Source organism: Acinonyx jubatus, chromosome C1 (genome assembly GCF_027475565.1).
Source record: "Acinonyx jubatus isolate Ajub_Pintada_27869175 chromosome C1, VMU_Ajub_asm_v1.0, whole genome shotgun sequence".
NCBI classification, from domain to species: Eukaryota; Metazoa; Chordata; class Mammalia; order Carnivora; family Felidae; genus Acinonyx; species Acinonyx jubatus.
In genome coordinates, this window is record NC_069381.1 from 1,307,767 (window position 1) to 1,427,934 (window position 120,168).

Genomic DNA, 120,168 nt, shown 5'->3' on the forward strand with positions numbered 1-120,168 from the left:
GGGGCCCCCCGGGCGGCTCGGTCGGCCGAACGTCCAACTCTCGGCCTCTGCTCAGCTCACGATCTCACGGTTTGTGTGATGGAGCCTCGCGGCGGGCTCTGCGCTGAGCCTGGCGTCTGCTGGGGATTCTGTCCGTCTTTCCCTCGCAGAATACATAAATAAACTTAAAAGAAAATGACATCCAGTGACCTTGTTTAAACAAAAGAGAAAGGAAACTAGAGGCACACTGTTCGTCTCATGACGACAGTTCAGGGGAAAACAGGTTACGGAATGTCCTGAAAACAGAACCACTGCTCCCAAACGCAGGCGCATCCTCTCCGCTGGCAGGGGGCGGGGGGCGGGGGTGCACCTGCTGCCTGCAGCGGGGGCTTCCCGTGTGCGGCTGGGGCCGGGCTCCGGATGGTGCCGGACCCTCGGAGGCCGTGGCCTTGGGGCTTCACATGCTACCCCACGTGCAACACGTCAGCTCAGGGCGCATGTCTGTTTATTTTGACGTAATTCACAGGAATTGTAAGAAATCATACAGACTCCGTGCGCCCTTTGCCTGACGTCCCCCGTGGGTAACGTCTTACAAAGCTATGTTCGGGGTTTACGGCCGACATGGTCACGACACAGCACGTTCGGTCAACACAAGGATCCCTCCGTCTTTCTTTTTACAATTTTCTTGATTTGCTTTTAAAAAATTGTGGCGAAATATACGGAAGATTGGCCGTCCTAACCATTGGTAAGTGCACAGCTCGGGGGCGTTAAGCACATCCACACTGAGGCCAGGCCCACCGTCCATCTCCAGAACTTTCCATCTTCCCAAACTGACGCTCCCCCCCGCCCCCAGACCCTGGGGCCCACTCTCTCCAGGCACTCGGTGACGCCAGGCCCCTCGTGCCACTGGATTCAGGGGGACTCTGTCCTCGTGACCGGCTTAGTTCACCGAGCACGGGATCCTTTAGGTCAGCCGTGCCGCAGCGCACGTCCCAGCCCCAGTGACACTCCCCTGATGGGTCCGTTCATGTGTGACAGACACTCGGGGCCGTGTGAATAATGCTGCTGTGAACACGGGCGTGCAGGCCCTGGAGGCGGCCCCTGCCGGCAGGACCTGCACCGGATTCGTCTCCGAACCCCTCGGTGCAGGGCTGAGGGCTGGACGGCGGGGAGTGCGGGGGCCGGAGAGGAGGTGGGGTGTGGAGTGTGCGGCGTACCGGAACCATCCTGACTGTCCGGAAGGCGTCTCTTCTGGGGAAAGCGTGGGCTCCCTTGAGGCTGGCCTGGTGGCCCGGCCTTCCCCCGCCGTGAATGCCGCTACATCTCTCACTCAGCTTTTTTCTTGCAGAAGTGAAACCCACACGGTGCAGGAGAGAACAAAGCAGAAAGCGGAAGTTGGCCCTTCGGGGGAGCTGTCCCCACGCCCCCAGCGGAAAGATGCCTGACGTTTCTCCGGGCGCGGGAACGAGTTGTTTTCATGCACGCCCTAGGTGCTGGCGGCCGTCTGCGTGTGGCTGTCGGGACCGGCCTGCCGGAGTTCCCTCCAGGTGACCAGCGCTAGCCTGAGAAACCGCGCTTCTTGCCTCTTGTGGCCCCTCGACCAGAAGAACGAGAACACCGGTCGTCGTCCTGCAGCCGGACTGCCAGGCACATGCCCGAGCCGTGAGGTCGGGGGATTGCCTGTGACAGCCAGGGACACTCCCGCGGGCGCTGGTCGGCGGGACCGGGTCTGGGCTGTGCTGCGCCTGAGTGCGGCCAGGAGCAGGGACCTCCGGGACCGGGGGTCTTAACGCCCCTCGCCGCCGTCGTGAGCAGCCTGGATCAAGGCAGGGGGGTGCGTGAGACCAGCCGCCAGGATTAGCCGGTCTTGTGGTGGCCTGACAGTGATTCTGTTTTGTCTGAGCGCACAGCCGGTCCGTGTCCTTGTGGATGCCGACGCACCACGACGTCACGTGACGCAGCAGGACAGCGCAAGCCCGGCTCCCGGTGTGGGCCGGCTCTCCTCCACCTCACGTGTGCCCGGGGCATTTGTGCCAGGCGCTGGGGACACAGCTCCCTGTCCCCAGGAGCTCACATTCTGCTTGGACACTGCCCTGAACTGTGTGCCCCCCAAATGCATGAGTTGAAGCCCTGACTCGAACTTGACTGCATTTGGACACAAGGCTTTCAGGGGGTCGTTAGGGTCATATGAGGTCATAAGGGCAGAGCCTGACCCCACAGGTCCGGTGTCCTTCGGAGGAGGAGACATCCGAGGTCTCTCTCGCCGCATGGGCACAGAGGAGGGCGGCGTGGGGGCCCAGGGACATGGCAGTGTCCACCGTCCGGGGAGAGAGGCCTCAGAACCACCTCGCTGGTGCCTTGATCTCGGACTTCCCTCCTCCAGAACCGGGAGACACAGAAGTGTGTTGTTTGAGCCGCCCACCCGGGGCATGCGGTCTTGACAGCCCCAGTGACTGTCCCCAGTGACAGCCCCGATGTGAGCCCACCCCTGGCCCGGGCCCCCCCGACCCACTTCCTCCAGGTTAGAGCAGCGTGTTCCAGAATGGCCATCCCACCGTGGCTCTGGCGGCACTGGCCTCTCCCTCAGCACGACCGTGAGCCTCAGTGAGGATGCTTCAGGTGCCCGATGGTCCCCAAGATGTCAGGTGCAGCTGCCTGAAGCTCCCCGCCCCCCCCGAGTGCTAGTCGTGCTCCGTTCGGGGCCCGGATTGTCCGATTCCGAACGGAACAGAAACGAGCCCTCCGCCTTCCAGAACTCTCTCCCTGAGCTGAAAGCCGAGAGGCAGTGCCGAGTGGTGACCAGGGCTGGGAACGCTTCCTCTGCCCGCGCTCGCTGGCTCCTCCGGAGCTGTGGGGCCTCCTTGCCTGGCCTGGTCTCTGCCTCGGTTTCCTTGTCTGTGAAGTGACGGTTCCCAGGGTGCCGACCCTGTTCAGCACAGGGCTGCGGTGAGCATGAGGCCTGCACCAGGGACAGGGTGCAGGCAAACTGCTGTCCTTCCTGCGGGGCCCGGGAGGAGCCCTGGGGGGTGAGTGAGCATGAGGCTCCAGGACACGAGGACTTGGAATATGCGGGAACTGAGGGTCGGTGCGGCTGGAGGACGGGAGGGGGCAGGGGGTGCAGGTGAGGAGTTGGAGAGGCAGCCAGGGCCTGACTGTGCGGGGCACTGAGGGGCTCTGGTCAGAGGCACCAGAGGGTGTGGGGAGGGGCAAACCCGGCCCGAGTTAGAGCTGGAAACGGTGCCCCAGCCTGGGCAGCGGAGACAGGGCTGCGGGTGGTGCTGTGTGCCTGGGGAGGGAGGGGTGAGGATGTTCCGAGCAGTGTCTCCAAGCCCAGAAGGGGCGGGGCGTAGGGTGTGGGGCTGTGAAGAGTGGAGCACAGCCACTCCCAGGGGTCTGGTTTTGGGGGGGAGGAGAAGGCCCTACCCAGTGCCGGGGAGGAGTGGGGGGGCGGGGGGGTGCCGGGCACACCAGGCTTGGGACGCAGGCAGATGGGGGTCAGCAGCTGGCTCTGGAGCTGGGGTGGGGGGGGACAGGCGTCTGGGCAGAGGACAGCCTCCCAGTTCTGCCCCTCGACCTCTGGGAAGTCCCAGGCCACCCGAGCACCCTCTGGCCCTCGGCTGAGCCCTCACCGCCTTGTCCTTCCCTCTGCCGCAGGTGTGAGGCCCCGCAGTGCGTTCCATTCACCCTCCTCCACACCATGACCGTGACCCCTGGAGGCTCCCTGCCTCTGGGCATCACCCACATCCCTCTCTCGGGGCCCTCCAGCTCTGCAGCCTGCCCCCCCCCCCCCCGTTCCCACCTGGACAACCACTGGAGCCTCCTCGTCAAGCTCCTGTCCCCTTGGTCCACCCTGCACACCAGCCGGAACACTGCACAGCCTTCACAGCACGGGACGTACCGGAATCTCCCATCTCTGCGTAGGACCGGGCCTCGGCCAGCACCCGTGGCCAGCCCCTGCCTCACCGACAGCGGACGCCAGGTGCTTCCCAGCTGCATGGCCCAACCTATCTTAGGTTCTTTCTCAGAGACGCCCTTCCCTACCTCGCCCCCCACCAGGGCTCGTATTCATCCTTCAGAGCCCCGCCTGGCCCCTGCCCAACCCCCGACCAAGTGGGTGCTCACCACATGACTCTATTTCTGGCTTTTATTTTTATTTACTAAAAATTTTTTCAATGTTTATTTATTTTTGAGAGAGAGCAGGGGAGGGGCAGAGAGAGAGAGGGACACACAGAATCCGAAGCAGCTCCAGGCTCTGAGCTGTCACCACAGAGCCCCATGCGGGGCTCGAACTCACAAACGGCGAGATCATGACCTGAGCCGAAGTCGGACGCTTCACCGACTGAGCCACCCAGGTGCCCCTCTTTTTCTGGCTTTTAGATGTGGCTCCCTCCTGAGACCCTGAGCCCCAGGAGGTCGAGGACCAGGCTGCTTTGCCTGTGAGCACATTGTCCAGCCTGGGGCTCGCACAGAGCAGGGGAAGCTGAGGGTGGCCAGAATGCAGGGGAGAGGTGGGGGAGCTTCTGTAGTGGAGCGTCAGGATGCCCCCGCCTCCCACTCTCCGAAGTCCGGCTCAAGCACCATGGTTCACACCACCTCTCTCCTACCCTCCAGAGACCCTGGAGATCTCTGTCTTAAGAAGAAAGGGGAAATGTGATTGGGGGATTCCCAGAGTCCCTGTGCAGTGTCCTGACCGGGAGGTCACTGTGATGCAGAGGGAACAGGCAGCCTGGCCCGGGCAGGGCCCTCAGGGTGAGGCACCCAGCGTGAACCCTGTGGGTCTCTGGGCACAGGCTCCGGCTGAGACGGGGGAGGGGCAGGGGTCCCAGGACCCAGGTCTCAGGGGGTTATGGGAGGAGACGCCTGGGGGGGGTGGGCTCCACCTCATCTCCCAGGAAAGATGGGGTGTGGGAGCCACAGACATGCTGATTCCTGGGTGCCTAGCACTGAGGAAGGGGAGGGCCACACCTGGCAGGTGACAGCCAGCAACGGGGGAGCGGAGGGCCCTATCTCCAGCCTCCTCCTTCTGTCTCACCTCCTCAATGATGAGTCAGGTGCCCCTGCCTGGTCCTTCCCTGCTGCCCAGGATCTCCTCCCCAGGGTTCCTTAGAAATGGAATTAGGTAGTGACCATGAGGGCATTGGCGGCTGCCAGTGGGACCCTTAGCCACCCCTATCCTGAGGAGCATGGCAGGAGTTGGAAGGTCAGTGGGGGTGTGACAGGAGGCACAGTGGTTGCCAGCGCCCCCAGACCCTACCTCGAGCATGCTCTGAGGCCCCTGTGTGCTGCTGGGGTTCCTAGAACATTCTAGAACATTCCCGATGCAAATGAGGGTTGAGTGGAGCGTGCCCCTTGCCCTTTGTTGGAAACCCCCAGATGGCCTACAGGCAGGAGGGTGTACACGCCCACATGAACAGCAGCATGGAGGTACCCTCTAGCAGGCTTCCGGTGTGGGGACATGGCCTGTACTGGTGGCTGTCCCCCGGGGCCTCCCAAGCCCCCACCTGTCCTCAGGGGCAGGGCCGGTTGTTCTGGGGGACCGTGATCACCACTGCAGAAAGAGAGCATTCATCTGGGGGCGCTGCAGGCAAGGAGAGCAGAAAGGGGACAGGGGAGACCTGCAGCACCAGACGCCAGGGCTGGTTCTGCGAGGACGGGGTCCCGTGAGGGAGGCAGACATTCCAGAGACACTCTCACAAGAAGGAACGTGAGGTCAGGGGCTCCTCTCCCGTGTCCTCTGCATCGCCCCCCAGGGCTCCTGGTGCTGCGGCCACAGAGCAGGGGGGCGGCTGGTCAGCTGAGGGACAAGGAGAAAACAGCGGGCCGCCTGGCGCCCGGGCTTAATTGACAACGGTGACTGAGGCCTGGGGCTCTTCCCGAGCGATGAGCAGGAGAGCGGCCCCCACCGCCACCCCTGGAGTCCCAGCCTCTCCACATGCGTGGGCGTCAGCGTGCCCGCTGCAGAGCCCGGCCGTCACGCACAGGTGGGGTCCAAGGTCGGAGGCACACCGGACCACGTCCTCCTGCCTTGCTCCGGGACTCTGCCCACATGGGCTCTTCCCTCCCACGGGCGTCGGGTCGGCCTGGGCACGCTGGGGGAGAGCCAGCAAGCCCCGCGAGCATCAGCCACGTCCCCTAGCCTCTGAACAAGGACGGGCAGGTCCAGACTGTCTCTGGGGCCGTCCTTGCCCAGGTAGTTCAGCCCGGTGCACGCAGGACGGACGTCTTGAGTTCCCTGCCGACCCCCTGCCCGGCTCTGCGGTGGCCTCGGTGGCTGGGAGACCCCGGAGGCCCAACGTGGAGTCGGGCTGGGGGTTCGAGCATAGCGCTGCCGCGGACGCCCTGTGTCCCAGTGGCCCTGGACGGGCCACCTAACCTCTCTGCTTCCACACCTTTGGAACCACGAGCCTCGGCTGGCATGTGGCACCCAGTTAACCCTGTTGCGACCGGCCCCCGTGAGGACACGGTGCTCAGCCCTCCCCTCCCTGCCCGGCCCGGGTCCCAGAGGCTGGGGAGTGTCTGTTAAAATGTCACACACCAACGTGTGACCCGACTTGTTCGGTGATTTCTTTGTAAGATGATTTCCAGTGATGGAGTTGAAACCAAGAAGAAATATAGCAGTCCTGGTGTGCTCCCGATGACAGTTAGGGGACCTGTGGTGACTGTCCGGGTGGGGGCTCCCTCCAACAGCCCCTCAGGGCTGGGAGCCGAGCCTGTGCTCACGGGGGGCCTCGCGGGGGCTCCCCAGCCCTTGGGTCCCACCTGACACCCCCCAGCCCTAGTCTTGGAGGACGCCGTCCTGGGGGATGGTGATCAGAGGTGGACCCCGCTTCTGAGCGCTGGGAGGCTTTTGACAACAGGACAGCGGCAGCCCCCACCCCATCCCTGTGACTTCACCCCTGCCCGCTTCCTTTCCCGGCTGTCCTCCTCAGTGTCCCCTGAGAAATGGAAGAGGTAGCGACCCCAGGGACATTGGTGCCAAGGTTAGTCTGGGCTGGGAGACCAGCGATCCGCTCAGTGGAGGGCGTGGTTCCTGGGTCTGGTGATGGGGACCTACCCGGGGCCTGTGGAGCTGGACATCGGGGCCGGGATGGGTCTCATTGATTTGCAGCCTCAGAGACGAGGGAAGTCAGAGGGTGTCATGCCTGTCACATGACCACGGGCTGAAGCGATGTGGGAGCCATGGGGCTCTGGGGGAGACTCCCCAAGATACTTCCCATTCAAGGCGCCAGCGGGGGTGGGGTGGGGCTAACCACCGGGTGCCTCGCACCAGCCCCCCGCCGGCCTCTTAGGGCACCGGGCATGCGGTGGTCCCTCACCCCTAAGCTGTCCACACGTCCACCGGCTCCAGGGGCAGCCATGATGCTGGGAAGCCAGGGTGGGGAGGGCCCCTTCTGGACAGGAAGTTGGGGTTTGGGTCCCAGCACGGTGTGCACCCAAGAGACCCTGGGCCCGGGGCGCCTGGGTGGCTCTGTTGGTTGAGCGCCCAACTTGGGCTTAGGTCATGATCTCACAGTTCATGGGTTCGAGCCCCGCACGGGCTCGCTGCTGTAAGCACAGAGCCCGCTTTCGATCCTCTGTCTCCCCTCTCTCTGCCCCTCCTCTGCTCGTGCTGTCTCCCTCAATAATAAATTAAAAAAGAAAAGAAAGAGGGGCACCTGGGTGACTGAGATGGTTGAACGTCTGACTTCAGCTCAGGTCACGATCTCGCGGTCTGTGAGTTCGAGCCCCGTGTCGGGCTCTGTGCTGACGGCTCGGAGCCTGGAGCCTACTTCGGATTCTGCGTCTCCCTCTCTCCCTGCCCCTTCTCTGCTCCCATTGTCTCTCTCTCTCTCAATAATAAATAAACATTAAAACAATTTTTTTTTAATATTAAAAAAAAGAAAGAAAACCAAGAGACCCTGGGCCAGACCTGTTGCTTTCCGAGCCCATCTATCTATCTGTGAAATGGGAACAAGAATGAACCAGCCCAGCCCCTTCCCAGGGACAGGTGAGGTGTGGACACAGTGGGTGGGCTCAGGGAAAGCAAAGCGTGGCCTCCCTCTCTCATCCCCACGGGAGACTCGGGGCTCCCCCCTACACCCAGGCTCCAGCGGTCTGGGGAGACACCCTTCTGCAGAGCTGTGCTCAGAAAGACGCACATGGAAAGCAGGAACCCCAGTCCCCGGTGGAGGAGGGGATGTGCCCTGCAGGGCCCTGTGTGGGAGACGGGTTCCTTCGGAGGGGACGGAGGGGACGGAGGGGACGGTCACCCTGCTTCAGCAGAAGCTGAGACAGGGGACAGGAAACCAGGAAGACTCCTTTTGTGGCCTCAAGGGGGGCTGCTAACGGACAGGGGAGGGGCAGGGGGAACTTGCCCAGCCGGAACTTAGGGCGCGCTCAGCGCCCAGGCAGGAGGAAGGCACCCAGGCTCTGCCCCTGTGGCCCTGCCTCCGGCCTTTGCACACCCCTCCCCCCCTCCCCTCTACCTCTGCTCTTGATGAGGGGGCTGACAGGCCGCACCCCCTGCCCCCAGGTGGCATGTGTGTGATACTCCCCTACACTCCCGGCTGCCCAATGCCACAGGAAAGGGTTAGCCGACAGAGGTCACAGTCCTGCAGGACCTGAGTCTCCGTCGCCCTCCATGGTGATGTGGGGACAAGGGCAGATAGAACTAAATTTCCTTCTAACCTGCAGCCCATGGAGAGACCGGCGGAACAAAATCCCCACTGGGAAAACAACCTTAGCCTGACAGCAGCCAGGCCTCCGGGACCCAGGGAGTCTTTAGCATGTGAAAGTGTCACTGGAAACTTCCCCTGGACTTCACCTCCCCTGACTCCAGACTCCGGGCTGGCTGTGAGCCCAGTGTCTCCTCCTGAATCCGGGCAGCGCTTCCTGCCCAGGGGTCAGGTCCCCGTCTTTACTAAAATCACCTTTTATGCACCAAAGATGGCTTCAAGAATTCTTTCTTGGCCGCGAACCCCACTGTCACCCCCAAAACCTCATCACTCGGCCTGGTCACCTCCCGTCTCCTGCACCCCACTCCAGCCTCCACTGTGGGCTCCAGTCCCTGCTCCCCGGGGCAGTTAGGAAAGTTCTAAGAAACGACACGCCTCCTCATTGGCCCACAACAGCTTTTCTTTTACTTTCGAAAGGGCTGGTTCCGGGCTGAGCGCAAGTCGAATCTGCTGACAGGGGTCCTGGGGCCGCGGCTGGGGAATGAAGGGTCCTGAGGGGGAGCACAGAGCCTCTCTGAGGCTGGGGGCCGCCCCCCTGGAGCCGGGCACCCGAGGCTGATGACATGAGCCTGGTGAGTCCTCTGAGCCCGTGCGTGTGTGTGCGTGTGTGTGTGTGTCCCAGCCCTCTCCGGGGACCTGCCCTGGGCCACAGCCACTTCCTGTCTCCTGTAGGCTTTTGTTCCCCAGCTGCCCTAGCTCTTGGGCTGACTCAGGCCCCGGCACTCGGCCCCTGCTACCAGCGGTTGCTGAACAGACTGGCAGGAAGCCATCCCCCCAAGCAGCACTGTTCCTCTCCGTCCACCTTCCCCGACCACCCTTTCCTGGGCCTCAGGGCCAGCACCCCCCGCCCCCACTGGAGGGCGCTGCTCCTGGAAAGCAGGATTCCAGCAACGGACTCCTCCCCACCCACCGGCCACAGCCCGGTGCCCAGTGATAAAGTCCTTGTTTGTGCAGAGAGGGCGGGATCCGGGACTTGGCCCGGCTGGCGGCTAGCCCCCCGGGCAGTTACTCCTCAGGCCCCCCCCCCCCGCCGGGGCTGTGGGCTGAGTCAGCCCGGGAACCGGGGCCCCCCAGATAGCCCTCCTCCCCACCCCCTGCCCAGAGCCGCCTGCCTCCCCTGCGCGGCCTGTGACTCCTCAGGGCGTCCCTGCTCTGTCCGTGCGGTTCCCCAAGGGCTGCTGCCCCCACATTTCACAGGGGGTGAGCCCGGGGCCCCGGGGACAGCCCTGGCAGCTCCCCCTTCGCCTCCCCAGCTGTGCCCTGTCTCCACAGACCCTGTACCTGCTCCTCCTGGGGCCCCTGCGCTGCTCCTTGGCCGCGGCCCCGTGCAAAGAGGAGGAGTATCCGGTAGGGGCCGAGTGCTGCCCGAAGTGCGGCCCAGGTACGTGCAGGCCTGGGGGCAGGGGGACAGGCAGGGGCGGGTGAAGCCCCCTCAGCCCCTCTTCCACTCTTTTTCCCGAGACCCCGGGGTTCCTTCCTGCACAGGGATGGGGCCCGGGGGCCCCATCCAGCCCATTCATGGCCAGGAGCTGGGCCATGCCCACACCTCCTTCCAGAGCATTCCTACCCGTCCCCGAGCAGGCTCGCTGGTGAGAGGCAGCAGGGCACCGTGTGTGGCGTGGGGAGCAGCTCGGGTGCCCTTCGGGCCTGGGGGTGTGGTCACACCTGCTGGGGGCCTCTGGGTGGCAGCACGCGTGAGCCCCCGCAGGGCCCTCCCCAGGCCCGAGTGACACGGAGCCTCTGGGGTGCAGGTTACCGGGTGCAGGAAGCCTGCGGGGAGCTGACCGGCACGCTGTGTGTCCCCTGCGACCCGGGGACCTACACGGCCCACCTCAATGGCCTGAGCGAGTGTCTTCAGTGTCGTGTGTGTGACCCAGGTAAGAACACTGGCCCCAAAGGCTACCCGCCTCTGTCCCGTCCCACATCCCGCTGTGGGGGGCGTGCCCACGTGACCGGACCAGGTGCTGGGCCAGGCCGGTCTGCCTCCGGGGCAGAGGTCTGCAGGCACATCCTTCAGGGAGCCTTGGGCCTCTGTCCACCCCTGTCTCTCCCCGGAGTGGGGTCAGTGCCTTTGTAACCCCGTTAGCCAGGCCCTCCAGAGCTCAGGGACCGCGTCGGTCACATGGACACCTGAGCCTGAGGCCAGCCCTGATGGAGCCCCAGGGTCCCGTACTGCTTGCCCCGCGCACGGGTCCTGAGGGTCTGGACCTCGCCCACTCACAGCGTGCAGGTTCTCGCGACCCCCCCCCCCCCCCCCAGCCTCCACACCACACCGTGGCGGGCCCTACTCGTGGCTCAGCGCTCTGACCCTCACCTTCTTCCTGCCAGGTGGTCTGGGGTGGAGGGACCCCAGGAGGAAAGACAGGGGCACAGGTGGAGGCTGGAATGCATTTGGGTCCAGCCAGGTGGGGTCAGGGGCTGGGAGCCTCGGGCTCACCCACAGATCCTGCGATGCCGCTGAACAAAACAGCTGTCTTATCGGGCTGAGGTTGGGGTGCAGAGGCACAGAGGCTGCCCCTCAGCAGGGGTGCAGGGGTGAGCCCAGGCCCAGCACTATCCCCGCCTCCCTCCCCCCCCCCCACTGCCAGCTGGGGGAGGGGGCTCTCACTGCTCTGTCGCTGCCATCTGACTAGCCTGATAGACTGCCTGAGGGGCGGGGTCTTCAGGTGTGGGTGTTGCGGGCCAGGTCCTGCTTCCTGGGACTGCCCCGGGGCTGGGGCCGGTGGCTGACTGTGGTTCCTACTTCCTGTGTGCGCCTGCTGCCACCAATCTCCGTTTCCCCACCAGGCCGGCTCCCCGGCAGGTGCTGGGTTCGGGCTGAGCGGGCAGTGCGCCCGGCGGGATCTCTGGCGGGAGCAGAGCTGGCCCCAGACACACGCACCAGGCTGCGCCGCTGGGCTGGGGGCCTGTCGCCAACCTGTCCCCAGGCGGGAGCCCTCAGGCCCGCGGTGCTGTCCCGGCCTCTGCTTGGCCTCCTCCTGGGACGGGGCACTCAGCACTGCCCGCGGCAGCTGCTCTTAGCTCCTTCTCTTGGGTCCCAGCCATGGGCCTGGTGACCAGGCGACAGTGCTCCAGAACAGAGAACACCGTGTGCGTCTGTGACCAGGGCCACTTCTGCGTTAGTGAGTCGGGGGACGACTGTGCGGAGTGCCGTCCCCACACGGCCTGCAGACCTGGCCAGAGGGTACAGCAGAGAGGTGAGCGGGAGACTGCGGGCAGCCGGCCTCCTGGTCCCCAGCACCCTCTAGGAGACGGACCCCAGACCCCAGCCCGGGGTGGGGGGAGCCCAGCTGCCCCGCTGGCCTGATCCCCTGCATCCTCTCTGCCTGGCCCTGTCATTTCTCAGGCACAGAGTGGCAGGACAGGGTGTGTGAGGACTGCCCTCCAGAGACCTTCTCGCCCAGTGGGACCCTGGAGGAGTGCCAGCCCTGGACCAGGTAGATGATCCCGGGGTGGCCTCAGCCCTGCGTCCCTGGGAGGGGCTCCTCCAGCTCCCCGGGCAGATGAGGCCCCACCCTGCTGTTCCCTATCGGGCGCCAGCCTCCGGGAGAGCCCCTGCCTGGACTCTGGGGCTCACACACCCCATCACATTAGCCGAGAACTGAAAGTCAGTAGATGCGAGCTTCCTGGAGGCCAAGGACGGCCCTTCTTCCCTGGGGCAGGTCTGGAGGGATGCTGCCGCCAGATTCCCAGTCCCCTGTGGTTCTGGGGTGTCCCCAGATATCGGGGCCATGGGGGCTCCCAGCGGATCTGGAGTCAGGGAGGTTCTCAAAGTGAGGGCTCCATTCTTCCTGCGACCATCCCCGGAGCCCAGAGCTAACCTGGGCCCTCACAGTGTCCCTGGGCGGAGGTGGGGGGGGGGGCTGGGGTGACCAGATGTGGCTGCTGGTGGGCGACATCCTGCCTCCCTCGGGTCTGTCCGTCTGTCTGCCGTGCCGGCTCTAAGGGTCGTGCCTCCCTGACCAGGGCTCTCTCTGCCCTGTCTCCTCCGACCCCGTGCCTCTCTGTCTTGCTGCCTCTCCCCGGCCCTCTTCCCCGACCCGTCTCCCCGTAGCAGCGAGGCCTGGAAAGGCAGAGGGAGCCGAGTTCACACCCAGAGCCGCCGAGCGCCTTGCCACGGGGCGGTTGCCTCCACCTCGCGGAGCCTGGCGGCGCCTCGGGGACACCCCCCACCCCCAGGTCGAGTGAGCATCAGGCCCCCACACTGCTGTCTCCTAGGTGCAACGGCCCTTTTCAGAGCCTTTTAAATGCTGGGACCAGCAGCTCCGATGTCAAGTGCTCCTCCTGGAGCCTTTCTCTTTTTGTGGGCTTGACCTTTTCCGTACTTCTGCTTGGTGGCATAATACCCATAGTCGTCTGGCTACTGAGGAAAAGGATGAAAACCAGACGGTCACCCGGTAAGCAAGGGGGTGTGGCCCCATCAGGGCTCAGGGCCCCAGCAGGTGCGTTGGGGGGAGGTCAGCAGGAGCCGTGGGCAGGGCTGGGTCCTCCCGAGAGGCCTCACATCGTTCGCTCACTCGCTCGGTCCCTGCCCGCTTATCTGCCCTGCTGCGGGCTCCACATCTGGGCCAGGCCCCGGCCCCGGCCCCGCAGACCCGGCTCTGGCCTCCAGCAGGGAGCGGACGCTCGGCAAGGAGTCCAAGTGGGGAAGGTCAGCCACCTTCTCAGGCTGTCAGCTAGTCCATGCTGGGCCCTGGCCCCAGGGTCCCCAGGCCGCAGGCAGGCCTCAGGGTCCCGGGCTCTGAGCGGGCCGCCCAGTGGCCGGTGTTCTTTCTCACCCGACTCGGGGGCGCCTGTTCCCCGGGGGACCCTCCCCTGTGAAGTGTCCACTCCCTTTCCCTGGATGACCATCACATCGGGGCGCGTTAGGGACAGGGTGTGGCAGCTGGAGGCTCGGGCAGGAAGTGCCCCCACGTTGTCATGAGTCCTGGGCTCCCTGGCGGACAAGTCCGCATGGGTCCGGCCTGTCTCCCGGAGAGTCCTTCTCTCAGGGAAGGCCACACAGAGAGAAGTCAGGAGCTTGGGTCCCCCCAACCCCCAATGCTGAGCGGACTCTATGTGACACAGGGTCTCTGTTTTGCAGGGGGACCCGCCAAGGGGAGACTCTTACAGGTATTATGGACCGTTCCCCGGCCCCCACCCACTGGAGGTGATGCCGTCGGGGTGGGTGGGGCTCCCGGTTCTCTGAGGGGCCTGGGTCCTTCGGGCCAAGCCACCTCCTCGCCTTAGAAAGCCAGGAAGACCCGGAACACAAGGCCCACAGGCGGGGCCCAGTACAGGCGGGTCTTTGTGTGGAAATTCCCCATCGCGACACAGAAGGGCGTGCCGTGTCCACCCAGGTCCCGCAGGCCCCGCCGGACGTCACCACAGTGGCTTTGGAAGAGACGGCATCCGTGTTTCCCAGGAGGGACCAGCCCACCGATCGCCGGCTCTAGGAGGCGGACGTCTGAGACATCTCGGGCTATGCCCGCTCGAAGCCGCCAGGCCCCCGAGGGCAGACTGTGGGCCCTCAGACTCGATGCAGCGGAGGGATACCAGCCACCGCTCAGGGGGCTTGGGGACCTCACACACCTCCCATCAACGTCGCGGGGGCCCGCCACCCTGCCACCTCTGTGCTGTCCACGTGTAGACCCAGCCCTGTGAGGACACCGCCACTCTTGGCTCCAAGCCCCACTCACTCCCAGCCCCTCTGGGCCTTGGCTAGCTCGTCTGTAGGATGGGCCTGCCCGCACCTACCTCACAGCTGCGGCGACACTGGAGGGACCACGAATGCGGCACGACACGTGACTGTCACGTTTGCAAGTGATTTCTAAATTGGAGGTGTTTGTTTAACAAATACAAAATTGCTTTTTAATTTCTCGTTAAACAGTATATTTTGGAAGGATGTTTTGAGAGTATGTAAACCTCCTGTTTCTCCCAAAACTTTCATCCACTGATGATTTAAAAGATTTTTTCTATTAAAAAATTTTTTAATGGTTATTTATTTTTGAGAGAGAGAGTCAGCGAGTGTGGGGGAGGGGCATAGAGAGAGGGAGAGAGAGAATCCCAAGAAGGCTCTGAGCTGTCAGCACAGAGCCCGACGTGGGGCTCGAACCCACGACCCGCGAGATCGTGACCTGGGCGGAAGTCAGACGCTTATCCGACTGAGCCCCCCTGTGCCCTGACGATTTTTGCCTGAAAAGTGATTGTGAGGGTTTCCAGTCGGGGATGTGACTCCCCCTCGTGCACTAGTGAGTTAGCGTCCGTGGACGGAGTGCTTCCCCTGCGGGCCCTACGGTGGCCCGTGCTTCCTACTTCGACAGCGGATTCTGATACATGACTGTCATTATTTTGAGGCACACGATGTCCCAGATTTGTCTTACAAGACGCTGTTTGACTCGTTCCTGATGCACAGCCCCTGCTCTGTCTCCCGAGAATCCAAGGAGCTCAGCAACCCACACACCGGCTTCCAGAGCATTCTCCATCAAAACCACCAGGCTGCTCCTAGAACGGCTGGCCCAGGCCGGGGCCTCGGGAGTGACAGGCTCACCGTGAAACCTCCCTTCATACAACGTTCGATGCGGCCACTCAGTGTGCATCAGCCCAAAGCGCCCCCAGGAGGTCCCCCTGGGGGTTACGTCCGAGTCCTCTCAGGTCACTTTCCTGCCTGCCCGTGGCCACCAGGGCCACCAGGCCACAGGGCCTCATCCCAGCACTTAAACGGCACCAGATGGGGCAGTAAGGATCAGCAGAAGCCCCCAGTGCCTCTGGACCAGCACCCCAGGCCCGGGGTGCCCTCGGGCTCACCTGTGCAGGCTGACAGCCAAGCTCACCAAGGAGACTATAAATCCCACCCAGAGCGTTAGCGAGGCGCTAGCTCTCCAGTGAGACGTTTGCACATCACGGGTGTGTCAGAACCTTTGAAAGCACCACAGAATTCAAGAGGTAACATCTCCCAGAACACATTGTTACAGACAGCACGTGCAACGGACCAGCCCCGACCCCTCACTGGGCCATTTTAGCCTTTTTTTTTGTCTTTCGGGATGTTTTTTGCCCCGATTCTATTTTCTATTAGGCACCTTTTTTTTTTTTTTATGTTTATTTATTTCTGAGACAGAGACAGAGCATGAGCGGGGGAGGGGCAGAGAGAGAGGGAGACACAGAATCCGAAGTGGGCTCCAGGCTCTGAGCTGTCGGCACAGAGCCCGACTTAAGGCTCGCACTCACAAACCGTGAGATCATGACCTGAGCTGAAGTCGGTCGCTCAACTGACTGAGCCACCCAGGCGCCCCCCCCCCCCTTTTTTTTTTAGAAACACTGCCATGGAGAAGATGCCCATAGAATCCCAGAGACCAGCCCAGAGCCTCAGACAGGAGCTCAGAAATACAGGAGGATACAGGCATTCACGGGCTCTTTAACTGCTGTGTTTATTTTGTGCTGAGAGTGGCCCCCCCCTTTGCCAGTCTGGGGGTTGAACGAGTTAGAGGTTTCCAGAGGGAAGCCATGGGACAGGTTAGGACAGGCTGGCCCCTGCTCAGAGGGACTCAACACACAGCATCACCAGGTCCTGGCTGCCGGGCCCACCTCCCAGCCCTCGCAAGCCCCTCCCCACCCCTCCCTTCTCCTGCAGCGCACACGGCCCTGGGCCCTCAGTGGCTGCTCACCGAAGGGCTGAGCCTGCTCCCCCTCTGCAAACCCCACCACTTCACCACTTCACCCCTGCGTCTGTCTCTGCCTCCACCTCTATCCCCTCGGCTCCTGCGTCCGCCCAGGGTCTCGAGGCAGCGGAGCAGGGCCACTCAGGCCAGCAACCCTGCGTCCATCGGGAGGAGCTGTTTTCTGCTACCAGCTCCCTTCCCTCTGGTCAGCAGGAGGCTGGGGCCTTGCTGGCCTGGTGGGTCCTTTCTCTGCAGGTGAACTGGGGGTGGGGGGTGGGGACAGGCAGGCATCTCCTTGAAGGAGCCCTGATGTTGGAGCTGCACCTTGGGGAACCAGGGTCCACGCCCCCCTGCTCTCTCAGTCCCTGGCGGGGTCCCGAGCTCTTCCCTTCCCCTGACGGCTCTCTTCCATGGACCTCAGGGCCCCTCGGTCAGCAGCCTCCCCTACGGCTCACCCCACCCTCGGCTCACTTCCTGGGTAGCTCTTCACCGGCCCCATGCTTCCCTCCAGGGCACAAGGAGCCCCATGTGGGCTGGTTTCCAGTGCTGGGGGGGGGGCACTGAACCCCATGTCCTCGGTCAGTGTGCTCTCATCAGGCAGCTCTGGGGTCTGAGGGCAGGGGTCCTGGTGCCCAGGGGAGGGGGCTTCTTGCCGAACCCGGCACTGTGACCCATGGGGCTCCCCCTGCCCAGGGGCCAGGAGGCAGGAGAGCAGTCCGGGTCTCGGTGGGCATCCCGGACCCTGATCAGGAGGGCTTACCAGGCACGCAGGCAGTCTTCACGCATCTTTCAGAACTCCAGGTCCAGGTGTGGTGGACAGTGGACAAGTGCCCTGGTGGTCACATCCTAGAACTCTCCTTGACCCGGGCAGCACCCCGCAGGAGAAGGCCGGCCTTGCAGGAGGATGCTACTCTTCACTGCCTCAGTGGGAGGAAGGAAAGCTTCCTACTACCCAGCAACAGTCCAGCCGATGAGAGCCTCTCACAGCTCAGCCAGTGAGAAACAGTCACAGCCCAGCCAGTGAGAAACAGTCACAAGCTAACCAATGAGAGCCTCTCACAGCCCAGCCAATGAGAAACAGTCATAGGCTAGCAGCCCAGCCAATGAGAAACAGCCACAAGCCAACCAATGAGAGCCTCTCACAGCTCAGCCAGTGAGAGACTGTCACAGGCCAGCCAATGAGAAGCCACTACACTTCAAGCTCTGTCTTATTCCAGTGAAGTTAACAGCCTATCCCAGCTCCCTCTGTGCTCTACGAAGGAACCTCCGCCGGGCTTTCCTCTGCGTTGTTGTCTGCAATTCCATCCTAGATTGCAATTCTCTGCTGTTTCCAAATAAAACCATTTTTTTGCTGGTAAAGTAACTGGCAGTGTAATTTTTTAAGGCTAACAAAGGATCTAATCAACAAGGGTCCGATGCAGACCTGTAAAACAGAATTGAAACTCAAATAATGAAAAACAATTATATTTTAAATGAATAAGACAACTACCAAGAAAAACTAACCCTATGCTGATGAGGGAAACAAAGGCAAGAGAAATGTGGCTTAAATTAAAATCTCCTTACAGCTTGCTGCCCACTGACAGACACCTGAAACATGCCAAAGGTGACCTTCCTCGAGGAATTCATGGCTGCATTAGTGCCTTAATGTTTGTGTCTTATTACAGGCTAAAAGTAACCTTATCTTAACAGCAGCTAGCCCCTCAAGGTCCTGAAAGCCTTGCTTCCAAATTCCTTAGAGACTGCACTGTCCATAACCCTCAGTAATTAAAAAGTATGTAGTCATTCACTCCTTCTTATTGGGACACTTTCGTGTCAATTGCTCAGGCTGCAATCCTCTAGCCAATGGCTGCTCTACAGGGAGGAGGAAGCTGGAAGTTAGTCCCCTGGCCGGAATGGTGATAAGACCCAGAAACTCGATGCCCTCTCTTTATTCCTATTCTTTTTTTTTTTTTTTTTTAATTTTTAATGTTTATCTTGTGAGAGAGAAAGAGAAAGAGAGCAAGAGAGAGACAGGAGGGGTAGAGAGGGAGAGAGAAATCGGGGTTCAAACTCACAAGCTGTGAGATCATGACCTTGGCCAAAACCAAGGGTCAGACGCTTAACCAACTGACCCACCCAGGTGCCCCTCTTTATTCCTATTCTTATATAGAGTTGTCTTTTGGGAGTTAGGACAGCCACCTAAGTCCCCAGGATGGCTGCTAATCTTAAAGACTCTCACGTGAAGTTTCCTCCTCATTGGTCTAATGTGATCCCCTCCACATCCCTGGTCTAGCCGCTTCTGGCTGCAAGACTTAGGCTCAGGGTGGGCCGAAACCAGCACTCGAGTGAATCAAAGCCCCACTGGGGTTGGCTTCCTAGAGAAGTTAGCTGTAAAAGTCTACATATGCTGGAATGTTGCTTACACTGTGATGGATTTCGCTCTTTACTATTTTTTCATCAGTGTCCCCTACTGACTACTAAAATTACAAAATTGGATAATTTCCCCTTATAAAGCTCTTCTGGTGTTTGCCATGGGTGAAAAATGGCACGGCCTTCATGGCAAGGCGCAGCGCAGCGTTTTGGTCCATGTGCAGACACCCATTTTGCAGTCTAGCATGCGTCGGGAAACGGGGGGCCTTTTCAGCTGCCCGGTGATCATAGTGATTTTGTTTGAGGGACCCCTCCAGTCGCTTTGACACCGGGAACCTGTAACATATTCCGCACGAGACGTCACCCGGGAGTCAGGCCAGGGGGGATTCTTGGTAATGAACCTCTAGGCTTCTTCCTTGGTCCCCAAGGTCTCTCCCTTGGGATGCCTTTTAATCCACTGGAATCAATTCAGATCGCAAGATTCAAAAAAGGTCTTCTGTCAAACTGCACGGCCTCAGTACTCCTGAGGAGACAAGAAAAAAGAGCCCATTAACGGGACTTTTAAAGCTTCAGTACGACTTATCAGTTAGATCTCTTCTGCAGGAAACGGGGCAAATGGTCTGAGGCACCCTGTGTCCAGCCCTGCATGGCCCTAAATCACGACCCTGATCGAAGGGCCTCTTGCAGAATGTGTTTGGCCACTAACCAGGCTGATGAACTCCCTCCTGATATACTGGATGGTTGTCTAAACAGGCCTCGTCTGGAAAAACCCAGGTTGCTGGAGGAAGCACAGGCCATCCCTAACGAAAGGGACTCTGACACTCTCACTGTTCCTCCTGACAGACTCAGGTTATTCTAGCTGTGTGTGGGGGCCTCTCCCTCCTTCATTCCTGGGGTTATTGAGTGTGATAACTGGAGCCAATTGGCTCTGGTTAGTCTATCCAGGGACAGGGACTTTATGGAAAATTCCCAAGCAGCTGCTGAAACTCCTTTTGTTTCAGGGAAGCTCCCCGTCTTCTCTGGTCCGGCACGACTGCCCATTTCCACTTGCTTGTGGACGAAAAAATAATCTGCATCCGCTCATGTGTCCGAGCTGACAGGCTTGGGGACCGGGAGGCCTCTTTCTCTGTCCTCTGGGCTTTTTTCAGCTTCCAGCATTCCTGCACCCCACCTCTTCCCCCTTCCCCTCCCCTTCCTCTTGTCTGTGCACCGCCTTGGGTGCGGCCTGCATAGCCGGCTCCTGTACAATTCTGGGTGCCTCGGGGGCCACCGGCCCCTCCTCCTCAGTGTCCAGGAGCGAAGGGCACCCCCTTTACAGGAGCCCCAGGGAAAAATCGACAGCGGGGGACACACAGGTGGAACACATTTGGCATTTACACTAATTTGTTGGCTCAATTATGACAGACATGTCTTTAGAGTCATCAACATAAATATGAAAATTTTTCTACCTAGGTTTACTGAAGGTCAAATAAGCTCGTGTTCTCTCTGTTGCAAATTGTTGGCAAAGGGATTCCTTGAAATGACGGTTCATTTTGCCCCTAAATATATTTTAAAAGGATACTGGTAGGGGGCGCCTGGGTGGCTCACTCGGTTAAGCGCCCAACTCTTGATTTCCGCTCAGGTCATGATCTCACAGCTCAGGGATTGAGCCCCACGTGGCCGGGCTCTGTGCTGACAGCCTGTGGAGCCTGCTTGGGATTCTTTCTCTCCCTCTCTCTGCCCCTCCCGCACTTGAGCTCTCTCCCTCTCTCTCTCAAAATAAATAAATATTAAAAAAATAAAAGTACACCGGTATAACATTAAAATTCTGCTTTTCTCTCTGTTTAAAGACAAAGTTTTCTTGGATTGTTGGTCTGCTCTTGATTAAAAAAAAGTAATAAAAGATTTTTTCTCTCTTATTTATTTTTATTTATTAAGATGTTTTAATTTTTATTTTTGAGAGACAGAGACAGAGTGTGAGCGGGGGAGGGGCAGAGAGAGAGGGAGACACAGAATCCGAAGCAGGCTCCAGGCTCTGAGCTGTCAGCACACAGCCCGACGCGGGGTTTGAACTCACGAACCCTGAGATCATGACCTGAGCTGAAGTCGGACGCTTAACCGACTGAGACACCCAGGCGCCCCAAGGGTTTTTTCTCTTTTGTCTCCCTGGAAAATCAAGGTTTTTATGCTCTGTCTTTATTGAGTCTTTGGTTACTTAAGAACTAAAACTCATCAATATTAAAGGAGCTGAGTTTTGCTAACCACTACCCAACCCTACATATTTGCCTTTGGAATCTCTTATTGCCACCTTGGTTAAATAAATAAATAAAAGTTTTAAGTTTTATAATGATCTGTAATCCTATCTAGGCACGTGCTTTATAATTTTCTGAAGTTTTTAACAAACTTCCCCAAGATTTAAGTTGTAAATGAAGTCTTTTTGACCAGTTAGGCTTATTTGGTATGTTAAGTTACTTGGAAAGCCCTGTCAAACAAATAATGATAAATCTTAGGTTGTATTGCCGGGGTAAGTGCTAGAAATTCAAATATACTATATGAAATTCCTGCCATTTTAATTTGTGTTGATAATAAGGTCATCCCTTAACATTCTAACTGGTGAAACGTTATGTTGCAGAAATAACTGAATTCCCTTGTCAACTGCATTTGTCTTTTGCAATTTACCAGATGAGTTTCATCTTCAAAGAGACTTGTATCTTTATGATAAAAGTCCTCTTGGACTTCTTAAACAAATGCAACTGGAAAGTCATATTTCAGAGAGAGATGCATAGACTCAGACATGACCAAACAGCTTAAAGGAATTGAGGTTGACTTCACGAAACACGGAAATGTTGGCCTGACACTTTGCTTAGAGTTCCCAGCGGCCTCACTGGGTGAGTAAAGAAGGTCACCTCCTGGCAGGTGCCGGAACCTCAGGAGATCTTGGGGACCTCGTGAAGACGAATCTACCCAAATCTTCAGGTATCGCAGGCCTGATAGTATTTGGCTCGGCTTCGGCCTTGAGAGGTTACCGGAAGTTCAGCTGAGATTTCCTATAAAAAGTTCCAGCACAGCAAATTTTAAAAGATTTATATTATCAATCTGCTCTTCTTGCTGAGCGCATGTAAATAATTAGGCCAAGTTTGCTAAAACTGGACTCGTTCTACAAACAAATTAGTCTTGATCTGGCTATCTCTGGAAATAAGGGTGATTTGGGAGAGAAAAATTATGTTTCAGTAACACATCTTTGCAGACGTTAAACTCCTGGTTGCCTTTAAGTGTCTGTTGTTTGCCAAAGCTGGACACCTTGAGGTAAACTTCAGAGAAACTGCCAGAAGGCTCACATACAATCTTTGTGCCCGTTGCTCGGTGGGCCATTCACAAGGACCTCCAGAGGCATTTGGGTTACAAACCAGACAAATCCATCTGATTCCTGCGTGTTCCCACTCCAAGCTTGACATCTGCAAATCTCACTGGCAGCACGCAAGACTCAGACACTGGGTTTATAATTTGCTCTAACCATTACTCTATTTTCTGTTGCCGTAAAAGTGCCTCTTACCAATTACCTGATTGCTTACTAAACAAAACAGTCTACAGGATGATTAACACCACCTACCACACATTTAACGCCTTAAATGACTCTCCCAAACCTGGGAGACTCCTCCAGCCTGGTCCAGGGGCTCTCTGTGGGACCTGGGGAGTGAGGCTGAGGGCTGGGGCCCAGACAGATCTGCGTGTCCCATTATCCGGGTTAAGTCTTGGCTTCATTTCTCACGCCAATGTCTCGGGCCTTTATCGGTAAAACCGGGTGATCACAGGTGTCACAAGACTTCGGTGAGCAATAAACAAAGTCGCAAAGCACGCAGTAAACTGCTCTTACTTCTTTCAGGTCTATTTTACCCAAAGTCTGGGGGCTAAAAGAAGACTTTGCTTTAAGAAATTACCAGCATTATGATTAAAGCCAACGCAGATATCCAATTGAGAAAGCGAAGCATTCGCGTGGATTTTAAAGCTGAAATAAGATAAGGGTAAATGCTAAGCCCTTGGGCTCCTCTGCCTATAGGACGAGGCCCGGGCCCCAGAGCCGGGACTCGAGTGCTCACCGCACTCACCTTAACCCTGCCCTGCAAACCGGGCACTAGGTAGCCGCTGTCCCGCTCGCGCTCCCGCCTTCCCGCCCGCCCCGGACCCCAAACTCGGGACCTAGGATCAGGGGACTCCGGTGGCTCTCCGGCTCTGCACCTGGCCGGGCAAAACGGAGCCCGCCCCGACGTGGGGCAGCGCTGTGCGCAGGCGCACCACGTGTCCGCTGCCCAACCGCCCAGCTTCTCCGGCAGCCAGCACAGCGACGCCATTGGCCGACAGGCTTATGCATATGCAAAACAAGTGACAAAGCGCGGCCCGGGCCGCTGCTGTGGGCGGCGGCGGAGAGGCGGCCTGGGGGCGGGGCCGGCAGAGGAGAGGCGGCCTGGGGGCGGGGCCGGCAGAGGAGCGGGCGTCTGGGGGCGGGGCCGGCAGAGGAGCGGGCGTCTGGGGGCGGGGCCGGCAGAGGAGAGGCGGCCTGGGGGCGGGGCCGGCAGAGGAGCGGGCGTCTGGGGGAGGGGCCGGCAGAGGCGAGGTGACCTGGGGGCGCGGCCTGGACAAGAAGCCGCAGGGGGGCGGGACACGGGCGGGGCGTGGCCAAGCAGGCTGGGAGCCTGGCGCGCAGCCGAAGAGCACGGTGGCAAGTGGACATGAGCGCGGTGGACCTTGCCCGCGTGGGCGCGTGTGTCCTGAAGCATGCGGTGACCGGGGAGGTGAGGCCGGACGAGCGCAGGGCGGTGGGTGGGCCCCTGGCACCAGCCCAGGCGCCCTGGCAGTGGCATGCGCAGCGGGCTTCGGGTCGTGGGGCTGGGGGCGCAGTCCGCGCTTGCGCGGTGCGGGGCTGGGGGCACGGACGCGCGTGGGAGGTGGTCCATCGGCGCCCCTCGCCCGCTCCGCGCAGGCAGTGGAGCTGCGGAGTCTGTGGCTGGAGCAGGCGTGCGTGGTGGCTGGCCTGCGGCGCTTCGGCTGCTCGGTGTGTCGCTGGATCGCCCGGGACCTCAGCAGCCTCAGGGGGCTACTGGACCAGCACGGCGTGCGTCTGGTGGGCGTGGGGCCCGAGGCCCTGGGCCTGCAGGAGTTCCTGGAAGGCGGCTACTTCGCGGGAGGTGCTTGTGCTCCCCTCCCCTCCTCCCACTGTAGCCCCACCAGCTACCTCGAGACCCTTCCCAAGCTCTGGGCAGTGGCCATCCCCTCCTTGCCCAGGCCTGACCCTTCTGTCTCCTGGAGCTCCAGTCATGTCTCCGGGGCTCTCCACCTGTTGCCCCTACCTGTGTCCCTCAGGCACGATGTCCCTCCCACCTTGGACAGAGGCAGGGCCCAGCGGTGATGCTGGCCTTGAATCCCCGAGGGTCTCTACTGGGTGGCAGCAAGACCCCGCCTTCCCAGGAGCCTAAAGGAGTACGGCTGGGACAGGAGCCCACCCTGCTAGACCCCTCTCCCTGGCACTCAGGATATGCCCTCCCAGAGCCCTGGGCCCGGTGGCAGAGTCCAGGCCAGCCCCGTGCCTCCCTTTTCCTGCCACCTCTGGGCCTCTGCCCCTCCGCTAACAGTGGGGACACTCAGTCCTCTGCTCCTACGTCCTGGGTGGGCAAGCCAGGGGAGCGGGGGGCTGGATGCAGGCAGGTGAGCCGGGGGGGGGGGGGTGAGTGCACACCTGTGGCTTCTGCTTTCCAGAGCTCTACCTGGATGAGAGCAAGCACTTCTACAAGGAGCTGGGCTTCAAGCGGTGAGCGGGCGGGGCAGCCGCCTCTTCTCATTCCTCTTCCCCCTGCTGCCCTCTTCCTGGGCATGAGGCTCTGGGGGCATCCACTGCTCGGTCGGTCCTTCTAAGGACTCTCTCTTGGGTGCTGGGTGTCCGTTACGGCTGTTGGTTAGGCCTCTCACCCAAGATCTACCCCCTTTCCGGCCACCTCGGGTGCCTGTGTCGTAGGCTGGCTGCCAGGCCTGACTAGTGGTGCCAGCTGAGTCAGATCTCTGGGCTCAACCAGCTGGGGGTCCAGCCCCCACTCCCCAAATCTGCGGGGCCCCAGGCCTACCGGCCCCCAGGCTGGCTGCCCCATGCCCCCCCCCCCCCCAGCCCTGCCCCGAGTCCCCGGTGAGATGCTTGTGAGAATCTGGTGGGTGTATCTTGTAGAGACTGGGGATAGAATTGCTGGGCAAGTCTTCGCCGAAGAGCCGGGGCCCGGACTAGCCAGCTGTGTCTTCACAGGTACAACAGCCTGAGCATCCTGCCGGCCGCCCTGGGGAAGCCTGTGCGCGATGTGGCCCTCAAGGTTTGTGATGGCCAAGGACGGGTGGGACTTGAGGTGGTGGGGCTTCCCTGTAGGGCTGACCCGGACCTGCCTCCCTCCTTCCAGGCCAAAGCTGCTGGCATCCAGGGGAACCTGTCCGGGGACTTGCTGCAGAGTGGAGGGCTCCTGGTGGTCACCAAAGGTGGGCTGGGAAAGGGGTGTCAGAGGCCGATGCCTGGTTGCATGGGGGGCCGAGGTCACATCCTGGGCTGGGAAGGTCTGGCTGAACTTGGTGGCATGTCCCGACCCTCTCTGTCTCCCTTCCTCTGGCTTCCTGACCTTGTCAAGTCTTCTCTGTGCTGGGTGGGCTGCGGCCAGGACGGCTCCCTTGTCAGGGTAACCAGGTGGAGTCTCGGACAGCGAGGGGTGTCTCCCTCCTCCCAGCACGCAGGGGCATCCTGACCGCCTCCCCACCGCTGTAGGTGGTGACAGAGTGTTGCTGCACTTCGTCCAGAAGTCTCCGGGAGACTATGTCCCCCGGGAGAGCATCTTGCAGGCCCTGGGCATCCCGGCGGAGGGCTGTGCCAGCGAGGCGCCCCAGGTGAGCTTGGGCCTGGGGAGCACGCCGCCCGCTAAGGGCAGCAGCTCCCCTGGGTTGAGTGCTGGGTACGACCAGGTGCCAGGCTGCACCTGCAGGGTTGACGTACTTCTGCGCTCATGGCAGCCCAGGATGTCACTGTCACCCCACTGTGCAGGGGGAAACAGGCTGAGGACAGTGGGGAACCAGGGGCAAGGGTGGCCAGACGGCCTGGCACAGCAGGGCTCTCCCCAGAGGGCAGGGGGCTGCCCGTCCTCTCAGCCTGGGGAGGGTCGCAGTTTGCCCAAGGTGACCACAGCCAGTGTTAGTGGGGTCCTGGTGGCTGACCTCCTGTGTCCCGAATAGAGGGGATTTTCTAGCACTTGGGCCCCAGACTGCTGGTGGGTGGGAGCAGCTGCTTTGGACTCTGGGGAGTGCGGCTGGCCTGACGGGGACCCTGCTGTGCCCACAGTGTGCTGAGGGGGCATGCACAAGGTGAAGACCAAGGCCTCCGAGGGCCTGGGAGGCGTCTGCTGCCTTGAACACTGGGAGCTGGATGTGAAGAATCTTTCTGGAATCTCTGGACTGGGGCACCAAACTCTGCCTGGGCCTCTGTGACAATGAACATTAAACTCGTTTCTGGGTGGCGTTTATCTTCATTGGCTCTGATCCCGTCATCCTCGCAGGGGACGTGGGCCTGCAGGCTTCCTTGGGAGGGGCCGGCAGAGGGGAGGAAATGGCCCTGCAGCCTCCCCGAGGGCCTCAGGCCTTTGGCACAGGAGGGTCAGGGGTCGGAGGACCGCGCAGGGTGCGGGAGATGAGGATATGGTCAGGTCAGAGCTCATTCTGGGTGGGTGTCCAGGGCGATGTTGCCCCGCAGCTGCTGGGCACGGTGGACAGTGAGGCTTAGGGAGGGGGCTAGTCGGCTGGAAGGACCTTCTCCGATGAGATCTGTCATTTGCACCCGACTGGGGTGGCTGGCCTGGCCCAGCTGGTTCATCCAGCTCTGCCACGCCCCCAACCTCCCCCACCCCATTCCTTGGGGGGATGTGACAGGCACCTGGAACCTAGTGTCCAGAGCGGAAACCTGCCCCTGCCCACTGTGCCTGGGGCCCTTTGGTCTGGGTGCGTTCAGATGACCTCAGCACCACCCCTCTACCCGCCCCCCTCGCCTTGGCCAGGATGACCACAGTGGCCTCCTAGCTGGCCTCCCAACTTCCTCCCACCTTCCCCCCCTGCCTGGTTTGGTACTACTCTCGGGGGTCTTTAAAACATCAGAGCAGGTGACAGTGTCCCTTTGTGGTTTAACCCCGCCACCGGCCTCTAGTTACATAAAACCCGAAGCGTAGATTCTGATCTATGGCTCCCCGGTTCCCTCGGTCCACCTCCTGACCTCAGCCAGCTCCTGAGTCAGTGGCCCCTCCTCCCATCTGAACCGGTGGTCCCTGAGGGCCAGTGTTTGGGGGCGTCCTGGCACAGAGACCCTGGGGGGCTCACCAGGCGTGGCCCTCCCTCTGCAGGGTGCCCTGCTGTTTCCCTGTCTGGCTGCTGTTTTGCCCAAGGCCACCAGCAGTCAGCGCCCAGCCAGATGCTGTCCCCGAACAGTCAGCGGCGCGTACAGACAGGGGCTCGGCCACCCCCCTCCCACCCCCCCACCCCCAACAGACAAGGCAGATGGCTTCTTTGAAGCGTTTACTTAGCTCAAGTCTGAAGCTCATGGCCAGCTGACTGGGATGTTTGGAGAGGGTGCAGACAGGTAAACGCGTCTAGAGGGCTGGGGCACCGTGCCCCTCACCGCAGGCACGGAGGGCGCCGGGCAGTCACCGCTTGCCCTGGGTGCTGGGGCCGCGGCTGCGCTCCAGGCCCCGCGCGGGGCCGGCCGCGTGTGAGCCTTGGCCTTGCCCGCGGCTCCAGCTGCACGTGCGAGGGCCGCCTGGCCTCCCGCGGCGGGTGGGCGTGGCCACAGTGCGGCCGGCGACAGCTACCAGACGCGGCATCGCTCCCGCGGGTGCATGCGGGTGCCCTGGGCACAGTGGAAGGCGTCCGCGAAAGCCGCCAGGTTCTGCAGCGAGCCCAGCACCCTGCGGGCGGCCAGGGGCCTGAGCCAGCGGGCCTGGGCCCCGGGGGTGGGCGCTGGGGGGCGGGGGCGGGGGCGGGGGGCGGGATGGGGGTGGTGCGCACGGATGCAGGGGGCTACTCGCCTGTACTTCAGGGGGCTGTGGACGTCGGTCTTGATAGACTGTACGGCGAACTCAGGCCGGTAAGACCCGCACCACACCTGTGGGGGCGTGAGGGGCGTGGCTGTGGGGGGGGAGGGGCGGGCCTGGGGGGATGGGACGCAGGAATCAGGGGGGCCCTGAGGGCATCCAGGCGGGGGTGGGGTGGGCCTAGGGGGGCAGGGACACGCGTGTGCTCTCACTTCTTTGCAGGCACAAGGGAGTCCCGCCTGGCCTGTCCCAGGCCGTCCCTTCTTGGGTGAGGGAGGGAAGCCAGCCTCCCCTCCCCAACTGGCCCAGCTACACCTGAAGCCCCCCAGCTCCAATCCTCTGCTTCCTTTTCCTCCAGGAAGCCTTCCAGGCTGGCAAGTTTGCTTCTGCCCGGCCTGCCCTCTCAGCGTGGCCCTGGAAGTACCCCTCAGTGGAGGCCTTCCAAAAACCTGGTGGGCAACCGGTGCCCAGCTGCTGAGGCGGCAGGCAGGGTGGGGACTGTGGCTCCTACCTGGGCATAGTTGATGAAGAAAAGCTGGTCGTAGGTCAGTTCCAGTCCTGGCAGCTGCTTGTCCTTGCCACCGTCTGCCATCCACTTTAGGTAAGCCTGCAGACGCCAAACAGGTGCTGGGCCCGGGCCTGTCCTTGCTCCTGGGGTCAGCACCGGCCTGGGGTCCGGGCAGAATGGAGGTCTGGCTCCACGGCCCTGCTCCCGGCGGAGGTCCTGCCTCAGCACCTGACGGCCCTTCGAGCACCCCAGGGACAGTGCTCCTGCCCTGACGGTCTGGTGCTCATCTCCGTGCTACAGTGGCTGGGCCCTGGCCCTGGGGCCGGGGTGGGGGCGCTGGGGGGCGGGGGGGCGGGGGGGGGGGGAGGATCCCTGCTCAGGCTGCCACGCAGCGGCCACCTAGAAGGAGCTCCGAGGCCCGGTGCCTCAGGCTGCAGGTGCAGGGACGATGCCACGGCTGGTGGGGACGTGGTGAGCGCCACTATCTTACCGGGGGAGAGTCAGTGGCTCCCCTGGGGTTCGAAGGCTCAGGTAAGGTCAGGGTAAAATGTGGGCAGCACAGCCAGGTGCCCATTCACCCGCAGCCAGGCTGGCTCCCCCAGGGCACAGCTGCTTTCCGGGACAGATGGAGAAGGGTTCCAGGGGTGCCTCGGCCTGCGCAGGGCACGGTCCCTGCCTCACCGAGGCACCTGTTCCCCTGCGTCCTTGAGGGGCCCCTGCTTGGACCCACCTTATATGCCTGCCGCACTCCTCCGTTGTCAGCGATGTTTTCCCCGAGGGTGCTGAACCCGTTCACCTGCACACAGGACGCGGGACGGTAGGGCGGCCGGGCTCCCCTGCACCCCCCGGGGGCCAGGGCTGGGGAGCCGGTCCCCGGCGGTGGCGGCGCTGCTGATGGCCTGCTCACGTTTTGGTGGCCGGCCAGGTCCCAGGAGTAGTTCCCGTACTGGTGGACCATGCACTCCGACTGCTCTTGGAAGTGCTGTGCTGAGAAGTTGGTCCACCAATCGAGCATGTTGCCGTTCTTGTCGAAGTTCCGGCCTGGCGGGCAGAGGGGGCTGCCTTCATGGCCCCGCCTGCCCAGTGCCAGCCTCACCGGCACGTCCTCCCAGAAGCCCCAGTATCTAGAGCTCATGGGGGCAGGGGACGGGCCCCTGAAGGGTTGGCACAAGGTCATCGGGCTGCTGAGGCCCGGGAGGGGGCTCTGGTGGCCTACCATCCCACCCCCGAGGTCAGAGCCTGGGGTTTCGGGGCCCGGGGGCACCGTGGCTTAATGCCCCTCGCCGTGATGTCCAAACTCTGTGAGCCCCAGGTAAGGGGAGCACGTGGTCCTGGGGGCCACGAGGCTGCCCTCAGAAGGTCCCGATGGTCAAGCCCTGTGGGAAAGCCAGCTGGGGCCCCCGTGCGTGGTCACAGGCCACTAGAGCAGGCAGGGGCCGCACCCTGGGATGGGAGGTGGGGACATCGGGTCAGCACATCTCTGGGCCGGAGGAGGCTGGCTGCCCTGGGGTGATGCCAGGCCAGGACCTGGAGCTTCAGAAATGCCCGGGGTAGTGTCACTATCGCCAGTTCACGGGCCCAGGGAAGAGCGGTCCGTTAGGTGGAGTCAGGATCTGGCCCGCGAGCCCACACACCCTCTTCTCCATGTCTCTGCCCAGAGCAAGGGTGCCGGACGGGGGCCGAGCCTGCCGTTCAAGACCTCTCTGCCACCATAGCTCCCCTGGGAACCCAGTAAGTCCTCTCTGCCTGGGTGTCAGTGTCCCCACCTAAATCGTGAAGGGGTTGGATGGACAGCTCCAAGGCCCCCTGTCCCCTGGTCCCCTCCCGGGACTGCTGCTCAGTGGAGAGGGGAGGAGGCCGTGTAGCTCTGACCACCCCCCACGCAGCTTCCCTACCGTTGTCGTCAAAGCCGTGAGTGATCTCATGCCCGATCACCATCCCAATGCCCCCGAAGTTCAAGGCCTGTGGCTGCTCCTTGCTGAAGAAGGGGGGCTGCAGGATCCCAGCGGGGAATACTGCCCGGAGACAGGGGTGGAGACATGTCCGTCAACAACCCTCCCACGGGCCAGGCCCTGGGCAGGCACCCCTGGGGCTCCTGCATCAAACCACACGGCCCGGGGGGGCAGGGCTGTGACCCCCCTCCGCCCCTCACGTTACAGACCAGAGAATACAGGGCCCGGAGGTGAGAGGCCGGGGCCAGCATGCGGCAGACCCAAGCTCTCCCGCCCCCCCTCATTCTCTGCTGCCCTCGGGACTGGGGTCTGCTCCCCAGTCTCTAAACCCGGCCCTACCACTCAGACAAAGGTGAGGAACTTCCCAGCAGGTGGGGAGAGGGGTGAAGTCCCTACAGGTGGGGAGAGGTTCTCTCCTCCCGAGAAGAGGCTGGAGGTGCCCCCCAGGAGGGAGGGGAGGGCTCTTCTCTGGCACCGGAGGGCTGGGCTCAGACATGGAGGGGTCACACATACCTATCTGGTTTCGGTTTGGGGAGTAGAACGCATTAACCACGGCCGCCCCGATGATCCAGCTGTGATAGACAGGCCGGTCACTTGGAGCCCGTCTCCTGGACCCTTTCCTCCAGGTCCCCTCCTGGCTGAACAGAGCCTCCACCCTTAGGGCCCCCATCACAGTGGCCGTGCCACGAGACCAGCATTGCCTGCAGCCAGGGCCGGGTCTGGGCAATCCACAGATCTGAATCCTCCCTGAACCCGGGGCTCCGGGTCAGACCCCGGCCGCCCTTCCCGGCCCGCTGGTTCCCGCGTGCCGCCACTCACAGGTTCTGGTCCACTTTCTCCCGAAGCTTCTTGAGGCTCCGCTGGGCACCAGCCTTGAGGTTCTGAAGACCATTTTCAAAGTACTGGTCCTCCGAGAAGTTCAGCTATGGGACAGGGGTGGTCACTGCCGGGTGTGCAGGCAGGGGGGTCGGCAGTGGCTGGGGACCGGCCTTGGGACTGGCTGGGCAGTCCTGCACGAGGCCGACGGGCTGTGGGTGCGGGTGGTGGGGTTGGGGGGCCAGTGCTGGCTCTGGGCCTTCGTGCCACTGAGCACATTCCTTCTCCCTCCCGACCTCAGTTTCCCCATCTGTAACGGGGAACTCTGGAGAGCTGCCCATCCAGCGAGGTGGCCGAGACGGCACCACCTGCCAGGGAATTGAAGGCTTGTGGTTCACAGGGCTGGTTCAGGGGCGGATCGGGTCGGGGGTGAGGGGGCAGGTGAAGTTCTCGGGGCCCCCTTGGCCGGGGGTGGGGCACACGTTGGAATACTCCTCGTCCAGGTGCTTGTTCCTCTCCTCCAGGATGTAGTCTGGGTACCCGATCTGCTCCCGGATGCTCATGGCCTAGGGACGACATTGGGGCCGGTCGGTGACTGCCCCACCGTGGGAACCCCGGCTCTGCCCCTCACTCGCTGCCGCGTGGCTCAGGGGCTGAGGGACTCGACCCCCCCCCCCCCTTGCAAGCCATGGGGAGGTTTAATGGGGACAGGTGAGGACTGGCTCAGCCCCACAGCTAGCCAGGGGTCAGATGGGGCGGGGGCCGGGTGCAGTGGGACGGTTTCCACTTGACATCCTGGCCCAGAGGGGGCTTGCTCCAAGGCCACCCCTACTCGTTCACAAGGGTGCCGGGAGGGTCTCCCACACTTGGCTTCTAGTTCCGCCTCTGAGCAAGCCACACCCAGACCCAGTGTCTTTATCTCTGAAGCGGGTGCGACGACGGTCGCCCTGTGTCCCCGTGCTGGGGCTGCCCTCTCCAGGCAGGATGCCCTGACCGTGGGGCTCCAGCCACCTGCACACCTTCTCCTGGGCCGCCTTCTTGGATGCCTCGTCCATCCAGCCCAGCTCATCCAGGGTCTCCACGAACACCGCCCGCACCTTGTCAATGAGCTCTCTGACCTGGGAGGACACATGGCTCTCGTCCTGCGTGTCCAGCATTGGGGTCTCTGCAGGGTCCGGTCCAAAGCCTCGTCCCTGCCGTGATGTTGGGGCTGGGGGTGTGGAATGCTCCCCCCCTTCCGGGACAGGGGTCCTGACTGCGAGGCGTTCTCCTGGGTGAGCCTAGGGCCTGCCCGCCCCTGGACTCACAGCCTGTATGGCCTGTAGGCCTTTCCCAGACAGGCCTGTAGGGTTGGGGGTGGGGCCTCTGGCCTCCCCATGTGACAGGGCACCAGGCAAACGTGTGCTCCCCGGTACCCCCTGGGCACACACGGGCTGCTGGGGAGCCAGCACGGTCCCGGCACTGGGAGCCCGGAGTCACCCTGTGGGGGAGGGGGGCTGTGACCCGTGCCCCCACCCACCACGGGCAGCGTCCCTGTGGGGAGGGGCCACAGACAGACTGAGCACAGGGCACCCACCGCATCCTTGCTGTCTCTGGGAAAGGCCTCCCTGACGTAGAGGGAGCCCACGGCGCTCTCCATGTTGCTGTTGACGTAGCTGACACATTCTCGCCAGCGCACCTCCTCCACGGTCGTGCCGTAGAGCACCTGCCGCGTAGAGCACCCATTCACGCACTGCTGCCTCCCTGTCCTCAGCCCGAGCACCCAGCGGCCAGAGCGGGGCACCGATGAACTCTGACCTCCCCGGGGAGTGCCGGCCGTGGGCGTGGGCAGGACGGCATCTGCGCTTTTCAGGGAGGGCTCCCCACCCGGGCTGGAAGTCTGGCCTCTGCCCCGGGACAGGGGTAGGACCCTGCTCAGCCCCAAGTGCCACCTTGCCCCCTGTTCTTGCCGCCCTGGCCTGGCTGGCCAGCCCGACTCTGACCTCTTGGACCCCAGCCCCCCACCGAAGCACAGGCTGGTGTTGACTCTGGGGGCCCTGGGGGCCACATCCAGCTCAGCCTTAAGCCACCGGCTCTCCGGCCCCCAGTGGGTTTTCCCATCGCCAGAGTGGAGACGCTTGGCCAGTAGTGTCTCCACCCAACCCGCCAAGGCAGACGCCCCGACTTGCCCCAACTTCCCTGATGCGCTGGAGGGCTTCTGTCCGTCCCATTTCTCTAGCGAAGAACCTGGGGGTCCGCCTGACTCCCCTGCCCCTCAGCCCCCTGCTCGTACCTCAACTGTCTGTTGTCCACACTTGCGTCTGCTCCTGAGGCCCTGGTCCAACCCGTCACCCCGCCCGGACAATGTGTGTCTGCACTCTGACCCCACACCCCCTCTGATCGAGGCCTTGGAACAGCCACCATGACCACAGGCCTTCCCAGTGGGTCCCCTGCCTCTGCCCTGCCCGCACCCCCACCCCCAGCAGCCAGAATGACCACACAAGCAGGACGCTAGGCTGTGGTTCCCGGTCTGAACACCCTGGCGGCTTTCAAGGCACGTGGAATCCACGTTCGGCTCAGTCCCACGATTGCGGGCCCCCACCTCTCTCCCCGACCCCGTCTCCTTCCTTCCCACCACGTGGCCCGGGGGTGTCCTGCCTTGGGAATCTGCCCCCAGCCTCTTCGTGTCTGGGTCATTCTTGCCTGGAGGTCTCCAGTGTCACCCTCACAGAAAGGCCATCTCTGTCCCATACCTTCCTGTCATGTCCTACTTGTTGTTTTGAAAGAGTGGCTCTCCGGTTTGGCGACTGTCCCAAGAGGGCAGGCGTTGTCAGCCTCTTGCACGGCTCTGCCCCCGGCGTGGACCTTGGCGTTTGGCCCAGAGCAGGTGCCCAGCACCATGAACTAAGTGAACAAACGACAGGCCAGGGGTAGGAGCCACCGGCGTGGGGCCCCACTCACCTTACGGTAGTTAGCTCGCGCATCCTTGAATCGCTGGCTCAGGCTACTAATGCGGTCCAGCACCAGGCGCCAGGCCAGGTAGTTCTGCATGGTCCTGTGGGCAGGAGGCAGAGGGCGGGGCATATGACAGGCATGTGGAGTTTGTCCAGAGTGGGGATTGGGCTTCTGTGACGAACAGGCGCTCGCCCCAAGCAGGATGGTGGAGAAAGCCTCTGGGACAACCTCCAGATACAGCCTGTCTGCTCCTAGATGCCCAAAAAGTCCCAGGGAGGGTTTGCATCTCTCACTAAGGTTCTATCGGCCGCTAATATTTATCTGCCCAGAGAAGATGCTCCCTGGGGTACTCTCCCATGAGGAGACGTTGGGGGGGGGGGGTGCAGAGGCCGAGATGCCGAGGCCTCCGGGGACCTTCCCGGGGCCTCACCTGGCTGAGTAGACATCGATGATGTCTTCAAGGTTCCGGAGGTAGGGGATGCCATACACCACGACTTCCTCATCTGGCAGCAGTTTGATTTTGACAGAGGACAGCACAGATTGTATGAAGAGGGTCCAGTTAAACCCCTGGGAAGGCGGGCGTGCGGAGAAAGAGGGAGAGAACAGAGAGGTAGGTAGACACAGCTCGTGGGCATCCAAGAAACCCAGCCCCCACCAGAGAATATCTGGGGAATCAGAGGGAAGGCACAGATGATCAGAGTCAGGGTGAGGGTGGGTGACATCACCACAGAGCCTACAGACTGTGGAAAGAGATCACGCCAACGTATTTGAAAACTTGAACGTGATGGAAAAATTCCTGAAAAGAGTTTAGCAATACGATCTATAGAGTATACATCTAATAAATATAAGAATAGTAGAAATATAGTCTTATAGGTAATAAATTGATCTTTCATTTGAAGTATTCCCACATGGAAATTTCTAGAACCATCTGCCTTTTCCAGTGGATGCTATCTGACATTTGTGGAAGATATACTGCCAGTCCTGCTCAACTTTCCAGAGGAGAGAGGAAGAGAAAAGTCTTCTCAATCTGATTTATGAGGCCAAGAAAAACTTGAATCCCCAAATAAGGATATTACAAAGAAAGAAGGTAACAGGCTAGTGTCGTTTATGATCATAGACAAAAAAAATCCTATGGAAAATATTAGCAATTAGGATTTATGCACACCTACATAATATGGATAATACATCACAGCCAAATTTGATTTATTCAAGAATTCAAGTTTGGTGTGTAAAATTTGAAAATCGAATCAAGTAACTCACGGTAATAACTAGATAAAGCAGGATAATCACATCCTAATTTCTTTTTTTTTATTAAAAAAATTTTTTTTTAATGTTTATTTTTGAGAGAGAGAGAGACAGAGCGTGAGTGGGGGAGGAACAGAGAGAGAAGGAGACACAGAATCCGAAGCAGGCTCCAGGCTCCGAGCTGTCAGCCCAGAGCCGGACATGGAGCTTGAACCCATGAACTGTGAGATCAAGACCTGAGCCGAAGTCAGGGGAGGGGCAGAGAGAGAGGGAGACACAGAATCCGAAGCAGGATCCAGGCTCCGAGCTGTCAGCACAGAGCCCGACGCGGGGCCCGAACCCACGAACCGTGAGATCGCGACCTGAGCTGAAGTCGGACGCTTAACCGACTAAGCCACCCAGGCACCCCGATCACATCGTAATTTCAATGGATGCAGGAAGAAAGGCGTTTAATGAACTTTGCCGTCTGTTCATGACAAGAAGTCCTAGCGGACTAGAGCTAGAAGGTAAATTCAACAGTCTGGTGAGGGGAATCCACATACAGCAGCAGCAACCCCGAAAACAAAACCGCCCACAGCAAAAGTCAAAACTGAGGGAGGAAACGGGACATCTACTATCGTGACTGAGGGTCCCTGCTAGCTCAACAAGACAAGTAAATGACAGAAAATCAGTAAGGGTTTGAAAGGGAAGAAATAAAACTTATCGTTCACAAAGGACCTGATTTCACGTGCATAAAACCTGAAAGGAACTGCAGATACGTAGAGTATTGGAACGAGTGTGTGCGCGGAATAAAACTGCCGTGTCCGAGGTCAGAGCCTCTGCACAGGCGCAACAAAGAATCCGAAGATACATCACACAGTAAGACCTTTCGTGCCAGTGTCAGAAACCGAAGGGCTTGGGGCGCCCGGGGGGCTCAGTCGGTTGAGCGTCCGACTTCAGCTCAGGTCGTGATCTCACAGCTCGTGGGTTCGAAACCCGCATCGGGCTCTGTGCTGACAGCTCGGAGCCCGGAGCCTGCTTCGGATTCTGTGTCTCCGTCTCTCTCTGCCCCTCCCCCACTTGTGCTCTGTCTCGCTCTATCAAAAATAAATTAAATGTAAAAAAAAAAAAACCCAATAAAAAAAAAGAGTGCAGCGGGGGCGCAAACTGCTGTGTTCTCAAACTTGACTGTGCGGCCGTCAGCACGGCTGGCCCGGTGAGATGGGGTGTAGCGACGGTGAGATGTTGTCTCACCTACAAAACGTAGGACAAGGCAACCCAGTGCAGGTGAGTGAACTGTCTGGGTCCGACGGCCCATCTTGTGGAGGGAGAAGTCGGGGTGGGGGCCTTGGGGACGGGCCGTGTGGACGTGCACACTCGGAGGCAAGTCTAAGCGTTATAAACGCATTCTACAGCAGACAGCCCAACGCCTGGCTTCTAAGACATTCCCCCAAGCTTCTTCGCCATCTCCGCGGCAGGGCACCTGCAGGCCGTGGGCGTTCTCTTCTCTCTCTCCTCTTCCCACTGTTAGTACGTTTGCAGATCCTGCTGGCTCTATCTTCCAAGTGGGTCAGAAACCACCCCTCTCACCACGTCGGCTAGCGTCTCCACCTGCCTGCGTTCACCGCCTGGTCCTCAGTGTGAGTCAAGTCTGTGCCCCAGGCCCTCTCACGTGCCCTGGAGACCTGGCATCGTCCACCCCTTCACCGCCGGTGCCTCGTCTGACCTCCGGTCACCCTGCAGCCCCTGCCTCAGGACCTGGCCCTTGGCTGCCCCTTTGTTTGGACCACACACCCCAGACGGTCCCTCTTTCCGAGACTTCTCTCCTGCATCAGCTTCGTGGTGCAGCCCTTCCTGGCTGCGTTGTCCCACCGCCTCCCTGCTCTCTGCACGCAGGCCTCCCCGCCTGGGCTGCAGTGTAGACACGAGGTGGGGGTTGCCCGCTTGGCTCACTGCTGGAGCCCGAGCCAGAGGGGGGCCTCGTCCCCCAAAGTGCCCGCTGAGGGTCTGGCTCCAGACCCTCGCGTTTTCTGGTCAGGAGTTAGGAGCTGTAGCGTCTGTCCCACCCCTGCCCTCTGCCCTGACTCGGGCTTCGGTTGTAAGGCTGGCCTGGCTACCACTGCATTTCTGTCCCTCCTGAGGGGAGGCCCCGGACGAGTCTGCGGCTCAGGGTACCGGCCACCTGAGTTCGGGGTTGGGTGGGGTGCAAAACCCGGCTCCCCTCTGTCTGGCCTGGGCTGCTCCTCCCCAGCCCCCTGCGGTCAGGCCTGGGCAGCAGGGAGGGCGGGCCTGAGGGTCTGGCAGGGCGGGGCCGGGTCAGGCAGGGGCTCAGAACAGGCCCCAGGGACGCAGTGCCCGGGGCGAGGGTCGCTCTGGTGAGTCGTCGACCCCTCCCGGCTTGTCTCCTGCTCAGGAAAGCGGGGTCCTCACGGTATCCACCTCACAGATGGGGTGGCCCTGCGTGCCTGGACGGCCCGCCTGCACCTGCCGTCCCAGTGCGAGAGTGTCCCTGTCCGGGTGACCTCTGCGCGCGTGGGCGTGTTTCTGCGGCTTGGCCCGAAGGCGGGCCGGGCGGGGCCGGGGCCCGTCGTGGGGCGGGGACTTGCCTTCAGGCCAAACTTGTTCTGGAGCTCCTCCAGGCCCATCCTGTGGTACAGACTGGTGACGTCATGCCTCTCCTCCTGCGGGGCCGTGGCCTGCACCGGGGGGCCGGGGGGTCACACCGGGGGCGGGGCGGCCGGGACCCGCCCCCCCGTCCCCCCCCCGCCCCCCCCCCGCCCCGCGGCCTCACGTTTGCCAGCTGCGTCTCGAGCTCCAGCACCTGCGCCATGTCCTCCCGCACCAGGTAGCCGTTCTCGGGGAGGTTCATGTCCGCCCGCAGCATCGCGGCCACCGACACCATGAACTGCAGGTATGCTTCCCGCACCTGGGCCGAGGGAGGCAGGACTCGGTCTGGCGGCCTCGGCCCCCGCGGCCCCCATGGAGCTCTCTGTGGGGGCGGGGGTGGGCGTAGGACACGAAGCGGGCCCCCGGGATGCTCCGGGGGCCAACCTCGGCCGGCGGGCGGCGGGACGGGGCGCTCCAGACCGTCCGCGCCCTCCCGGGCCGGGCCACAGCCGCCACTCGCACTCGCGGACAAGCCGGTGCAGCGGCCGCGGGCTCCGCGTGAGTGGCCTGCTGCCCCGGACCTGCGTGGGGAGCCACACGCTGAGGTCACGCCCCGACGGCTCGGGGCTACGCTTCCGCCCCATCCCCCACGTCCCTGGGCTTGCACGGGAGGGAGAGACCTGTTCTGTCTCCGTGGTTGCCTGCAAAGCGCTGGGCGCCTAGCGGGTGCCCCGTAAAGGCCTCGGGGCCGGCCAGGGCTGTCAGATGCCAGGGTCCAGGGTGGGCTGCCCTTAGCCAGGCTGGATTCAGCCAGGGGGTCAAGCACTGGGTCCTGAGGGTCGATGCCCTTCCTGGACCTGCCTTCTTTGCGCCTCATCCTGGGAGGGGCTTTCCTCCCAGGCAGGGTCCGCAGAGGCCACACCTCCGGTGTCAGGCCCGTGGACGCCCTTGGCCTGGCTGTCTCCGCTCCGCTAGCCCACCCGTGGCTCCTTCTGTCAGCCACACTTGTCTCTGCCCCTGGCTGGACCGTCCTTCATGGCCCGGCTCACAGACCGCCTCCACCAGGAGGCCCACCATCCTGCTTCCTGGCCGAGGGCTATTTCACAATTGCACCTCCCACAGCCGGCTCCCAGCTCTTCCCTCTGGCTCAGCTTGCCACTGTCTGCTCCTTGCCTCGCTCCATCCTGAACCAGGAACCCAGTGGTTACGAGAGCCCCGCGCTCAGGTGGCCTGAGTTCAGATCTCGACGGGCCCTACGCGGTAGACCGGCAGTGTGGACCGCAGTCCTCACCGGTGAGACGGGGGTGAAGGGCGTGGGCCTCGGGGCCACCAGCTCAGCTGAGCCTGTCCCCATATGTGGCACGTGGTGTTTAGGGATGGTCCCTTCGACGGTGAGGACGAAGGCTGTGCTTAGCTTGTCCTCAGCTCTCAGCGCCCCGCAGGCGTTCACAAAGGCTAGCTGTGGGGGGCGGGGTCAAGGGGACCTCGGGCAGGCCGGCCGCAGGGGGGCCCTAGAGCTGCCGGGGATGGGGGGCAGCAAAGTGCCTGAGGGGCCGGGGCCGGTCGGACTCACCTTGTGGTTGTTGCCTTCGTCGAAATAGTATTCTCGGGACGGCATGCCCAAGGTGGGCTGGTCTATCTGGAGACACAGAGGGTGTGACCCTGGGCAACGAGCCGGGGTCCCCACAGCCTGGCTGGGGAGGACAGCAGCTCTCTCGACTCCCCCCGAACTGCACCCGGCAGGAACGTGGGCTCCACCCGGAAGGGGGATGCGACCCGGTGCTGCTCTGCGAGTGACGGCTGGAGGGCCCCGGGGGACGCGCTGCAGGGTCCGCTGACCAGGTGACCCAAGGGGTGCGGGCCACGTGCAGGGCCTCACGGCGCCCTCGCCCTCCCTGCGTGGCGCGGGCTCGCTGTGGCCGGCGGTGGCTTTCTGAGGTCAGTTTTCCTGCCCTGGAGCCCGAGGCCCAGACAGACGGCACGCGGGCGGCTCCTCTGACTGGGACCCGGTCCCCCGGCAGGTGGTGCCCTGGGTGGGACGTGGACAAGGGCAGGGCCCTGGGAACGCCCCCGGGGCTCACCCGCCCCCTGGCCACGGCCCTGCGGGCGCCCCCAGACAGGCACCAGGGACCCGGCCTACCCCGGCCCCCCCGGCGCGGCTCGTACGTAGATGATGTGCCGGCTGGAGTTCTGGTCGTCGTTCCAGATGAACAGGTCGATGAGGACGCGCCTGTTGAACTGCGCGTTCATCAGGGCCAGCTGCTGCTCCAGTTCCCACTTGGGGCCTGGGGGGTCAGCGCCTCACGCTGGAGACCGGCTGCGCTCCCGGGGGTCCCAGGCCAGGCCCTCGTCGGACAGTGGACCCCAGCCCCCTAAGCCCCAGAGCTCGGGGGACATCGTGGTGGCAAGCACACCTGTGGGCCCCGGCGCTGAGGACCCGCTGCGGGACAACAGGGCCAGGGATTGCCGGGCACCTGGTGCCCCCGTGCCCCGCCCCCACGCCCCGGGGTCTGGGAGGTGAGTCCCCCCCCCAGGGGCCTGGAAGGGTCACCCTCTGCAGGGCTGGGGAGCCCACCGGCAGCGGGTGTGAACTCTCCAGCCTGAGCCCGGGAGGGCTTGGCTCCAGGGAGCCCCGGGCAGTGACACCTGTGTGCTGAGCGAGGCTGCCGCAGGCCCCGGCCTTACCTACGCTCTCGTTCCACTTGTCCATGGCCACCGGCCAGCCGCCCATCAGATCCAAGATGTTCAGCAGGGGCTGCGAGTCTCGTTTTTCTATCACGCCTGCGAGGGAAGGAGGGTCACTCGCCTCCCCGCCACCCACCTTCACACAGGCCCGTGGGGACGCTGCACGCCCGGCACAAAGCCAGGCCCCCGTCACACGGGGACGGGGACGGGGAAGGGCCCGGGAGGAGCAGAGACGGACGCAGGTGTGAGGGGCCCCGGGGGGTGACCGAAGCAGACGCGCCGGCAGGACACAGGGCGTGGGAGGGGGACAGGCGACCGGCTGGTGGGGGAGCCAGGCCGAGGGAGGCCCTGCGGCCCGGGGGTGCTGCTGCACGGGTGGGGGGCGCCAGCACCGTGGCCGGCCGAACACTCTGGACTGGACGTGGACAACTTGTGCAGGGCAGCGGAGGTCCGGCAGGGAGCTGGGGAACTGGGGTCACACGAAAGGTGAAGGTGAGGGTCCGGTGGCAGGGCGCCAGGTCATTCGGTTTGGCGGAGACTCACAGGGAGGCAGGGGCACGGGGGAGCCTCATGGTGGAAAGAGGGAAGGTTCCGGGCGAGCCCAGATGGGGGACGGGGTTTCGGGAGGCACGAGCCAGAAGCTGGCGGCTTCCTCTGGCTGCTCTGGAGTTGGATGCGGGGACAAAACAATGAGCCCTCGGTACTAAGCAGGGGGGTGCTCCCCACAGAGCAGCCGACACCCCAAGCTGGGCTTGCAGACCCCCAGGCAGGGACACGAGGGGAGACGGGCCAGAGGGGCGCGGGGCGTGGGGGAGCCATTCCTAGGAGCCGGAGCACAGGGCAGTCCTGTAGCAGCACCCGGGTACACGTGTGGACACTCACGGACACACATGGACGGACACACACACAGACACACGCGGACACAGACACACACACGTGTGCGCCTTCCCTGGGACTTCCAGGTGTGCCCCTCAGCAGTGTCCTTCTGCCCGGACAGTGTGGCCCGGTCTGGGGTCAGGGTATAAACAGGATCACGGGCAGCTGGCAGTAAGTCCCTGCCCCCGGGGGAGCCTGGGCCCGGCGGCCAGGTGGGGGCACAGCCCCCGTGGCCGTGAGTCCTGAGTGGCGTCCAGCTGCCACGCACTGCTGCGGGGACTGTGGGGTCCCGGACCCCCCACTCACTCTCGTTCATGCAGGAGCGGTACAGCATCTTGGCTTTCTGCACAGCCGGCCTGTCCTTGGCGGTGGAATTCTCCAGCACTCCTGTGGGCAGAGGAGGGGGCTGGACAGAGGCCTGAGGTGGCCGCCGGGAGAGCCAGGTCAAAGGTCCTGGTGTCACCCGTCCCTCTTTAGTGAGAGGAGGCCCCTCTGCCCCTGCGGGGCCTTTATTCCAGGGGGTTTCTTCTCTGCGGGCCCCACGGCCACCCTCGAGTGGGGCAGACGTACGGCCTTGCCCAGCTCTACCCCCAAGGTCACGGAGGCTCTCACCTTTGAGGATGATCTCCAGCTCGTCTCGAAGGACGTCAAAGACGCTGTACCGGGAGTTGGTCTCGGGGATCACGTGATGCTGCAGCCAGCCTCCGCACGCGTACTGGTAGAAGTCGTCACACGGTTCCCCGGACGGGTCCATGTTCCGGAGGATCCTGGCGGCTGTTCGGCCACAGGGGTGGGGAGGGAGAGGGGGGACCCAGTCGCGGGTGGCCGCGGACTGTTCGACATTCCATCATGGCTGTGTGCCCTCGGCAGCGTGAGTCACTCTCTCTGAGCCTCAGTGAGGTCGGAAGCAGGAATTCAAGTTCTAGGGCTATGACTTATTAGCCACATGACCTGGGATCCCGTGACCTCTGCCAGGACACCCACGGTCCGGCGCTGGGGCAACGGCCAGGACTGCCCGGCTCCCAGGAGGCGGTCTGCTGCCCCTGGAGCCCCCTCACTCGTCAGAGTGTCTGCAGCGGGGGTGGGGGTGGGGGTGCTCTGGGCCGCCACAGGGAGTCTGTGTGCTGTTAGAGGAGACGGTGTCACCCCAGCACCAGAATGTGCCGCGTCACTGGTCGGGGGTCCCCGGCCGAAGGCTCTCAGTTGGATTCCCCACTTGGAACCCCCAGCCCGGGACCCTCCCTCGCCCTCTGTCCCACTTGGCCGGGGCCTCGCGGGAAGCACCGACCACGGACGCTCGTCCGCGACCCCAGCGTGGGCAGGAAAATCTCAGGTCTGAGATTTTTCCTGATGTTTCTTCAGACCGTTCTCACTGTTTTCAGTCTGCGAATGGCAGCATATGATCCCCAATTTTTAGACAAATTCGTGGGAGGAAGCTTGTATGTTCATGTGACCTTTCTCTCTGTACCTGCAGGAAAGAGCCCCTGTCCCCGAACTACCTTCCTCCCCATCACAGGGGCCTTGTGGGCGCAGGGACCTCCTCCTGGGGGCACAGGGCTGGGAAGAGGGAGCAGACCCGCTTCCCTCACCCACTGCAGAGACCCCGCCTGCAGGCGGGGCCAGGGACTGCCCACCGGCCCCCATGCCCTGTCTGGAGGTGGCTCCCCTTGGCCTTGGGAGGCCCTGCGCCCTGGGGCAGGGCTCTGGGAGGTGTGGGGAAGGGGCTTACCTGCTATCACGCAGCCAGGGGTGGTGCAGATTTCACCCATCACCTGGGGCCGTTGGATGGCTGTGGGCAAGACGCGGCGTGAGCGAGTGGGGAGGCAGAGTGGGATGGGGCACAGGTGAGGTGCGTCTGCTGGGGCGGGCAGGGCCAGGCCTCAAACCGCCCCCAGCCCCCGGGGGCAGTCCAACCTGGGGTCCTCCCCAGGTGGCCCAGGGCTAGGGCTCACGTGAGGGCGAGCCCCACGCCGGCTTGAACGCTTCCGTAACCCGGGAGCCTCTTCCGTGGACGCACCCTCTGCTTCCACTGACCCCCCAGGGCCCCCGGGTCCCCAGGACTGAAGCTGGTGGTTCTGCCTTCCTGCCTCTCTGCCAGCCGGCTCTCGCCCGTCAGGGTCACCTCCTCCAGGCAGGGTGCCCGTGCTGCTGTCTCTGCACACTGCTGCCCCTTTCACCCCCCTGCCGGGCCCCAGCTGGTTGTATAGGTGTGCACCTGCCTGGTCTGAGGGACGGCGCCCCAAGCCGGGGAGCAGGGAGCACCCTGCATGTAGCACGTGCTGTGTCCCTGCCGCTGCCCTGGCTTTCCGCGGGACTCTGGGGGCCCTGGGCGGGGCCCCGCGCCCCTGCTGCACCCCACCCACCGGGGGCCCCGTCTCCAGCCCACCTGCTTGGGCCATGTTTTGGAAGGGAAGGCAAAGCTACCTCGGGGTTTTCGTTTTACAAGGGTCTTCTCGTCCTCTGAGAAGCACAGCCGGCTAGGAAAGGACGGCGGCTGCTTCCCTGGGGAGAAACACAGCACTCAGCCCCCTGCCTCCCCCTCCTGGGGCCCCTCGGGGCTTGCTGGGGGCAGCCTTGCCATTTCCCTGCAGTGCTGGGGTCCAGGGCTCTCCGGGGGGCTGCCTGCCTCCCCACAGCCAGGCTGGGTCACCAGGGAGCCCAGCGGAACTTACCTCGGAGGGGAGGGGGAAGGCGAGGGGGCTCCCCTGGTTTGCCCACCCCCACTCTCCAGACCCACCCCCATCTGCCAGGGTCCAGAGGGCTCCTGAGTCGGAAGTCCGCATTCTTTCCCCTCAGGGAAGTCTCCTTTGACCTTCCTCTTTGATCTCAAGGTCATGGGCCGCACCCACGCAAGGTGGGCAGCTCCTGGGGTCCAACCGAGGCAGGAACAATAGGTTTGTGTAGGGGGACGGGAGGCCACTTTCACTGTCTGACTCACTGGCCACCTTCCCTGCATCCATCCACTGCACAGGGCAGGGGCATCACCTGGTCAGCATGGGGAGCTTCCGGGAGGGTGGGGACCCTGCCCAGAAGGGGGTGGGGCAGGGGCGAGGTACAGGGAGAAGGCCTGCTGGGCCTGGCCCCCTACAGACCTGGCTTGTGGCCCAGTGTCCCCACTATGGAGGCGCACGGAGACCTGGCGGGAAAGAGGGACCTCACGCAGGTCAGAGGCCGCAGAGGGTGCAGAAAGCTCCCGGAGTGTTGGGTGCTCCCTGGGGCCCTGGCCATGGGAAGACCCGCTTATGAAGTGTGGGGTTGGGGGCGTTTCTGCCCCCACCTGTGGCTGCCACTCTTTGTGCCCACTGTTTGTGCACCCATGAGTCCAACCTTTGCCTACTGTGACAAGCCTGCCCCGGTGCCGGGCCCTGAGCGTTCAGATACGAGTCCGGCACGGGCCCTGCCTCAGGGAGCCCCGGCCTGTGGGGACAGGACAGCGATGCTGATCAGAAGCAAAAATGCAGTGCCGAGAGGGCACGAAGGCATGGCTGCCCCAGGGGGTCTGTCAGGGTCGTTAACCCAGACCCTTGGGACAAGAGCCGGACCTCGGACCCCAAAGGGCCACGCCCTCAGTGACCCTCAGTGACAGTGGACAAGGCCATCTGAGCTCTGGCCAAAGACATGACGAGGAGGAGAAGGGATTTTTGCTTCTGATGAGGACGCGGAAAGTTGAAAGCGACTCTGGTTCCCTCCCTGGCCGGGAGAAGGAGTCTCGGGAGTCTGTAAACACCCACCCGAGAGCTGCGGACAGGAAACCCGCAGAACCAAATTCCAGAAAGGCACGTGCCCTCCCTGGACAACAGGGACCTATGACCGCCTTGGGAGCCACGGCGCGAGGAAGGTGGTCTTGCACAAAGGGGGCTTTGGGCTGGAGGAGCCAGTAAGGCCACCAGCATTGGGGCTGGTGTGAGGGACGGGGTCCCACACCGCTCCCCCACGGGCCAGGTCCTTGTTCCCGGGCCTCCCCGAGGGCACGGGCGGGGCAGGAAAGCGGCGAGAAATCCCCGTGCGTGAAGATACAGGCCAACGTGGCCCATCATCGAGAAAAACCCAACAGATTCCAAGGAAGTGGACCCGGGGACCAGCTGTCAGAGTTAGCGGACAGAGTCTTCAGCGATTAGGATCACGAGATTAAAGGATCTGGTACAAAAGACGGGAAACGTGTCGACAGATACGTGGTGCGCATCGCCAAATACACGGACACGGTCGGAAAGAACCGAAGCGAAGAATCTGTTTTGCGGGTTTCACGACAAGCTGAGTCTGCACTGGAAGGAATCTGTGTCAACGGAAGTTATCCAGGCCAACGCACAGGGGAGAGACACAAAACACACAGAACAGAGCAGAGGAGAGCCCGCAGAAACCCTGGTGGGGCAGCCACCTCAAAAGCCGGCTTGGCAACTTCTTACAGAGCCAAACGCGGCCTTACAAGGCGACCCCGCAATTCCACTCCTGCGTGTTTCCCCAGGTGGTTGGAAAGCCCACGTCCACACGGAAGCCGGACTGTGAATTTTATAGCAGGTGCGGAGGGTGTTTTTGTTTGTGTTTCTGCAACCATGGTGTCGTGCCACAGAGCCACGAAGAAATAAACCGTATTACAGCAACATAGTGGAATTATTATGAAGCAATGAAAAGAAATAAGCGAGGGGTGCCTGGGTGGCTTAGTCGGTGAAGCGTCCCACTTCGGCTCAGGTCACGATCTCGCGGTTCGTGGGCTCGAGCCCCGTGTCGGGCTCTGTGCCGACAGCTCGGAGCCTGGAGCCTGCTTCGGATTCTGCGTCTCCCTCTCTCTCTGCCCCTCCCTAGCTTGTGCTTTGTCTCTCTCTCTCTCTCTCTCTCTCTCTCTCTCAAAAATAAACCAAAAAAGGCAAAAGGAGCTGACCGTCAGGGCGGCGGTGTAGTCGGTGAAATTGGTCCCCACGGGAATGCAGGTTGGCAGTTCTGAGACCACGATTGGGATTAAGTAAGCAGGGGAGGGCGGGAGTCCAGACTCCTCACCGCTGCAGGGGGAGGGCAGGTCGGCAAGGGCAGGGGGCTGGAAGGAAGCTCGTATTTAGCCCGACATAGACACAGACGGTGCACACACGGGGCTGAGCACGCCCTCGGCTGAGAGCGGCCGGAAGCAATGACCCGCCAGCAATGCTCACATCTAGGAACCCGAGCGTGGCTTCTGACACCGTCTCCCCGTGAAGGGAGCCAGGGGTCCTTGGAGAAACGCTGGGTTCTCTAACGGGGGCAGAAAACATACAAGACGGGCCTGGAACAACTCACAAGGCTAGAAAGGAAGGAAGTGCTCCCCTCCCCTCCAGAGTCCCAAAGCCACAGTGACGGGGGATTGTCAGAGGAGCACCAAAGCCACGACAGAGCCCCCAAGGTCAAAGCTGGGGTGATTTGAACACAATAAACTAGTTCTGGACCCTAGTCCAAAGTATAAAATTCACATCCACGAGTCCATGCCGACATAAATACATCACCGAGTAAATACATAAATGGGGGAAATAGAAAAACCCCCCATATAGAAGAACTCCAAATCGTTGACGGAGGTGCTCTGCCCGGAGAGATGTGGATTCCAACTCCCCCTGCCCCTTGGGCGTGAGCTGTCCACGGTGGCTTCCTTTCCAAGGGGACAGTATGGAAAGCGAGGGGAAAGGTAACTTTATGGTGGAGAAAGCCGACGAACGTTATATGCCGTAGCCATGTGCTCACGGTCAACGACAGTGACGAGTCATAAGTACGTACCCTTCGTTTACGGGTCTTCCTCCCCAAAACACATCCAACCATGAGAAAAACATGTGACAAGTCCCGCCTGAGAGACGTTCTACAAAACATGGGGCCAGGACACCTCAAAACTGTCCAGATCATAAAAACAAAGGAAGTCTGAGAAACCATCACAGCCGAGAGTCGCCTACGGAGATTTGATGAATAATGCTCCGTGGCATCCCGTAGGATCCTGGGACAGAACAGGACATGAGGGAGGAACAGAGGAAATCTGGAGAAAGTGTAGACCTACTTAACAGTCATTGGCAAATGGGGCGCCTGGGTGGCTCGGTCGGTTAAGCGTCCGACTTCGGCTCACGTCTTGATCTCGAGGCTCATGAGTTCGAGCCCCGCATCTGTGCTGAGAGCACAGAGCCTGTTCCAGATCCTCCGTCCTCTTCCTGCCTCTCTCTCTGCCCCTCCCCCACCCTCTCGCCCTCACAAAATAAACATTAAAAAAAATAATACAGGTTGGCCTTGATTTGAATGATTTATATTCCCTCTCTCTGTCTGTCACCACGTCCTGTGTCTCTCTCTCTCTGGGAAAAAAGGCCACAGAAATCTCAGAGGGTGGAAAACAACCTTCCTCCCTGGAGAATGAGCACGGGCTGGTCGTCAGGCAGGTGCGCATACGAGCTTGACCGTGTGGCCAAGGAAACCTCAAGCTGAGACGTGCGTTTTAAGCAGGTGGCCTCCCCAGGTGCCTGATGGAAACAAACAACAAGCCTTCTCTGGAGGGAAACTTCTCGGCCCAAGAGACACAGGGTCCCCACAGGTAAAGCCAGTGCGAGCACGGATTCACCCTAACACGGCGAGAAGCTTCCATGGTGTGACCAGCACATGGCAGAACCGTGAACCCCAAGGATTTTGTATTCTGGGACTCTCCAATCCCAAATGTCTGGGGCATCACGGGCCCCCAATCTCGACTCCTCTCTGCCCCCATGCTGTTGCCGGAGGACGTTTTCTCCCTCTCGTCTGTGGGCTGGCCCCGTGGCTTGCTTGGGCCAACAGAATATGGTGGAAAGGATGCCTACTCCGGTCCTGAGCCCAGGCCCTAGGGGGCCTGGGGGCTTCAAGCCGTCCTCCTCCACTCTGCCCAGGCCCACCTGCTGGTCCTCGTAGGGGGTGCGAGGACCCCTGGAGGGGGGGCTGAACAGAGTCCAGCCTGGGTGGGCCGACTTGGCCGTGGCTGTGCGCCTGTGTGCGCGTCCCAACAGACGAACGTTACTTTAACCCCTGAGCACCAGGGCAGTTTGTGAGGAAGCAATAACCCGGCTGATGCAGAAACGAATCCGAGTATGTTTGGAGAACTAAAAGAAAACACTAAAAACAAGGGCAAGAAACATTTAAAAAGAATCAGTGAGTGAAAGAATAAATTGTAAATTCTAGACACACGAAAGAACGTGGTTGCCAAGATCACATTTCTGGATTTTTCCCTCTGGGCTGCACTGTTTATTTTGCTAATTGAAACCTAAGTGACAACATGTCACAAATTCCGGGGTTCCATGGAATCTTTACTGCACTGCAGGTACAGGCACATTCAGATATATCTTTGGAGAATCAACATTCTGCAAACCGCAGCCAACATTTTAATTCACACCCGAGGGAAGGCAGCGTCCTAAAGGGTATGTATTCCGAGTTATTGCAGGCTAATTGGGAGAGAATTTCTGCAGATCTAACACAGGTGAAGAGAGGGTTAGTGAGTTGGAATATAGCCCAAAAGAATCTACCCAGGAGGCAGGACAAAGTCAGAGATGGAACCTTCCCAGAGACACTTGGAGGATAGAGTGAGGAGGACTGAGGACACGCGTAATCAGAGTCTTAGAGCGGGAGAAGAGAGGTCGTGAGGGAGACACAGCGTTCAGAAAGATAGTGCACGACTTCCCACAACGAATACACGGTATTGATGCGGAGATCCGGGAATCACGACCTACCCAAAGCAGAATAAACAAAACAAATGTTCGCAGCCAGATGCCTCATGGTAAAAGTGAGAAGATACCAGAGACAAAGGAAACACATCTCGGAGGGAAAGAACGTTCACCCGACAAAGAACCACAGTTAGACGGGCCCAGATTTCTGCACAGTGACTGCAGAAGCCAGGAGACCGTGAGACTAAATCTTTAAGCCATCGAGGGACAACGGGGTCCAGATTTGTCTCATCAAACTACCACTGAAGGATGGGCAAAGGTGGGGAGAGGGAGAGAGAGACTGAGAGAGAGAGAGAGAGAGAGAGAGAGAGAGAGAGAGTGAGTCACAAGCAGGCTCCAAGCTCAACATGGAGCCCAACGCAGGGCTCGATCCTATAACCCTGGGATCGTGACCTGAGCCAAAACCGGGAGTCAGATGTTTAACTGACTGAGCCACCCAGGCGTCCCTACCACGGAAAAATTGTTACCGCGGCACTCCCCACACTTGCCTGGTCACAAGAAGGGCCTCAAGTGTCCATCATAGTACAGAGGTTGAGGCCTATTGTGGACCGAACATGGCTTCAACCCAGTTCACAGGCCAAGGTCCTGGCTCCCGGTGGGCCTGCCCGAGGAGGTGATAAAGGTTGAATGAAGTCATCAGGGTGGGGCCCAGCTCCTGAGAAGAGGCGGGTGAGGCTGCCACCCCCTGGTCCGCAACCCACACCTTGAATAGGAGGCTCCGGAAGCACGTGCTTTGGAGAGAAGAAAGATGATTTCGAAAGGACATCCTGAGCTGGGAGATGGGAGGACGAAGAAAGCTCGCGGGGTGTGCGATGAGCCCAATGAACCCGGCTGTATTCACTAATGCTGCCTCCGTGAGAGACCAGAGTGAGAGAGAACCGAGTCTTGCCCGCGACCACACGGAGCCGGCACGGGAGAGGCTCGAACAGCTCTAAATCCTTGCGTGTCGGGAAGCAGAACGGAGGTGTCCATCAGCTGAGCACCTCACTAGCTAACCAGGCACGCACACGTCTGAGGTAGAAGGGGTCTGCTTCCTGCTTGGAACATCAGCAGCCACGACAATACCCTGCCCGTCCTAACGACAAAGAGAAGTCTAGATCGTCCGCAGACGTCACAGCTTCTCGAGAGCCCCGTCTAGGGCCTGGGGTCAGAGAGCAACTCGGGAAACAGTTTCAGAGCGCGAGGAGCCCCTCAAAGGAGGGACGACAGCGTCCGCCCTCTGACGGGACCCAGGAGTGAGACTGGTCACCACGCAAGTGGGTAAGAGGGACGGAGGGAGGTGCAATCTTCGTGCGTTCTTAGAGGCCACCCGTGCGTTGGCTCGCTGGTTTGGAACAGCCGGGAGGGAACGCTGCCTCACTCGCGTGTTCTAGCCGGTTGTCTTCGGCAGGTGCTGACGAGAGACACTGGGGGCAGCCATCAGAAGGCCAGAGAGAGCCCCCTCAGGGGCCCAGGCCAGACGTCATCCGCTTCCGCTGAGGCACACGCACCAGGTTCCCCTGCTTGCCCGCGCCTTCCTCTCGTCGGGAGCAAGGGCCTGAGCCGCTGGGGAAAAGGCAGTAAAGCTCGAACCTCCAGGGGTCAGGCAAAAGCCCACCGGTCTGGAGGAGGGTCAGAACCAAAAATCCTCTGCCCGTGGGACAGGGACAGGAGCCCCCTGTGGCCCCAGGATCTTAGCATGACATCAAGCTGACGTCTGCTGCCTCTAGAGGAAGGGCGGGAAACTCAGGGGTGGAGCAAACTTTGGTGGACGAGGGGACCAGCACAGGGATGCTCCGGTCCAGGGCCCAGGGCGGCTGAAGACCAGACGTGGCCGGTGCATCAGAGATCGCGTGCCCCCCGGCGCGAGCCGAGCACTGACCACTACCCTTTGTGGAGGGACTGAGGCGCGGAGAGAGGCCCCTCTGTGTCACGGGCATCCGGGGGTCGCTGCCAGTGAGGCTGAGGCAGGGCCGAGGGGAAAATGGGAGGTAACGGCAGCCGGTTGCTGGAGGAATTCGAATCCGTGGCGCCCCGAGGGTGACTCCTGACTAGCTGAGTCGAGCCCACACACCAACAGACTGGCAGGACACATGTCCCTGTTTCCAGCCACAAACACGATGTGCCTGGGTCTCTCCTCTTCCCCACGTGGTATTCAGGATTCGGCCAAGGTACGTGAGACACACACAGGCAAAAGCCAGAAAAGCGGTCGAGCGGTCCGTTGCTACCAAATAATCGGCTGAACTCGATTTACAGAGGGGCGCCTGCGGGGCTCGGCTGGTTGAACGCCCGACTCTTGATTTCGGCTCAGGTCATGATCTCGCGGTTTGTGGGTTCGAGCTCCGCGTCGGGCTCTCACTGTCAGCACAGGGCCCGCTTGGGATCCTCTGTCCCCCCTCCCTCTCTCTGCCCCTCCCCTGCTCATGCTCTGACTCTCTTTCAATAGTAAATAAACATTAAAAAAAAAAACTTAAAAAAAAAAAAAAAACTAGATTCAGAGAGTGCCCAAATGCTGGCACCATCAGAGCTGAACTTTAACACAACTATGGGTGATACGTTAAAGGATTTAATGAAAAAGGAGGACGGCATGCTTGAACAGATATGACATTTCAGCAAAGAGATAGAAACTATAAAAAGGAGTCGTGTGGAAGTATCAGAAATGAAAAGCATATTATTACAGGTGGAGGATTTTCCTGACTGGCTGCCCAGCACGCTGGATCCAGCCGAGGAAAGACGCAGCGAACGTGGAGACTAATTTGGGTCAGATTCTTTAATCCGCAGCACAAAGACTAAAAGGGTGAGAAACACTGAACAGGCCATCCAAATATTGCGGGACAGCATCAAACCGTCAAGAGAAGAAGAGAGAGAGAGAGAGAGAGAGAGAGAGAGAAAGGGGTCAGAAGAAATATTTGAAAAGATAATGGCTGAGAGTTTCCCAAGATGAGTCGAAGAAAGTAAAACCCCAGATTCCAAAGAACACACGCGGCATGAATCCTAAAATACTGAACCGCGCCCGCGCTTCCCCCGGCCACACCGCAGCCAAGGTCAGAGAGAAAAATCTCGAGGGCAACAGAAAGAGGAGAAACATTACAGATGGAAACAACAGAGACGGGAGTCATGGCGGCCTTTCCCGCAGCAGCCGTCTGAGCCAGAAGGCAACGGAGTGACTGAGGGAAAAACCAAACCGTCAACCGAGGATTCTCTACTCAGAGATAAAAATCTTTCAACACGCAGAGGAAAGAAAGGCTTTTTCAGAGAAGCAGAAGCTGAGGAAGTCCATTTCCAGCACACCTGCCTAGGATAAATCCTGACGGAGGGTCTCCAGGAAGGAGGAAAATGGGTCCAGCCGGAAAGAAAAAAGAACGGAGAACTCCGGAATGGCTTTTCTTTTTACAACAAAAACAAGTAAGCGAGCCTGGCAAGGCTCCCCCAGACCCGGGATCCGTGGGATTCTGGAAAGATAGCTGTATACCGTATATTTGGGTAGGCTCAAACCGTATTACCACGCCTCATAACCACCTAATAATTGATACGTGGAACGCAGAATGACGGATTCTTTGGCTTTCCTCGACATGAACAGGACCCCAGCGATCTGTCCTCTTGTTGAAGGAGCGGAACCTGAGGCCAGGCAGAGTGAGCCAGCTGCGTCTCAGTTTACAAACCGTCCAAAGGACCTTTTCGTGCAGGAGACCGCAGGTGTAGCTCCTTGAGCTGCATCGAAAAATTCTTTGGAGGAAAGATCAAAGAGGTTGGGAACAGAACTTGCAGATTTAGAAATGTCATTTTTAAAAAACTGTTTATTTAATTTTGAGAGAGACAGAGCATGAGCAGGGGAGGGGCCAAGAGAGAGGGAGACACAGAATCAGAAACAGGCTCCAGGCTCCGAGCTGTCAGCACAGAGCCCGACGCGGGGCTCGAGCCCACGAACCGCGAGATCACGACCTGAGCCAAAGTTGGACGCTCAACCGACTGAGCCACCCAGGCGCCCCTAGAAATGTCATTTTGAAGGGACTCACACCAAAGTGATTCACTGTTGGGGAACCATCAGTACTGGGTACTCAAGCCCCATCCCACAATCCACGAAAATCTATCTTAGGACCAAGAGGGTGACATCTGAGAGGCAGACGGGCTGGTAATGAAATAATGTGACCAAAAAAAAGGAAGCCTCTGGAACGAGGTAGCTATTCATGACAAGGAAACCAGATAACGGCAAAGAGAGGAGACGCGACCCAACTTTTCTTCATAGCTCAGCTGTGTATGACCCTCAGTCTTTACCACAAAGCACGGACACATCTGTATTGCGAGGGCAGGGTCTGGGTTGTGTAGGGAGCTGAATCTGCCTTCCCTTCGGCACGTCGATAACCATACTGGTAGTGGGTAAATGACAAATCGGCTATTTTGCCATTAAATCTGTTCACGAAACCATGACAGACGTAGGCATTTTTCTAAGTGTTACTGATGCATTAAATCCTGGGCCCTCAAGTAAGCCTCTTGTGTGTGTACTATGTTATGTTCCATTTCACAGACGGAGAAACTGAGGCGCAGAGGCACGGAAGAAACCTGCCAAGGTCACGCGGTAGGATCTGGGGCGGGGGGCCGGCACGCCTCGCCATGCCTGGGCATTAACCACAACCTTATAACGCCTCCTCACGACCCAACACTGACAGTAAAAGAGGTTCAAAGTCAAGGTTTAGATACGGAAAGCCACCTCAGTCCAAGGGTTAGCAATAGTTTCCTGTCAGGGGCCGGGCAATAAATATTTTAGGCTTTGTGGGCCACACACAGACTCTGTCTGACCAATTCAACTTAGCTCTTGTAGCAGGAAAACATCCACAGACAATACATACATGAGTGGGCCCAGCTGTGTTCCAATAAAACTTTATTTACAAAACCCGGGCCAGAGTTTGCTGGCTTCCGTGCTGGAAAGTGAATGTGGCTGCTTTGTAGGAGCAGGATTCCAGGAGGGGCAGGACCGTGGACATGGGGCTTCATCTCCTACTGTAATTTCTATAAAAACGCGTGCGATTTCCCGAAAAGCACTTGTCCATAACTTTTTTTTTTAACGTTTATTTATTTTTGAGACAGAGAGAGACAGAGCATGAACGGGGGAGGGGCAGAGAGAGAGGGAGACACAGAATCCGAAGCAGGCTCCAGGCTCCGAGCCATCAGCCCAGAGCCCGACGCGGGGCTCGAACTCACGGACCGCGAGATCGTGACCTGAGCTGAAGTCGGACGCTCAACCGACTGAGCCACCCAGGCGCCCCATCCATAACTTTTAAAACAACTGTTCAAACAAAAAATCAACGAGAACCCCTAAATGGACAGTGATCGAAAACCTGCAAGCTAGCTGAGGGAAAATAGAGGAGGAAAAAATACCAGAGCCACCCAAAAGAAGGCGGACGGCAGCCATAACGAAGGCCAGTAAGACTGAATTCTCCGGGTAAGAGACAAAGTCCCCAATCCAATCCAGATTCGTACGGTTGCAAGAGACACATCGAAGGCGAAAGACACAAGAGGTCTGACAGAGAAAGAATGGAAGAAAACGGGCCGAGTGGTTATATTCACATTGCACAGAACAGAACTTTAGGCAAAAGATATTAAGATAGAAGGTGTCACTGTGCAATGATCGGCTGTGTGAAGACACTATTTCTAACCTTGTCTTCACATGATAACGTAGCCTTAAAATAGGCAAATTAATATTTGGCATAAATACGAGGAAAACTGGTGGTTCTCACACAAGAAAATTGAAAAAAAAACCCCAAATATATATAGACGATTCGATTGGTGTGGATATATCTGTATCTCCAATTTCATCTAACAGTTAGTGATTGGGTGTCTTCCACGAACACGCGTGGATTGTTTGCAAAACTGACCACGTGGCAGTCCCAAAGCGAGCCTCAGCAAACACCCAAGAATCAGCACCGCGTAAACCCTGGTTTCTGACCACAATGCAGTTAAGCGAGAAGCCAACGAGAAAAGGTAACTGGTCAAATCTCCGTGCGTCTGGAAATCAAAGAGAAAAAAAAAATTTCGAAATAACTCAGGAATCCAGGAAAAAAATCGTCGTGGAAATGAGAAAGCACTGAGAAATACACAGTAACACTGCAAGTAAATTCTTCCGCAGACTCAAAGGGCCTGAGGCCAAGATCAGCTGGGGGGTGGGGGCCGGGGGGACAGTCCCGTCCTCTGGAAGCCTCTGAATCAGGTGTTTCCAGCCCAGCGAGCCCCGAACTAGGCTCCTGGAGGTCTGGGTTCCCCAGGGCTCTCTGTGCAGCCAGAGGCTCCTCCCCTGCCCCCTGCCCCTGGAGCTGGCAGTGCCCCCACGCTGGCGGGGGTCCCAGAGGGGCCAGAGACCAGAGCAGCTGGCAGGCGCCCTCCCAGCGCCTGGACAGGCTGGGAGCAGCGCTGGGCTGGGACGCCCATCACATCCACAGGCTGCGCCCACTTCTGGTCCCCAGAAATAGCCTCGTCTAGCAATGGATGGCTGGTTCCCTGCGGCGCACGGGGCCAGGGCCAGGCCAGTGTCATTCTAGTGACAAAGGCCGTGATGCCCTACTGGGAGCCCCTCTCCGGAGTCCCGTGCCCGCTGCCCTGGGGGTGGGGGTGGGGGGTCAGCACCCACATCCGGGCTGGGGTGGCGCCTGTGAGCAGCAGGGTGCAGCCCAGGTGCAGACACGTGAGCCCCACCCCCGCCAGGCCCCCCACCCAAGTCGGGGACAGCCCCTCCCTATCCACGCGGAGGGGGAACCAGAAGAGGAGTGTCCTTGCACAGCAGCCCCGGCTGCACGCCCGGGAGCCCAGTCTGACCCCTCCCGCCGTCTTGCACCCAGGGGAGCCTGTCTGGGGGTCACGACTTCTGCAGGGCGGGGGAGAAGGAGGACGGCAGCCGCCTCCGTGAGACACAGGTGAGCGCAGGGGAAGAGCGCGGCTCCCGCCACCCACCGGCCGGGACCGCAGTGCGGGAGGGGAGGGGGCTGCGCGGAGCCTGCGGAACCGGCCGGGGCGGCCGGCCCTGGGCAGAGCCTTCTGGAAGGGGCCGCCGGCGCCCTGCAGGTTAGTGCCAGGTGCGGACCCTGGGCCCCCGCCTGCCCCGTCGACAAGACGGGCGCATCGGGGTGGGTGGGGGGGGGGCGCCTTCACTCACCTCCGCCGCGGGCGGCGTAGAGGAGGCCCAGGGCCACCAGGGCGACACTCAGCAGCAGCAGCAGCAGCAGCAACCCCCCCTCCAGGAGGCCCGGGCGCTTCTGTCCCGACCAGCCGGCAATCTCCACCATCCCTACCGGGCTCTCGGGCTTCCCCATCGCCAAGTCTCTAGACGGGGGAAAGTGCACAGCTGAGAAAGTCCAAGGCCAAGGGCAAGGGCTGTGTGTCCGGCCAGGGTGGGGAGCCGCGCGCGTGGAGCCCCTGGGGCCCTGCCCGAGGCTGGGAGGCCGGTGCCGGTCCCTTCAGGACACCGGGCTCCTGTCCCCACTGCCCGGTCCACAGCCGGCTCTCGGCCTGTGTCTCGCTAGCCGGTCTCCCCAGGCCAGAGCCTCTGAGGGCCTGAGGTGCCGGTGGGGGGGCGGGGGCGGTGCGGCCCGCGGGCCATGGTGGCAACCTCTCCCCAAGGTCGGCTTCTCCAAGCCCGTTCTCCAGCAGGGGTCGTCCAGGGACCACTCTGCTCACAGCTGGGGGTGGGCACTAGGGACCCAGCAGGCCCAGCTCCCCATGCTTGCCAAGAGGCTAGGGCAGCGGAGCCGGCCTGTGGCCCTAGTTCCCCGGGGCTGGGGAGGGGGTCCTGGAGCTACGGGCCCTGAAAACCCTCTGGGAGGTGGCATGGGCCACTGGGCTTCCTGCCCACCTTTCCCGCCAGGAGCCCAGGAGTGGACCCTGGGGAGACCAGAAGGACGGGCGCCCACGCAGGCAGTGACCATGAAGGCCAGCCCCAGCAGCCACCTGGCCGGCATGCATCCCTGTGTCCCCCTTCCCCACCCTCCCCTGCCCCCGCCACTCCAGGGGTGGGCAGCGGTGGAGGACCGTCAGGGCTGTGGGAGACAGGAGAGGGCGCGCTGCCTGGGGACAGGCAGAGACAGCAGACCCCAAGGGCTCTGAGGTCTGCGCTCCCTTTGGCAAGTGGGCGTGCACACGCCCCTCTTTGCTGGTGCGCACAGCCCTGCTGGTGGTGCACGCCCTGGGACGGCTGTGCAGCTGGGAACAGCTGGCCTCTGGCCTGTGCGTCAGACTCCCGGTCCTCAAACACCGTGACACAGCCGAGCCCCGCACCAGCGCCCACGCTGCACCAGCCAGGGCCGCGAGTTCGGGAAAAGCCTGAGGAAGACAATGCCAGTCGGGCCCGTGGGCAGGCAAGCGCAGCTGCTGAGACATGCTGGGGCTGGCGCAGGTGTCCCTACCTGCCAATGCCCAGGGGTCTGCCTGAGTTCTGTCTCCCGCTCTGGGCGGGGGCGGGGGTGGGTGGGTGGCCCTAGGCGGGTCTTACTCTCCCCGGGCCTCACCCGCTCCATGACCCGAACGGAGAGAAGCCAGGCCTGCTCTGATCTCAGCACCCTCCGCAGCCCCCGCCCGTCACCTCTCTGCGCACCCCATGTGGTCCTCCGCCCTCAGCGCCCGGCAGACCCCCTCCTCGGAGGCTTTGCCCTTCCCCCAGACCCTCCCCCCGCCCCCTCACTCCCCAAAAGCCCCTGCTCAAGGCCATCTTCCCAGTGGAGCCTTCCCTGGGTCCGTCTTCACCAGCCTGACCCCCGGACCTGATTTCTGTTCTGCCACCAGATGTGCGATTCAGGCTCGATGCCCCTGACTTCTGTTTCCATGGTCCCCCTCCCCATGGGAAATGTCGGCACCATGGGGGCGCGGGGCTCCATCTGCCTGGGTCCCCAGCACCCACTCTGGTACCCACGACCCCAGAGGCATCAACCAACGTCTGCTGAATGATGAACGAAGGAACGGGTTCGGCTGGACAGGTCCGAGCCTTGGCCTAGGGTCTGTGGCTCTGGCCTCTCCAATGGCTTTTGTCTTAGATCAGAACTAGTGAATGCGTTCTCTCCTTCTGTGCCGCTCGCTTCCAGGAACTCGGTTTGGCAGAAAAGTGCGCACACACTTTCATATTGAGGGCTAAGGGCAAAGCCAAGTGCTAGGGAATCAGAGCAGGCCTCTCCGGGCTATGGTGGCCAGCCAAGGAAATGGGGCTTGTCGGAGGGGAACGGTGTGGGCGTGCTCACAGAATGCTCTGCCCGGCCCCTGGGCGCTGCTAGGGTGCTCCCTCCATGCTGCCCAGGAAAGCCGGCCCTGGCAGGCAGGCCCCCTCCCTCGGCTCACCTTCAGGTCACTCGGGGGCGGCCGCGTCCCATGGGCAGGTCTCAGAAGGCTGGGTCGGGCTGGCCTAGAGCTCCTGTGAGCTGGGGCCAGGTGGGAGGGCTCCCAAGGCCGGAGAGCAGTGGCTTCAGGTGGGGTTCCACTGAGGCTTCCGGGCCTCCTTTGTGACGCAGGCGAGGGTTCCCCGGAGGCGGGACCATCTCCCACTCACCGGCAGGGGGTTCCATCTGGGTCTGGTGTGGGGGAGGGGCCGAGAGCAGCTCCTGGCTGAGCGAGGGTCCCTTTGCGGGCCTCTGGCCCTGCGTCCTGCCTCCTCCTCCCTCCTCGACCCCACCATCCTGAGGGGGATGCGGGGGCTGCCGGGAAGGAAGGCCAGGCCCTCCCCCCACCCTGCCTGAGAGGCGGGGACCAGAGACCCTCACTGGCAGTGGGGTTTGCCAAGGCCCCGCCGTGGGGCTCTGCCCCTTAGTCTCCAGTGAGATTGGTGGGTTCTGGGGGCCTCGCCAGGTATAAAGGGAGGTGGTGCTCCCTACCCGAGACGCCCACGTTCCGCCAGCTTGGGGCTCAGCAGCCTCCCTCTGCCCCTGGGGACTCTTGAGGGGCAGTCGGTCCTGGCTAGGGGAACAGGAGAGGCTTCTGGACTTGACAGGGGCACGCCAGTGCTTCTGAGCGTGAACCAGTCGCCTGGCTGACGGAGGCCGGGGGCTCCAGGTGGAGCAGGTCCAGCCACAACCCAGGCTTCCGTTCCTCGGGCCCCACTCGGGTGCCAGCACGGTTCTGCTTCTGTTTCAGAACCCCACGGAACAAGCGGTCCCCCAGGCCCCTGGGACTCTGGAAGGGTGTCTGGGCAGGGCCGCCCATGCTGGGCCCTGCTGGGAGATGGCACACCCTTTTGGGGTAGCTCTCTGCTTGCCCCCCCCCCCCAGAGGAGGGCAGCACTGGGGGAGGGGGGCTGATAGCCGACCCCACCCCCACTGCCCAGGCGAGGCTCTCCTCACCCCCCTGTCTGGTCTGTCTCCCAGCACCCACCCCATTTGAAGGCCGGAAACCCAGGCAGAGCGAGGAGCCGGCAGCCTGGGGCACCTGGGCTGCTGGCCTGGAAGGGCACGAGGTCAAGGTCAGGGAAGTGAGCCGCCGGGGGACTGCCCATCCCGGGGGCCTTGAGGCGGGCCGGGGCCAGCTCGGCCAGCTCAAAGCTCCTTCCCAGAGCATGACGGCCCTGGGGACCCCACAGGTGACACGGTCCAGCCAGAGTACCACCTCTTACCCCACCACCAAGGCCGCCGGGATGCAGACGCTGGCTGCTGGCCGGAGCCCAGCCCGCTGTTCCCACCCAAGCTGCCGGTTCATGGGTTCTGTCTGCAGCCGTCCAGAAGCTGTGAGCCAGGGGCCAGCGGGGCGTGGTGCTGAGGCCGACACCATCTGGTGGGGCCGGCAAGGCGGTGCTCGGGTACCTGGCAGCCAAAGGAAGCCACGGCTCCACAGGGCAGGGAGCTACAGACCCCCAGACTGGCCAGGTCCTGGGTGCAGAGTCCCAGCCCCCATCTTATCGTGCCCAGGACAGTCTGGAGGGTGGATTTAAGCCTTTTTCCTAGGTGAGCTCGGGGGTCAGTGGGGGCTCCCTGCTCACCCCTGCCTGTATCTTGGGCAAAAGATGGGAGATGGGGGGTTGGAGACCCAGGCTCCCATGGAGGGGGGGGAGCACCACCTCCCTCATCGGCCCTGGGACGAGGGCAGGTCTAAGACCTGCCCTTGACTGTCGCCACCCCTGCTCTCGGGCAGGATTGTCTGGGGCAGCTCCTGTCCTCTGCACGAAGCCCGGCCCCACCTGGCAGGTGTCTCTGGGCCTCTGCAGGGCAGGGATCGGATCTCCCCACGGGTCTGTCCACCCGTGCTGTGGACAGGCGCGAGGCGCCCTGCTCAGAGAAGACAATCGGGCTGGAGGAAGTTGAGGACATTCCCAGAGCACTCACAAAGCTGCGGTGAGAGCCCGGCCTGTGGGAGCACCCCCACACCCTCCCGGACAGCTGCTTCCTGACAACAGGCCTTGGGTCCCCCGCACAGGAGGGAAGGGGCCGACGTCTGACTGTCCCTGGTCTCTGTCACTGAGCCACCAAGCCAGTCCCCTCACCTGGAAGAGCCGTCACAGAGTCTGAGAGAACGGATGGTCCGTGCCAGGCGCAGAGGTGTGGCCGGCAAATAGCACACGGGGCACGGGGCACGCTCAGGGGAGCTCGGTCACCCAGCGGAGGGTTGTGGGTGACGGACAGCAGCCTGTTCGGAGAGGCTGCTCGTCCGTCTTGAACTCTGTGGTTGCTGCTTCCACGGTCCCTAGGGTTCTGCCCGTTACATAACTGCCACCTTCTTAGCTAATTAGCGATTCTTTATATTAAACCCTCGCCGTTGCGATCATTGGTGTGGTTTCCGTCTCAAGTGACCCTGACCAATACGTAAATTGGTATCAAGAGTGGTCCCTGCCACCAGACCCACAAAGACGGATCTGGGGCCTGGCTCGGTCGTGTCCTTGGGCCTGTCTGCACGGCCAGGCTTGTCGGGAAGGGAGACTTGTGGTGTGCAGGGGCTTCACGACTGATGGTGATGGAGCGGTCACCGTGGTGGTTGTGACGCACCCACTGAATCAGGGGGCGTGGGAGCCCAGGCGCTGTGGCGCGTGGCTGTTCCTGCAGTGATGGTGGCCGCAGGGACTGTGGCAGGGGGTGGGCTCTCCTGAGCGTCCTGGAGCACACACAGGAAGAAAATGACCAGCTCAGGTCATAGCCCGGGAGTCAGGGGGCTCCATGGCAGCCCTGAGAGGACCCGGTTACGAGCACGGGCCATGCTGCTAAATGTCAAACATGAAAGGTAATCCCGTGAGCCGTGTAATTACAAAATTGGTCGCATTTACAGACACGTCAACTTTCTTGTGAGAAATCGGGGCGCTGATTGCGAAGGGATGTGACCCTGGAAGTAGGAAGGGGGCTCAGATGAAGCTGAGAACTTTGAACCCCAAGTCCCCGAGCCCCTTTCCAGGGGTGCAGCCCATCTTCGTGTGGGAGGAGACGAGCCTTGTTTTCATCATCAACCCTGAGAGCCTCATGGGGGTCAGGGGCCCAGAAAGAAGGATGCTCATTCTCTTCAACCTCCATGACCCCCTCCCTCACCCAGGGACTCTAGACCCATAAATGGGGTCTGATCTCAGCATCCTGGGGGAGGGGGTGGGTACAATGTCTAATCCTGGAGGAAATAGCATATGCGCCCCGATAATCGCAAGATTGCGCTAATTCCCACAGGGGACCCTGGGAATTCTGCGTGGGAACGGAGTCTGAGGGTGTTAGGCCACGGCGGAGGGAACACAGCTCTGGGCTGGGTCTAAGGCCGTGGGCACGCCCCCCCCCAGACGCTGGAGACGGTGTGCCCGGTGGTTTTGCCAGTCCCCGTGGCTGAGTGCAACCCTCACTCGTGGTCTCTAGTGAAGGAAGACGAGATGCCAGAACTTCCCAAGTACAACAGAAGGAATCCAAAGGCGTAGGATCTATCCAGTGTGACCATACACCCTGCCCCCTGCAGCCCCCAAGAAGGGCCACGGGACTTGTCTCCTCGTAGCTCGGTTACTACGATAGACCGTAGCGTCCCCCACCTTGAACCGTCCTCGTATTGTCGTGTATGTTGCTCGAGGTGTAGTGTGAACGGGCCGCTGGACTTGGGCTTGTTGATATTTAGGATTTTTGCAAGACAAGTGCGTGCAGGGGCCACGCTAATCTGTCTCGTTCCAATTTCAGTTCGTGTGCTGCCGAGCCGAGCATGACATTTAGGATTCTGGAACTGGTAATTCAATTGGTTTGTAGCGTTCTTTGGGTTGAGATTATGCTTTCTTCAACGATGAACTTGAAAGCTTTTCTTCTTTTTCTTGGCATGAACGACTTTAAAGACCTTTGGAGTTGACAGCAGCAGGACGGCCCAGCGGAGGGACCCTGGGCTTTCTCCACTAAGTTAGCTGTTGGTTCACCTGCTTTATTTTTGAGAAACCATGTTTTAGGTTTATTGATTCTTCTATCCTTCTGTTCCTAATTTATTAACTTCTGCTTTTGTCCTTGATTCCTAGCTCCTGACTTCCCTTGTTTTACTGTCTTTTTCTGACTCCTTGAATGGAACACGTACTTCGTTTTCTTTTCATTGCTTAGTAATCTCCTTGGGGCCTGCCCCTTCCAGCTTTGTCATCTTGCGATGACGTAATACTATCCATACCCTATCGCGAACGTCTTCTCGCTAACCTGAAACGTGGTGATCCTGTAGACTCTCACTTCCCAGCTGAGTCTGATCTACACGGGTGAGGCCCACGGTATCCTGCTGCTCAGGAGCCCCAAGCGGGGGGGCGACAGGGCGACCCGTGCCCCGGGCCCGGAGAGCACGGGGTCAGTGGAGCCGGCAGCCCAAGGAGGCCTCCCTCCGGACCCTCGCCTTCAGCCTCTTCAGGCCACTGTGCTCGGGGTCTACCAGGAGGCCATTCTCCGCGGCTGTCCAGGCCTCTGCATAGCGCTGCTCCTCCATCAAGGTCTGGCCCTGATGCAGGAACACTTGGGCAGTGGGGTCCCGGCCTGGCCGCTCCCACAGGCTGCTCTGGGCCAGCGCGGGCGCCAGCTCGAGGGCCCGGGTGAAGGCGCCCGTGGCCCTGGCCTCATCTCCCAGGCTCAGCAGCAGGCGTCCCCGGGAGCACAAATCCTCCACCTGCGTCGGGAGGCCACCGTCCCTCCCATCCTCCCGGAGCACACGGTCCAGGTCCTCAAGTGCCCGCTCAAACTCCTGCAGCTCAGCCAGACAGGTGGCCCTCAGGCGCAGGTGACGGGCATCGCTGCCTCCCGCGAGGACGGCCAGCGAGCAGTAGCCCAGCGCTCGCCCCGGCTGCCCTGAGTTCAGGAGGGCGTGGGCTTCCCGGGCTGCAGCCTGCACAGAGGGGACAGAGGGACACAGGGCGGGTCGGTCCAGGAAGCTGCGGGCCCCTCACCAGCCCTACACACCTGGCCTCTGCTCCTGACCTGCCAGAGCGCTCTGGCTGGCAGCTTCAGGAGGGGAAGTACAGGGGAGGGGACATGGGCTGCAAGCCCTCCACCTTGCAACCCCGCCCAGAGGGGTCCCCCCTGGACTCCCTTCTCCTCACTGGTCCTCCCCTTCCTCACAGCCCCACTGCTTCTGCCATCTGGTGAACTCCTCCCTCATTCCTCCCTGCCTCAGCCCCTCTCTGCGGTCACCTTCCCGACGACGGGCCCACGGATCCCACACTGCCCACCTTCCCGCGGCTGCGCTGGCCCTGAGGACCCTCGCGAGCACGGCCTCTGCCCAGCTCCGTCCCCGAGCCCCCTCCTCTGCCCGAGGTCAGGAAGGCGGCCGCTGAGCATTGGTGGGTTTCTCCCTCTGGTGCACGAGCCGCTCCTGCAGAGCCAGACTCAAACGCGGAGAAACTACTGCATTTGCTCCCGCATCGGCCACCGTGACCTCCGGGGGCTGGGTTCACTGTGCTTGCCCCGTACCCTCCCCCCCCCCCCCACTGGTAGTGGTGTCGTGAGGAGGACGGGGCCAGAGGTCAGTGGGCACCGTCCAACCTAGCCCTGCCCCCTCCCCCCCCCCACCGGGTACAGCGGGGGCTGGGGGGGGCCCGGCTGGAGATTGCGCCCCCCCCCCCCCCGGCTCACTTTCTGAGCCGACGTGGGTGCCGATGAAGCCCACTCTCAAAGCCTGCCCCCACGCGCTCCGGCTCCCCCAGCACCCCCTGGGATGAACCCCTCTCCCAGGAACCCACAGCGGCTCCCGCTGGAGAAAACGGCGCCCCCGGGGCCGGCCTTTCCCGCCGCCCCTCTCCCTCCGCCCCGCGGCGGGGTGCAGCCGAGCCGGCCCCCCGAAGAGGCGCCGAGCATCGCGGGGCCCGCACGGACGCCGTCGGCCTGGGAGGGGGCGGCCCGGTCCGGGGTCCGAGCGACGCTGCCCGGGCGCCGCCTTCCCGGCAGCCCGCGGGCGCGAGCCCGCGGGAGGCGGCACCTGCCGGGAACCTCGAGGCTCCGGTCCCGGCGGCCGACAGGGGCCGCTGCGGAGCAGGCGCCGGGCCGCCCGGGGTCGGGGCGCGCGCCGGAAGCGGGCTCCACCTCTCGGGGTCACTTCCGCGTCGGCCTAGCGTCGCGCAGGCGCTCACCCGGGCGGTGTGCGCCCCGGAGCCGCAAGCAGCCTGCGGGCCGCGCCTCTGCGCCCCCTGTTCCTGTTCGGAGCCACCCCTCCCGGGCCCCCTTCCCGCTCGGAGACCCCCCCCCCACTCCTTCCCGCTCGGAGGCCCTCCCCTGGACACCCTTCCCGCTCGGAGCCCCCCCATCCCCTTCCTGCTCGGAGAGCCCCCCCCCCCCCATCCTTCTCCCGTTCGGAGCCCCTATCCCGGACCCCCTTCCCGCTCGGAGATCCCATCCCGTTCCCGCCTGGCACCATCCCCGCCAGGGAGTCGGACACCCCTTCCCGTCCCCCCTCCTCCTATCTCAGAGACACCCTCCCCCCAGACCCCTCAGGGGAGCCCAGAAACCACCCAGCTCCCTCCTACGAACCGGCCCAGACCAGTCTCCTCCGTGCTGAGACCCCAGCCAGACCCGTCTCAGAGATTCCCTGGGGGCTCCAGGTCCTGAAGACGGGACCCCCCCCCCCCCCAGGTGGCAGCTCGTTCTGCGTCTCTTCGCTGTTTCCACCCCTAATGCCTCTGCAGCCACTTCCTCTCTTAAGCCCCCTGGCTGAAGCCCCCCGGTAGGGTTTCTGTTCTGCTGCCGGACCCCGAGAGCTAGAACCCACTAGAGTCCTGGGCACAGCAGGCGTGAGGACGTGGGGTACCTGCCCCAGGTCGCAGGACGCTTGAATTGGTAGTCCCTCGGACTCTGGTCCGCTTGTGCTCTTGGCCTCCCCTTCCAGGCGGTCCCTTCACTTCCCTCCCCTCCCCACAGGTGCAATTCAGCCACTTCCGGGGGTCTGCTCCACAGCGTCTGTTCCCCAGCCCAGCGTCCCGTCCCCCCCCCCCCCACCACCGTCAGGGCTCCTGCCCCCAGCCTGCGGATGGGGCAGCCCCTTCCCTCTGCCCCTGCCCCGCTGGCTCTTCCGTCAGACTGGCCCCCACTAGCCCTCGGCCCTGAAGCCTCTCACCCTCCCCCAACCCCCTCCTCCTCCATCCACACGAGCTGCACTGACCACCCGTTTTGTGGTTTTTGTGAACTTTCTGAACACTTTCCTACCTCCACGCCTTGGCCTTGGCCTGTCTGTTCCCTCATGGTTTCACCTCCAGTGCCACCTTGTTAACCCCACGGCCCTGTCTCAGGGTCTTTTCAATCCCGGTACTCTCGAGAGTGAACCCTCCCGCTGCCTCCCCTGAGAGACGAGGCCCACAGCGCTGCTGGAAGGCGCTCGGTGTCTTCTCGTCGACTAGACGGCGAACGGAAAATCAGCCAGCCAGAGGCGGTGACCCCAGCCCACCGCCCCGCCGCGGTGCCCCGTCAGCTCCCGGCCTGCAGGAGCCCGCCTTCCTGCCACGCTCTCACTGGGAGGGACGTGCCGCTCTTTCCCTGACTTGGGGTTGGAGCGGGCTTCCTGCGAGGGCCGCTGCTCCTGGCTGGCTCGGCCGGCGCCGATGAGGGGTCCCCTCTCTCTCCCCGGCCCTGTCACTTGTGGCTCATATGTCTCATGCATACGAGGGAGGTTGCTGGGGTCGCTGGCCAGACTGGCTTGTGTCCCCATCCCATCCCCACCCCCCCACCGCAACTGAAGTCAGGCAGACGGGGAGGGCAGAGCCGCCCGGGGCGAGGGGCCGGGGCGCCGGGTGGGGGCTCCGTGGGGCGCACCTGGGTGAGGCCCTGCCGCTCTGAGGCCTCTAGGAGTTGCAGCAGGAAGCTGAGTTCCTGGGCGTCCGCCTCTGCCAGGCACTGAAGATCCCGCGCGGCGGCTGGCACGTCTCCCTTCTTGAGCTGGAGCAGGCCCCACCGGGCCCGGGCCGCCGCCGACAGGGGGGTGGCCTGCGGGGCTTTCTGCAGGCAGGCGCCGGCCTCCTCGTAGCTGCCTGTCAGCGATCGGGGAGGGACGGTCACGGTGGGCAGGGACGGGGGACGGGAGAGAGAGGTGGGAAGTTGGCCACAGCCTCTCCTGCTCAGTGCCGGCCCAGGGAGAGGCCAGACGATGGAGGGGCTCGGCTCCGGGAACAGGAGACGCCGACACCGTGCCAGTCGCAGCTTGCCCGTTGGCCCGATCCTCCCCACTTGGGGTGGGGGTGGGGGTCACGAAAGCCCCTGGCATGGCTCTGAGCCTCACAGTGGTCACCTGGAGGGTCCCTCCTGAGCACTCGCAGGAATTTATACTCTACTGCAGGGCAGTCTAGGCCTTGAGGAGGGCACCTCACAGGCTTGGGGGGGGGCCAGTGACAGGCCAGGGAAAGGCAGGCTGCAGAGAGCTCTCCCCTTTCATGTTAGTGCTCGAACAACTTCAGGATTTTGCCCCGCGTGGGCGAGCTGCCGAGGAGGCCGCGGTGTTGCGGTCCTTCTGTGAAAACCCAAACCGCTCCTTTGTTTCTCCTCCCTGCAGGGGGCCCTGATGGTGACTGAGAGCTCTGGACGCTTACACCCCAGGCCCCACGCGGGGACCGGGTCACAGGGCCGAGGTCTGGGGTGGAAAGGACCCCAGGAGGCGCCGAACCCTTTCATTTTACAGAACAGCACCAGGAGTGACGGGAGCCGGACACCCGCGTGCCCCGAACCCGGGCTGAGCGTACCCGCTGCCGTGAGCACGTCCGCCAGCAGGATGTACCAGCCCGGCTGCCCGCCATCGACTTCGACCAGCGCCTCCCCGGCCGCAATGAGGCCCTGGGCGTCCTCGTCGCTGAGGGGGGCCCCGGCGTCCGACGCCTGGCTCAGGAGGGCCCGGCAGCGGGAGGAGAGGCCCCGGGTGACGAGGGCCTGGGCCTCTGGCTTCAGAGAGCGGATCTCAGGGACCGCTGTCCTCGCATCAAGCTTCAGAGCCAAGAGGATGTCGTCCACGGCCTCCTGTGGGGAGAGCGGGGGCAGAAGGCGTCCCCGCGGGCGTTTGTCAAGTGTTCTCCCAGGGCTTGGGCGCTGGCCATGCCAGAAGGGGCACGTAGCCGGGTTGCTGGCTTTGCACGATAGGACGGCCCGGCCGGCGAGCCGCACAGAGCAGAGCATGGGGAGCTGCGGCCAGGATGCTGGGGTTCTGGAAAGGGAGGGATGGCTGGCACCAGAGAGGGCACACCGAGGAACAGCCCGCCACAGGCTGGAACAGAAGCCAGGCTGCCAGCGCCCTTGGGGGAGACTCAGGACTCCTGAGGGGCAGATGCCAGCACCGTCTCTAGAGGCTCTCAACTCAGTGTCTGGAACCATCTCTCCTTGCCTCTGAGCACACGGCCCTTACACAGTTAGGAACCCTGGCAGGCAGGCCACCTCTGGGCTGCGGTGCCTCAGGGCGGCCACCCAGCTTCAACCACCGGGCTGTGACGTTGCTCTTGGCTGAGAGGTGCCGTTGTCCAGGGCTGTTCAGCTGTGGCTGCCTGCGTGCAGGTTTTCTCTGGGAAAAGCCCCTGTCCTGGGTCTGCCAGTGCGTCCCCTCCCACCTCTGTCCCTGCATGCTGACCACCCAAATCCTTGGGCTCTGTGCAGACAGCTCGGGGTGGTTCCCAAAAAGGCAGCTGCGGTCTTGTTATGTTAAGCTGAAGGTAGGGGGGGGGGGGTCTAGTAGCCCCGGGGGCTTGCACATCCTGTGCTCACTGGGGCTGGGAGGCACGGGGACTCTTCAGATGAAAGGGACAGACTTCCTGAAACCTGGGATGACGGGACGTGATGATGAGTGTCCCGGGAGCCCCCGGGGCAGGAGGAGTTTTAAGGGGCGTCTCACGCTCAGGACGGTCTGGCCCGGCTCCCTCTCCCCTTGGGCCCGAGAAGGAAAGCGGTGTCCCGGTTCCTCCTGGGTGGCCCTCCCCTAAAGCACTGTTCCCCTAACCCCGCTTGCCCAGTCCCAGGCGGGGAGGGCAGGGCCTGGTACCTTCTGCCGGTCCAGGGCCAGGGACAGAAGCGCCCGACCGCACAGAGCCTGCACGTTCTTCGGCTCAGCCCGCAGCACTGAATTGAAATCAAACATGGCGGTCTTCTTCTGGCCCAGGAGCCCATAACAGTGGGCCCGGATGAGCAGGGACTCCACTGCTTGACTCCCTGGAGGAAGGGGGTTGTGGCATCAGGACGTGGCCGCTGTTGGGCCGGGGCGGGGGGGGGGGGGTACAGCATCTGCCCCCATCCAGCATCTGCTGGTGCCCAGCAGTGGGGCAGGGCAGGGGCGCACCAGCTTCGGGGCCACCGTGGGGAGCTCACGGACCCCTGGGCACCAAGACACGATCTTGTGTCTGGGTTGACCTGGGGGCACTGGCTGTGGGGCACAGGGAGCCCAGCCATAAGGGTGGCATCCGGGAGGGCTGGTGGACAGTCCGACAGGGGTCCCAAGAGGAGGGGGCACTGGGGCTGCGTCTGAGGTGAGGCCAGCCGAGGGTCCCGGAGGCAGACGGGTCCTTGGGGCTGGAACAGCTGGAAATGGGAAGGTGCCAGGTGGGCAGGGAGGAGCGCTCTGAGTTCTTGGGCCCCTCCCCAAGGAGACCACCACCACTCCCTCTGGTCGTCTGTCCAGCGATGGGCACAGAGAACAGCACACCGGGCCCTGCAGGATGCTCTGGCTCACGTCCCCTTCCCCACTAGTGCGCGCAAGCCGTGAGCCCTGCCGTCCAATCCTCACCACCCCGGCCCCTCACCCCGGCGTCTCCATCACCCACTTTGAGAAGATGAAAACGAGGAGATGCTTGGTAAGTGCAGAGCCAGGAATCCACCTGACCACCTGATCCAAAGTCCGCACTTTGAATCTCCACGACGCACCCCAGGGATTTGAGGCGCGTCCTTGGGGAAGCCTCTCCCCTCCAGCATGCGCGCCCTATGCCACCACATCGAGAAGGCCCCACTCCAAGAGGCCCCGTCGCCCAGGATGGTGCTGGCTGGGCAGAAGGCTCACTCCTACAGACACACCCCCACTGTTTCCAGGAAGGGCTGAAGGGGGCCAGGACTCTTCCCGGTTGGAGGGAGGGGGCCAAGCTGGGGGAATGGCCTTATTCCCTCCTACCCAGGGTGTGTGTGGTGGGGGTCCCAGCTCAGGTCCCAGCCGGTCTGGCCAGTCTTCCAGGCTTTTTAGCATGCTCGCCTGGACGGCTAGGGGCTAGGGCAAGGCGTGAACCGAGAGCATGCTGGGATCCCTCAGGTCTCTGACCCCCTACCCCCGCGTGGCTCATCTTGCCCCTACGTACCCGGCACAGGATGGGAACCCTGGGGCGGGCGGGCAGCTCCTACCTGCAGCGAAGATGGCCAGAGAGAGGTAGGCGATGGCCTCCCTGGTGTGGGCTGCGCCCTCGGCCCCGCTGGGCCGCGCCCGCAGGATGGCCAGGGCCCGAGCGTGGCAGTGACCCCGCAGCAGCTGCCGGTCCTCGTGGCTGAAGACGTCCAGGGTGGGCTGGAGGCAGGCCGTGTCCCCGGACTGGACCACTTGCTTCACTAGCTGCAGGGCAGGGCAGTCACCGGGTGCCCCCTCCCCCCTGCGCCGGATGCCCAGACCCCTCCAGCCCCAGGTCCCCTCGCAGGGGGGCAGGGTCGTGGCCCACGAGCGGGAGCTTCCAGGGGCGGGGCTAGGGGGCGGGGCTAAGGGGACCGGCTCCCGGGCGGGGTCGGCGCGTCCCGGCCCCGAGAGCTCCCGGAAGCGGGGGACGCGCTGGGCTGCTCGCGCGTGGGGGCGGGGGTCCCAGTGTCCCCGAGCCGCACCTCCTCCTCCGAGCCACGGAGGCCCACACGCTGCAGGTCCAAACGGGAAGCGCGGGGAAAGGGGGCTCTCAAGTCCTAAGGGGACAGAGGGCACCGGAGTCCTTCGGAAGGCGAGGAGCAAATGCCCTGGGACCGGAGCCCGTTCCGGGCGGAGCGAGACCCGGGTGGGCGTGGCCGCGGCTCTCGAGCCACTGGGTCCCACAGAGAGACCCGCTGCTGCCCCTGCCGGCCGCTCGCTGAAGACCCAGGTCCCAGAGCGGAAGGTCCCGGGCATCCTCCCCGCCCACCCGCGTGGCCCAGCGCAGGGAGACAGGGAACCCGAATGTCTGACCCAAAGCCTGACACCTTCCCCTGGAACATGACCTCGGACCCCGGTTCCAACGGGAAGCCCTCATGCCACCTGAGGGAGGTGAAGTCCTGCTCTTCCTGGGAGCAGAGCAGTGTTGGAGAGAGGCGAGGCCAGCAGCACCTCTGCCATCCCCCTCCCTGAGCAGGGTCACCTCCAAGCCTAGTTCACTTGGAAGACTTGGGATGAAGCTCCGTCTACACCTGACTCTTGGCCCTTTTCCTTCATAACACAACGAAAGCAACTATGAGGCACCTACTACATGCCGGAGACCTGCTGGGCCCTGGGGCACCTGCTCTAGCTGTTCAGCAAAAACCCGTAAGACCAGGGCACAGATGAAGAGACTGAGAGTCACAGAGGCCAGGGGCCTTGCCCGAGACGGCAGAGCCCGGGGCTGGGACAAGTTCTGCCCGCTCCGGAGTCCAGGCTGAGGGTTGCAGAGTGAGGCCAGAGGGCCTGGTGCCCTCCAGGGGGCTGTGGCCCAGTGGGGCCTCCTCACCTGGTGGGCGTCACGGAAACATCCCCTCCTCAGCTGCAGCAAGGCCAGTCTTGCCAGCACCGGGGCCGCCCGGGGCCTCTGGGAGAGGGCCACCAGCAGGGCCTTGTGGGCGTCATCCAGGCGGCCCAGGCGGTACAGGGCGTCGGCCCCCAGGAGGCCCGAAGCCTCGTCTCCCCTGTCCAGCTCCGTGAGGAGCGTGGCCAGCTGGTACACGCCGTGGGCATCGCTGTGGAGAGAGTAGCAGGGGAGAGCTGTGCCCCTTTCACCTGCCCAGGGAGGCGGGCCACGGGCAAGTTCTACCCCCGGCACCTAGTCCGTCCGCGCACCTCCCTTCCCACCCGACTACAGAGGCCTGGTTCCTGCCAGGAGGCCCCTCACACACGTGGTGTCCAGAGCTCCAGCCGCCCTCTGACGTGCACCCTGGGCGCTCACTCTCTGCCCTGTCCTGCCACGGAACCTGGAATCTGTCAATTCCCAGAGACAAGAAGTACAAAAGGGCCCCCAATCTCATTCGGGAAAGTTCCTCCTCAGCAGCACATTAAAGCGATTTGACCTGAGCATCCTGGAGGCAGAGGAAGATATATGTGTGTGTGTGTGTGTGTGTGTGTGTGTGTGTGCGCGCGCATGTGCAGGGTGGGTGGTGGCAGTGGAGCTGACCTCAAACACTCCCTGCCCCCCCAGGAGGCTCCCAGCTCCCTGCTCTTAGCTTTGCAGAAACACGTTCCTGCCCCCTCTCAGCAAACAGAATTGCAAGTCAAAACAGCTGCAGATTCACCCACTGACTGAACAAACCGGCAAAACATCTGCAAAACAAACACCAGGGCGGGGGTGTGGGGCTGAACGGGCAGGCAGGCGGCTCCTGGGCTCAAGGGCCTCCCAGGGGGCCGTGTGCCCGGACTCAGAAACCCCACCTCCGCGCGCATTCTCGGGGCGGAAGGAGCATCGTGGAGATGGTTGCGTTATAACAAAGGGCAAAAGCTCTAGGAACGCGCGGGGAGTGTTCCCGGGGTGCGCTATGCAGCTGCCCCAGAAGGAATCTAGGGAACAAGGAAATGTTCAGGAGCTGCTGAATAAAAAGCAGTGGGCTAAAAATTGCACACAGAGCACACGCTCTGGTGAATTCTATTTTGTGTGTGCACCGGGGAAACAACTAGAAGGGAACGTTATCGGTGGGGTGGTGGGCAAGTCGTACATTCCCATTCCCATTTTTGAGTTCTTAAATTTCTAGGGCCATAAGGCCCACAAAGCATCACATCGTTTGAGACTGAGAGTCCTAAGACCCGGCTGGGCTCCGCGCTGAAGCTGCCATCCGTGATTTAGGGACCCCCCCCCCCCACCCCGCCCGCGGCTGCTTCCTGCCTCAGTTTACTCATCCGTAAAATGGGAAGACGCACAAACCCTAGCTACCTCGCAGGAGACCAGAAAGAAGCAGCAGCCCCCGGGGGTGCACCTGGCTAGTTTTTACCCTTCCTGCGCGGCGGGGCTGTGCATCTCGGCGGCCTTCCTCCGGCGGCCCGGTGCGCCCATGTGTCCCGGGTCTGGCCTCCGCTGAAGCATCTTGCGGCCCTCCTCCCGCAGCACGGTCAGGAGCAGGCCCCGCTGGTTCCAGGGTACGTAGGCCTTGGCGACGAGCAAGGCCTCCTCGGGTTGCAGCCGGCTGGCGGTGACATAGTCCAGCGCGCCCAGGAACGTGCTACCCGTCAGCACGCGCAGCAGCCCTCGGCCGCACAGCGCGCGCACGCAGCTGCCCAGGTGCGGTGTTCCGTGCTCCACCACCTCCTGGAAGTCCTCCCGGGCGCGCCGCGCGTCGCCGGCGTGCAGCGCGCAGAAGCCCCGCAGCGCCAACAGGGGCGCTCGGTCCCCGGCGCGGTCCGCGCGGTCCCCGGGGCGCGCAGGCCGCAGCCAGCGCTCGCACAGCGTCCGGGAGCCCGCCGTGTCCCCGGCCAGCAGGAGGCACTCAGCCAAGCGAGCGCCCAGGGCCGGGCGCTCCCCGGGCGGCGCAATGCGCAGCAGGACACGGAGCGCGCGGGTCACCGGGGCCAGCAGCTCGCGGCCCGAGTTTTCGCGGAGCTCAGCGCGGCCCCGCACGGCCTCCTGGAAGTGGGCGAAGCCCACATCCGCCGCCTCCTGCGCCCGGGCCCGCACGCGTTCTCGGTCCCCAGCGGAGAGCACCGCCTCGAACTGCCTCCGCGCCCCCGAGGGGCTCTGGCGGAAGGCCTCGTGCAGGTCCCGAAGCAGGTCCCGGGCCCCACCGTCCAGGAATAAGGCCGCGGCCGCGCGGGTGACCAGCAGGGCGGCCAGATGCTCACCTGGGGAGAGAAACAGAGGCACTGGTCCTGCCTGTTGGGCCACATCCTTTGGGGTGTCACCTATAGCCCCCGACCGTGCGGCGCTTTGGACCCTCTGGAGCACCTCGTGGCATCTCCCGAAAGTGTCCCAGTAGCCCAGGACATCGCATCCCGAAGATGGACCGTTGGTGACAGGGCAGAATCCGGCAGAACAGCCGGGGTGCCTGTCCGGCAGTGTTCTCTGCCCGCGGGTTCAAAGCCAGTCTCACCGCTCAGCCCGCAGGGAAATTTAGTTAGAAAACTTCTTTACTTTTTAACCATGGATTTGGGGATTGAGTTCCCTCTCTGGGATCAGGCCACCCCCCAGGGTCAATGCTGAGGTTCTTGACCCTGTGACCTTAGTAGGGGATGGCTGGTACTTCAGCATTCTGCTGCTGGCCTCCTTTGGGCTGGGTTGGGACCCAGCGCCTCCCTCTGGAGCCGAGCCCCCGGTCAGGGCCAGTGAGTAGAGGGTGGATACACCCAGTGCTGCTTACACAGTGGGGGCCTTGGGCCATTTACCGAATCTCTCTGTGCCTCAGTTTCCTTTTCTGTTTTATAATGGGGTTAAAAATGGTCTACACTTGGGGCGCCTGGGTGGCTCAGTCAGTGGAGCCTCTGACTTTGGCTCAGCCCCACATCGGGCTCTGTGCTGACAGCTCGGAGCCTGGAGCCTGCTTCGGATTCTGGGTCTCCCTCTCTCTCTGACCCTCCCCCGCTCATGCTCTGTCTCTCTCTGTCTATCAAAAATAAATAAATGTAAAAAAAAAAAGAAAAAAAAAAAGAAAAATCTCGCACCCTGAGATCAACCAACCAACAAGGTCACCGTGTCTAGTCTTGGTGGCAAAGTAGGATGCTTTGGGCCTTTCCTGTCCTTTACTCGTTCCTGAACAAAACCATTCTATGCCTGAGTTTTACAAGACTTCACGCCCTAGGGAGTTGCGGCAGGCGGAGAGCCCTTGGGGCCCGTGGGGATCTGCTACCTATTTACCCACATGGAAGTGTGTTCTCTGTTCTTCTGAGGCTCCAGTTACCCAATCAGACTTCCAGACACTGTCCCACACGTCACCAAGATTCTGCTCATTTTTCTCGTGTTCTTCATACCGGACAATTTCTATCTTCAACTTGACTGACTCTTCTGCTTTCTCCAATACGCTCTGCATTTTTCAAATCTAGAATCTCCATTTCATTCTTTTTAACACCAGTGTCCGTTTACCGGCTCAGATTCCACATCTGTTCATTCATTGTAACCGTATTTTCCTTTGGTTCTTGAATCGATCTGGAATAGTTCCTTTCAAGTCCTTAGTCTGCTAAATTCAGCACCTGGATCATCTTGGGCTCAGTTTCTATTGACTTCTTTGTCTCCTGACTGTGGCTTCCATTTCATTTCCCAGTTTCTTTGCATGTCCGGTTGGTGTTTTGTAGAGACTCTGGATTCAGTTATGTTCCTCTGAAGGGGATTTTGTGTCAGCAGGCAGTTACAGTGGACAGGATCAACCCCCAGATTCCATCTTCTCTTTGCTGGGCCCAGCTAAAATCTCTGGTGAGTCCTTGAAGCTCCCAGCAGCTGCTCTTTCAGACCACCCAGTCTCTCCCACGGATGTGCAGCTTGGTGGCCCATCAGGGATTCAAGTGGATTTAATACACAGATGTGGGGTCTAACCCCCTCTGTGGCTCCCCCCTCTTCAGGACTTTCCTTCTAAGCTTTCCAGCCACTTTTCTCAGCCTGAACTCTGTCCTGCAACCTCTCAAGCCAATACAACAGCAGCTTCCTGTTTTACTTGGCTAACACGTGGACTGAGGGGGCTTCCTCTGGCAAAAAGCTGCAAGCCTGTGCCTCTCGCATGGTGTGCATTTGGTCACCGTTCAGTGCCTTCAAAGGATTGCATTTTATATTTTGGCCAAGTTTTATCACTGTTACCTGTGGGACACAGTGCAGTCAAGCGAGTCCACCATTATGGAAGCCAGACGCTTCTATTGTGAGACTTAAACATTTCGACAATATGGGGGGATATAAATGCTATTCCACTGTTGCTTTAATCTTAATTTTCCTGATTACTAGTGAGGCCAATTTTTAAAATCTTAATTATTTTCTCCAATGGGGTGGGTGGAGAGTGGTATCTCATTGTTTTAATTTGCATTCATCTCATTACCATGATGGCGAACATTTTTCATATTTCTCTGCCATCTGTGTTTTCTCTTATGGGAAATGCTTTTGCCAATTCTCATATTGAATGTTTTTTCTTCTTGATATGTAGACATTCTCCAAATACTCTAAGTAGTCATCTTTTGCCCATTGTATATTTTGCAAGTATTTTCTCTCGGGTGTTGGTTTTCCTTTAATTTCCTCTAGTTGTGGGCAAAATGGAAGCTTAAAATCTTAAATTTAATCAAACACAACAAATTTCCCTTTGTTTCCACTTTCTGTGTCTTAAGAAGTCCAGCTATCCACAGAAATCAGAGTGGCATTCTCTTACATTTTCTTTTAGAAACTCTACAACGTAGCTATCACATAATCCACCTGGAATTTATTTATTTTTATTTTTATTTTTTTGCAGAATCAGCAGCGCCCGCTAAATAATGGTCGTCGTCTTTCCCTATAGACCTGTGATGCTCACTCTCACATATTAACTTCTGGATGCCCACAGGTCTGTGTCTGGCCTTTCGCATTTGTTTTGTTGCCCTTTCCATCTGTCCCTGAAGTCAGTAACCTTTGGTATTGGTTAGTATAGCCTTGTATCGACTGGCAGGGGAAATCTTTATACCACTGTCTTCCACTCCGTTTTCTCCTTCTCTCTCCCCTCCCCCTCTCCCCCCCACCTCCTGCTCGTCTCCTTCCCCTTCTTCTTCTTCTTCTTTGTCTTGTTTGCTATTGTTTTTTGCCCTTCTATTGTAATACCAACCCTTTCTAACAATGGACATTGGATATCTACTTATATGGGTATTCTTTATTGTTTTTAAATAAAGTTTTATAATTTTCTCCACAAAGTTTTATAGCTCTTTGAAACCAATTATTTTCCATTGCTACAGTCAGCGGTATATTTTCAAATGATAAAGTTTATGTTTGTTGCTCGTGTCTATACATGTAAGTGCTTTCTGTACCTCCATTTAAATTCTGTCCCTATACCTAATACCTTTTTGCTGTATCTGTTGGCTTTCTGCATAGCTAATCACATTGTCTGGAATAACTTTGTTTCTTCCTTTCTAGTCCGACATTTATTTATTTTTATCTTGTTGCGTTGGCTAGTATCTCTAGTACAATCATGGACCCAGGGGAGGCGGGGAGCCACCACATTCTTGACTTTAAACGGAAGACTTCTCCCAACTGTTAAGTTGGCATTTGGGTCAGGTGTTGATAGCATCTTTCTCAGTGAAGGACGTTCCCTTCTATTCTTTGTGTAAATTTGTCAAAATTGTGTTAAAAATATTCCAAACTGCTTTTCCTGAGTTCTTTGCGACGATCATACACTCTCCTTCCATTAATGAAGGTAGTGAATAATATGATCGTGGACACGTGAAATTGTAACTCCTCTATTATTTCACTGAGTTTTGGCTGAAACACGCATCAAAGACTGTTGCCGTGAGTCGGCAATTGTATTGGTTACTACTGCTGTGTGACAAACTACCCCGAAACTTAGTGGCTTAAAACAATGACCGTTTCAACAACCAGAAGAGCCCATGATTCATTCTCAGTTTGGGCTACTTGGGTGGAGGTGAGCAGTTCTGGTGATCTCACCTGGGCTCCCTCATGTCTACAGTCATCTGGTGGCTTGCCTGGGCAGGAAGGTGTAAGGTGGCCTCACTCTCAGGCCCGGGGCCTTGGTGGTGGCCTGGTGGAGCCTCCCTCTCTGTGTGCCCCCGTGGCTCACTGGTCTAACTTCACGGCCCCGGGGGTGTGGCTGGATCACCCCTGACGCTTGCTGTGTGCATTCAGTGAGGATGCACGTCAAACCTTAAAATGGGTTTGCCCACCTAGCGTTCAGGGGAAGGCGGCTGGCACTGCCTTTCCCCATCTCTAGGTGCCCGGCTGCCCCCGTCTCCCTGTCTAGACCCTTAACTCTGAACCCCTTCTTTGTGTGTTGGATTCTGAAACCTTTTCCTAAAACCAAGCTCCCTCTCATCTCAAGGCTCATGTGCTCAGCCGCCGAATGACATGTCCACATGACTGGCACAAGGGGACATGTTTTTGAGTACTTGGGTGACACCATTTAAAGGTTGGACACATATTTTCACTGAACCGCAACAGCGAGCTTCAGAGGCCAGTGCAGCCACCAGCCCCACGTGCACATGGGGAAGGGTGGGAGAGGCCGCGTGGCTGGGAAGGATCTTAGAGGGTTTGTGGTAGGGTGGTGTGGGGCTCCTGGGACTTCACCCACTGACCCACGCTCTGTCCCAGCCCCCCACCGGAGGAGGACCCAGTAAACGGACCAGAGAGGAGCAGTATCTCAAACTGGGGGTGCCTAAGTCCCCCATGGCCCCCTTTCCCATCTGCTCCCGGTCCTCCTCCCGATCTGGTCCTCCTTCTCACCTGGTCCTCCTCCTACCCTAGTCCTCCCCCCAGCCTGGTCCTCCTCCCAGCCTCCCAGCCTCTTAGCGTCTTCTGTGATCACTCTGGCTCCCTCGGCACATTCTGCACACGGCAGACAGAAGAAACTAGAAATGCAGCCGAGAGCACATCTCTCCGTAGTTTAAAACTCTTCTATGGTTCCTTGCTGCTCTGGGGGTAAAGTCCAAAGTCCTTTCAGGGCCAGCAGGGCTGAGCCACAGCTATCTCTTCAGGGCCTCCCTTCTCCCTCTGCTCCTGCCCCCTGACGGCTACTACGGTGGCACGGACACCCCAAGTTCTGTCTCTCTTAGGGACCTGCCATGTTCTGTTTCCTGCTGCCTGGCACCCTTCAGTATTAACTCAAATGATACCTCCTCCAAGAAGCCCCCCGCTGACCACCCAGCCAGAGTGGCACCTTGCACGGTCCATTTTTCTAAGCACATTTTTTATTTGTTCCTTTTCTTGGATGCTTTGTAAGGGCAGGGGCTTGTCCATCTGGTCACTGTGCTGTCCTCACTCCGGGAACACCCCCCCCCCCCCCCCGCCACTGCACCGTAACCAGCCCTGAAGCACGCTGTGAAGGCTTGGCTGGGCGACTTCCACCCGGCACGTAGGGGACAAGAGTCACACTCTTACCTTGGGGGCCGCTGCCCACCAGGTCAGACTCCAGGGCTTGGCTGCACGCTGCCCGGCAGTCCTCATACCTGCCGCTGCGCAGCAGGGCTTCCGGTGACAGGGCGTGGCTCCAGGTGCCCCCGGGGTCCAGGGCTGCCAGGAGTCCCCGGCAGGCGGTCTCCTGCAGGCCGGTGCCGTCCTCTGCCTCCCGGCGCCCTGAGATGTAGTCCTGGAGGGTGCCGATCAGCACGGGGAGGTAGGGCTTCTGGTGGGTTCGAACGAAGGCCACGGTCCGGTCTGCGTTCGAGGCAAAGGCCTGCAGATAGTCGACCGCGCCCGCGTCCGCCTGCAGCCCAGACAGGACGCGGGCCAGGGCGCGGGTCAGCTGTAGCTCCAGGGCCTGCTGGCCATGGGCATCCAGCAGGCTGCCGCAGCGCCGCACCACTTCCTCGTGGTGCCCGTGTGCCAGCAGGCCGGCCAGGGAGTGCAGGACCGTGGCTGGGTGGTCCGGGCAGAGGGCGGCCAGGAACGCGGAGGCCAGGGTGCCCGTGAGGGACACAACCGCCATACCGTCCCAGTGGATGGGCGGGATCTGGCTGTCGCCCCGGCACCAGGCCTCGAGCGTGGCCACCACCGGCGCCCCCCGTGCCTCCGCCAGGGCAGCACGGACGCTCCGCACGGCCGAGGGGGCGTGGCAGCTGAAGGCAGCCAGGTAGAAGGCGGTGGCCAACGGGGGCTCTCCCAGGGCCAGGTGCCGGTCTCCCTCCCGGCAGAGGCAGGCCACGAGCTCTTGGGCCGACATCACGCAGTGCCCACGAAGGGCCCGTGTCCAGTCCTCACGGGCACCTAGGGTGGGGAGGGGGTTGTGTGGTTAGTCCGCAACCCTCCCCACTGAGACCCCAGTGTCAGGGCCTGCGGGGTCAGGGACTCTAGGCCCTTGCCTCCCCCCCACCCCCGGCCCCCACCCAGGCAGAGGACCCCTCAGGAAGGTGGATACCCGACCCCCTCCCTGTCCTGATCACAGGGGCCACCTTCTCAGCTGTCTGAATCTGCAGAGACCCGCCCAAACTCAGGGCCACACCTCTGCCCACCTCCCCGGTCCACCATTCCACGTGGGTGCCCTGGGCAGCTGGGGAGGTGAAGGGCACTTGCCTGGGTCCTGGGTGGGGGTGGGGAGCCTCGGTGGCCCAGGCCAGGGTGTCAGTTCTGGGGTCGGTTCCCGGGGACTAGCCCCTGCCAGTCCCTTCCCTCCCTTGCCAAACCCGACCTGAAGTCCTAACGACAGTACTCGGGGACATTCTCTCTCGGGTCCCAGAGCGCCTGCACACAAGCCCCACCCAATACACGCTGTCCAACACACGGACACCCGCACAAGCACCCTGCGACACAGAACACACGCACGCACACTCACCCAGGCACACACGCATGCACACACGCTCACTCGCACCCGCCTGTGCGTGCAGACACGCACACTCGCCTGTGCTCCGAGGCTGAGCGGGGCGCGCGCAGCCGCATGGAGGGGTGGGGTGGGGGGGGGGGTGGGCTGCGTCGCCGGGTCCGTTTCCCGGGAGAAAGTCAACACCCGGCGTCCCGGCTGCTCAGCGGCGCCCCCAGCGGCCGGGCGCGGCGCGCCCCGCCCCGCCCCCAGGCCCTGGCCCCGCCCTGGGCCCCGCTCCACCCCAGACACCGCCCGCCCCCAGGCCCTGGCCCCGCCCTCGGCCCCGCCCCGGACCCCCACCACGCCCCCAGGCCCTGTCCCGGGAAGGGTCCGGGAGGAGGAGGGCTGAGCGGCCCTGCAGGGCCAGGGTTTGGGCAGCCTCTGAGCAGAGAACCCCGAGTTTGTGGGAGGTGGGGCTCGGGCCACTGGGAACCGGGACCAGCACTCACCGCATCCTCACCGTCCTCACCGAGGAGGAGGGAGCTCTGCGGAGAAGAGCCTGAGGCCTGGCCGCCCAGAACTCTGCCTTGGCTGCCTCGGGGCCCCTTCCCCACCGGCCCCTCTTCCCGCGGGTTGCTTCCGTGGAAGCCGGCTCTCGGGCCACCCCCTCCACGTGGGCTCCTGTGGGTGTTCCCGCGGGCTGTTCCCAACACCCTGCAGTGGACCCTTATCTGCACATCCAGCCCCTTTCTGCTGACTTCCTGGGTCCGGCCCAGACAACCCGTGCTGAGCAGAGGGCCTGCCCTTGCTTGGGGAGAGGTCCAGCGGCTGGGCTGTAAGGAGCAGCGACCTCAGCCTGCTGGCCCAGGGTCAACCTGACTGCAGCTGAGGAAGGTGCTATTTTTAGGAACCCCCACCGCCTCCTGCTGTCCCTACCCCACAGGAGGTAGCAGCAAGGCTCTGAGATGTTGAGCCCTGCACAGGTGGCTGGTGGAGGGAGGGTGGGGGGGGGGAGTCGGTGATTTGCATGTCCCTGGAGAGATCCTCTTGCTTTGGGCGAGGCCCCTCCCAGTTCAGGTTGCTCAGATGCCAGGTAAACCCAGGTTCCTCTGTGGGGCTCAGGGAAACAGGCGGGGGTGCCTCTGGCGGAGTGGGGGGCGACACAGGTGCCATGAGGCAGGGCGGTGGGGGCCCTGGGAGTGGGGGCCGTCGCATCTCCGACGTCCTTCCCGGGGATCCCGCTCCTGGGATGTGGCCTCTCGGCCCATTAGGGAGGGCGCCACGGGCAGAGGCAGAGTCTGGGATCCAGATGTGCAGTGGGCGGGGGGGCGTGGCTGGCAGGGCCCCGTCCCCCTGACTTTCACAAGGGCAGAGCCCCCGAGCCGCGAACGAACGCGGTGGTGACAGTTTATGAAGAGCTCTCCCGTCGCTTTGATTACTCTCACTTAAATTACCCTAATTAGGCAAAAGCCATAATAGAGTGGGGCCGCCACATGGGGCCGTGCGGGGCCCGGGGCGCACAGGCGGCAGGCCTTTCACCAGCACGTCAGCTCTGATGGGCCCCCTGCCTCTCTGCCCTGCACATGGAGCCCGCACGCCTGCAGGCGCAGGCCAGACGATCCCGGTGATCTCAGTGGACCACGAGCCGTGGCCACGGCCCCCCGGCCTCAGAGCCATACACTTGGCGGATAAGCCCAGGGCCCGTGCCTCCTGCCACCGGGCGGGGGGCTCAGGAGGCAGGACCGTGAGCAGGTGTCACGTATGCGTGGGCTGACCTGAATTCGACAGGAAGCTGACTCCCTGACCAGCGTCAGGTGGAGCCCTTGTGCCGCTGTGTCCTCTAGAACAGGACAGGACAGGACAGGTGGCGTCTTTGAGGGGAGGCCACGGCTCATCCCGAGCTGTAGGGGAAACGGGGTTTTGCGGTGAGGAGCCCACAAGCGCTGTGTGGATCACGAGCCTGGTGGGAACAGGGGCTGCAGGGGCTGTCCCTCCGGGTTGCCAGAGGCGCCCCGGCTTATCAGACCCGGCCTGGAGAGGGAGGGAGGGGGTCTCCTGCAGGACTCCTTGCTGTCCCTGAAACAGCCACGGAGTGGCAGCTCCGAGGGACACGGGCAACCATGTCGTGACCCCCCGCGGGGGTGCGTGGTCCCCGCTCTGGATGCCGTCCCGGTCATGGCCGACTCGGGGATAAAGACCCACCAGCTGGAAAGGGTGCTCTGAGCCCCGTCACCAGAATTTTCTTCGGTGTGAGCAGAAGCATGGCAGGGAAGTTGGAAGCAGAAGTGGTTTAGGGATGCGGACTGCTGGTTGTGGCCTTGGGATTGACCTCACAGTTCTGTGGCTTTCGCCTCGTGTCAGGCGGTGGGCAGGGTGCTCCTGGGCCCCTAACAGGTGACTCTGGGCTCGCTCAGGGCTGCTTCCTGGCCGGGTGGCCATTCGAGGCTCCGGTTCTTCCTCTGGGCTCAGAATCCATCCAGCATCCCGTGAGCCCCGGGGTGCTGTCCGAGGGCGTGTGAGCCGCCCGGGGCCCCCCCGCCCGGCTGCCAGGCTCAAGATGCCCTCGGGACTCTGAGCAGCCCCTACTTCACCCTGAGGGGCTTACCTGTGGCCACAGTGGCTGGACACCGGCAGGGATCCGGGGACGGCAGTGGGTGGGGACCTGGTCGTCACAAGATGAAATTTTAGCTTCTCGTCCCTGTGGCCAAACAGGCAAGATGCAGGGGGTGTCGGCGTCCTCTGGAGCCTGGAGCCTGCGGGGAGGCCCTCTCATCCTGGGGCTTCCTCCTCGCGGGGCACCACCCCCAGGCCTGGCCCCGTCCCTCGTCCCTCGGCCTGGCAGGGGGAGGCCACACCTGTCACGGGGCGGCTCCTCCCCATCAATAATGCAACGGGGGAGGGGCGCCCCCCTTCCCCTCACCCACCCGCCCACCTGTCGCTCTGCGTGTTTCAGTCTCAATTACAGGGCTGGCGGTTGGCCGAGGGCCGTCTCTGCGTCAGGGGCGCTGTTGTGGGTGAAGCCTCGGTTTAGGCGCCAGTGGAGACGGCTCTTCATCAGGTGTTTTTATCAAGGAGGCTTCTGGGGCTCCCCTGAACTAACAGCTCCTGCCCATGGGACTGCCCCCGCCCCCGCCGGTCACTCAGCCCAGCCGTCCTGGCTCCCTCGAGGTCCCCAACCCCACCGGTTCCTCCAGGAGCCCGTCCTGCCCCAGGGCCTTTGCACTGCCTGCTCCTCTTCCCTGACACTTCCTCTCTCACTTCTTTCAGGTCTGGGCTCAATCGTCCCTCCTTACAGAGACCTTCCCTGACCATCCCTCCCCCCCGACCCCTGCATCTAAAGCAGCTCCCTCTTCCCCCCTGCCGCCTCATCTGCTTTGCCACCTGGCACAGTGTGCTTGCCTGATGTTGGCTTTTTTCCTTGGGATGTTGGCTCCCGAAGAGCAAGGTTGGGCTACAGTTGTCCAGCAGGTACCTGACAGGTGGGGAATGAAGGAGGGAGGGAGGGAGGGAAGGAAGGAAGGAAGGAAGGAAGGAAGGAGGGAAGGAAGGAGGGAGGGAGGGAGGAAGGAAGGAAGAAAGGAGGGAGGGGAAAGTGAGGAAGGAAAGAAGGAAGGAAGGAAAGAGGAAAGGAAAGAGGGAGGGAGGGAGGAAGGAAGAAGGGAAGGAGGGGGAAGTGAGGAAGGAGGGAGGGAAGGAGGGAGGGAGGAAGGAAGGAAGGAAGGAAGGAAGGAAGGAAGGAAGAAGGGAGGGAGGGGGGAAGTGAGGAAAGGGGGAGGAAAGGAGGGAAGGATGGAAGGAAGGAAGGAAGGAAGAAGGAAGGAAGGATGGAAGGAAGGAAGGAAGGAGGGAAGGAAGGAGGGAGGGAGGGAGGAAGGAAGAAGGGAGGGAGGGGGAAGTGAGGAAGGAGGGAGGAAGGAGGAGGAAGGAAGGAAGGACAAAGAAGGAAGGACGGAGGGAGGGAGGAAGGAAGGAAGAATGGAGGGAGGGGGGAAGTGAGGAAGGGGGGAGGAAAGGAGGGAAGGATGCAAGGAAGGAAGGAAGGATGGAAGGAAGGAGGGAAGGAAGGAGGGAAGGAAGGAGGGAGGGAGGGAGGAAGGAATGAAGAAAGGAGGGAGGGGGGAAGTGAGGAAGGAGGGAGGGAAGGAGGGAGGAAGAAAGGAAGGACAAAAGAAGGAAGGACGGAGGGAGAGGGGAAGGGAGGAAGGAGGAAGGAAGGGCGAAAGGAAGGAAGGAAGGAAGGGGAAAGTTTGGAAAGTTCCTCCCCCAAAGCCACTCAACTCTCTCCTCTGCCTTCCCCTTCCTCCGGGACTTGGGAGCCGGCAGGGGAGGGGCGCGGGGGTTAATGGGCCTGCTGGCTGGTTTGTGCACAGAACCTATCCTGGTTTGAATAAACGAAGTCTATCAAGCAGGCACGGAATCATTAATCACGCAGAGAAATAACACAACGAAATGACTTTTCGAGATGTCGTTGGTGTAATTACCATCCTGCCCGTTACGTTAACCGCCGCCATTTATATCTGTGCTGTCTAAGTATGCAAACAGTAATTAACGGGGTAATGAACTGGGGCCCCAGAGCCTCCCCTCCCCGAGCTAATTTGCATGTTAATTATCATTAGTGACCAGGGAACAAGTTATAAACAGCCTAATTAGCAACCAGATCATTTTTACAAGAAATCGCGTGCACTTTGACACTCGAGCCGGCGTCAGATTAATGAAGTCGGGCGGACCTGCCCCTCCTGGGGCAGGGGTGCCCTCCGCGCAGCGGCCTCGTGGCCCCGGTGACGTGCACCAGCAGGGCGCGATTAGGGGTTGACACGGGGCTGGCTGCAGTGCTGCACAAAGGGCGGGGTGCCCCGCGAGCCGTCCCCCCGAGACTCAGGCCGCCGACACCGGCCCTGGATGGACCCTTCCCGCCCCCCTCCTTGGGCGGTGGGCTCGGGGTGGACCGGAGGAGCCAGGAATCCGGCCCGGCTGGGCGACACCGGGGGAGGGGGGGACAGAGGCGCAGCCAAGCCTGGAGGCCGCCCCGACAGGAGCAGCTACCAGCGGGGATGGGGCCGGGGGCACTCGGTGCGGGGGGGGGGGGGGGGGGGAGACAACAAGAGTAGCCATCGGGGGAGGGGGCTTCTGGCCAAAACGACTCCGCGACACCTTGCAGGCTGAGGGCGGGGCCGGTGCAGGGGTGGGGGGGGCTCTGAGCGTCCCCTGAAGTTCGTCGCCACGTGCAAAGTATCTGTGTTTGCATCTGCTCGTCTCGTGGACCCGCAGCTGCTCCGCCGAACATCGGGTCTCACTCCTCAAAAGAGGGGACTTTCATTCGGCTCCTGCCATGTGCCGGGCTCTGTGCCGGCTTCCCCTGCCTCACAACCCCGCCCCCCTCACACACCCCTGCAGAACAGCCCCGTGAGGGGGTGGCTGTGGTGTCTGCTGAGCCCTGGGTCGCCTCTCTGATCGCACCGGACCCCGGGTGCTTCCTGTCCCGCGGCCTTGGCCTCTCCTCTCCCACCTTCCCTCCAGGCGCTGGCGACGCTCGGGCCTCCGTTCCGAGTCTCCTCTGCAGAGGCGCGCTCCGGCCACCCCATCCGAGACGCCCCCCGTCGTGCCCTTGACCGTCTGCGTCCCCGGCTGGGATGTCAGCGGACCGGGGCAGGGACCCAGCACCTTCAGCACCGCCTTCCAGTGCGCTCGGCCGGACTCGGCGAGCCCCGGGGGGTGGGGTTAAGTGTGGCCACGCGCCGCCCCAGAACAGGGCTGGCCCCGGGAGGCATGGTCACTTCCGGCCAGGCTGGCTCTGTCCCACGTCCTCACCACCCACGGCGGGAGCCCGTGCCCACAAGACTTCACTAATGGCTGCGAACAGTTACGTCCCGCTATTTCCAGGGGTCACAAAAGACAAGTCTTTTGACATTTTCCGGCCACCACGAAGCGAAGACACCTGTGTCAGCTCCTGGGCTGTGCAGCCAACTCAGGGCCGGCGTTGGCCACTCCTTCAGGTTTTCTTTTCCACACGGATTTCAGAATCTGATTGGTTCCAGGGGTGCCTGGGTGGCTCAGTCGGCTGAGCGTCCGACTTCGGCTCAGGTCGTGGTCTCGAGGTTTCGGGGGATCGAGCCCCGCGTCGGGCTCTGTGCGGACAGCTCGGAGCCCGGAGCTGCTTCGGATTCTGGGTCCCCCTCTCTCTCTGCCCCTCCCCTGCTTGTGCTCTGTCTCTGTCTCTCTCTCTCTCTCTCTCAAAAATAAATAAACACTAAAACAAATTTTAGAATCTGATTGGTTCCCATAAAAAGCTGTGCGACATATTTTAGGAGAACTTTTCTTACATTTATTGATTAATTTAGGAAGTTTTGCCATTTGCAGACCTTCCTCATTTCTGAGTTGCTCCTACCTACTTCACCTTTTTCCCTGTTACACGGGCATCTTACCACACAGGGACGTGTCGTTTGCGCCCGTGACGGCTCTGGGTTTCTCCACGTTCATTCCGTCCCCAGTCACGGACTGATGTTTCCCGGGGCTTGGAACGGCCTTACAGCTGATACCAGTGCATTTTCACGGCCCGGGGTTGTGCCGGCTGGAAGCAACGTGGCTTTTCTTCCTCCTCGCTGGTTCCCACGCGTCCCCTTTGGCCGGAGCGTCTGCCGAGCCGCTGGCACGGTGCTGATGGATGGTGACGGGGTCTCCTCGTCACCCTGGCTGCACTGTCGGCGGTGACGCTACTTGAGGTGTGACCCTGGACGAGCCTCCGACCGGGCAGCCGGCAGCCTCCGTGATGGTTGGGGCTGGATCCCCACCCCTTTCCAGGGCAGACCCCGCTGAACACGAGGCCCGGCGTCTAATGGGGGGGGCAGGGCCGGAGCGCTGGGTCGCCGAGGGTCCTCAGAGCAGAGAGCGGGCCCCCGGGAGCATGGGGACCGCAGAGGGGCCTTCCGTTGTCTGTGCTGAGCGGGCAGCGGGACGCCCTCGTATTCTCTCTCCAGCACGTCGTGCGGGCTTTGCCGCCCCGTCCCTGCAAAGCCCCCTGGGAGCCAGTGATGAGCCACAGGCGTAGGGGGGGCATGAGCGCCACCTGCTTGTGGCCCCGTGCCCAGCGGGGAGGGCTGTGGGGGGCAAGGGTGGGGGCAGCGGGCCGTGGGGAGCCCCGCATGGTTCCAGAAGGTGCCATCGCCGCGGGAGGCCCAGGAGGACGCAGCCTGGCCTCCGCACCAGCCCCGATTCCTTGCGGATGTGGCTGCCACTTGGCTTCTCCTCGTGGGCCCACGTCGTCAGGGGTCAGCAGGGGTCGAGTCAGAGGAGAGAGCAGCTGCTGCCGGCCGTGGTGACCGAGGTGGGGCCGCACGCCGGGGGCGCAGACGCCTCTCCCTCCAGAGGGAACCGGCCCTGCCAGCACCTTGGTTTTAGCCCCGTGACACCCAGATCGGACTTCTGGCCTCCAGGACAGTGAGAGAACACATTTCAGTTGTTTTAAGCCACTAGGTTTGTGACGACTTTGGCAGCAGCCTCAGGAGACTGATGGAGGGGGACGCGACGCGAGGGACAGACCAATCCTGCACGTGTACGTCACCTGCATCCACTGGGGCCGAGGGTGGCTCTGCTCCCCCCGCCCCCCACCGTGTCCTGGCGTCCGGGCCAGGGGGCTCTCCCGCAGGGAAGCAGGGCGCGGGTGGGAGGGAGCGAGCGACGGTGGGAACACCGCCTGTCCCAACATTTGGTCACAAACGCTTGCTTCTCTGACACACGCAAGACGCTCCAGCCCCTGAAAGGCATCGAGCTCAAAATCCAGGCTCTTGTGACGCGCATTATGTCTGGACGTGGCTTCCGGACCCCGAGACCCGCGTGCGGGCCACGGAGCTGAGTGATGGGCCCCGGCGGTCCCGGTGCCGCGGCGGAGCCACGACCCGTGCACTGCGGGCTCCTGGTCCCACTCCCGGGGAGATGCCCCTGTTTCCGGCATCTTCCTGGACACATCTGCGGGGGCCTTGAGAAGATCACGTCTCCGGTGGCTGAGGAGCCTCCTTCGCCTGCCCCCCGACTGTGGACAGGTTGGGGCCAACGGTTGTTTTCTATCCTTAGCAGTCAGTCTGGGCTGGTGGCCCTCCGGCCAGTCCTAGTGTCTTAAATCCTAAAAAAATATATATATTTGAGTTGACACAGTTCCATGTTCCCAAAGCCACACCCATCGCTCTTTCCTAGGTGTGTTCCCTCTTCAGATTTAAGATAACTTTTTAAATTTATTTGGGGGTGGGGAAAACGGAGAGAGAGGGAGAGAGAGAGTCCCAAGCAGGCTCTACGGTCAAGGAAGAGCCGGCCTCGGGACTCGATCCCATGGCCCTGAGATCGAGACCTGAGCCGAAATCAAGAGTCGGATGGTCAACCTACTGAGCCACCCAGGTGCCCTTGTGCTGCCTCTTTAGACTTGGCCGCAGCCACCCCCGCCCCACCAGTGGTCCCCCCGGAAGGCATGAGGCCCGTCCCCCGATTTGGGCTTTGTCCCCAGGCTGGGTCTTAATCTGGAATCTTCTACTTTTACCCATGGGGAAGAATTTCATCTTCTGACCGTGCGGTCCGGGGATTTCTGGATGCCCCTTCCCCCGCCGTGCCCACTTGGGACAGGCCATCAGCTCTCCAAGCACCGTGTTTCCCAGGCAACCGGCCGAAGCCCGCTGTCCACCGCGGACCCGCCTCAGAGCGTCCTCCCCGGAGCCACACGCTGCCTCCCCGCAGACCTGCCGTCCCGGTCGTCACGGGCATCGTTTAGGAAATATTCTGCTGTGTCGTGACACGACATGCTTCCGGCCCCCCCAGAACTTTCTCTCCACCAAAGCCGATGTCGCCGTGCCGTCATCGCTGGGGCGGGACCCGCTTCTGGTTCCGGTTTCTGTGTCGGTCAGCTTTGGCTGCAGGAGCCGAGAGCCCGGCATGGCGGTGTCTCCCAGCAGGCCACTTCCTGATCACGGTGTGCGTGGGACTGCTGGTGCTGGGGGGCAGGGGCCGCCCTCCCCAGAGCACGGCAAAGCCATCTCGCCAGCCGCAGCCCCAAGTCGGGAGGGTGGCGAAGCTCTGACTCCTGGGGGGCTCGGCAAGGAGGGGAGCAAAGGGGGGGGTCGTGACCCAAACCATACAGTCCTCAGCAGGGTCACGCGGGCACACCGTGACCTGCTTGGGAAACACGCTCCGTGTGGGACTTCTCCCAGCGTCGCTGGGCTGATGTGCTGCGACTCCCGAGCAGAGCCGGTCCCAACGCCTCCGATGGGAAGCCGACCCCCGGTCCCTAGGACCCGGCGCCTCGCCGCGTCACGTGCGCGAGTTCGGGATCGATTGTGTAGTGACTCACATGCTTGTACCCACGTATTGTGTGTGGCTAAGTTCCGCCCGGCTTCGGGCCAAGGGCAGAGGCGGAACTCGATGCCCGCTGCTGCCTGTGGCTGTGGTCCCACCCCCAGGAGGGCGGAGGGGAAGGCCCCACATTCGAGGGCCGCGCGGGGCCGACCTGCGGTGTGGACGGCGCTCGGGTGTCTGCCGCGCCCGCTGGGAAGACGTTTCCAGCAACGAGAGGCGAGCAGAAGCAGACAAGCCCAGGCTCCCGGTGGCTCGCGACAGCTACCTCTTGGCCATGTTGCCTGAGGACTGGCGGCTGGCCGCGGCCTCCCTGGGCTCTGCGGCTCCGGCCTGAGCGTGGGTGGTGGACCTCCCGAGGGGCCCCGAATGCCGACCGGATCTAAACCCACAGGCGCAGACTGTGAGAGCGGCCCTTTTTAGGTCTGGAGGCCATTGCACGGTGGTTATAAAAAGCTCGGCCGGGTAGATCGTGAGAAAGGGCACTTGCAGGGAGGTGGGGTGTCACAACCCCTCATTTCCCTGGTGAGTAACCATCTCTGTCCCCTCGAGCATGGGGACAAAGCAAAGCGATGACACTGGAAAGCAGGACTCTCCTATGCATATCGTGTTGTTAAATTTAGAAACCAGCACCCTGGGCTTGGTACCTTGGTACTCGGTATATATTTAAAAGAGTTTGGCGCATTAGATCATCCAATGGACTAGCCTTATGCTTCTAGTTTACAACTTTAATGACTGATCCGGATTTGTAATTTTTTTCAGTTAGCTTATTTATTTTTGAGAGAGAGTGCACACGCACATGAATGAGGGAGGGGCAGAGAGAGAGGGAGAGAGAGAGAGTCTCAGGCAGGCTCCACACTGTCAGCACAGAGCCCAGCGCGGGGCTCGGACCCATGAACTGTGACATCGTGACCTGAGATGAAATTAGGAGTCAGAAGCTTAGCTGGCTGAGCCACCCGGTCGTCCCCAGATTTATAATTTTAAGTTGAATAGGACTTTAGTGAGTTTGTGAACAGCCCTGGAATTTGGAGAGACTTTAAAGATTTGTCGATATTTAACAGTTTAATTCGTTGGACTTATGAGAGTTCAACAAGTCTTCAGGGAGGTTTGTCTTATCAGAAAACGGAAGCACTTAAATACGAAAAATTTGTTTCCTTGTAAATGTCTAAAATGTTGACGTGAATGTAATTGCTCTTCCTCCTTTGGAAAACGATGGTAGTGATTTTAACTTTTTTAGTTTATTTATTTTGAGAGAGACAGAGAGAGAGCAGGGGAGGGGCAGAGCGAGAGGGAGAGAGAGAATCCCGGGCAGGCTCCGGGCTGTCAGGGCAGAGCACGACGCGGGGCTCGGACTCACAAAACCGTGAGATCATGACCTGAGCTGAGACGAAGGGTTGGACGGTTCACTGACCGAGCCACCCAGGCGCCCCCGTGGTTGCGATTTTAAAATCGGAACAAGAATAGTACGATTTCTCTGTGATCAAGAGCTTAAGGAAGAACGGGGTTTGAAAGTTTATCGGGGGCAAGATCCCTGGGAAGCAAGAGGGACTTGGGGGCCAGCGGGCAGGAGACAGGTTTCCTGAGTCGGGGAAGCTGGCGGCAGGTGCCTGCGCCCGGAACCAGGTTGCTTCTGGCTCTCTGGACTGCAGGCCGTGGCTGACCCTTCCCTTGCCAGCCTGTCCTGGGCTTCTGTCCGCCCCGAGGTCAAATGAATGGGTCCAGTCACGCAGCTCAGACCCCAGCAATGCCGGTGCAGCCGAGCCTCCCTGCCAGGGGAGAGACAGGGGTCTGGGATCGGACGGAGCCCCAGCCAGGGATTTGTCCCCCATTGGGAGGACTGTCCTGCCCGTGACAGCCGTGGCTGCAGAGCCACAGCAGAAGGGCAGTTCTGTGGTCTCGGTATTGATTTCCTGCATTGCCAAAATAGCCTAGTGTGTTAGTGGCGTCCACGTTTCATTTAGCAAAATCAAAGAAGTGCGATATTTTCCGCGTTCGAGGGATACAAACGACGCATGTTACAAAAGCGAGCAGAAAATGTAAGTTTGCAGAACCATACCCACATACGCCGTTATCGTAAAATTCCGTATTAGCAGACACCTTGGTTCCCCCCCAAAAGTATTGCAGACAACAGTGAAACATCATGTGATAAAAGGAAAGCTCTTTCTGAGTCTCGATATTTTAGCAGATAGTGAGGATGTTCTGATGAAATACTTGTCTCTGACCCCCATGCTGTCCGCCTCAGTTAGCTACAGCCGTGGAACAAGCCACCCCAGGGTCTTAAACCACTCAGTGCTGGTAATTGTTCACATGTCCTTGGTCAGCAGCGGGTCAGGGACGGTCTTCCCGTGTCTGGGGGCTGGCCGTGGGCTGGGGCGGCTGGGGTCTCACCTGTGACGGGCCGGCTTGAGTTCGTTCGGAGAGAAAACACGAAACGCCGGACCCTTGGAGCCGCACGCTGCCGTGTTCCGTGGGTCGGCCCGGATTCAGAGATCTCCCCCGTCCCTTCCTGCAGGGCGCGTGCAACACTGCCGTGCAAACGACGCGAGGGAGGCGAGGGGCGAAGGATCGTTCCCTCCTGTGCTGTCACTCTGGACTTTGAGATGCTCTAACTAATTTTTTAAGGGACTGACTGCCCTTTTTGTCCCCGTAGCAGGCTGTCCCCGTCCTAACACGGTGATAAACTTCTCATCCCCCTACCAGCAAGCACACCCTTCATCTTTCTGGAAACCCTTTGGACGGGGGCTGGAAAGGCTCCTGCACGGAAGCTTTAGAAGCGGCAGATGGGACGGGCCGCCTAGGCCTCCGGGCAGCTCTGTGCGGGTTCTGTCTGACGATGACGATGTCAAAGTCTGAGCCGATGATGTCAAAGATGAGCTCTGGATTTTTGAAACGTACTGGCACCCTGGCCGCACACGAGCACATCTCCCAGGGTCTTGTCCTTAAGAATAGCGTGGTGTTATGGGATGCCAGGATTGTGGGATGTCCTGGAAAGTAGGGTTGGCTTGCGTGGGCTGAGCCCGTGGGTCCACGAAGCCCCCGCCCTGCGGGATGTTGCCCCCCAGAGAAGCCCCGTCCAGTGCCTTCCCACGGCCCCCGGGACAAGGCCCGTACTCCCCACGGAGGCCCCGCGGCCTGCTGTGGCGGCTCTGACCTTGATCCCACGACACCGGGTTGTGCCGGAATCATCTGAATGCCTTTTATTCTTGGGCTCAGACAGAACGACCTCCTCCCTCTCATCTGGGCTGGTGGGGGCCTCAGGGCCCGGGTCCTCTGGGACTTCCCTCCCTCGGAGGTGGTACGGGGGGCCCCCTGCTGCCTCCAGGCCCTTCGTGAGCGGGGCGAGGTTCGTGGGCCTGGGCTGGGGCCACACTCGCTGCTGCCCCCGTGCTCCGACCGGCCCTCGGGTGCTGGCTGGGGCTCTGACCGCCACAGAGACCCAGGCCCACCCACAGCCTCCCTCTGCGGCCCTCCCCCCTGGGGGTGCTCCGGGAATGCAGGCACCTGGGTGCAGGGCGCCCCCGACTCGGGCCTGCCCCCATCAGGCTCCGCAGCTCCTACCCCGCCCCGTGAGCCCCCTTCCTGCCTCCTCCCCAGGACGCCCCGAGCTTCTCAGAGTACCACAAATACGAAAGCTCTTTGCGCACGTAGGTGCGTATACACGTGGGTGCACACGTGCAAAACAGCGCGCGTGTGGGCGTGTGCCCCAGGCACTCAGTAACGCCAGCGCCTGCCCAGCCCTGACTACGTGCCGGCTCGTTTGCCCGACCCTGCTGTGTGCCTCCAAGGGGCTGTGTCCGCCCCGCTGGGACAGACGGGGAGAGCTAGCTTCAGGGTGTCCACGAGGCCCTGTGCCTAACTTGATACTCTCTCTGCAGAGCGGACCCCACACCGAGAAGCTTCAGGCCCCGCGAGCCCTGGGCCTCCCCTGCCCCCATCTCCCGGCGGAGGAGCTGAGGCCCAGAGGAGCCCGGGAATGGGGAGCGGTGTGGGTCACAAGTGGAGGCTGCACCGTGCCATCCTCCGACATCGACATCTCCCTGGAGGGCAGGCCCTCTGGCTGGAACCGGGGGCTGGGGGCTGGCGGGCGGTCAGGGGGCCGGGACCCCTGCGGGGTGGTGACCCCCTGCTCCCAGTGAGCCGGGCCTCTGGGAGGGGCCGAGGCGAGCTCAGTCTTGGATTCTGGGTCTGGCCCAGCTCCAGCCAGCTTCCTGCCCCAGCCCCCCCCAGCCCCCCAGGCCCCCAGGCCCCCAGGAGCGACGGGCCGGTGGACAGAAATGTCCCAGCTTTCGCCGTCAGGGCAGATAAACAGTCAGCCCGCTGTTTATTCCTGCTGAGCCCGCCAGGCCCCTCTCTCTGGAGCCAGGGGAGCCGCTCACGACGGTGATGAGAGAAAGCCTTCATCTGCCTGGGCCGTGAGTGCCGCTGCGTCCAGGCGTCTGGGGGTGGTGGCGGGAAGGGCCCGGGAAGCTGTAACCTGTGAGCCAGGCCCAGGGGGACCGGGACGGTGCCGGGGCCTCTGGTGGCCTCTCGGGGCGGGGGCCGGGCATCGGGGCGCGGGCGCTGGGCTCCAGTGGGGTCAGGCCTTGAGCTGACCGGAGGGTGGGCAGGGCGGGGAGCCAGGCTTCAGGGAGAGGCTCAGCCCCGTGCAGGGAGGGGCCCTGGGGTCTGGCCCAACCCCAGATGCCTGGCAGCTGGCGCCTCTCACTCACCGCCCCTCCTGGCCTCCTGCCCCCGGTCGTTTTGGGAGGAAGTCTTGTGGGTGGGAGGGCAGCGGCTGGGCCCCAGCCCCTCCTGTCCCTGGGCCCCACCCTCTAGGGCTGCCCAGTCAAGGTCAAGGCGGCCCCAGCCAGGCAGCCTGCAGAGGGAACACTCCAGGACGGACCGGAGGGCGTCCCGTGCCTCCGTGTCTCCGTCTGGGCAGTGGGGGAGGGTGGCCGGATCGTCTTTAGGCTGGCTGTCCCCCCAGGGTGGGCAGTGACCTCTGGAGAGACAGGGCTCTTACCCCAGCACGGCCTCACCTACGGATCACTGTCCGTGCCTGGGCCTCAGTTTCCTTCCTGAAGAAACAGTTTCGTGGTATCTGCTCTGAGCTCACAGGGGATCAGGGAGCCTGCCATCTGGGGCGGCCCGGCACCTGCCGACTCACAGCGCGTGCTTAGCGGATGCTGGCTCCGCCCTGGGGCCAGGCCTGCAGCCCCGACTGAGTGGAGGGCGTCTGCCTTCTCGGCCCCCACGGCCCCCCACCATCCAAGGCCTGTGGCCCCAGGATCCCGAGCCATCCTGGAGGCGGCCTCCTGGGATTACCTCCTGAGGTCATTGCACATGGGCGCCAGCAGAGGGAGGCCGTGCTCCACGCAGAGCCGGGCCTTTTGCAGGAGAGGCTCCCTCCCAGGTGCCTTCAGGAAGCAGGGAGGCTGGGCCCTCAGGCTCACAAAGGCGGGGGGTGGGGGGGGGGAGGGGCGTGCAAGGAGGTCCAGGGATGGAGAGGCGGTCCTGACTATTAACACCCACAGAGACCGGTTTTCTGCCCTGTCTCGTTCCGATCACACGGGTGTCTTTGCAGGAACCAGAGTTCCACGGTTGGGGCCCGCATCGCTCCTGGCTGGGAGCTCAGAGCAGGCAGAGCCCGGGAGGTGGCCCCGCAGAGCGGGCACTGGGCCGGGCACATCAGTCTTGAGAAGCCGGAGCCCTGTGAGGCGCAAGAGTCTATGCGGAGGGCAGGGGCCCCGAGGCCTCAGGGACGCCGGTGCAGGGCCTCGAGGGAGGGACAGCCCCCTGCCCACGTACGGCCGAGGCTGAAGCAAGCCTCCCTTCGAAGCTGCCAGGGACGCCTCGCGGAGAGCGAGCCTAAGCGCCCCTGTCCATCGCTGATGGGGTCGGGCCGGGACGACGCTTGAGGAGAGCGCTGTGGCAGCGGCCTTAGAAACGTCTGGAACCGGTGGGTCTGTGTGGGATCCACGCAGAGGACGTGACGTGAAGCGTCGTGAGTGCGGGGGACCCAGATGGCCATCACAGCGGCGTTTACGACGCCAGATGCGTTTGACACGGGACAGTTGCTGTGGCGCCCGAACACGAACCCTCTGCGGCTAACAAAACCCGCGGGCAAGAAGAAACAAAACGGCACCTGTATTAGCTCCCGGCGGCTGCTGTAACAAATTACCTCCAACTTAGTGGCTAAAAACAACGCTAATTTGTTGTGTTAGCCTTCTGGGGGCCAGAGTCCTAACATCAAGGCACAGGCAGGGCTATGTTCCTTCTGGAGGCTCGGGGCGAGAGCCGTCTGTTTCAACGTGTCTGTTTCCAGCCTTTTCTGTCTCAACGGGGAGATTAAGTGCAAATCACACATCCTAGCAGAGAGGGAAGGCAGAGCCTGGGAGGGCCCAGTGGGCTAGCCTCGGGCCTGGGAGTTCAGAGCTCCCCCGAACTGAGGCTCCCCAGGCCTGTGGCCGGATCTCTGAAGTCGGCGTGGTCTGCTCTGCCCGGGAGCATCTTGGGTCGCAGGGAGGGCAAGGGAGGGCCAGCCGGGCGCCTGGGACAGGAAGCTGGGGCCTGTCCCTCTGAGCCCGTGGCTCCGTGCAGCTCAGCCCTCCCCGGGAAGCTCAGGCCAGGGGCCAGCTGAGCACACGCCTGGTGGGGCCTCCTGGGTCCAGGGTCTCGACAGCGGGGGACACGCTGATAGTCACCTGCTTCTATTCCGTTGAGCCGCTGTGCTGGGGCAGCCCTCGGGGGCTGAGTGCGGCGGGGGGGGACCAAGGGCTTGTGCCCCAGCGACCCTGGGACCTGGGGTCAGAGGCTGCACGCGGGAGTGAGGGTCGCAGGTCAGGCTGCTGGACTTGGCCTGACGGAGACCCCAGCCAAGGGGTGGGACCTCTGCAGCCTCGGTGACTATTGGCAAAATGAAGCCCGTGGTTCCTGAGCAGAACTCAAGACAGACGTGGGACCGGGCTGCCCCACTCGGGACCTGGGAGTCGCCATGGAGACCCTCCCTCGCTCTTCCCTGGTTTCCCTGCAGCAAAGCTAAGCTCCTCTTCTTGGAAAAAGGAACGGAAGCAAAAGCGAAGACAAAACTTGCCTCTGAATCCTCAGCCCTGTTGAAGGAACAAATCAGGGTTTGACAAGGCCGGGGACGCACGTCCACATCGTGGGATGAGCGGGGACCACGCGGTCACAGGGAGGAGGCAGGATAGTGGCTTCTCTCTGATTCCCTCGGGGGCCCTGTGCTCACACACGCGGGGTTCCAGGTCCCCACGCCAAAGCAGGTGCCACACAGTCCCTCTAAATCAAGTTCCCTGCTTACCCGCCCATGTTCTACCGGAATTAGTGACGATTTCCACGGGGATCCGGAAGGAGAAAGAAGGAAGAAAACGAGGGCAGGGGAGGGACACATCCCCCAGGGTGTGCCCGGCTGGGCAGCCGAGAGCACTGAGGTGCGGGTGGGGGTCACCCGATGTCACCCTGTGGGGTGGGTCATTGGGGCCGGAATCCCAGAAACAGGAGCTTCTTGTTGATGGCAGGCTGGTCCCTGTCCCCACTCCCCTGGCCACCCTGGACCCCGCTCGGGAACCTGGGGGCCGGATGAGGCCGTCACAGGGGCCCTGGTCTAACCAGCAGCACGTGCGCGGCCCGGGCTCCGGCTTCCTGCACATCACGCGCGCGCCCCGAGGACGGGCGTTTGGCAATGAACAACTTGGCCGCTTTCCCCACGTGCCTGCCATGGGGGCCCCACCCCACAGCGAGGGTCTTGGCATTGGAGCTTGCCAGACACAGCCAGGCGGGCGTGGTGGCCGCCCGTTGGCGGTATGCGCCCAAATTCGGGTGGAAATCTGGGGGTGGGAGCAACCGTGTGGACACAGAGGTGCCCGTGTGCGGGAGCCATTAACCGCCAGGTAACAGATTTGATTAATTTTGTGCCTGGAGGGTTTTTTTTTTTTTTTCTTTTCCCAAAGAATCAGAGAAAACAAAATATTTTTCTAATTAAATAAATCTACGGTGCACGCTAATGGGGCCCGTCTGTGGGCTTGTGACAGGGCAGGGGGAGACGTGGAATAATGATTTTATTTTTTCATTAAATAGAATTATAGGCAGTTACTCAAAGCAACGCTGAGCCTAATTGAAAGAAACCCATTTCTTCTTAATTTACTTTCACGGTTTTGGATGATAAAAGAGCGTGCTCGTTGGAAAATTAAATAAAAAACACAACACAAGGAAAGGGGTTTCCGTAGGTGCGTTATTTTCTCCTTCGAGATGTGAGTAGCGGTCACTAGGCTCAGGCGGGAAAGAGGACGCCAGGCCGTGGGGGTTGTGTCCGGGGCTCCGGGGGCCGGGCAAGGACAGCAGCAGCCAGCCGGGGTCTCCCGTCCGTGCAACACGCGACGTGCACAGCCCCACAGGGTGCAGACAGCGCCGAGTCTGTCCCAGACCCTCCCCTCTCACTTCCGTGGGGTCTAGACGGCCCTGCAGAAAGGGTTTCTGCTCACCAGAATCATCGGTAAGGCTGCCGGCCCGGAAGCTCGGGGCCGTCAAGACGGTTCATCAGAGTCTGTGCCCCTGGGGTCAGAGCCCTGCGTGCCAGTCCTCTAGGAGGGGTCCTGCCTCCTCCCAGGTTTGTGCTGTGGTCTCTGACCAGGGGCCTCCACCGTCCTCTCTAGGCATCCATCAGGTCTGCCATCCTCCCGATGCCTGAAGCTCTGCTTCTTCCAGGAAGTCCTCCCTGACCAGCCCCCTCCTTCGCACATCCCACTCCTTGCGTCCAGCTCCGGGTGTGAATGAGGGCGCAGTATTTACTGAGCTCCTACAGTGCGCAGGGGAGGCCTAGGAGGTCCCGGCGGGGGGGCGGGGGTGGGGACCACAGAGCAGCCTGCCTCGGTGGCCACGATGCCAGGAATGGGTGGCCGCATGTAGGTGTTGAGCCTTTGAGACGGAGCTAGTGTGACTCGGGAGCTGAATTTTCAGTTTTATTTATTTTCATTAATCTAAATTGAAATTGTCGCTCTGGCTGGTGGCTGCCACATTGCACAGGAGTCTTTGAAATTCTGGTGACATCCTCACGTGTAACAGTCTTCAACACAGAGAGAGGAGGCCTCCGTGTCTCCATAATACACACCCTGTCCTCAGTTTGGGGGGAAAATAGCATTTCTTGGGTGAGAGATAAATTCAACCAGACAAGCATGAGGACATTTATTTTTATTCTATTAAAAAAATTTTTTTTAACCATTTATTCATTTTTGAGAGACAGAGCGTGAGCGGGGGAGGGGCCGAGAGAGAGGGAGACAGGGAATCGGAAGCCAGCTCCAGGCTCCGAGCCGTCAGCACAGAGCCGGACGCGGGGCTCGAACTCACGAACCTCGAGATCATGACCTGAGCCGAAGTCGGATGTTTAACCAACTGAATCACCCGGGCGCCCTCGACTTTTATTTTTAATGGAAAAAATTTAACATAACATAAAGCTCAGAGTGCACAACGGCGTCTGGGACGAATCAAGGTCCCCCCGCCCGGCTGCCAGCCGCCCCCACCCCTGGGGGCTCCTCTTGATCCCTGAGAGTCGCAGTGAAGGGGTGGGGGTCCCCACGGGGGGTCAGGCACCTGCTGCAGCTGCTGAGTTTCCTGTGACCAAAGAACAGTCACGTCGTCAGCTAACACCCCTGTCCACGTGTGCCCGTGACCCCCGTGGGCGGACTCCCAGGAGGGGGACACAGACCAAGGCTTCAGGGGGTTTCTCTGTGCATTCCTGGGCGTACGCCCCCGTTCTCTCTGCCTCTGAGTTGCTGGGCTGTGGGGTCCCCACCAGGGCTGATGGAGGCCACGGGCTGTTCCGCAGCAGAGAGCTGCTGGGGGGATCCCCGGGCTCCCTGCCCCACGCTCCTGGGAACGTGACACCGAGGGTGCCCTCCTCTGCCCCCCAGCTTTCCCGACCCCTCTTGGCTCTGCCTTGACGGCCTCGGCTCTCAGGACCCTCCAGGCTGGGAGTGGGCCGGCTCCCCCCGGTGGGGTCTCCACCTGTCCGTGCGCTGTGGCCGAGTGGTCACCTCCGGGTGAGGTCACCCCCCGTGGGGCCACTTTGCCGGGAGGATGTTTCCATTCACCGTTTCTGCTACTTTTCTACACTAACTGCTTCCCAGGGAGGGCCCGGTGGCCGCACATAATGGTTCCCGTCTGCAAGGCTTCCAGGCGACTTGTCATCGGCCGGGCCCCGAATCCTCTCCAGAGGAGCCCGGATGAGCCACTCCTGTCCCCCGGGGAGGCTTAGCTCCCAGGGGCACCGGGCGGGGGGGGGGGGGTGAGGGGTGGGGGGATTCCTCATTGTAGCCACTTTTCCTTGCTTTCTCAGGACCTGGGCCCAAAGGGGTCTGCCTGGTTCGGAGTGGTCTTCTGGGCTCACTTATTAAACACCTGCTGTATGCCAGGCCTGTGCCGGCCCCTGAGGCCTGGGGTTGGGCGCATGAGCTCCGCCGAGCACTGGGCTCTGTGTGAAATCTGCGTTCTTTCCCAGGGGACTGAGGACCCCAGGCTGCCCCACCCTGCGCTGCGTCTGGGGTGTCAGCCGCCTGGCCAGGTTTCCTTCAAGTGTCACTGATCGCCCCTGGCTGTCTGGGTCGGGGGCGGCTGGTCGGCGGCGTCTCTGTGGGCCGGAGAGTGAGCCCCGGCGGCCGGCATCCACCCTCTGCGTCACCGCTTCTCAGCCTGCGGGGCCCTTGCGTGTTTGAGCACGGGTGCCGTTGGGATCCCCGCCCCGGGGCCTTCTTCCCAAAATGTGCGTTAATGCTCCCCGCCCCACGGCATGCACCCATCAGCGTCCGCAGAAGGAAGCGCGGCTGTGTGGGGTGGGGTGGGCTGGTGGTCCCGGGTCAAGGAGGGGGACGCATGGGCGGGGCTGGGCGGGAGCAGGTGCCCCCAGTGGATGTGGGGAGCCCGGAGGCAGGAGGGAGCCTTTGGGTTTGTGGACGGACGCGTGGAGTTGTCTGGACGGCACTGTGCTGACGAACCTCTGTGCCTCATTGGTCTGCGCCCCAGTGCCTCTGTCCTGGGTGCAGGGAGGGAGGGAACCGGGTGCTCGGCAGTGCCTTCCCCTCCCAGACCCCTCGTCCGCGGCCCCGCCGCCCACCCTGCCCTCTGGCCGTGACACCATGGAAGGGGCACCGGAGAAGTGTCCGAGGGGCCCGAGAGGGCTGGCCAGGCCTCCTTCATCCACAGAGAGCTGAGGAGGGGTGTCTGGCCTCCCCTCAGCCTGGGGAAGGTGGCCAGGGTCGGGCAGAGAGGTGCAGGGGGCTGAGCGGGAAGCACCCTCTTTGGGGGTCTCGGGGCCTCCGCATCACCCTCCGGTCCTCCCTGGTGGCCTCCGAGCCCCTGGGTGGAAGCTGGCACCACAGGGCGGTCACGGCGAGGCCCGCCAACCAGCCGCGGAGGCGCGCCTGGGGCGTGATGGATGGAGGCGACCGTCCTGCGAGGCCGTGACAAATGTCCCTCTCACTCACAGGCTCTCCTCGGGATCCTCTAATACTCCTCGAAGGTGAAGTCCCATTTTTCCGCTGTAATCACACTATTAAACTTTAATATCCAATATTAATAAAACATTCCCTCCCTAATAGAGCCAGCCGAGGCTGGGGGCGAGCCAGCGGGAAGATGGCCCCTGGGTGACCGTCCTCTGCTCTCTGCCTGCCGGGCCGGGTGTGGGGGCAGCACCGGGGGCGTCCACTGGCCCCTCTCTCCCCTCGCAGCACAGGCTCCTGCTGGCTTCCACCAGGCTCTGCATGGGTGAGCAGGGCGGCGGCCTCCGGTGGGGAGTGAGGCGGGGGGGGGGTGTGTGTCACTGTCCTGAGTTCACCTCCGGGGAGGCCCCCTGCACCTCCCCCTCCCGACCCCGATGCTGTAGCCACGCTGCCTGCTGAGCCGCTGCCCATCGTGGGGCTGCTGAGAATCGTTTGTCCACACTGGGGCTGTCGAGAGAGAGCGCAGGGATCCCTCACGTTGGCTGGGACAGATGGTGCAGCCAGGGGCCGTCCAGGGACGTGGCATCGATCCCTCTCAGGCCTGTGCAGGGGAAGCCGCCCTCCCGCCATGCCTGCCTGTCTTCCTGACTGCTCACTGCCACCCCGGAGCCCCAGTCAGTGTCACCTGTGCCCCTGGGGCCTACCCAAGATGTGGCGCGTCTGGGGTGACTGGCGGGGGCCTGGGCCACTCAGGAGTCCCCGTGCCTCCAGCAAAAGACAAAGGCCACAGGGGGACCGGGCCTGGGCTGCCGTGCCGTGACCTTTGTCCAGCAGAGCCATCACCCCTCCCCCCGCCCCAGGCCAGGAGCCCCATGGAGCAGCCTCAGTGGCCCTCGGGAGGCTTCCGAGGAGGCGACTTTACTCCATCTTCGGGTGGGGACAGAGGGGTCAAGTCTGGGGCCGTGGGGAACCCTCTCCAGGCCCGATCGGTCTCTGCTTCCCCCAAATGCCAGGCCGTCTTGGGCACAGAGAGTGGGGAGGAGGTGGAGGGTCCCCCGGGTCTGCAGGCTGGGGCAGGACCCCAGACCTCAGAGGCTGGAGGTGTTTATAGATGGTGGCCGGCCAGGAAGCAGGGGACAAAGAGGCTTTGCTGGGGGAGGGGCCAGAGCAGGGACAGAAAACCTTCCCTGGAAATCTGGCTGCCTCTCCGGTTGGGGGCGGGGGGAAGGGAGGGAGAGGAGAATGGGGGCTTTGTGCACAGCCCTCTCCCCAAGCCCAGTGCCGCCCCGCCCCGGCAGCACGTGGCTCCCACCCTGCATCCCACCACCTGGAGCCTTCCAGAAGCTCGGCGGCCGCCTCCTGGCCCGGCTGTGTGGCTGGGGTGTGAGGCCCGGGGGAGCCAGGGATTCTGAGCCAGGGTTTGGAGTCCAGGTTTTAAGGCCAAGCCCCAGGGGGGCCTGAGTGGTGCCTGGGGGAGGGGGACAGAGCAGGAGCTAGTCTAGCTCCTGTGCCCGGGGTGGTGGGCCAGGAGTGTCCCCAAAGAGCCTGTGAGGTCATCTGGAAAAAATCACCGGGCACATCCAGAACGGATGCAGCGCCCTCAGCCCCTTTCCATGTCCCCCCGGGGTCATGAAAACCAGGGGGAGGTGGTTTCCAGGTCGTTGCTCAGACGCTGTGGTCCCACACCTGGCCCCGCTGTCCCCTCCCAGCCGGCTCGGCCACCTCGGGCCCTGCATACAAAACCCAGTCTCGCCACCCCCCGCCCCCGCCATCAGCGCCTCCCCCTGTCCCCCGCCAGCCTCTGCCCTGTCTCCTGGGCTTCCTGGAGCCCAGGCCACGGGCCACCGGCGGCTCGGCCACCTTAAGGGGTCTTCAGGCGGTGTGGTGCATCGGACCAAACGGTGGGGAAGCATAAAGTCCACAAGCATTCACTAATATGAGATTGAAGATTAATCATGACTTCCACAGAAATCCCATTATGCAAATAATAATCATTTTCTTTTGCAGGAGCCTTGAGGCCTGCAGGGTCCAGAGATCCAACTCCCTGACCCCCAGGGCATTATCTGTTATGAGATTTTGTCAGATACAGGCACGGAGCCCTAATGCGTTTGCACCTTTTCCAAAGAAAGCTCGGGGACCTCTGGATAAAACCAACCGCGTGCGCATGCGTGTGCGTGTGTGTGTGTGTGTGTGTGTGTGTGTGTGTGTGTTTCTTTCCCCAGAACAACTGCAAAGCGTTTTCAGATTTAAGTGTAAGATTTTGTTGCTAAAGGCTGAGAAGAAATCAAGGCTGCATACAGTTAAGTCCGCTGCCCTGGCCCCAAGAGGTCGCGGGACAAACCACAAAGCGAACGTAGGCGCCGGCCAAGGAAGGGGCAGAGGGGCGCGCGGAGCGTCCCCGTGGCGGCCTCACTCTGAGCTGGGGCCCGGCTGGCCTCACTGTCCAGGAGTGCTTCCTGACCTTTGTCGTCGCTGGAGACTCGCGACTCAAGACCCCTTCTGGTCTTGCTGCGGAGTTGACCACGTGTCTGAAAAGGCCAACGGGGACCACGCTGTGCTAATGAGGTGCTGAGCTCTTTGGCCTGACGCTCAAAGACACACAAAGTCACACGGCATTCAGCTCACCCACACGGGGAGGAGCCTGTGGGGAGTGAGGGACGGGACAAAAGTGTATCCACGACCCTAGTCACGTAAGTAAACCTGATTCCCGTGATCCTCGGGTGTGGCTTGGTGGACCGAGCATCAGGGGGACAATAGGACAGCTTTCTTCCCGCCTCCGTTAGCGCACGTTGGGGCACACGTGTGTGTGCAGCAGGCCGAACAGTGGCCCCGAACGCACTCGAGGAGCTAGCACCCAGACCAGGAGACAGAGTGTCCCCCCCACCTGGGTCCGTGTCCACTCCCGGTCACACGTCCGCACGCCTCCCCGGAGCCTTCCCACGGCACGCACGGGGTTTGCCTCTTTCTGAACTCGACACGCCTGGAGTCACACGCATGGCCTCTTCTGTGTCTGGCTCCGTCCTCTCAGCGTTGCTGGTGACATGAACCCACGACACGCGGGGCTGTGATTTTCAGCCACAGTCTCCCGTCCTGCCTAGAGCACCGTTTGCCATCCCACTGGATGGACACCAGATTGCGTCCACCTCGGGGCTCCTGCCAACTACATTGCGTGAATGCCGTTGTGCGTGCGTCCGGGGCACGGGGGCAGGGTGGCCTTCTCCCTAGCGCTGGGGAAGCCAGACTTCAACTTCAGTCATTTTGGTAGGCAGGTCTCACTGGGAGGTTAATCTGCATTTCCCTGCTGAGCAACGACACTGAGCACCTCCCACCCCCAATTGTTTATAGGATAACTTACGAAATGCCTGTTCAAGTCTTCTCCTTACTCTTTGATTGTTGGACACTTTGATTGTTGGTCTTCGGTTCTTGCCGATTTGCAGATGGTCAGTATATATTCTGGGTACGAGTCTGTTACCAGATATATTTGCTTTCGGTTCACGGTTTGCGTTTTAACTTTCTTGTCTTCCGGCCGGTGTTTGCGTATTCTCCTTAAGAAGTCTGCTTCCCTCCAAGGTGTGTGGATTTTCTCCTGCGTCACCTTCCGGGAGTTTTGCTGTTTTACATCTCGTATTTAGATTCGCGTTGTCCTAGGAGCTGATGTGTGTGGGTGCGACGGAGGGATCCGGATTTCTTTTCCATAGGGTATCAGGCACCATTTCCCAAAAAGGTTGGACTCCCCCTGCCACACTGCAGTGTGGCCTTTGTCCTACACCAAGGGACCGTCTATGTGTAGGTCTGTTTCATGGGCCTCTTTGTCTGTCCTGGTGCCAAGGCCGAGACCGCAGTCCCCTGGCTGTAGCTTCGTAAGAAAGGGTCCTTCCGCTTTGGTCTCCTGTGATGACATTGTCCTGCCTCTTCCTGATCCTTGCCATTTTCACGGGCACCTCAAGACTGGCATCTTGCCTCCCACCAGTGAAAGCCTCCTGGAGTTTTAAGATGAGCATTGAACCCGTGTGTTGATTTGGAGGCACTTGGCATCTTTCAATGCTGTATTTTCGGTACACGAACGTGGTGTGGTCCCCCATTTATTTAGGTTCTGCGTCACTGTGTTTTTGAGAGGAGCTGCACATTTTAAATTTATTCTTAGGTATTTGATTTTTTAAATGGTACTGATATCATTTCACTTTGGGTGTTTTTTTTTTATTTTAATTTTTTAAAACATTTTATCTTATTTTTTGAGAGACAGAGAGAGAGATTTTATCTTATTTTTTTTGAGAGAGAGAGAGAGACAGAGCACAAGCAGGGGAGGGGCAGACACACACACACACACACACACACACACACACACACACACACACACAGAATCTGAAGCAGGCTCCAGGCTCCGAGCTGTCAGCACAGAGCCTGATGCGGGACTCGAACTCACAAACCGCGAGATCATGACCTGAGTCGAAGTCAGACGCTGAACCGACTCAGCCTCCCAGGCGCCCCTCAATTGTTCGTTATCCATCTGATTCCTGGCCAGCATGTGGGATCCCTCACCCCATCCACTCCCAAACCACCGTAAAAACCCAGACCCGTCTCCTTTCCAAGCCCCTTCAAGTCATTTTTGGACAAGATGAGCCAGCACTGCCCTCTCGCCAGAGCCTCACTGTGGGAGCCATAAACCTTCTTATTTTTTGGGGGGGGGGGTATATGTGGTTATCGGTATCAGCATCCGAACCAAATTTTATATGGGGTGGGGTGATCGATCTTGTTCCTTGTGTGCGGTGGCTATAACATTGGCATATATGAACATCATTGACTTTCATATATTGACCTCATATCCAGTCACCTACTGAATTTATTTTTTTTAATTGTTTAATATTTTTATTTATTTTTGAGACAGAGAGAGACAGAGCATGAGCAGGGGAGGGGCAGAGAGAGAGGGAGACACAGAATCCGAAGCAGGCTCCAGGCTCCGAGCTGGCAGCACAGAGCCCGACGTGGGGCTCAAACCCACGAACCGTGAGATCGTGACCTGACCTGAAGTCGGACGCTTAACCGACTGAGCCACCCAGGTGCCCCTGCATTTATTTGATCATATAGTAATTTATCTGTGGATAAAACGAACCGTTTTAAACATTAGCCTCTCAGGTAATTCCAACCGTGAGATCATGAATGACCTGAGCCGAAATCAAGAGTCAGACACTCAACAGCTACGCCACCCAGGCACTACTCTGCATTCTAGTATCTTTAGTAAATTGGTCTCTAGCTTAATTCCACTGTGATCTGTACTTCCAAGAAACTGGAAGCCAATGTCCCCTCATATCTTGTGTCTTGGAAGCCTCATCTTGAGTCACCCTCATCCTGGCCCTCCCTTGACATTTCTGGGGTGTTTTCTATCTCTGAATATGATAAACTTTGGTTAATATTCCTTGTGTACCTGCAGTTGTTGGATACAGTGGTGCGTATCTGTAAACCAGGTCCCTTTCTAATTACATTTCCAAACCATGTTCTTACTGAAATTCTACTTACTGGTTCTTTCCGTTTCAGGCTGAGATAGGTGAAAATTTTGCCATTATGGTTATAATTTTGTTCTCTTCTCCCTTTATATCTGTCAAATTTTGCCCTATATGTTTTGAGGTTATATTATTAGGTGCATATAAGTTTAAAATTATTGTGTTTTCCTGAAAAGGTGACCACTCTGCCTTCACTGAGCATCTCCGTGATCTCTAGCACAGCTTCTTACATTGTTTGACGTTAGTGTATCAAAACTTGAATGTCCTTTTGGCTGGTTTTGTAGGGCACAGATTTTTCCATACTTTTTGTTTCAATTTTTGTATGTCTTTACAGCTAAAGTGTATCACAAGCAGCATATAGTTGTTTTTTTATTTTTATTTTTTTTAACGTTTTTTTAATTTTTGAGACAGAGAGAGACAGAGCATGAACAGGGGAGGGGCAGAGAGAGAGGGAGACACAGAACCTGAAACAGGCTCCAGGCTCTGAGCTGTCAGCACAGAGCCCAATGCAGGGCTCGAACTCACGGACCGCGAGATCGTGACCTGAGTCGAAGTTGGACGCTTAACCGACTGAGCCACCCAGGCGCCCCAGTTGTTGTTTTTTTTAAATACACGATGACAGTTTTTATCTTTTAATTGGAACACTTAGTACTTTTACATATAATTACTGATATTTTGGGGTTTAAATCTACCATGTGACTATGTTGCTTTTCTATTGAAGACATCTATTTTTCTCTTTCTTTCTTTATTTCCTGTTTTCTTCTTTTCTCTCTGTTAACTTGTTAGACACATAGATATTTTCTTCTTCTTTTAGTCTTTACCCTAAAAATTAAAACATGCAACTCTGCCATAGTTGATGACTTCTCACTTCTAAGACCATGGAAGCAGCTTAGAGTATTTTAACTCCATTTATCCCCCCTTGCATTTTGTGTTATTGCTACGATACGTGTTAATCCTAAATATATATATAAAACTCTGTAAGACATTATTATTGTTTTATATAGTCAAGATTCATTTATATTTATTCACCTAGTTATCTTTTCTGTGCATTTAATGGTCTCGTGCATTTCATTTCTCCAGTTTGGAACAGTTTTCTTTCTGTCTGAGAACTCTTTAATATTTGTGTGTGCGTGTGTGTGTGTGTGTGTGTAATGGTGTGTGTGATGTCATGTGTGTGATACTGCATCTGTGTGTGTGTGTGTAATGGTGTGTGTGATGTCATGTGTGTGTGTGTGTGTGTGTAATGGTGTGTGTGATGTCATGTGTGTGTGTGTGTGTGTGTGTGTGTGTGTGTTGCCGCTACGTCAGTTTTCTTAGTTTTTATTTGTCTGCAAGTGTTGTTTTTGGCTTTCCTTAAAAACAACGTTGTTAAGCTTTATTTACACACCATCAAATCCATGGTGTGAATGAGTTTTAGTGTATTTGCAGGATTACACAACTGCCGCCACCACCCCTCGTTCCCCACCCCCGCCTCAGGCGACAGCTGGTCTTCCGTGTGTGTCTACACATTTGACTTCTCGGGCATCTTGTATCATGACACGGGCCCTTCCGTGTTTGGTGTTTTCAGTAAGGTTTCCGAGGCTTATCCATGTTGGAGCCTGAACTGGTACTTTTATGGCTTAATATCCCGCTGTCTGGATCTTCCGCATTTTGTTTATCATTCAACGGTTGATGGGCATTTGCGCAGTCTCTTCTTTTTGGCTTTTGGGTGTAAGGCCGCTATAAATGTTTGCCTGGGCAGTTTTTGTGTGGACACATGTTTTCATTTCTGCCGGGTGTTCACCTGGCAGCGGAACTGTGGGGTCATACACATGGTCCGCGTTTCACTTTTTAAGGAAGTGTTGGCCTTTACTTGTGAGGTTCCCCCCTTGGGTCAGAATTCCAAGTTGGGAGTTATTTTATTTCAGGACCTTAAAGAGAACACCACGTCGCCTTTGGCTTCTGTTGTTTCTGTCTTACTGCTATTTTGAGGACGTTTTTCAGTTCCGAAGTTTCCATTTATTACTTTCCACAGATTCCAAATTTCTGGTGAAACTCTCCATTTTCTGAAAGACGCCTTGTTAAGCCTTTTCTGAGGCCTCTAATACGCACGTCACCTGTGGGTCTGTTTCTATTGTCTGTGCTCGTTTCTCGCCTTCTGGTTGGCCGTGTGTCTCCGTGTCCTGTGGCTGCTGTAACAGATTACCTCAAACTGGGGGCTTCTGAGGACAGGATCTCCTTCTTTTGGAGGCCAGAAGTCCAAAATCAAGGTGCTGGCAGGGTGGCCCTAAGGGAGAGTTCGTTTCTTGTCCCCTTCAGCTTCTGGTGGCTCTAGGCTTCCCGCCAATCTCTGTTTCCATAGTCATATGGCCTCCTCATCTTGTTCTTGTGCGTCCGGGTTCCATACGTTCCAGCGTTTTCCATTATACGGCAGGAGGATTGGCCTGCTGTAAGCCGCAGTGGAAGGGGAGGGGTATCATAACGTATAGTGATTGTCTGATAAAATAAAAATTACTTGAATGCTGAGTGTGGAATAATCATTTCTTTACAGAGTTCAACCATGGTACAAATGATTCAAGTGCCGAAGGTCGATCTTTTTCCTTGTCGTCAATTGTTTGAGAAATGAGTTCCCGACAAGTTATTGAGCATATTCTAGAAGTACAGATGCATTCTGCAGCACAGCACGGAGAGTCACTCGGAGAGCCTCCGGGACTGAGGGGGGTTGGCAACGACCTCACCCACCTCCCTCATCAGACGCACAGTGTGGCCATGAGAGGGGGCTCTGGGGCCTGGACGCCACGGCCTCCGCTGCGCGACTGACCTACACATCAGCTTCCTCAGTGGTGATGGCCCCGACCTCATGGGGCTCTTGCAGGGAGGAAGTGTGTGTGTGAGGCGTCTGTAGAACAGGGGGCTCGACACCTGGTAAGCACTCCGTAGACATTTGCCAACAGCTTCGGCAAAATTGAATATCCAGAACTTTCCTTTGGAACCCCAAGTGCAGGCTGAGGACGAATTTCTGATTTGGTGGAAATAAAGACAAAAACCAGGTAAGGCCCTGACTGGTGCCTCCAGCCAGGGCTGTCCTGGGAAAGCACCAGCAATATCCCCCCGGGCCGGCTCTTGGTGACCATGGCCACGCCCTCCGGCTTCCCCCTTCCACACCCACTCCACTAATGACTTCACCTCTCACTTATCATTCTGCTTTAGCAAGAGTTTCGAGCACATGAGAGCTTTAAGGTCTAGACATAGGAATTTGGTTGTGGAGAACAGAGCTGACACCGAATCCCCAGAGACAGTCCCACGTGGGGCTTGGTTTTCAGCTCACACGGGCCGGTTTCTTTCCAGCCTGAGCTGAGGAGACCCAGATTCTCCGCCATGATGCTTCCAGAAACGTCCAGCGCAGGGAAGCAGCATCTAGGGTCTAATCTCAGAGCTGGTTGAGGAGAATCCTTCAACGTTTCTCTTCCTCCTTTTTTTGTTAAATGTGAGGCTGAAGTTGTATAATCCTTCTGGACCGGCTGCCTACCCAAGATTAAGGGAAAAAAGCCCGAAACTCTCATGGTTTACCACAGCTCCCGTTCGGTTCTTGTTCGTGTCACAGTCCTGTGAGATTTGGGGGCTGTCCTGGGTGGGTGTTCCCAGCTGGTGTGTCGGGGACCCGGGCTGATTCCTTCTGCCACACGCGGCCCTTTGCTTCCAGCGCGTGGCCCTGAGGAGGGGACAGAGGTACCAACCCCTCTTAATGACCTCATACCACTTGGGTTTCCGTTGGTGGGACCCGGTCATGTGACCACGCTGTCCAAGGGCTGGGAGATGGCAGTCACGAGATGGGATGCTTGGGGATGAGCGATGGTTTCTGCCGCCGTTTGGTTTGAGGTTTTTAACACGGAAAGAGCTGCTGTGCCGGCTTCGGTGATATACACATGCGGCAGTGAGGAGGGGAGAGGGCAAGTCTCCAGGCTCCGGAAGAAGGAGAAAAACCATGATCATCAAGGTATGGGCTGAACTGGGGGTGTCTGGGGGGCTCAGTCGATCGAGCATCCGACTTCGGCTCAGGTCATGATCTCACAGTTCGTAGGTTCGAGCCCTGCGTCAGGCTCTGTGCTGACAGCTCGGAGCCTGGAGCCTGCTTCAGATTCTGTGTCTCCCTCCCTCTCTGCCCCTCCCCTGCTCATGCTCTGTCTGTCTCTCTCTCTCAAAAATAAACATTTAAAAAAATTAAAAAGGGGCGCCTGGGTGGCTCAGTCGGTTAAGCATCCGACTTCGGCTCAGGTCATGATCTCGCGGTCTGTGAGTTCGAGCCCCATGTCGGGCTCTGTGCTGACAGCTCGGAGCCTGGAGCCTGCTTCGGATTCTGTGTCTCCCTCCCTCCCTGCCCCTCCCTTGCTCGTGCTCTGTCTCTCTCTCAAAAATAAATAAACATTAAAAAAAAAGATATGGGCTGAACTGTGACCACCACCCCATATTCAGGGTTTGGAGTCCTAATCCCCAGCACCTCTGGATGTGACTGTGTTTGGAGGCCAGGTCTTTACAGGGGTCATGAAGTTAGAATGAGGTCACGAGGGTGGGTCCTAATCCAAGAGGACAGGTGTCCTTATATGGGGGGGGATGGGGACACAGACACGAATGGAGGGATGACCACATGAGGACACGGGGACAGGACGGCCATCCACCCGCCAGAGAGAGAGGCTTGGGAGGACACGGCCCTGCCGACCCCTGGGCCTCGGACCTCCAGCCTCCAGACTGTGAGGGAATAAATGTCCGAGAACTTTGCCGTGGAGCTAGCGGGCTGGTAACACACGTCAGAGACATGGTCGAGCTGTCAGAACGCACGTCCTCAGTGGCAAAAATCAAGCAATACGTGTCAGGCTTTGGTCTGCTCTACAACTGAAAAAGCACCTAGATGTGGCTCTTTAGGGGAGACCTTAAGCAGAAGATCCACAAGGTCCCACCGCTGTGGCTCCTGAAGCCCACCCTCTCTGCAGAGGCTTCTGCAGCCTGTGCCCCTGACATCTGGGCCGTCACAGCTCTGTGACGGTTGTGACGAAGCAGGCGGGCGGTCGCGGGCATTTTCACGTTTGCCTGGGGCAGAGACATCGCCCCAGCTGCCGCTGGTCTTCCCTCCCCCGCCGCCCAGTTCCCCTCCTGGGGCGCCCACGGAGCAAGTCTGGGCTTCCCCGGGACAAGGCTCACCACGTCTGCCAAACGCTGCTATTGTGTTTGCACACAGAGGCCGTGGGCGTCGTCGTTCATTTACGGGCAGACGCGTTCGGCGACCCCATGGTGCTCTGTTTCAGACGCCGTGGGGTCCGAGGTGCTGCCCTTTGCCCCGTGTGTCAGGCGTGGAGAAGGCGTCTCTCCATCTGTGGGGCCCTGGTGACCTGGTGCGGCCGCCGTGCTAAACAGTGTGGCAGCTCCTCGAAAACTTAAACACACAATTACCGCATGAGCCAGCCCTTCTGCCTCTGGTGCGTCCTCAGAGGCTTCAAAGCTGGGACTCGAACAGGTGTCTGCACACGCCCATGTTCACGCAGTCTTGTGCACAAGAGCTACGACGCGGGAGCCACGGAAGTGGCCGCCGACGGGTGGATGGACGCACCAGCGTGGACCGTCCGGACAACCGCGCGTGACTTGTCCCCGAACGGGAAGGAAATTGTGACACGGGCCGCGACGCGGATGGCCCTTGAGGACGTCGCACGGAGTGAGGTCAGCCCGTCACAGAAAGACAAATCCTGCCCGATCCTACTCTTAGGAGGCCCCCGGAGGCAGCGAATTCACAGAAACAGAAAACAGAAGAGAGGGCGCCAGGGCTGGGGGAGGGGGTGCAGGTTAGCGCTGAATGGCGATGGAACTGTAGCTTGGGAAGACGGAAAGTTCCGGCGGCGAATCGTGGTGATGGTTGCACAACTAGGCATGTGTGTTTAATGACACTGAGCTGTATACCGAACGGTTAAAAGAGTGTGTTTTACGTCGCGTATGTTTGACCGCCATTAGAAAACGTACCCAGTTAAAGTGTCCAGTTGGGCGAGTTTCGGCAAATGTGTAATCCATCGTGTAACCACCTCCCAGAGCAAGTCAGAATGCCCTGCCACCCCCTGGAAAGCTCTCCCCTCTTCTTTGCAGGCAACCCCCCCTCAGCCTCCACCCCGGGCAAGCCTGGGTCTGATTCCTAGCACTACGGATACGATCGGAGTGTAGAATATGGCTACGTCCTCTTCTGGCCTGGCTCCTTTCTCTCAGCATATTTCTTTTGGGAACATCCAGGCTGTCCCCTCTCTACTGCTGGGCAGTATTCTGAGTAGGATCCCTCCATGGTATTCATCCCATGTATCCGTCGTATGTATCGATATTATATCCGTCGACGCCCCGTGATATATCTATGTTATAAACGTCGACGCCCCCATTACATATTAATACCTTATTGTAACCCCACGTATCAACTGTATATATTAACACATTGTATCGATCACATGTATCCATTAAATATTGACACATTTGAACCAATCACATCCATCCATCAATGCATTATAACTATCGCACAAACCTTTCTGATACATCGTCCGTGCATCGTACCTGGAGCACACATGCATATGCTGTATCTTCCAGCTCACCTACTGTGTGTATTGATACATTATATCCATTACAGTTGGCCCTTGAATGAGGCAGGCGTTAGGGGCGCCAACCGTCCCACACAGTTGAAAATCTGTGTGACTTTGGACTCCCTCCAAACTTAACTAACAGCCTACTGTTGACAGGCAGCCTTACCGGTAACAGTCGGTGAACACCTATCTTGCATGTGATGCGTATCATATAATCTCACAGTAAAGTCAGCTAGAGGAAGGAAAACATTACTGAGGAAATCACAAGGAAGGGAAAATACATTTCTGGCATTGCACTGTATTTATAGGAAAAAATCAGCATTTAAGGGGACCCGCATGGTTCAAGCCCGCGTCGGTTGGGGTCGGCCGTGCAGGGCGGAACTCTGGGGATCCCCCGTGCCCCCTGCGATGGACTCCTGGGTGGCTCGCGCCGTGGGGTTCCCACGAATACAGTTGCTTGGGGCATTCACTAACGCATCCCTGGGTGGACAGGCGTTTCCGTTTCTGGGGTAAATGCCTAGAGGCAGGATAGCTGGGTCTATGGTGAGTTTAGGTTTTTCCAGAAAGGCTGTGCCGCGCTGTGCTCAGTCCCAGTGGCCCCACACCCTCCTCAGTACTGGGCATCCCCACGCTCTTTGAGTTGAGCCGGCCTGACGTCATTGTATTTCCCCGTATTTTTTTCCTTATGCTTTGGAGCAGGATCTCTGCGGCCTCCTGCTTTTCTTTATCGGCACCGCCCCCCCCACCCCCCCCACTGCCACTGCCCCTCCAGGCCTGGAAGGTTCTGGCTTGGGTGGAGGTGTCTGCTCGATGCCAGAGGCCCGGGTGCTGTGAGGCCGGGATCTGGTCCTGCTGTCTGGGGCTCATGCCCTGCTGGGAGCTGGGACTTCGCACTGGTTCTCAAGGGGCTGCCCGGAGGAGGCGGGGATGATGCTGAGCCCGGAGGCCTCAGAGGCCTCTGACAGACATAGCGGGAGGGGGGCGACTTCCTTGGATGGTGCACCTCCCACTCGGGCCCGGGGCTGACATTCTCTGACCCAGCCTTTGACTTTCCCGGCTGGGAGGGACAGCTTCACGTCACAGGTTGGGGGTGGGGGCCAGGCCGGGAGCGGCCAGCACGCGGGCTTCTGGGAGGGGCTGTGTGCGTGTGGGGAGCACGTGGAGTCAGCTCACGGGGTCTGGGGTCCAGGGCCTGCGGGGCAGCACCATGAGCACCTGAGAGCCAGCGAGGAGGGTCTCCGTGACGGCATGTCGCCTGGCCGGGACTCACCCCCGTGGCTGCCCCACGGCTCCGTCCGGGAGCCAGAACTTCGAGGCGCTGACCCACAGCCGCCTCCTGTGACCCAGGCCTCTGTGTCCTGCCTCAGAGGGACAGAGGTGTGTCAAGTCTCCGGGGGGTGTGCGTGGCGGGAGGGTTCCACTCAGTGGCGTCTGGGTTGGGACTCTCCAGTGGAGAGTCCCCCCCCCTCCCCCCCACATGGACTGTTCTGGAAAAGCTGTGTTGCTGGTTAGTGTGCATGGTGGGCGGAGGTGAGTGGTTCACGCGTCTCTCGCTTCAAGCCCCAAACTCTGCAAGCAGGCCATGAGTCCAGGCCGGGAGCGACAGACCCTTGCCAGAGGCCCTGTGAGGTGGCGGGAGGCGCTTGGCGACTGGACCCGCGTCTTGGGGTCTGGCTGAGCCTGGGCCCCAGCTGGTGGGGGACAGGTGGGGCCCGTCTCTCCTGGCCTCCTCCCTGCCTGGTCACCGGCAGGGTGGCCTTGGCCTGGTTTTTCTGCCCTAGCCCCCGAGTTCGGGGGCTTAAAACACACCCCCCTTTCTTCAAGGAGTGATCGTTTCGGTTTCTGTCTAAAAGAATTGATCGGAGACATCGCCACTGCCAGATGGGGGTCTGACTGGCCACAACAGCCAGCGTGCCCCCAGCGGTGATGGGGTTCCTGCCCCAAGCGCGGAAACCTGACGTTCTCCGCAGCCTGGAAATGTTGGATTTCCGTTTGGCCTGTGGCGGCACCGAGGCCGGCTCCGGGCCCACCCCCCCCAATCTCCCTCCCTGAGCCGCCCTCGTCGGGGGCCCCCCCCCCAACGGCGTCGGCAGCGGGGACTCCTGCCCCGTGGGGCGGCCCGGCTCCCCTTCTTCTCCCCTCCGCCCTCCAGAAGCTTCCAGAACCCCCCCGAACCCTGGCCCGTGGGCTGCCAGCAGGAGAGCCCGGGCCCCCGGCCAGCGCCCTCCGCCCCACCCCCCTGCCCGCCGAGCTCACCGGTTCTGAGCTATCATGCCCTCTATCGCCTTTGTGAGAAATGTAATCCATAAAATGCTTTCGTGGTAACCTTATCCACGGCAGCCAGCGATAGCATCTCGCGGCCCCGTGACAGGCAGGAACTCGCAAGCATGGAGTTAATAATGCAGACTTTCAAAAAAGGAGGCTGGCAGAGGGAGACGCGGCCGGGAATAAAAGGGGCCGGTGTGGCCGTAATTGGGACCATGTGAACTTCCTCCGAGGGGGATTAGGGGGAAGAGACAGGCCTTGCCCGCGAAGATTAGTTTCAATTAGACGGGCTGGAGGCGAAAGGCCGGCCTCGGTGCAAGATTAAAACAAGAAGGAGAAAGTCTCGGCGGCGGTGGCTCTGGGCCCGCAGCGGCCGCGAGAGCCACTAATTGAAGTGAAGCGAGCGCGGGCCGCTCGGAAGGACGCGCGTTAATTGATTCGTCGCTGGCTCTGCTCCGGGCCTTCCCCGGCCGTCCTCCCCCCCACCCCGCCACCCCAAGGCCTTTCCAGATCTCGGGGGGGGGGGCTGGGGGGGCAGTGGCTCGCCCTCGCCGGCCGCCTCACCCGGGGCTCTTGTCCTCGGCTGGTGCCACCGTGTGACCCAGGCCCAGGTGTCGGGGTCACTTCTGGCCGCAGTCGGTGCTGGTCCTCCCCCCGCCTGGCCCGAGAGCTTTCACTCGGGAGCTTTAAAAGGGCTTTGTGGGCGCTGCTGAGCCTGGATGGAGCGCCCCGTGTCCTCCCGGGGCTCAGACCCCGCGTGCCCGGACCATTGGTGCTGTGCCAGGACCCCGAGCACAAGGGATGTGCCGGCCTGCCCCCCTTCCCTCCTTCCAGCCTCCTTCCTTCCTTCCTTCCTTCCCCCCTCCTTCCTCCCTCCCTCCCTCCCTTTCTTCCTTCCCTCCTTCCTTCCTTCCCCCCCTTCCCCTCCCTCCTTCCCTCCCTCCTTCCCTCCCTCCTTCCTTCCTTCTTTCCTTCCTTCCTCCTTTCCTCTTTCCTTCCTTCCCCACCTCTTTCCCTCCCTCCTTCCCTCCCTCCTTCCTGCCACCTTCCTTCCCCCCTCCTTCCTTCCTCCCTCCCTTCCTTCCTTCCCTCCTTCATTCCTTCCTTCCCCCCTCCTTCCTCCCTCCCTCCCTTTCTTCCTTCCCTCCTTCCTTCCTTCCCCCCTCTTCCCCTCCCTCCTTCCCTCCCTCCTTCCCTCCCTCCTTCCTTCCTTCTTTCCTTCCTTCCTCCTTTCCTCTTTCCTTCCTTCCCCACCTCTTTCCCTCCCTCCTTCCCTCCCTCCTTCCTGCCACCTTCCTTCCCCCCTCCTTCCTTCCTTCCTTCCTCCCTCCCTTCCTTCCTTCCTTCCTTCCTTCATTCCTTCCTTCCTCCTTCCCTCCCTCCCTCCTTCCTTCCCAGAGAGGGTGGGCATCCCGATCCCAGCCAGTGGGTCACTGTTCTGTCCTTCGGCTGTGCTCCAAGGTGGACCCTGGGCCTGTGTCCGGCCCTGCGTGCAGGTCTGGGAGCCAGAGGCAGGTAGGTGCCCAGGTGTGGCCAAGGTGCCCAAGCCTGCCCGTGGGGGGCAGGGCCAGCTGCTTTCCTGGCACCTCCTCGGGCCGTTCCCCTCCAGGCCCCTCAAGCACGTAGTGTGCTCGTGTGTTTTATAAATCCTTCCCATTGTAATGACAGCTAAATTACGGAAAATGCATTTTCACAGCTGGTGAGAAAAGCCATTAGCATTAATCAAGGACCCAGCCTCGTTGGGGATTCGCAGGCTGAGTTTTGTTGGGGAACTTATGGGCGTGCGAAACAGTCATTAGTGGGATTCGTTTGAAACGGGGCCGCTCATCCATCTTGACACCACACTTGGGGAGCCTCCTTGCTGGGGGCAGAGGGCTGCACTCACTGAAGGCCACCTCGAGGTCACTTTGCTTGGGTGTGTGTGGGGCTCTGGTTTTCAGGGACCCCCTCCGACACCGCCCCACGGCGGAGGGGCACCTCTGTCTCAGGAGCCAAGGGATGTAGTCCGGGTGACATCTGGTCGCCCATCAGGGGACAGCAGGGAGGGCCCTCCCTGTCCTGGTGTCTGTGGTCATGCTCCCCAGACATGGGGCCAGGAGCCTCAGTGTCCTTCGAGTCCAGGGCCATCGTGGGTCCTGGCCTCACAGCGATTACAGTCTCTGACCTCGGTCTCCCCGGGGAGCAAGGTGCCTGGCCCTTGCCAGGTTCTCAGAGAGTAGAGGGAACGAATCAGTGACGGGCCACTGGCCGGCCAACTTCTAGACTTGAGCATTGGCTGCATGAAGGCACTGTGCTGGGGTGACTTTTCAAAATAAACGTTTTATTTTGGGGTAATTCCAGGTGAGCAGAAAAGCTGCAGAAAGAGAACGGAGCGTTCCTACACCGTCTCCTTCTCCGGACTCTTTCCCAAGCCCTGTAACTGCAGGGTCATCTTGAGACAAACATCAGACAAACCCAGACCCGGGATCTTCTCCGGGACCCCCAGCCAGTTCTCCTGGAGGCCGTCCTCACACCCCCTGCCAGCACCTTGGTTGTTAGCATCACCTCGGACGCGTGCTGCCGCAAGACACGTGAGGGTGTGGCCCGGGACCCACGCTCCTCTGTCTCCAGGCGCCGTTAATGTCCTTTGGCCCCAGGATCCCGTCCTGGGACCACACGGCATGATGGCCCTGCTCTCCTCTGGGCCGCGATAGCTTCCGTCTTTCCTCGTGTTTTCCGACCCTGGCGGTCTTGAGGGCGACTGGCCAGGGGTCCTGGAGAACGTCCCCATTCCAGGTTTGTCTGATGTGTTTCTTACGGGTAGACTTGCGTTGTGGGTGGAGGAAAGAGCGACTCTGGGGTGACGGTCCCCTCTGTCGCGTCATTTGAGGGCACCTGAGGTCTGCATGACATCACACGGGCTGCTGAGCCGGGTCACCCGGTGGAGGCGGTGTCCATCAGGTGTCACCTCTGTAGGGCTCCTCGGCGGCCGGGAAGATCCAGCCACACCTTCTGTAGGGGTGTCCACACAGCAGTTTCTCAACAAGGAAGATGTGTCCCTCCACCGCCCCCCTCCCCCCGTCTGTCCTCCCTTCCATCCTTCATCGGTACCCGCATGAGCTCATGGGTATTTATCTCACGTTTGAGTTCTAGTCCCTACTACGTTATTTGCGTTTTGTCCCCCGCTCACACTGACCCGTGTGTCCCTTCTTCCCTCCTTACTGCCGGCTGTCCCGGGCGCATCTCGCATTTCCCCGCCGCGGCCTCAAGCATTCCTGCTTCCTTCATTGGCAAATGGAATTAGAAACCGCGAACCGGGCACCCGGTGTGCTTGCCGCGGCCGTGCCTCTCGGGGGACGGAACCGGGGAAGACGTGCGTGCACGCCAATCCGCGTACACGCGCGTGTGTGGTCACAAAGTCGTATGTGTGTTGACGAACCGCGTACACGCGTTCACGTACTAACTGGTGTATACGTGTGTTTGGACCCGTGTATACAGACGTGTGCATACTAACCTGTGAATACGCACGGCTCTGTGGCTGCCGGGGTGGGGGGGGCTTCAAGGGTCCACGAGGGAGGTTTGCACCTGCACAGAGAGACAGCTGGGGGCAAGCGGCGTAACGGGGTGCCGGGTGGGGAGGCCCTGTGGGGTCAGGGAGCCAGGGGTGACTTTGCAGGCGGTGGGTTTACGCTGGGGTGGGAGGGACGAGTGTAGCGGGGATTCGGGGGGCAGGGAGGGCCAGGACCAGGAAGACCTCCGGGGAGGGGGTCAGGGAGCGGACCCTTCTGGGAGATGAACTGGATGTTGATGGAGCCCGAGTGTGGGGGGTGGGACACACGGGCCAGAGAGCTGCCCTGTACTCTCCTCAGCATGTCCCACACCAGGCACGGCCCCTGGTCCTGGGGGACAGCTGGTGGCTGGGGCAGGGGCTGAGACAGGAGACGACAGGCTCCTCACCGGCCCCACAGGGCGGAAGAAGGAAAGGAGCTTCCTGTAGAGACAGAGCATCAGACTCAGGCTGCCCGGAGGCCGGGGGCCGGTCCTCAGCGCCCGGAGCCCCCGGGGCCCCGCAAGTGGCAGCGGGGCGAGAGGTGGCGGCCTCGGCTTGTGCTGGCCTCCTCGGGCGGCCCGGGAGCTCGGGCCCCTGCCCACCTGCCTCACCGGCCTCGCCCTGCCCCCCCCCCACCGCCCAGCAAGGATGGCCGCAGTCTGCAAACTTGAAAGCTGTTCACAGTGTGGTCCCCGGCACCCAGGCGGGCACTGCTCCGCGGGGCCGTTTCCTCTGACAGGTGCCGACACTGCCACCAGGCCACGGACACAGAGCCGCCTGGCTGGGGTCACGCAGCGGGCGGTCTGGCCGTCCCTCCGCCCCCGTCCCGTCGCAGACCACAGGGCTCCGGCTGTTTCCTCCAACAGAAGCTCCAACCTCGGTGTCTGCCCCTCGTGGGTTTCCTGTGTGAGGGGCAGCATCCTGCGGGGCTGGCCTGGACTGTGACGAGTGTCCCCAGGACCCAGGGCCCGCCGGAATGCAGGGCGGGATGTAGTGTCCTGGGTCAGGGACCTCACCTGGGGCCCCGGCCGGCCGCTTGCGCCCTGGGTGGCCCTGCATGAGCTGCGGGATGTCTTTGCCCCCATTTGCACATCCATGAGATGGGATGATAGTGCTCATCCTGCCACAGCCAGGCAGCGGGGGGGAGGGGTGCAGCAGGGGGCAGAACAACGGGTCACTGACGGTGTTCTTTGCGTCACATAATGACGGTCAGCAGCTGTTTTGCAAAGAGAGTGAAGGTGTTTCCCGCCTTTGTCTGAGGAGGGACCGGTCTGCACAGCGACAGGGTCCTGGACAGGCTGGTTCCCACTGCCCACTCCGTCCAGCCCTAGGAAGGGTCCTGGGGGTGACAGCCACACGGCTGGGGACGGGGACACTGGAACCTCGGCCCCAGCACGCCCCCCACTCACTGTCTGCCTCTCTCCCAGGACGAGTGGGGACAGCGGGGACACTCACTGTTGGATGCACACGTTTATCTGCAGGTTTATTCCTGTGTCTGGGAAAATCATCAGAAGCACATCTTCCACCCCAAACCAGGGGGACACAGCTCCCTCAGAGCTCTTCCGGCGGTGGGGCCTGGGCGCAGGGACAGTGGGACGAGGAGGCCGGAGGGGCTTGCGCACTGACCCGGGGCCTGCCTCTCGAGCCGGGA

General features: G+C 60.7%; 4 protein-coding genes and 2 long non-coding RNA genes across 14 annotated transcripts; 2 read left to right on the forward strand and 4 right to left on the reverse strand.

The window, feature by feature from the left end:
• Positions 1-4,189: 4,189 nt before the first annotated feature.
• Positions 4,190-8,283, reverse strand: LOC128312352 (uncharacterized). Its single transcript, XR_008291502.1, has 2 exons — positions 7,635-8,283; positions 4,190-7,121 (listed from the first exon to the last, which is right to left on the reverse strand). It is a non-coding gene; the product is annotated as an uncharacterized LOC128312352 (long non-coding RNA).
• Positions 8,284-9,093: 810 nt separating this feature from the next.
• On the forward strand, positions 9,094-14,672 carry TNFRSF14 (TNF receptor superfamily member 14). Of its 8 annotated transcripts, XM_027060664.2 has the most exons (8): positions 9,098-9,265; positions 9,966-10,074; positions 10,445-10,570; positions 11,735-11,890; positions 12,040-12,130; positions 12,912-13,090; positions 13,777-13,805; positions 14,033-14,273. In XM_027060664.2, the coding sequence occupies exons 1-8, from the start codon at positions 9,257-9,259 to the stop codon at positions 14,126-14,128; spliced, it is 795 nt and encodes a 264-aa protein (XP_026916465.1). In that variant the 5' UTR covers positions 9,098-9,256; the 3' UTR covers positions 14,129-14,273. The 8 variants fall into 8 exon arrangements, with proteins under 8 accessions (XP_053061717.1, XP_053061719.1, XP_053061711.1 ...); XM_053205742.1 differs by lacking the exons at positions 12,912-13,090; positions 13,777-13,805; positions 14,033-14,273 and adding exons at positions 12,234-12,355; positions 12,748-12,905 and having other exon boundaries at positions 9,094-9,265; XM_053205744.1 differs by lacking the exons at positions 12,912-13,090; positions 13,777-13,805; positions 14,033-14,273 and adding exons at positions 12,234-12,355; positions 12,751-12,905 and having other exon boundaries at positions 9,094-9,265.
• A 3,106-nt stretch (positions 14,673-17,778) lies between these two features.
• On the reverse strand, positions 17,779-23,035 carry LOC113599585 (uncharacterized). Its single transcript, XR_003420506.2, has 2 exons — positions 22,765-23,035; positions 17,779-19,202 (listed from the first exon to the last, which is right to left on the reverse strand). It is a non-coding gene; the product is annotated as an uncharacterized LOC113599585 (long non-coding RNA).
• Positions 23,036-23,290: 255 nt separating this feature from the next.
• PRXL2B (peroxiredoxin like 2B) lies at positions 23,291-26,191 on the forward strand. 2 transcript variants are annotated; one of them, XM_027060667.2, is made up of 7 exons: positions 23,291-23,448; positions 23,637-23,841; positions 24,410-24,461; positions 24,945-25,008; positions 25,093-25,168; positions 25,449-25,567; positions 26,016-26,191. In XM_027060667.2, the coding sequence occupies exons 1-7, from the start codon at positions 23,386-23,388 to the stop codon at positions 26,040-26,042; spliced, it is 606 nt and encodes a 201-aa protein (XP_026916468.1). In that variant the 5' UTR covers positions 23,291-23,385; the 3' UTR covers positions 26,043-26,191. The 2 variants fall into 2 exon arrangements, with proteins under 2 accessions (XP_026916468.1, XP_026916469.1); XM_027060668.2 differs by lacking the exon at positions 26,016-26,191 and having other exon boundaries at positions 25,411-25,548.
• A 1,025-nt stretch (positions 26,192-27,216) lies between these two features.
• MMEL1 (membrane metalloendopeptidase like 1) lies at positions 27,217-58,463 on the reverse strand. Its single transcript, XM_027060661.2, has 24 exons — positions 58,323-58,463; positions 56,155-56,321; positions 43,777-43,854; positions 43,082-43,141; positions 41,965-42,126; positions 41,659-41,739; positions 40,477-40,572; positions 39,958-40,076; positions 39,365-39,430; positions 37,976-38,110; positions 37,791-37,880; positions 34,391-34,527; positions 33,967-34,060; positions 32,603-32,731; positions 32,046-32,144; positions 31,509-31,592; positions 31,030-31,133; positions 30,724-30,782; positions 30,154-30,273; positions 29,166-29,299; positions 28,989-29,054; positions 28,262-28,357; positions 27,745-27,821; positions 27,217-27,624 (listed from the first exon to the last, which is right to left on the reverse strand). The coding sequence occupies exons 2-24, from the start codon at positions 56,309-56,311 to the stop codon at positions 27,525-27,527; spliced, it is 2,343 nt and encodes a 780-aa protein (XP_026916462.1). The 5' UTR covers positions 56,312-56,321; positions 58,323-58,463; the 3' UTR covers positions 27,217-27,524.
• A 3,718-nt stretch (positions 58,464-62,181) lies between these two features.
• TTC34 (tetratricopeptide repeat domain 34) lies at positions 62,182-79,352 on the reverse strand. The gene is made up of 8 exons (XM_027060662.2): positions 78,532-79,352; positions 72,488-73,331; positions 71,023-71,248; positions 69,713-69,917; positions 68,373-68,539; positions 67,093-67,363; positions 66,173-66,387; positions 62,182-63,260 (listed from the first exon to the last, which is right to left on the reverse strand). Exons 1-8 carry the CDS (start codon positions 79,310-79,312, stop codon positions 62,733-62,735), a joined length of 3,237 nt encoding a protein of 1,078 aa, XP_026916463.2. The 5' UTR covers positions 79,313-79,352; the 3' UTR covers positions 62,182-62,732.
• Positions 79,353-120,168: the final 40,816 nt, after the last annotated feature.

What these genes read in the sequence shown, in the direction of transcription:
- TNFRSF14 (XM_027060663.2), top strand. An exon ending in GTGTCGTGTGTGTGACCCAG is followed by an intron (nt 10,571 to 11,734) that starts GTAAGAACACTG and finishes CTTGGGTCCCAG; the next exon opens with CCATGGGCCTGGTGACCAGG. An exon ending in CCAGAGGGTACAGCAGAGAG is followed by an intron (nt 11,891 to 12,039) that starts GTGAGCGGGAGA and finishes GTCATTTCTCAG; the next exon opens with GCACAGAGTGGCAGGACAGG.
- PRXL2B (XM_027060667.2), top strand. Translation starts at nt 23,386, where the DNA reads ATGAGCGCGGTGGACCTTGCCCGCGTGGGCGCGTGTGTCCTGAAGCAT. An exon ending in AGCATGCGGTGACCGGGGAG is followed by an intron (nt 23,449 to 23,636) that starts GTGAGGCCGGAC and finishes CGCTCCGCGCAG; the next exon opens with GCAGTGGAGCTGCGGAGTCT. An exon ending in AGGCGGCTACTTCGCGGGAG is followed by an intron (nt 23,842 to 24,409) that starts GTGCTTGTGCTC and finishes TCTGCTTTCCAG; the next exon opens with AGCTCTACCTGGATGAGAGC.
- MMEL1 (XM_027060661.2), bottom strand. Translation starts at nt 56,311, where the DNA reads ATGGGGAAGCCCGAGAGCCCGGTAGGGATGGTGGAGATTGCCGGCTGG. An exon ending in TCACGGCTTTGACGACAACG is followed by an intron (nt 29,300 to 30,153) that starts GTAGGGAAGCTG and finishes TCTGCCCGCCAG; the next exon opens with GCCGGAACTTCGACAAGAAC. An exon ending in CACAGCCCCCTGAAGTACAG is followed by an intron (nt 27,625 to 27,744) that starts GCGAGTAGCCCC and finishes GGCCGCCCGCAG; the next exon opens with GGTGCTGGGCTCGCTGCAGA.
- TTC34 (XM_027060662.2), bottom strand. Translation starts at nt 79,312, where the DNA reads ATGTCGGCCCAAGAGCTCGTGGCCTGCCTCTGCCGGGAGGGAGACCGG. An exon ending in AGCCCCGCCGCGCAGGAAGG is followed by an intron (nt 71,249 to 72,487) that starts GTAAAAACTAGC and finishes CTCTCTCCACAG; the next exon opens with CGATGCCCACGGCGTGTACC. An exon ending in GGACGTGCTCACGGCAGCGG is followed by an intron (nt 66,388 to 67,092) that starts GTACGCTCAGCC and finishes GATCGCTGACAG; the next exon opens with GCAGCTACGAGGAGGCCGGC.